General features: G+C 46.1%; 2 protein-coding genes across 4 annotated transcripts; one reads left to right on the top strand and one right to left on the bottom strand.

Moving 5' to 3' along the window:
• Positions 1–10,691: 10,691 nt before the first annotated feature.
• Positions 10,692–55,339, bottom strand: LOC146856170 (uncharacterized). Of its 3 annotated transcripts, none has more exons than XM_085654224.1 (3): positions 54,781–55,339; positions 22,849–22,958; positions 10,692–15,873 (listed from the first exon to the last, which is right to left on the bottom strand). In XM_085654224.1, the coding sequence occupies exon 3, from the start codon at positions 15,731–15,733 to the stop codon at positions 14,693–14,695; it is 1,041 nt and encodes a 346-aa protein (XP_085510350.1). In that variant the 5' UTR covers positions 15,734–15,873; positions 22,849–22,958; positions 54,781–55,339; the 3' UTR covers positions 10,692–14,692. The 3 variants fall into 3 exon arrangements, with proteins under 3 accessions (XP_085510350.1, XP_085510349.1, XP_085510351.1); XM_085654223.1 differs by having other exon boundaries at positions 10,692–15,870; XM_085654225.1 differs by having other exon boundaries at positions 10,692–15,870; positions 22,849–22,947.
• A 12,445-nt stretch (positions 55,340–67,784) lies between these two features.
• LOC146856169 (uncharacterized) lies at positions 67,785–125,997 on the top strand. The gene is made up of 8 exons (XM_085654217.1): positions 67,785–67,941; positions 84,951–85,071; positions 95,883–95,999; positions 103,400–103,513; positions 103,821–103,934; positions 113,310–113,957; positions 120,370–120,444; positions 120,681–125,997. Exons 1-8 carry the CDS (start codon positions 67,918–67,920, stop codon positions 121,001–121,003), a joined length of 1,536 nt encoding a protein of 511 aa, XP_085510343.1. The 5' UTR covers positions 67,785–67,917; the 3' UTR covers positions 121,004–125,997.
• The last annotated feature ends 6,277 nt before the right edge of the window (positions 125,998–132,274 follow it).

Here is a 132,274-nt window from a genome sequence, read left to right as displayed (position 1 = left end):
CTTGGTGGCTGTATATATATTTTTCTTGGCTCCTTTGCCCCGGCATTGCTCCCTACTGACGCCCCTCTCTACTTGTGTGGACTGAGAATTTTACTTCCCTCTGGGGACTGTGACTGAATATTATCAATATTCACCTTGAGGATGACAGAATGTGAATTCTACCAAGAGGAGGTAGCTGCGTGTGAGGACCAGGGTGATGGTGATTATTATTTTGACGAGTCAATGGAGGACATTATTGATAAAAAGCTAGATGCAAAACTTGATAAGGCGCTCTCCTCCGCCTTGCTTCCTATAGCACAGAAGTTAGAACTTCTTGTTCCCTCAGGACCTTCCTCTGTCCCAGCGCCACTTCCCAACCCAGAACCCCCTGGTCTCCCCTGGCCACATGTGCACACGTATTCGAAGCTCTACAAGTCTAAGGAGCAGGCCCAAGAGGGCGCCCCGGCCCTCCCCTTCTTCTCCTATCCATATTCCTGATACCACTACAGACGCAGACACAGACTCCTCTCATGAATCTAGACCTCGCAAATGCGCTAAAATGCGCAAACACGCATCTTCCCCTGTGCAACCCTCTCCCTTTAGGTTTGACCCCTCGGACATTGTCCAACCACGTTCAGCTGATTGTTTCCCTCCTCCTGCAGTGGCAGACTACATGCAAGCAAACTTACGTAAGTGTTTTGATAAGGACGTGAGGGCTCGCTTGAAATCTGAATGCGCCTGTCCAGATTTGGCTCATAAGGTGGCGCTTACTCCAGACATAGACTCTTCTATGACTACTTTCTTTAAGAAGTACAAAAAGGATCCTAAAAAAGGGATCGACCGCGACCTTTGGGCGTGCCAGGACAAGGTGCTAGACCTTTCAGGTCCTCTGGCCAAGATTCTTGAGTTAGCCCTCCAGGCACAGGAGATGGGTGCAGCTATCCACCCCGAAGTCCTGGCTGGATGGGCGCAAATGGCGCTCTGTATGCTGGGTAACGCTAACTGCGCCTTGGCTTCCGAACGGCGCAAGTCTGTCCTGCTGAATATTGACCCTCTGTTGGGGGAGTTGGCCTCGTCCAAACCGGGCCCGCTAGCGGAAGGGCAACTTTTTGGCGAGAAGTTTGTGAAGGACATTGCCAAATTCGTGAGCACCTTTGCCTCTCTGGATAAGTCACAATCCTCACTGAAGAGAGTGTTTCAACAGGTCTCTGGTTGGGCCGGGCGTGGCAGAGGACGCTCGACCGGCCGCTACACCAATCCCAGTCCTTAGAGAGGTTTCGCACCCAGACGCAGGGGTTACACCCAAGAGCCAGAATAGGCCGGCTTCTATCCTTCCAGGTCTCGAGGCTACAGGGGCCGTTTCAACAGAGGTGTCAACCGAGGCTACAAAATGTTTGACTCCCAGTCTTCTGGTAAGTCCTGTGTGTCCGATGATTCCCCTGGGGTGCAGGTTGTTACATTTTGTTGTCAATTGGACACAACTCACCACAGATGTGTGGATCCTTCAGACTGTGCAGGGCTATCAGATAGAACTTCTAGATTCTCCGGGTCAGGAGGCCCCTCCCCGGCCTCTCCTTTTTTCCCTTCAAGAACAGATTTTTATAGACTCAGAACTGCAAGAGCTTTTGGCCAAGCAGGCTATTGCCGTAGGATCCTTCATTCCTGGAGGATTTTGCAGCAACGTCTTCCTGGTACAAATGAAAGGAGGAGGTCAGAGATTAGTCTTAAATCTCAGAGAGTTCAATCCCTTTGTAGTCTACAGGCATTTCAAAATGGAGGGCATCCATCTTCTGAGAGACCTCCTGCTGGAGAAGGACTGGATGGTCAGGTTAGACCTGAAGGATGCCAACCTCACGGTTCCAATTTTTCCTTCTCACCAAAAATTCCTTCAATTCCAGTGGAAAGGACAATGGTACCGTTACCGCACACTTCCCTTTGGCCTGTCGTCAGCCCCGTGGGTTTTCACCAAGCTCTTGAAACCAGTGGTTTCCCGCCTTCGGGAAATGGGAGTGCGCATGATTGTCTACCTCGACGACATGCTGCTTCTGGCTCAGGATCGGAACCTCCTCCTCACTCATTTGGAGTGGACGATGTCCCTTTTACAGGATCTGGGCTTTGTCATAAACATCAAAAAGTCAATGATAATTCCGAGCCAACAGATAGAATTCCTGGATTTCCAGATAGATTCTGTATCAGCGCAGCTTCTGCTCCCGTTGACCAAGATCAGGTCTATCAGAAGGGAAATCAAAGCCACTCTGTCCAAACAAATGATTTCACTGAGGGTTCTGGCGAGAATAGTGGGCCTTCGAGCTTCCTCCATTCAGGCCATCTTGTCCCCGGTCCTTTGCACTATCGGGCCCTTCAACGCCTCAAGATTTATTACATTCGGAAGCGGTTTCATTACCTCCATCTCATTCCTTTGTCTCCAGACGCTCGAGAAGAGCTTCTTTGGTGGCTGGAACACATGAAGGCCTGGAATGGAAAAGCAATTTTTGGCGCTTCCCCAGACGTCAAAGTTGAGTCCGACGCCAGCCGATGGGGCTGGGGCGCTCGATGTGGGACGTTGGTCTGCAGACGAGATAAAGTTGCACATCAACTGCCTCGAGCTAATAGCAGGCTCATTTGCGATACGGTCCATATCTCCTCTGAAGAGCAATTGTTGCATCCTCGTCAGGATGGACAATATTTCTGCGGTGAGATATATCAATCGCCTAGGGGGAACAAAGTCGCGTATGTTGGTCAACATTGTGAAGGAATTCTGGCACTTTTGCCTAGATCACAAGATCACCGTCATAGCGGAGTACTTACCGGGCAAGCTCAACCAGGTGGCGGATTGGAACTCCAGGTTCCTCAGGGACTACAGCGACTAGAGACTTCTCCCCACGCTGTTTGCAGGGATCATGGGTATGCGAGGCCCCTGCAGGATAGATCTCTTTGCCTCTCGCCTCAATGCTCAGCTTCCGTTGTTCTTCAGCTGGAGGCCGGACCCGATGGCGATGGGAACGGACGAGTTCCTTCACCAGTGGAGCCCACAGAGGAATTATGCGTTTCCTACTTTTGCCTTGATCCAGAGAGTGGCGGCCTTTGTCCGGCGTCAGAAGGCATCAATAGTGTTGGTGACACTGTTATGGAAGACTCAGTCGTGGTTTCCCACACTATTGGAGTTGTCAGTGGATCTTCCATTCCAGCTTCCGATATTCCCGACGCTTCTCTAGGACCCAGTGGGAAACTGCCACCCACTGGTCCTGCAGAAGCAACTATATCTCATGGTGTGGACGCTCTCAGGAGAAATGAGAGCATTGAAGGCCTTTCACAGGCAGCTGCCGGATTTATACAACAAGCTTGGGCTCCGTCCACCCGAAACGATATTCAGCTTCCTGGAAGCGATGGGTGGGTTGGTGCCTTCAATGGCAGGTGGATCCCGTGGGATCGTATGTAACAGAGATTTTGAACTTTCTTTCTGAATGTGCGGAATCGGGCCTTGTCTACAGGTCGGTTAATAACTTCAGGTCCGCAACCTTGGCAGACCATGATCATATTGATGGTAAACCAGTGGGGATGCATCCCCTGGTATGCAAGTTACTTAAGGGTGTCAGGGTGGCTAACCCCCCTCGTCCCAGATATTCCACCTTATGGGATGTTTCTAATGTTCTCTCATTACTTGAGTCTTGGCCAGATAATACAGACCTTTCCTTAAAACAGCTATCAACCAAGCTCTCCATGTTGCTATGTTTAATCTCCTGTCGCAGAGTATCTGATGTACGAGCGTTGGATCTTGCAGGCAGAATGTTTTCTCCACAGGGTGTATCTTTTATCATCGCAAGACGGACAAAAACAATGTCACGTTCGGTAGAATATCCTGCTTTCCCTCATAATAATAAATTATGTGTTTTGCAATGTTTGAAGTGTTATGAGGAACGCACTCTTGCACATAGGTCTGATCCGTTAGGTCAGTTACTATTAGCAATTCAAAAGCCTTTCAGACTGGTTTCAGCTGCCACCTTGGCTAGGTGGGTTAGATGGGTGATGTCAGAAGCTGGCATTGATATCTCAATATATGGTGCTCATTCAGCTAGAGGAGCTATGGCCTCTAAGGCTTACATGTTGGGATCTCGTTTAGAGGATATCCTGAAAGCAGCTGACTGGTCTACTGATTCTATGTTTAAGGTGTTTTATTACAAGCCTATTTCTCATGTTTCTTCTGTTGTTATTGATGAGCTTTGAACCAGCATAATCAGAAGCCTCCGGTCCTCACATAGAATACATTTTTTTCCAGCTATCGCAACAAGAAGTTTAGATTCTATTAAGGACACGGAGGCGAGGATTATCCCACCCGTTGGGACAGTTTATATTAACTGTTAAGTTGTATGATTGTTATATTCATAACAGTATTAAATGCCCACCCTAAGAGAATCAAGTTTGTGGGTTCCCTATTTTCTCAACCTTGTTTCTATTTTCAGAAAACGACTCTAACAAGAACTAAAGTGATGTTGCGGCTGGAATTGGATCGCCTCCTTGTGAGAAGATGTTGATCACAGGATTTGTGGAATATATATTCTCCGTTGAGAATTCAAAGAAACTGTTTATCTCTCCGTTGAGTGTTGAGACTGTATTTTTTGTTCGAACTTATGGACTGGTTTTTTCGCAAAGAAAGAGGATACCAACCTGGTGTCTCTTTATTTTGTATACTTTGACATGTTGCCATTGGCTGTTATGAGGAGGCGTGGTTCAAAGCCTCATGGGATATGTTTTTTAGTTGTGTTGATTACTTTTAATTGGCTGCTGTGAGTTCAGTAAAGAAATTGAGACAGCATAATCCTCGCCTCCGTGTCCTTAATAGATTCTAAAATTCTTGTCGCGATAGCTGGAAAATTTTGTATTGGAGAGGGTGTATCTCCCGATTCCAGCGATAATTGCAGAGGATTATGAGCGGAGAGAGACCTAGCCAGATACTCAATCCAAAGTACTATTCCCTGAAGGTGTGCAGTGGAGAAAGTCTAGCCATAGCTTGACATCCGGTCCAACAGCCTTTCTGAATATTTACAGGTCGATGCTCCAAGCAGCAGGGGTGTGACCTGTCCATGTTTATAATCATAACACAGTTGAAATCTCCTACTATAAGCAGTTTGTATTGTATCTTGGCCAATATTGCGGTAAGGTGGTCAACAAATATTGCCTGACCCATAATATGCTGGTATATCCCAAGCAAAAGGGCCACCTTCCCATCCAATTTCCTTCCCACCATACTTGTTTCTCTCCTCCGGATCAACTATTCTGTGCCTTAGCTGTGAAAAGCATTCTAGGAAGCAGGGGCGTAACACCGGCCCCCGTGGTGCAGGGGCCCCCCTCAGCAGAGCACTCTGTCCAGAGAACTCCTGATTAAGCCCGGAGGGGGCCCCTGCACGTACCTTGCAGGGAGGCCCCCTCAAGTTTCGTTACGCCAGTGCTAGGATGCACCCACAGTAGGACACCTCTAGCTTATGCAAAAAGATGAGCCAACACTGTTGCCCTTTTATTCTGGGTCAGCCTGTCACCCTTCAGCTCAGTGAGGTGTGTCTTCTTCAGGACAATAACATACACACCACTCCTTCGCAATCAAGAATCTATGGACTTGTTCTCTTTTTTGGCATTCGTAAAACTTCTAACATTCCAAGTGCCTACCCGTGTTTCCTCATTGCAAATCTTGATATAAGCTGAATAACATAGGTGTTGTTCCCTACGTGTAAGGCCCAGTGCCCCTAATACATACTCTCGCGACATGGGGGTAACTGCAGCAATGATTGTGTATTATACACCGATCTTTGTGTGCCCATTCCAGCTAAACTATCAGTAATTTTCCTAACTCTTAACTCCCCCTTTTGGGCTGGGTCATAAACTACACTCTGCCCAAACAACATTGAACCATTAAACAAACGTAGGGGGTAGCACAAGAATGTCCAACTTGCTACTAGAGAGCTCAATCAGACCAGATATCGTAGATGGCTTAATCACTGTCATCCCCGCTTATCTCCCCTGAATCAATTGCAGCATCTGCTGTAGTCGAAGGAAGAGTTACCGCTGTCACTAGGGCGAGCTGTCTGGCCTCTTGAACCAGCTGCGCAGTTGGAACCAACTTACTTGTCCTCTCTTTCCGCTCTTTTCATCTTTCAGGTTTTTCCAATTTAGTTGGAGGCCCGTCTTGATTTGTGAAACTGTTTCCTTCAGCCCAGTACAAGGCTCCGGCAGGGTCTGAGAAAAGGACTTCTGGCCACTATTCATTTTGAGTCTAGTAGGGAAGAGCAATGCATATTTCAGTCCCCTCTCCTGCAATTTCTTCTTCACTCCAATGTAAGAGGCTCTTTGTCTCAGGATTGGTAAAGTGTAGTGGGAAAAAGATGACCTTTTGGTCATTGTAGAAAAGTAGGATCTGCTTCTGTGATTACCCCCACTTTTTGCCTGGTGCTAAGCTCTATTTTACTAGTTTGATTGGGATCCTGCTAATCAGGACCCAGTCTATCTGGTTTCTCCTTAAAATGTTGTGTTCAGTACTTAGGTGCATCCCAGTTTGGATACTGGGGTACCCGTATAAGTCCCTAGTATAGGTACCCCAGAGGTCTCCCATGGGCTGAAGCATGTATTATGCCACCCATGAGACCATTCAAAATGGAACTAAAGGCCTGCCATTGCAGCCTGTGTAAGCTGGTGTTAGCACCACTTACTAAAGATATAGGTTTCTTAAATCTAGGGTCACTGCACTTAAAACCAATAAGTCACCCCTATAGCAGGCCTTTGCCATCCTGAAGGCAGGGTGCTGGGTTCTAAGTGAGAGAGTGCCCCTGCATGAGCAGGACACCCCTGCAGCCTACAGAGTCCACTATCCCGGGTTGTCAGTGAAGCAGCCATATACTATATAGAGGGGCAACGCATTATTACGCGATGACCATCTCGAAACTGGCTACAACTAATCCTATCATGTTTGGTATCAAACATGTTGGAATCATACCTCCCATACTGTAAACAGAGTGGGAGGTATGATTCCAAGCACTATAAGATCCCTCTGTTAGGCTCTCAGTGTTCCCGGTACCAGCCTTCTTGACCCAGACAGCACAAAATGGTTGCTGCCGACCACAGACACGATTCAGCCCTCCTGCTCCGGAGTCAAGCTCGAGCAGGGGAAGGCAGAACAATAGGCATCCTGTCGCAGGGAGGTGTGACCACCTACCAGACAGGATTTAGTGCATTGGGATGGTATGGGTGCGCTTGCCAGCGCCACTCAGTCTGCATGAGGGGTACATTTGGTGTCCCTGTGCATAGTTCAGTTCAAACCAGTCTTGGGAGCCGTTGGAACCCGCTCAAAACTGGAAATAGGACATGGGATTAACCTCCCCCTGTCAGACCCTCCCCTGAATCTTCTCAACCCTTTCCCTAGGGTACTTAAAGGCTTACCTGGGTATAGATCCCTAGATTTGTCATGGGATAAGATTCAGATCAGACACCACTACTCTCCTACCATGTGGGCACTCTGGACTTCGTTTGGGCTGGATTTCATCTCCCTTCCAGTCTGATGCATCGTCTGTGCCTCTGCATCAAACAGTAACCCTCCAAGGCCTGTGAAGCATAAAAGACACTTGAAGAAATCTCCCTTGGAGTGAAGGAGTCAATCCCCTGTATTCGCAGGCACTGCAACTAAGTTGACCAGTCTGTTGATCCTGAGCACCTCCGGACTCCAAAGGCTCTGCAAAACAGGTGGTGGTTTTCTCAGCTCCCGAGGCCTGCCCTAACCTCTTACCAAATTTGAGGCCAGTATCCCTCATAGAGGTTGCAATAACCAAACTCCTGTGCACTACGTCAACTTACAGTTGCAAAGGCTTGTTGACTTCTTTCCAAGAATATTTTCAGGCTCAAAATATCCCCAACCTCGAGCACCCCCGGTGACCAGATTCTTCAGCCACACCACATCGTGTGCATTCTGGCCTGCATATTTTGGTGAGCTCTGCTTGAGGTCCTATCGCGACTCCAGTGCCTCCAGCCTGTGGGTCTACTTGAGGGTCACCGTTGTTTCTTTTGGCCTCCGCTGATTGCTCAGGGCCTGCCCTGACTCCCCTGCTTTTGGTGAGTTCCCTGGACTTAGCTGGTCCCGACGCTGCTCCTTCTTAGATTCCTGCATTGGTTGCATTTGCCAAGGCTTGTTGGTGCTCCCGCCAGACACTGATCCCTCAGCCTTTGCCATCCTTCATGGGACAGCTCGTGCATGGCTCCTGGTCCTCCTCAGCATCACCTGGTCCTCATAGCTGCAGAGTCACGGTCATTGTCATCCATCCTGCAACACCCGACATCAGAGGGCATTCGTCTTCCAAGACTCCTGTTCACTCCTGAGAGACATAGACTCTGTCCCCTCTGCTTGCAGGTACCTCTCATCGGTACCTCTCATCTAGAATCCACCTTTTGATTCCACTGGAAACTTCCTCCTTCTGCAACAGCGACAATTTCCTTAAGTCCTCCGTTGGGTTCAATGGCAGTTTCCAACATCATTTCACACGTATGCACCCGGCTTCCATGGTGTAGGGAACGTGGGTACTAGGGTATCCACGGGTGGGGTGGCTCTCCAACCTTCTGCCTTCCACTGGGTTTTTTCAGGGTCCACTTGGAAGGGTCTTTAATCTTTAAAAATCCAACCGCAACTTACACGTAGAGTTGTACGGAGCATGCAGTTGTGTTCCCACACTGCACACGCTCTCCATGGGGTCCCTATCTGCTCACCTTGGGTGGTTCCTTGGGGTCCCAGCACTTCTATGTCCTCTCGACCTTGTCTTGACCCGAGTCATGATTCTTATACCACTTTCTTAGTATATCGTTTCGTTCCCCCCTAGGGCCACTGTGTATTTCATGCTATTTACTGTGTTTCTTTGCTAAAGTATTATGTGCATCGTGCATATCTCCGGGTAGGAGATATTTCTGTGTGTTAGAGGGTATTATATAGTAAATACATATTTTTATAAATACTTTGTGTGGTTCTTTTTCACTTAATCTATACTATAAGATTGCATTCTGGTAAAACAAGCTGCTTTACAGTCCTTCTGGACGAAGCCTGAAGGCTGCTGTCCACAGCTACCACTTAGAGAGCATTCTAAGGGTGTCTAAGAGCTCTTAAATGACCATAAGGGTTGCCTGGACTGGTGCAAGGTACCCACTTACACTAGAGGACATCATATACCAGGCCAGCTTCTCACAGTCATCCACTGCAAAGTGGTCCGCTTTTTTCTCCAACTGCAGGATGTCACAGATCTTGTAAATGTAGTTGCTTCGCTACAAAGAACCTCAGGGCTATCCAGTGGGTCTATGACATGTGCAGACTCTGTGTGCACTCTCCAGAGAAGAAAAGGAACTCTGTGGTGCCACATCTTTGAACACCCATTCTTTAAGAAGCATCTGTTCTCCCTGTGGTATCTGCTTCTTTATGCTTTCCAAGTGCCTTGGATGGGAGTGCATTAATCCCAGGGTAACCTGGTTATAAGGTGTGGGCCTTTCCTTGACATGACACTGTCCAGGTTTCACTTATGCACCCACCAAGCATAGGCATGCTTCTCTGGCAGTTCTTGCCGCTCTCCTCAGTTGCACTGATGAGGTCCTCGACCCACCCACCCTTCTTGAGCTATATTCCAACCTCCGAGTGCTTGGGCATTTTTTATGCCTTGGCGATAAATAGATAGCTGCTGTTTGTAACACTCCTTATCCTCAGGCAGATTAAACTTGTGCAGAGCTCTCTTGAGCTTTTCGCAATGTTGCTGCATTCATTTAAGTTCCTCATTGAACCAAGGAGCTGATGGCCGTTGCTGACCACCCAAACCTGATCTAATGGGTGCCGCCTGGTCAACCATATTACCTAACCAGATAATAAATACCAGTGCATCCGTGTTGATATTACCAGAGAGCAATGGAGCAGTGTTATTAAGGATAGTGATGGTTTTCTCATTGTTAACCTTGGTCCAGTTACGATTAGGAAGGGCAGTGTTAGGCCTGCTGTATATCGGACCATGCTCCAGTGACCAGCAGTAATACACTGTAGAATGATCCGACCAGGTGTTGATCAGAACCTTGATACAGGCATTGGAAAAGATTGGATCAGCAGGTGACCCGCAGAGAGGGTAGGTTTTTTCATGAATGGAGTTATTGGCCTGATGGTGATCCCCTAAGTCCTCTACAAGTCCATGAAGCAGTGTCACCAATTGATTAGGGCAATTTGGGCTTTTAGAACAGTGGTGAGGCATAGCCTGTCCTAAGAGAACATCAACAATTTGTGATAGGATAAAAGTGTTACTCTGCAAAAAAAGGAGGAGCATTTTGAGTCAGAATAAAGTTTGACCTGTAGAGAGGGATTAACAAATGGCAGCATTTGACAAAGCTTGAGCTGACTTTGACGGTAGCATTAGGATCCCAAATCACTGTAGACCACTGGTTCTTAACCTTTTGACTTGTGTGGACCTGCACTTCATCATTACTGGAAACCGAGGATCCCCACTGAATTATTATTGAAATCCAGGGATCACTTCACTGAGTCATTATTGGAATCTGGGGATCTCCCACAGAGCCATTATTGGAATCCTGGGGTCCCTCGTCTAAGCAATTTCAATGATTTGAACTGCAAAACAATATGCAAAGAAACACAGAAAAAAGCATTTATCAAAAACGCACAAATGATGACATATATTAATTAATGCACAGACAAATATATAAAAGAATGAAAAATTTAAATTTATTGGGAAGGTTGGAGTTTATCTTAATTCAGCAGAGGCCACACACCGTCTATACTATACTCTGTTTGATGCACTTGCACTGGTCACATGGACCAATCTGAGGATACCAACTTCATTTTTAGCCTCCAATTTAAAAAACATTTACAGAATATTTCAAACTTTTCAATTTTCCATTATGATACTTCATTTACAACTAATTAATCTGTTAATATTACTTAATTTTCTGAGCAGCTGCGGACACCCAGGGGTCCCCAGACCACAGGTTAAGAATCACTGCTGCAGACCCTCAGACAAATTTGTAATGCACAGCTAGTGCCGAGGCCCAAATCTTCCAAGGACCGAGCGATATACATGTCCTAGAAGCATAGGCAGACCAATGCTGGTGAGTGGGCTTTGGTATAATTGCATAAAGGCATTGACATGCACGACTAATGACGTGCAATCGACAACTATTTCAAAGAATTACTAATTAACTACTTGCATTTGGAAATGGAGGTTGATGTTGGAGGTCAAATGCTGACAGCAGATCTATTAGTTGCAAGAGGATATATTCTGGACTAGGGTGGCTGGCCATCTCAAATTTATTTTTCTAGCGACTATAATGTTTTAGTCTCTAGAGATGGGGTCTTGGATATAGGTTTCCAGTCTCCTTTTCTTTGGGATGACTCAGTTAGCTAAAAGTGCAGTAGAAATCAGGAGGGAAACATTTTCAACCACAGGTTTATTAAGGGCTCAGCATTTACTTCGAACAGCCAGAGAATTGTTAAGAAACATATATTTGCAGTTACTAAAGCCCCTGTACCTAGTAATAGTAAAGGAAAACACACATACAAAAAGCGAAGAGTTAAACGTGTGCTAAGAATCAATACACTGTAACTAGGCTTGCAAAAAAAAGTAATCATTGCTGCAACGTAACAAGACATTTCCAGAATACTTTGTTTTTAAAATGGTAACGTGCAACAAAATGTGTGTTCCTTTCCACTTTTGTGAAGGATAATTCAAAACAGATTTATTTTTCTCTGCAGCATAGCATGATAGAATCCAAAAAGAAAGGTAAATGCTGTTGAAGGTACTGAAACCTCTCTGAAGGGCAACATCCTTTATAGCACCCCCGAACTTGATATATCAGATTATTCAATCTAAACTCTTTTATTTTTTCAGATCAATAAAACTAATATGCTTTTTATACACAGCTTAAAATGATTAAAAGTACATAATCACAAAATCAATGCTTTGGGTTACTTGGTTATTACTGTTAGTTTGTGCATCAATCAACTACTTGTACATACCGTTAAATTAAGTCATAACATTTTATTTGCGTTAGCTGAATAGTATTTATTCAAGTATTCTTTTTTTAATTCAATGCTTTGCTGGGGCACTTTTTCTTTTTAGGAATGCCTGCTTCTTGTGAACATAGATCAAACAGATCAGAGAAAGGTCTGTCAACCCCCCAGGGATCCAGGATTTGGCGGCGTTCACGCAGCGGTCAGAAGCAGAAAAATGCTGGCAGTGCCACATCGGCACCGCCAAGCATATTCTGAGTAGCCTCACCACCACCTTTTCATGGCAGTGAGCCCACCATGAAAAGGGTGTTGGTGAGGCAACAGGGGGCACATGTAGTGCCCCCTGCATCTGCACCTCCATTTCCTGCATGGTGTGGCATGAATGCCACACCGTGCAGGAAGGCGCCGTTGGCGCTCTGACAGAGCCGGTCTGCATGTTAGGCTCTTCTATGAGCCTAACAGACCGCCCCTGTCAGACCACCGCGCGGCCACCCACCTGACCAGAACTGAAATCATAATCTGGCATGGGGCCACACCACAGGTTTGGCAGTCCTACAGCTGATGAAATGTTGCACCGTCTGCGGTAGGACTGCCAAACTCGTAATCGGCCCATAAACCTTCACCTATTAAGGTTCACTGTAGATAATACTTTCCATATGGTATGTGGCCTAATTAACTTGTATTCTTATAAGAGATGCGTGACTCACATCCAGCACTTGAACCTGCACATTTTCACGAAGCCTGCAGCAGAGCACACCATTGTGTGGGTGGCTTCCTAATATTTATGTGGAATGTTTTGCGACCGCAATTGCGGTCACAAAACATTCATCCATACCAATGCGATTCGGTATTAGGAAGGGACGTCCTGAACACGCCCCTTCCTAATACCGAATCGCAAACCCCTTTTGCGATTCGGTAAGAGGTTACCAAATCGCAAATTTGGGTTTGCTGCATCTGAAAAGCAATTTTTGCGTTCGCAAACGGGCCCTTTTGCAAACTCAAAAATGGTTGATACATCTGCCCCAATAAGCCAATTTTCCAATTAAACTTACATTCATTTCTACCCGAAAGACATATTTTTGTCTAACAGGTTTCAATTGAGATTTCATTTATCTGGGTACACAACTCTTAAGAGGACACCTATCTTTGAAATCCCATTTGTCTCCGATTGCAGTACGGCTTTTTGTAGTCAGCACTAATCAGCTCTCTACTAGGTGCATCCTGGATCATGGAATTCACCACCATTAAAGCTTAGGCGAGCCAGGCAAATTCAGTAGTTAAATGTAAGCCCAATGGGGACAACCCTGCTTTAAGCTTATGTCAGTACTCATTTCATAGTATTTACTTTACCCCTTAGTGACACTCATGTTGGTGTATTTGCTTAACACCTTGAAAGTAACATGGAGATCTGATTTCATTTTCAGTTGGTCTGGCTTAGACTGTGAATTACTTTGATCCACACATTCAAATGCTACTCTGCATGGGATATAGGTTGAACATTTAACATTTGGTCTAGTTGCTGTCAGAAATGATTTCTCAATTTCTTCATTACATATTTTACCTTTTACCAGAAGCTTAATGACCTAATAAATCGTCAAAGAAAATAACTGTGTCCACTCATCACCAGCAAAAGAATGCCATTAGATGAAAGATTATTTAACGGATAACCTAGACAAGTATAAGTCACTTTCCTTTTCTAAACCATTTTGGTCAATTAATCTCCTTGGTAGGCAACTTCAGCATCCATTTACACTTTTTGGGGTGTTGTTTTGGGATTTTGCAGTGATCTAGCATAGCCGCCTGTCATTTATCTATTATTCTTACCTCCATATTCGCTGAGCACTGTCTGGAGCCAGATCATGTGGGTCCCGGCAATGTCCAGCGACTGCTGTCTTAGTATTCATTTCACAATGATATGTTTATCTCTACATATGCCAGTCACATTTTGATGAAATATAAAATGTGCTTTCTCTTTCAAACAGGTGTAGCTTTCAATTATTTGTCAAGAAAGTTTGTTTAAATTCCAGAAAGTGTTGTCCTTCAAGTTCCTTAGTTAGTTGCAGGTGTGGTCTCATTTACTTGAGAGCTTGGTCTTTATACAGCAGTAAATACTCTTTTGTGTGATTTGCTTCTTTTAAGAGAAATATTGTCACGTGTTTATGGGTAAATGATTGGCAACAGTATCACCTGTAACTTTGAAAATGTATCTTTTGCTTTTTACTCCTGAAAAAGCATCTTTGAAATGTTGTTGACAGTGTGTGGGCTGTGTTCATTTTGTGCATACTTTCTTTTCTTTTATAGCCCCTGGAAGGGAATCTTTTAATTAATGGAAAATGATACTCTTTTATATAGAGTTCATACCACTTCTACCATTCCCAAGCATTGTAAATAGCTGTTACTATTATCCAATTCACTGGTACTCAATTTAATGACCTCCAAAGAATGGGAGGATAAGTGTGCCTTGCCTGGATTTTAACTTGTGGATACCACCTCCATCCAACTGTACCCGTTAATTTAACTCTTCTTTGAACTCTGATTTACTGTTGCTCAAATACCACCACCAGATTCTGCTTGTCTGACCTGTCTGGTTGCTGTCATCTTCCTTCCACTGCAGAACCACTGTACTTTCAGCAATCTGAGTATTCGCAACACTTTAACGTTTACATTTTTGTTTCATGTTGTTGCTTGTGCTGCAATTTACACTTTGTTGTATTCTTCATGGTGTAATATGAAATATTCATTGGGGACAGATACTTCTAACAACCTAGCTACAACTGTGTGTCTCTTCCCCGGTCTCTCCCCTGAGTGCATTCTCTGTTGCATAATATGATGTGTGTTTTCAGCAAAGATCTTTTCACATTCAGTACATTTACACAAGTGTTCCCCTTTATATGTTCTGTGAAATCGAATATGATCATTGAGTTCTCTCAAGTTTTTTTTACATTCATTGCATTGATTCTGTCTTTCTGAATTCAGTGATGCCTTGTGTTCATGAAAACCACTTAGGATGCTGTACTCTTCCTTGTGTATAGTAGACTGAGACTCTTCCTCTTTTGAATAGTGCACTTTCTGATGACTAATAAGTTGTGTCTCCAGAACAAAAGAAATTCCACATTTAGGACAAAGAAAAGTGCTCTCTCCTGAATGTATTTTTTGGTGTTTTTTAAGATGTCCCTTCTGAATGAAGCTTTTGTGGCATTCAATACATTGATATGGTCTCTCCCCAGAGTGAGTTCTCAAGTGTACAACAAGACCACCCCTTGTAGTGAAGCCTTTCTCGCACTTAGTGCACTGAAATGGCCTCTCACCTGAATGCCTTCTTAAGTGGATAATGAGACTTTTCTTCTCATTGAAGCCTTTCTCGCATTCAGTGCACTCAAAAGGTCTTTCACCTGAATGTGTTCTCAGGTGAATGACAAGATTTTTCTTTCTACTGAAACATTTATTGCACTCGGTACACTGATGTTGGTGCACACATGAATGTATTTGGAGGTGCCTCATGAAGTACCCTTTGACAGAGAACTGTTTCTTGCACGTAGGACATGTATAGTCTGACCTCTTTTGAAGTGTGTTCTGTTTATATTTAACAAGCTTTACATTCTGTTCGGAATCTGCATTGTTGCTGTATGACATCTTTGCTATTCCTTGATGTAAGCTGGAAAGCACCAGTTTTCTAAATCCTTTCTTAAATCGAGTACTCTTCTGTCCACCAGTGTCTCGTTTACATTTTGAACGCATCTTCTTTGTGGAATTTGTTCCCCTTTCAGGGTTCTGCAGAGTGTTCACTTTTCTTTTTCTTGTTTAAGCTTTGAACAATTGTCTTTTCTCAGCAAATTCTTCAAAACACCCTTCTCTATTGCTCACTGCTCCATTTTCTGCTGGTTCAAAACAAGAGTTATATCATTAACGTGTAACACATACAACACCTCATTGAAGACAGTGTAATTGCAGTAGACATACAGATTAGAGCCAACAGATAGAGTCCTGTAAAGTATACTGATGGCATAACCATTTTGCCTGAATACCTACTGTTGCTAGTACAAGGAAATGGATATATTGTGAGAGTGCTCTCCAGATACGGGTCACAAAGTTGCATCTTTAATCTGGAGAAAAGTTTAAAACGTTTTGCTTTGGTTGGAAGACCTGATCCTCATATTTACATTGTGGGAGTTGGGGAGATAGAGGACAAGATGCTGCCAATTTCTCTTTATCTCTCTCCACTTTTCTCTTCCCCCGCCCCTTCTCTTTCCCTCACTCCTTCTCCCTGTATGCTTTGAAATAAATACTGATGCCTGATCAGGCTTCTTTGACCATTGGTATTAAAGGTGTGTTTTTCACTTTATTGGTCAGTAAGTGGCTTGTGCATTTATAAAACATTGCCTAAATAAGTGTATTATTAGCTCTTTTGCATACTTCTGTATTTGTAAATGAATGTGATGTAGAAAGAAAATGAGCAATACACAGCCCTAACATTGAGACAACAATGTTGCCCTTCCACAAAGCCAGTCTCTTAGTAAAGCCTCTACTTGCTCGACCAGAGCCAAATGGCAGTCCTCATCCTCCTGGACCTCTCAGCCGCCTTCAACACCTCCGTGATCTCAACTGGCTCCAAGTCGAAAGAAAATTAACCTTCAGACTCCTCACTCACACATACAAGGCCTTCACGACACCGGACCAACATACCTGAACAACCGCCTCTCCTTCCACGCACCCAAAAGACACCTCCAATCAGCTGACCTCTCTCTGGCCACCGTTCCGCGCATCTACAAGACCAGAACGGGAGGAAAGTCCTTCTCCTACCTCGCAGCCAAGGCCTGGAATGACCTCCCCTATCCACCTCCTGCAAGCTCCCACACTGCTCCAGTTGAGAAACGACCTCAAGACCTGGCACTTCGGATGACCCTAGCACTCAACAGAGCCGCCCCTCCTCCCCCCAGTACCTTGAGACCCTTGTGGGCGAGTAGTTGCACTTTACCAGCCCCTGATTGACTGATTGATTGCTGGCCAGTGCATTCACAAAGTCAAGCATCTGCATCATTAGTTTAGTGTAAAGTGCATGCAACATTAGAAATTAGCCTCTGCTCATATTAGCAGGTTTATAATATGGGTCAATGTCTCATTTATGGCCCTCTGAGATGACTCGTGCTTCTGAATTGAGGAGCCATCTATCTTCATTGGGTCACACACAAGCACTAAGTAGCAGATACTGTGATGATCTACTCAGTCAGTGATCACTGAAAATGTTTATGTCAATTATCTCATGGTAAGTATAAGGGTTTTGATAACTATTCCTGAGGATATGCAGTTTTCAGACACCATCTATGAGCACTCCTTCGATTTGTATCTGAAATAAGAGGCTTTATAGATAGCTTAGCACAGACTGCTAGCCAGTAATATGAGAGGACTTTACAAGTCTGTCAAATCTATGTGTGGGGATATGCTGATAGTCACGCTCAACCTCTGTGCTTAATACACCACAACTTTGTTACAATCCAGTGGTTTTAGTCTTCTTCAAAACAATCGACTATGCTGAAGGCAACAGTAAGCGAGAGACACAAAGCCAGATCCCAAAAAAAGAGACCATATAACCTGTGACCTCTAGTCGCTGAATTGGTAAAATGTATGAGGCTAGGATCCATCTCAAAATTGCATGTATGACCCATACAGTTCTGCACCACAGTACCCCCTTTTACCTGGCCCAGACACTGACCCTATAGGGCGGAAACAGAGCTTCCACAAGCACAAGCTTCCTACTACTTAAGCCACAAAAATGTAACAAAAAATAAAATCTTGTCCCTAAAATCTGGAACTCCCTCCCTCCAGAGGTCAGTTGCAACCCATCCACATCCATCTTAAGGAAAGAAGTAAAAAATCTATTATCTCACAAATTTCTCTCACATGGAGGACATACCTCCCTCTCCTCATGAGTGACTCTTTCCTGCTTGTTTGTCATTGCTTCTTGCCATGCCTTTGCCCATACCCCCGCGATACACATTTTTCCTGTATTTTCAAGCCATCTACACACCCTTATAACACCTATCGGTCTTTGCTCATGCCGGTACTTACGATTGTCTATAGGCTCCTATATCTTCTCACCATTTTGTCTGCAAAACTTATAGTACCCTTCTGTATACTGCCTACCGTTTTGAATCATACCTTCCTTTTGGTATGCTTGTAAAGCGCTCTGTCACCCGAAAGGGTCTTGTTTGCGCTATATAAAACTAAATAAATAAAGCTATTGTGCAATTTTTCAGCTTGCCAGTACACATAGCTAGGGCAACTAGAAAAATGCAACTATGCAGCAGAGGCGGTTACATGCAAGTGTGAATTAGCTGCACACACCACATAATCCACGACCTGGAGCTTAAGTGGCATATCTTAACCATAAAATGTTTTAGCTCATGAATCCTGCTCGACCGAGGCAGGCTTGCATCACTCCCAAGTCAGTAATCTGAGTACCAGTAAAAAAGTATAGTAATAGCAGGTGTTACGTACATTACTTTTATTATGATCATTGTTGGACTTGGCCCTTTTGGCAACTTCACCCCTGAACTTTTTGCCTTGAGCTCTGACATGGTGGTAGTGATTTTAGGTCTCTGGGCACTTTAGCACTGTGGCCCAGTGTAAAATGCTTGCGCTCTCGGAGTGCGTGTGGTGAGATTGGCCTGCCCTCCCATAAGAATGCATGGGGATATGTGTGTCCATGGTAATTCCTGATATGAGAGGAGTGCAGGGGCGAGTTTAGTATGTGTGAACTCGTGAGAATAAATACTGCGCAATGGTGTGCGCAGATTTATGGTGACTGGTGGAGAAATGCCACTTTTAGAAGTTTGCATTTCTGTGTACTGTATGTCTGCCTGCCTGATGTGAATTGCATGTCTGGCTTGTGATTGACAGGTGCTGGATGATGTGGGTGGCTCCAGGAGCCAGGATAAGTCTGCCCAGTGGTGAATAGAGAGAGATCTGCATGCAGATGGGAGGGAGTAGTTGCACCTGGGACCTGAATAGGACTGTGCCTTCCCTCCACAATGCTGGTGCCCCCCCCCTGTGGTGCGTCTGATACCTGAGCCCCCACCTGACAAAGGAGAGAGGAGCTGAGGCAAAACAAAGTGCTCCAAAGTTCCCCTAAACCAGTTCTGACTGGTATCCCCAAGCCCTGTGCTGTGACACAATGGGATTTTGTAGTATAAATATAGGGGCTGTGACCCCATGAAGATGTTCAGTTCTTGTTTGCTTTTCCTGCCAGGGCGTGCTGCTGCTGGGGCCCAGGGGAGGGGGGGGGGGCTACCATGAGGGCTTGCCTCCCTGGGCCCTGCATTGCCCCTTTTCACTTGTTAGGACTTCTTGAAACCCGTTTGCCTTTTTCTTCCCAGCTTCCAGGACCCCGGACCTTTGCAGCATATTTTTCACCCTGTGAGCGTTTTTTTTTTTATCCTAAAGGGGAGCGCTGGGCTTTGATTCCCCAGGACAGAGGAGCGCAGGAGCTTTGCAGCGCTGGGCTGCACACCGCTGCTGAGAGGGAATCCCCCATTGTGCACCGCCGAGCGGGTGCCCACCCCGCTTGTACTTTTATTTTATTGACAGGAGCCCACCCCTCTTATTTCCTTATTTACGGGCGGGTGCCCACCCCCGCTTTCTTTATGAGCTTAGCGGGTGCCCACCCCGCTCATTTTCTGATTTCAACTGCGGGTGCCCACCCCGCATCTGTGCCAAAGAATGGATCACCGCTGCGGCCCGAGTAACCGCAAAAGCGAAGTCAGGCAACAATGTGCCTGCCGGCGGGCGGGACTTCTGGTTTTGCGGAGGAAGTCCAGCGCACGCCCCTGCAGTCTGAGGAGACGTCTGGAGCCCCATAGGCTCCATGCTGAAGTCCCGGTTCCAGGAGAGGGACCGGGTGAAGAGCGGAGTGCCGGCCCTGGGGCCCGCGATGAGGCCCAGAGGAGGTCGGCGCCGGGAGAGAAGAAGAGCCGGAGAGCGGGTAAGTGACCGCTCTTCGTGTAGACGCCTCAGTGTGAGTAGTCTGAGCAGCCCCATCTGGCAGCGGGCCGCTCCAACGCTTGTGGGTCCTAGTTTGTTTTAGGAGCCAGTGCGCTCCAACGAGGGCCCAATAGTTTAGGGGCCCCTGAGGGCCACAGTGGTTGGGGGCATTATCTATTTACAGAGCCCCGTGTGGCTCCAACGTTTTGTATAATTATTTTCAGAGCCCCGTGTGGCGCCAACGGTTGGCCTATTTGTTTTCAGATCCCCGTGTGGCTCCAACGAAGGGGGCACATTTGTTTTAAGGGCCATTGAGAGCCCATGCTGCATTTTAATATTTCCAGCTGCCCAGCAAGTAGTGGGCAGCTGCACCGTATAGATTATTCTTTATTTGGGGACATACCTTTTGAGTGAGGAGTGAGATGCACTCCTTTGCCCCTGACATCCACAGCTGCGCACCACTTAGTGCCAGCTGCAACGTTTAGGCCTGCGCAGATTGCGCACCCTTGACTTTTGCTGCTTTGGCAGCACGCCCTGACTCTTGGGACATAGGGCATTTGAGCCCCTTTTTAGGTCTCGCTGAGCCAAAGGCTCAAAGAGACATTTTGTATGTGGGAATTTCAAAGTGCTGCTGGCTGGCCTAATGCTTGCGTTCACGCGATCGTGCACGCGCGCAGCCGCCCGCCAGCAGCACTTTGAAAACTCGTGCGTCATCGCGATCACTTTCGCTTTCAGAGCGATCACGATGACGCACGCGCACACACAACTCCTGCTTCTCTCCCTCCCCCACCACATATTGCGTCTCCAGATGCTCGTTTGTATTTGGCTTTCACTTTCGTACTCGTGCTTTTTCGAGCAGTGGCGCACGCAGGGTCCATCAGTTCAATCCCCCCACCCTTCCAAGTTCTGAACTCCTACCAGATCATTCTCTAAAAGCGCATTGAAGCCACCACATGACAGTGTAAGCACTCGGCAAAATTAATTCAATTGTGCCGAGATGAGGTTGCGCCTCACCTACTCTCGCCGGGAGCGTATTTTTTCCATATTCAGACACATGAGGCTGTTCTGCGGACGTGACGTGCATGTATGTGTGTCTGGTCTCAGCATAGCGCTACTTCAGCCCAAAGGCTGCAGGGCGCTGAAAAGAGTGATCGAGTGGTCGGCCTGATACATCGTCGTGACGCACTGTTCTTTAAAGCTGTGCGGCTACAGCTCTAGTGTAAATTGCCGGGGGCAGGGGCAGGCCTGATAGATGCGGGGATGTCGTTACAGGTCCCAGGTGAGCACATCTTGTGAGCAGCAACAGCTTTCAGCTTCATTTCGATGCGTTCCACACATTTATGGCAACACATGAGTTATGGCTCTCGAGACCGCGCAAGGCAGAGGTCAGCCTGCAATGTAGATGATGGATGCTCGAACACAGCATCTACTTTTGATTATCTGGGAGTGAGATTAACAGCTGATACCAACCGTGCAAGGCACAGCCTCTGCAAACCCCATCCAAACACAGCACTTCCGGCTCTTCAACAGACGATGCATAGGCTGCCTTTTAAAACCGCGAGCCCATTTCAAGGCAAACCACGAGCAAGGGCAATATCCACACTACTGGACCCATCAGCATTGCAAGATCGGAATCTGGTTTTCATCGGGGAGACTACCAGTTGAAAGCAGATGGACTTTCCAGGTTAAATATAGGCTACAATTAGAAATTAGACATGCGTTGCAGCATTTTTTATATTATTTCTTTTTTAATACAGTTGTTCAATTATACATAATATCATCCTAGTTATATTTAAAGTAACAAAATTTCTTATAACACTTAAATAACTTTTTAAATGTACTGTACAGCAGACGCACTACGCTACACGTAGCTTAAACACACTGGCAAAGGCAATAGCTCTCGCTAAACACTTATAAGGTCCCAAAGGCGAGACCTATTGGCTATGCCAATGCTTGTTGAGATGGCCAGTTGGCCAGGGGGACTGTTAGGTAGTAGGGCGCCAGGCCCTAATGTGATTTATGCCTCTGTTATGGTCTTTCTTAGGGGACTATGTGCTAAATGTGATTTATGGGGTGCTAGGAAATGTGATTCATGTAGTATGGTTTATGCACCCTGTTTTATACCTCTAAATATGGTTCTTGTGATTATGAGGTTGGTTCGCATATTATGGTTTATGCTAGTGAGATTATGTTTCACTGTGTGATTTATGCCCCTAATGTGAGTTATGCTTAGGAGGTTATTGTCTAATGCATTTAGACTGATGAGAGAATTGCATAAATGTGTTTATACTGGTGAGGTTGGCGCAGAATGCCATTTGCGCCTGATGTGATACTGTGCATAATGTAGTTTATGTTACAGGCTGATGCTAAGTACAGTGATTACCACTGGTTACTTGTTGTGTTCTATGTTTATGATAAGTTCTATATCTACTAAGTTCACTTTGTGATGGTTCTGACAGTGGTCCAGTTGGCCCTGTCAGGTGTAAATAATTCCTTGTAAATATAATCTAGTGCCAGGTGGTACCATGTATAATATGTGTTTACTACTCTAATGTGTTATGATAATACAAAGGCTATTTTTATATATAACCTTGTGTGGAGTTCCTTTTGTGATGTGTCTGGGATGTTGTTGCTGTGTCTGTGCGCAAATGCTTTACACATGGCTTCCGGGATAAGCCTGACTGCTCTTGCCAAGCAACCAAGGGGGTGACCAGGGGTTATCTTTGGCGTGTAACTCCCTTGCCCTGACTAGAGAGGAGGTCTCTGCCTGGCTTTGGCACAAACCTTAGCCAACCAGAGACAGCCAATTGCATGCAAATTTTAAATGCAGGTCACCAGCAGTAATGCTGTGAAACACAGATCACCTTCTCACTCACCAGATGTATCAATGGTGCACCGCTTTGTCCGTTATCCATATTGTTCTTACAGGAGCCCAAATGCAATCAAGAATATTAGCTTGATGACAGGGTAGTGACCTAAAGAGAGACTGAGAGATTCAAAGGTAAGTTGTAAGCATGACTTCTGACTGAGATAAATACATGAATCTTTCCAGAATGCTTCAACAATGTATAACAATGAAGGATTCTCCAATGCATCATATCATAAAAGGAAGCTCTAATTCTTCAATTGCCTCATCAAATAACAGTGTATGTTCACTGTGCATAACTGTACAGTTGTATGCTTGTAAGGCATCATTTTAGGTGGTAGACACCACTGAATGTACATGATGTGAGATTTTCAGAGCACCTATGCAGTGAAGCATCTTTCAGACATCATTACCATTTTATCGGAGTACTGGTGCTGTGTCACTAGAGCACTGGTAGCCGTTCACTTGCTCGAGCTAGCTATAGGGTTCACGATCTCACGCTCTCAGCAATGAAACAGTCAATTAACCAGCAGAAGACAAACATAGGGGGTCATTACGATGGAGGGCAGACTGCCACTGACAGGGTGTCAGTGGCGGTTCCCCTGACATCCTGGGCATCGGTCTGACCGCCAGATTACAATACCGGCAGTCGGAGGTAGGACCGCCGCCTCTGACAGGATTCAAGATCCCATCAGGGCAGCGGTTGGACCCCTAACCCTACAATGGAGGCTGTAGGGATTAGGATATCCCTTTCCAACTGCATTTTAAGGCTGTTCAGTGGCCCTGCGGGCATATGCAGTGTCCCCCCCCCACACATCCACGCACCGTGTGCCAGGCACCAAATCTGCCTTTTTCTACTGCAGCTTGTACTGCAGCCCTTTTCAAGGGTCGCGGTAGAAAAAGGCAATTTATGACCGCCTGCATGGCGGTTTTCTCCTAATAGAGCAGGTGGGACCGCCAAATCATTTTTGGACGGTCACCTGCCTGATACGATGACCGTCCGCGGTCCAACCGACTGCCATTGTAATGAGAGCTGTAGTACTGTAAATACACCCCAAAAACAAAGTTGTGCTGTTTCAAAGGGTAGGATCTGTTCTGCTGTTGTCTATTCAAAATGTGGGTTAAGTCCGGTGCTAGGCCAGCCTCGCCAATGGGTCAGTGAAAGGGTGGGTGCCAGTGAGGAGAAAACAGAGAAAAATAAAGCTGAAAAAATGCTCAGCATGTGCTTGTTCTTCAAGGGAAAGAGACTTGGCTAATAAAAATTGACTGCAGATGTAAAATAGTCACCGATGCTTTCCAAGGAAGGTGGAAGGTGTCTAACTGATTGCCCACAATCATATAATGTAATAAATTATACGTAATGTAAGCAGCACACTCAAGGAGAATGCAAGTTTGAACACATTTACTTAAACAAGCAGACATAATATGATCTCCTAAAATATGCTCTGCAGATGTGAAGAAATCAGCAAGGTAATAAAAATAAGTTAATACAAACTCTTACATGTCACCCACAAAAACCACTCCAGCGAAAGTGGTCAGCTCAACGCTTGGGTGCATGCTCGTAATGAATGTCCATGAGATGTGAAAAACACAGCCTTGAAAATCCATACTTCGGGCATTTACTCCTTCGAGAGTCTGCCAAACCCTGGCTGTACCAACCATTGTGAAGCAGACTTTCTCTTTGCTTGGCGAATGCCTGAGTGGTTGGGGCTGTCCACTACCTAGACTGCATACAGTATACCTCATTTCCCATTTCTCTAGCCTGGTCTAAATGAGGGCTTCATAAGACATAAAATACAAGTAGCTGCCTTCACAAAATTCCAATGCACTATCTCAGCCTTGTACTGCCTTCTCAACTTGAAGTGTCTTCTTAATACTAATGAATTGGGTCCTAAACTTGCAATTCGTCGAGATAATTTTTGGAAACTAACTAACCTATACTGCTTCTAATTGTTATTCTTACACAGAAGGACATATCTAATTAGCCAGCATAAAATGAAGAGACTAAAATACTCATGCAGGCTAATCCAAGGTGCCACTGACAATATCTCAGGCACTATCGGAAGGTTTCCGAGCAAAATAAGTCTATGACTGAAGAAGGGTGATCCAAAGCATCTTAAAGTGTGTATAGAATACAGTATGTTCACCATGAATGGCGCAGGTGACTTATACACCAAGCTAAAAGAAGTAACTTATAATAAAAAAGTACTAAAGTCACAATAGTTTCCAGACTAACCTAAAGCTAGCCTAGCCAACATAACCATTGTCCAATAAATCTTAAAACGACTTTTTGTCACAAATACTTGAAACAGAATCAGCTGTACAAAGTCAAGGCCCTCGACAGATGTCATCCTAAATCGCTATATATTACTCCCATTTCTGTATCCTCATCTGCTACTTTTTAAAAGCATTTTGGTACAAGAAGCAGAAGGAAGTAAAGTGTCTTGGAAATTAATTATATAAAATAACTAATATGCTTTGTTAAAAGCCTCTACTACAGTTGGGGGTACATCTTCCCCATAATGTAAGAACAACATCTGGATGCTGGTTCTTCTTTAAAGTTCCAGATCTGGCTAAGTTCCTACCTTGAATTGCTCTCAGGGATGTACAAAGAGAGTTGACTGCATCTGAATCCTTCGTTTATGTGACCTCTGGTAAAAACATTTTAGATTATTGTGACGAAAAGGAGGGTTTGGCTGTGGCTTGTCCAACAAGGAGCCAGACTTGCCTGAAATGCCCTCACCCAAGACTCTGGTTCAGCAAAGTTCAGGGTTTTCTACTGCTCCTATCACTCAGGTTTAGGGTGGCCCTATTGCCCACATTAGTGAGGTACAGCAACTTGGACCTTCCACCTGGCTTCCTGTCCAACCTGTTGGCAATTCTTTGAGGCACTGCATTTGTGGCACCGCATAAGCCTTCCTGCAATATGCTGAAATTTGAAATCACCTACCCAACCATTGGTAAGAAATTTTGCATGACCTCTGACACTGGCCATTCTAGGATAATTTTCCTGTCTCGCTTGAGGAGGCACTGTCGAAAAGGCATGTTCCAGACCTGCAAATATTGCAACATCAACTTTAAGTTAATCCTTTGCTAGAATCCTAGATCTGGAGAAGGCAGTAGCATCAAAAGGTTTTTACCTTCATGTTTCCCCCTGAGGGTTTGGGTAGAATGGGCCTTGTATCTTCTTGGAAGCCCAGGGAAAGAGCACCAGCGTGTACTTACTGGGCTGAAAATAGCATACAGACAGTCTGAAGTGATATACAAAAAACAAGTTATCATTATTATGCTATGAAAAGACAGCCCTTCTTCCCCCTTGTGCTGTCTCTTCGAGACATGCTGTATTCAGGTATGGATTTTAAGCTCCGCCCATTTTCCACACATCTTTTCGATTGGCTCCTATTACTGTCATTTGTAAATGGGGCTTAATGTTTGATTTGTGACAGGCCTAGTAGTCCTTCCTTAGTACCTCCCTCTCTTCTGTTGTTACCTCCCATGAGGACAGCCCTCTTACGTGTGGAGGGAGGCAACTTCCGGTCGATTGAAGGTTGGCGGTCTAGTCTGCCAATCTCCTCCATAAAAACGGATGCAGAACGGAGTGCACAGCGGACGCGCATGAGTTGGTAGCTTCAATCGGCGATATCTGCTGCTAGATGCCTCTAGTTTCTGTTTTCATTGTTTGAATGTTTGATAACACAATTCTTTGCACTGAACGCTTAGATTTTAAATCGCGCCTCGGATTTTAAATTACTTATAACATTTGTGCTTAAAACAGTTGAGAGGGTACAGTTGACCTTGTAAATACCTTATTTTACTTCTGTGGCCATTGCATTGCATTGGGTTGCTCTCCCTGGTCCACTGCGGGTCTCTGTCCCGTTTGTGTGGAGGGAGGCAACTTCCGGTCGATTGAAGGTTGGCGGTCTAGTACGCCAATCTCCTCCATAAAAACAGTTGCAGAACGGAACGGACGCGCGCAGCGGGCGCGCCAGTTGCGTGCCGAAATGCGCCCGTCCGCGCATGACCGTCGCCAGGACCCCTGCTCCGTTTAATTCAGAAGAAGGTACTGTGAGACGGATATATTCAAGTAAAGAGCTATTGCACCTCAGGGAAAACTCTCAGTGTTGGTGCCACTCTCACCTAGCGACGAGGGGGAGGCACCTCGATTGTATGGAAGGCCCTTTCTCATGTATACACTGCAGGTATAAGAGTATAGGACCCGATCAAGAGACATATAATCTAGTTAACCCAACATTGATGGATCGATCCGGGAAAAATATAAGTAACCTCTCTGCAGAGAAAACTATTAAACAGAACCGAGGGCCACAACCTGTGGGTTTCACGCAGAGCTGGAAGGGTTTCCTCAGCAACATCAGATCGCTTCCCAAACATGCAATTGAAATATGGGATTTTCTTAACTCAGAGAAACCAGATCTAGGCTTCCTAATGGAGACCTGGCTAAAACCGAACTTCACCCCGGCCATTACTATAGCAATTCCGGAGGGTTACAGGATTCAGAGATTAGATAGGCAGACAAAAGCGGGCGGTGGGATAGCTATACTCCATAATGATAAGGTGAAGGTCATTGTATTGGAGCAACGCAGTAACGAGAAAATTGAAATTCTGATGTTTCGAATGGACCTTCTTCCACAGTATAGTTGGAAAGGCGCATTCGTTTATTGACCCCCAGGTCCTATTGCCGAATTCTCACTCCAGTTAATGGAACTGATTCGACCCCATGTGATCTCCTCTAATTTTATGATGATGGGAGATTTTAACGTACACATCGAGCGCCTAGACTATGCGGAGCCGGCGTCTTTCTTCGCTGACTTAGCTACACTGGACCTAATCAAAACTAATGACGGTCCAACCCATATAGCGGGACATACTTTAGATATCATTTTTTCTAACTCACCCAACCTCTTCTGTAAAGCCCCTCGACCACTTAATTGGTGGGTTCACTCTCTTATTGAATTTCATATACAGGGTCCCAGAGGACAGGAGTCACATACTCCAGACCATCCATTTCTTCATAGGCAATGGCACTAAGTCACCCCGGATTACTTCTTAGCGGCTTTCTCCTCTCCATGGGATGGGATACCATACCCAGAAATGTGGGGGAAGGTGTAGCTTATTTCAATGAAGCGGCTAAGCCCGCCATTGACTAGATCGCCCCATTGAGAACTCGAGTGAGTAAATCCAGGCGAGCACAGACTGCCTGGTTGACTCCCGAGCTCCATGATGGAAAAAGGCATTGTAAAAACTTGGAGAGGCGATGGCGACGGACTCATCTCACCAATGACAAAGAGAAATATAGGACAGTCCTCTCCCAGTATCACAAAAACATTAAGCTGGCCCGGAAATCCTATATTACTCAACAGCCAAGTCAGGCTGAGAATACGCCTAAAGTACTATTTCAGATTCTGAAAACTTCTACAAACCCTAAAGCCTCTGATCTTGAAGAAGCCTCATCCCAATTTCTCTGTGATAAAATAGCTGACTATTTTGTACAGAAAATAGACACCATCTATAATAAGATCACTTCTGCTGGCAGTTCAAAGCTTGTCGCCACTACCATAGAACCACCACTTTGTTCGAAGGTAAATCCTTTGGTGAGTTTCCCCTCTCTAACTTTGGAAGAGGTAGAAACCTTAATGTGCAATGTGAAATCGGGTTCGCTACTTGATATTATACCTGACAGAATTTCCTCTTCTCTGGTCAAATAGCTTTCAGCCTCAATCTGCTCTCTACTTAACCTATCACTGAAGGAAGACAACTGCCTCTGGCATGGAAGGCGGCACAGATAATTCCGATTCGGAAAAACACCAAAGCCTCCATGGAAGACCTCTCCAATTTACGCCCAATCTCTCTCTTACCATGCATGAGCAAACTGCTGGAAAAACACATTAACAACCATTTGTCAGACCATATCGAATCAGCAGGCTACCTTGACCCTTCACAATCATACTTTTAACCGAAAAATAGCACCGAAACAGCCTTGGTGGCTGTCACAGATAACATCAGGTTAACACTTGACAGTGGCCAATCCACTCTCCTGGTGCTATTAGACCTTTCCGCCACATTCAATACGGTCGACCATCAGATCTTGCTCAGGAGATTAGAGGAATCTGGTATTGGTGGCGTGTCACTGCAATGGATGACAAGCTTCCTTACAAATCGCTCTCAGACCATGAACCTAGGGCCGTTCCGTTCTAAGCCCAAAGAACTGACCAAGGGGGTGTCCCAGGGGTCTTGTTTAAGCCCCACCTTATTCAACATCTATATCGCCCCCTTGGCCACACTTCTAAGGAACTATGGGTTCATCCCGATATCATATACAGATGACACCCAACTTACTTTCTCCTTTAAGAAACCTCTCCATACGGCTCAAGCCACCTTCTCCTCCGGCATGCTGGCAATCTCTCAATGGATGCGTAACAACTTTTTACAACTAAACACCGGAAAGACTGAAATCATGCAGTTCAGAGAGTCTCCACTGTTGTGGACCCCAGAATGGTGGCCAAGAGAGCTGGGGACTGTTCCAGTACCAAAGACATTGGTAAAAAACTAAGGGGTTCGTATCGAACAGACCCTAACTATGAAGGAACATGTGACCCACACGGCTAGATCTTGCTTTCACGTGTTGAGCTTGTTAAGGAGAGTCTTTCCTTTCCTTCCTGATTCTACAAGGAAGTCTCTTATTCAGGCCCTTGTGTTGAGCAGGTTGGATTATTGCAACGCTTTGCTGATTGCAGCCAATGAGTCTTCCCTGGATCGCCTACAGGTAGTACAGAATACTGCGGCCCGCTTAACACTGAATGCCCCTTATCAAACTGCCTCACTTCCCCTTCTCCAAAAGCTCCACTGGCTGCCTGTACGCAAACAAATTCAATTTAAAGTTTGCTGTATTACTCACAAAGCAGTGTGGGGCAAAGGACCTATCTACCTGGTAGAGAAACTTAACCGTTACATTCCTCAGTGAGATCTCCGCTCTGGTTCAAAATCTCTCCTTAAAATACCGAAGATTAAGAAGTTAAGGACAGTGGGAAAAGCATTTTCATATCTGGCACCTCTTTATTGGAATCAACTCCCCATTGCATTGAGACAGTGCCCTGACCATCTGCAGTTTAGGAAAGTGCAAAAAAATGTTCTGTTCTAGCTTTTGCTCCTATGTGTCAGCATTCTCACTATCGGTCCGCAAGCGCTGAGATACCCCTACGGGGATGATTCAAGCGCTATATAAATTCAAATTCATATGTGTGTCCTTACTCTCTAAGTAACATTAACAAATTGTGACCACTATTTAGTTAATTAATGTCTTGCTGAAGCAGGCACGACATGCTGCTCGGGTTTTGAAAACCGCCCTGGTTTGTAGTTGCTGCACAAGGCACAACGTGTTATCCCCTTCTGCAATCTGTGACGCTGCACAGGAGGTAATTTGTTTAAAGTATGCTTCACTGTTAAATTTACAAAGTTATGCTTTTGATAAACCATTCATTTTATTAGAACGCGCGGCACGCCGAGCTTCAGATTCACACATTTAAAGCTAAAGAGTGGAGTGCAGTGATAGCTTCAAAAGTAAATAAATAGAAAAAAAAGGCGTAAGGCCGCTGCATTTGTTTTCAATGTATTTTATAGCAATCGCGGCACGCCATGCAAGTTAAAGCAAGGTGTGCTGCGATTGCTACAAAAGTATATAAATAAAAAAAAAAAACAGACGGCCGCCACATTTCTTTTCTATTTATTTACTTTTGTTACAATCGTGCACGCCATGTTTTAGCTTTAAACATCTTAAGCTAAAGCGCAGCTTCAAAAGTAAATAAATAGAGAAAATAAATATACAGTGATCCTTAAGAGTCGGTTCATAGCGACAGCCATGCCTAGAAGTGGCTTCCCATTCCCTCTCCTCGGCCCACACGGCTCACACTGCGGGGCTATTTCCTCCTTGCAAGTAGCTGCAGTGTTCTATGCCAGAAGCCTCTGGGAGATGTTCTCTGTACCAGAAAAGAGAGGCGAATAAACTGAAATATTACACATTTTTATCTTTTTAAACGCACAGAGTGCTGCTTGTAAACGCGGGGCAGGCGTGGCTTTATTTCCAGAGCTGCCATCGGCTCAACATCTTGTGAATCTGGGAATATCACATACCTAAACAAGCATTTGCAATGCAATAGGTCTCGCATTATGCGGTGGCCACCCCCATTTTTTCCATTTATTTTCTTTTGTAGCAATTGCGGCATGCCGCACTTTTGCTTTAAACATTTGAAGTTAAAGCGCGATGTGCTGCGATTGCTACAAAAGTAAATGAATTAAAAAAATGTGGTGGCCGAGCGCTTTTTTTCAATTTAATTACTTTTGTTACAATAGTGGCACACCACGCTTTAGTTTTACATAAAATAAAATTAAAACCCAAGCATGGAAACAATACACACTCTGTTTAAACCATGGGCTAAACATGCTGTATACCAAAACACGCCGCAATAATAATATGCTGGGAGCGTACGTGAAAACAACACAACTAAAACCGAAAATATGAACTTTTAAAACATGGTGTGTATTGTTTTCATGGATGTATTTTCATTTACGGAATGCACTTTCTGAAGGGTCGTTTTCATTGAACGTCGCATAGTTTCATGTTGCCTACGTATTATTTAGAAAAACTGTCACATTATGTTGATTTGATTAGGAGGGTGGTTACTGCTGGTTCCGATTCGTTCTTTTTTATTTTTAGTTACCCCTGACGAAGGGCAATTTGTCCACAATGCATTGGGACGATTTTATTCACTTTGAGTCATAAGGAACAGGGACACCTAGTAACAGCCTATAGTACTGCACCCTTTCCTTGCTTCGTGCGTTTGCTTTTCTTACTTATGCTACTGGGATATTTTTAGAGAAAAAAAATAAAATAGATTAGTATTTGCAACGCCAATAGCTCCAAATTTCACTAATGCGAGACCTATTGCATTACAAATGCTTGTTTAACATTGGATCCTGCTCTTTAACAGACATTGCACACTCCAATATCTATTCAGACACTTTGCTGTATGTTTTTTTTTTTTAAATCACAGAACATCTTTTTAGGTCTCACTTGCACACTGCTTTTGCTGTCTATTTTCGAAGACCAATTATCTACACTGCAATACAAAGTGGAATCGTGTCAACCCCTTGCTCATAACTGAGAGGCTATCTTGTCTATTTCAGTTCAGTGCACTTGAACTGATGATCTTCCTACCTTTTCTCGTTTTTGACCCATACCAGGAGCATAGCTTCTTTACCAAGGTTACAACTGGATGCAGACGTGCCAACCGTTAAAAAAATGCCACTGTGAGGGTGAGTTGCCATGCAGGAGCCAGCCCTACTGAAAGGCTGAGGTCAGTCACTGCCTAAGAAGCTTCATAAAGGTAGAGCAAGGGAGAGGGGGTTGGGTTTGTGCGGGCACTGTCTTAGCACCTACATACTTCCCTAAAATACAAACAAAAGATTCTGAAGCAGCCTTGCATATCGAAGGGACATGGGTTGCACCATTAGAAGCCATAAAGGATCGTGTCTCTGCAGCACCTTCACAAACGAGCTGGGACCTTGCACTCTGTGGATGGGTTTCCAGCTCAGCTTGTATTCACTGTATGATATCAGCTCTTCGTTTGTGTGAAGAGATCAGATACTGTGTGACAAGCAATGTGTGAGTTGGCAAATCTGTGAATGATGTACATCCTCCCAGTCTGAAATAAGAGGAACTATTTTTGTATTTGTTTTATTACTTCATGGGAGGGCGTGACTTTCCTCACTTCCTTCCTATCCCCTCTCTTCCTCAAAATTACAACACCCCTCCCCCAAGCACTTCTTCTAGGAGGGCTCAGCAGCTCCTAGCTTCCCCTCTCATCCAATGCTCTCCCAGACACTGCACACTAATAGTCAGCCGGCTCGTCTGCCTTTTTGCGCTGCATCCCCAAACATATTTTATTTCATCATTTACTTTTCCAAAATTATGTCTGCCATCTTGGAATGGTTAAATAAAAAAATAGTATAGTACATTTTCAACAAGGCCAAGGTGCAAATGCATAGTCACGCACGGTGGATATCTTGGAAAACTGTTTGCAATACTTTCAACAACAAAAAATCCAATATGGCGCCTGAGTGTGCTCATGCATGGCAGCAATCTTGGAATTTTTTTATTAAGTGTAGTGAAAATCATTTCAAGCTGGCCATCAGCTCTTATCATGGAATGGTATTTTATACTTTGGAAAGAAAAATTCAAGAAATTGACCCACACATGTGGAATGGTTTTGGCTATAAACTATTCCAAAGCAAGCAAGCATTGGCAAAGCAAATAGCTCTGTGCTCGCATTCGAAAGACAAAACCTATTGGCTTTGCCAATGCTCATTTCCACTTCTATGTTTGATTTTTTTTTAATCCATGTTGTAATTTTTACATAAATGTCTTTTAGATTTAAAGCTTTTTATTCCTCATACAAAAATGGGAACTCTAGCAGTACCTAAATATTGCCTCTCCCAAGCATCAACTGTTGGTATCCCAGCGAGCTTACAGATCACAGGAAAAATGCTTATTTTATAATCTGTTCACTAGGTTCAACATGTCAGTTGTAAAACATCAGAGCTGCTCCTGAAAGGGTACAAATGAGGGGGCAGGAAAGAAAAGACAACAGAAGAACAGTAAACAATCAACACAACAGAAGATCCAGACTTCTCTTCATTTCACCTCACCACACACCTCAAAAGGACCCTATAAACCCGATCACAGATCCCACATCAGCCTCAATCCCGATGGCAACCCTCATGAATCATGTAACCTAGACTCCACATAGTTGGTTTTAGACAGCATCCAAATTCAAAGCGCTCCAAAAAGTCCTTTAGCGGAGCCCACCTGTGTGAACATGTATCTCCACCCACCACGCTCTAACCACAGTCGAACTGGGAAGATTACTGAGGCTAGGAGCCCACATGTCTCCATTCTCTCCTTGACTTCCATCAGAGCTTTTGCTTGTGCCAATGTCCTAGCAATCAGATCAGGGTAGAAAAAGAGCTAATTTCTGCTTGCCACTACCACCATTCTCTGTATCGCAGCTTGCAGAATTTAACCCCGCCCCTCCTCAGGTCATCCCATATCTTTATTTTCACGTTCATTTTTATCATAGCCTCTGTGGCAAACTGTCAATTGTCAAAGTCAAAAAACGTTATTCTTCGATTTATTAAAATGATTACAAATTCTCATAATGTATGATCTCCTATGATATTATTAAAATGGTGACTAAAACATTGTACATAATTTACCCTTTCTTTAGTATTAATGGGCTTTATAGTAACATATGGACTAAATCAAAAATATAAATAAATATTAATCAAATAATCCTACATCTATAAACAATTAGCCCATTAAAACCAGCTTGGCAACAATGTTGTTAGGCACATGAATTTTGCAAATCGAGAATTTAGCTGACTATTTTCACTATTCAGGCACTGAATTAATGCTTGTCGACATTTAGACCTTTAAAGCTAAAAAGCATGGCCGTAGCAATGATTCCCGAGCATATAATAGGTTCGGACAGGTACAGAGAATGCGCAATATGGATTAGTTTTGGTGCCAACAAAGTCTACAGGTCTTATTCGGCCACGTCTGTTCCCATTTTGGTGTTAAATCTTTAATCTGGAAAGCACCCATTCTATAATTTAAAAATTTCAGCTTGAGATGTTTATAAATGCAAACTACCAAATATCCCTGTTGCATATCCCGACTAGAAGTATTTATCCCCATCAACGTATGGTTTATTTTTGTTGCAAATTCTGCTTTATTCTGTATATAGGAGATAAATGTAACTGCCTTATTCGCTACTTGCTTGAACTCGGATGGAGTTGCTGCGGAAGTCCATAATTTTTGTCTTTCAAAGGCTTTACTCAAATGGTTATGCTAATGTTATTTGATTTAGCTCTGGTAATTGCTTGCCAGACTACAATACCTAATGAATCCTTTGGGACGCCCTTCAGTTTCCTACTGAGTTTAAGAAACACACATAGATTTGTTATGAATCATGAATTGCGTTGCATAATTTGCAAATGTTTCCTTCCATTTTGGCAGTCAATAGTTCCAAATGCAGCTGGGGAATCCATTGTAAATTTTGACGTTGAGATTCTTTGGCAATGGAGCTGAAGCTTCTATATTGTTCCAGTCTTGCAAGGTTTTGTCACAAAATGGGACATTTGGGTGCCGAGTCCGATCCGGCAAAAATATTCCCCGTACGAATCGTATCTGGATTTTTTTCCGTACGAATCGTACAAGTCCCGTACAAACTGGCAAGTACGATTCGTACGTGAAAAAGACCATACGCATCGCATAGGGAAAATTCCCCGACACGTCCTCGGGTCGGGAAAAGTGTCCGACACGTCCCCGGACAGCTTTACGTACGAATCGGACAACTGAAGTCCGAGCGAGCAAGTACGATCCGTCTGTCCGAAAATACAACCGTATGGTAAAAACACCGTACGGAGTAACGGTACGAGTCGAACGTACGAGTCGTACCCCCACCCGTGTATGTACACCTGTGTATGTACGAGTCGAACGTACGAGTCGTACCCCCACCCGTGTATGTACACCTGTGTATGTACGAGTCGAACGTACGAGTCGTACCCCCACCCGTGTATGTACGGTGCGTACCCCCACCCGTGTATGTACGAGTCGAACGTACGAGTCGTACCCCCACCCGTGTATGTACGGTGCGTACCCCCACCCGTGTATGTACACCCGTGTATGTACGAGTTGAACGTACGAGTCGTACCCCCACCCGTGTATGTACACCTGTGTATGTACGAGTCGAACGTACGAGTCGTACCCCCACCCGTGTATGTACACCTGTGTATGTACGAGTCGAACGTACGAGTCGTACCCCCACCCGTGTATGTACGGTGCGTACCCCCAGCGCGTACATACACGGGTGGGGGTACGACTCGTACGTACGACTCGTACATACACAGGTGTACATACACGGGTGGGGGTACGACTCGTACGTTCGACTCGTACATACACGGGTGTACATACACGGGTGGGGGTACGCACCGTACATAGGGGGGGCTGTTTGGCGCATACCGGGCCCCCTTTTCCTCACGCTGCGCGGCATACTTAGCTTTTCCGGCACTTTTTGGGTGCCATAAAAATATTGCCTTCCGGAGTGCTGTCGGTACGAATCGTACTGAATGTCGCGTATGCACTGTCCCGGATCACGTTCGTATGTATTTTTCTGTCGGTCGGTGTTTTGTACGATTCGTACGGAAATAGTGTTTCCATACGAATCGTACTTGCATTGTTGTAATGTTTGTGAACCGGGTACGAGTCGGACGGAGAAAATGCTCCGTCCGACGGTTCGTACCCGGTTTCTCCAGGATCCGAATCGGCACCTTGGTCTGTAATAACACCTTGCCATTTAAGACGTTTCAAGTTGTAGGTTTAACATTGAGTTGCTACAATTGCTGCCCTTGGAAAACACTGTCTTTTTAAGCTCAAAAGCAATTATTTGGGGAAAGGGATCACTCTCCAATCTCAAAATAAAACTGATTAATGTTAAAAAATTACTTCAGACACGCAAATGTGGAATCTAAAACCGATTGAGTGAACCGTGAAACAAGAGTTGGTGCTGGTGGCTGGTCTTTACATAAACACCAATTCAGTGCCCTTAATCCAGCTGATGCAGGCACATAACTAATTGGTCTCCCTTTTGTTTCATTTCAGGGTTCCCTTTATTTGAATAGGAATTGTCCACAAATAAATATGTAGATCAGTGTAATTACTTCCCTCACTATCATTTAGCAACTTTAATGTTAAGAGCCACAGGACATTGAATGTGGGATGCTTCAAGAGCTTCTACAATTTGTTCAACGATGATTTTTTTTTCTCATTTCTGTGAGTATTAATATACACATTTAGCAATATAAGGAGCTGATTTCCTTCCCAATCATGTATCATTAGGGTCAGACTGATTTGCATATGGCCATGTCTGAACTGGGGTGGCAGAGTGGGCTAAAGAATGGTGATGGATTAAACCCAGATCTGTTGACTGGGGGTGAGTTCTTGCAATGTTCAACACTCCGTCCATCATTTCCTTTGGTTTTTTGCATTATGCGCATAAGTCATTGTTCTCATATTTCCAACTAGGATATTCTCAAATCCAAATTCCCTGCAACATTTACAGAGGGCACTCCCTTTGCACAACTTTTTTATATTGTTTCAAATGCTGTGATGGATATTCAATATATCCAAATAATTAAAAAGATGTATTGCACTATGTTTCTTGAAACACAAGGATGTCAAATGATTTGCAAAAGGTTACTTCCTCATCTTCCGCAATACGTGAGAGGCCCGCCAAGTTCCAAGAACACACGGTCAAGTTCATGATATTTTGAATATTATTTCAATTTTTCTTAATTTGTGTCACTACTGTGGGTATCCAGGACCAGTCATCTCTGTAAGATGTCTCACCTCTAAGTACATGGTTGCCCTCATCCTGCACCTAAGTAGATTTTCAACTTAGATTTTTTCAGCACATTATGATCCTCTGGCACCAAAGTACCTTTTAGAACCTTACTTGAATTATGGGAACTGATAAGTTGACCTTGTCAGTGTTTTGTTGTAGAGATGATCTTGTTTGAATTTTTGGGGGATTCATTAAAATTTTAGGATAGGAAGTTTTGGATTATCCATCTACTGCAATTCACCAACTTTAAAAACCTTTTTCAAATTGTATACCTCATCAGCAATTTCTACAGAGGATCACATAACTATGGTCCCTTCACTTTGATGTGGAAACACTTGGGGATGAAATGCTCTGATTTTAGATTTGACAGCTCCTTTATTGATCCAAGTAACTTCAAGATGTTACCCCTATTTATTTTATCAAATTTCCCTTTAGATTTGTATTCTGGAAGAAACAACAGTTCATTTATTACACTTTTGTTTTCATCCCTTGAGGGGGAAGATAATTCAAAGACCGTATCACGGTCATGCTGCTGAATTTGCACTTTGGCCATCGAGAATTAGCTTCTGCATTTAAGAAACTTACTTCATGAGGTATGTTAAATTTAGCAAACTTAACTGGAAGAGGAAGACTGGTGAGAGGCGGTCTCCTCTCCGAGGGAAGTAGCGGTCCAGGCCAGGTTGCATTTAGTGCAGCTAAAAATTCTACACAGAATTTATATCACTGGGCCGTGTTTAGAATGGATAGTGGAGAGTGCAGACATAGCTGTGGGGAGGTGGGTACATTTATCCACATTATATGGGAATGTGAGCACATACAAACATACTGGCGTGCCTTACACCACACTCTCCGTGAGGTACTCGCGGTTGATTTGCAGCCCGAGGCGGGAGCCAACGGACCTTACCTCCTATACCAAACAATGGGCAACCCTGACAGTGATGGTAGCTAAAAAGAACATAGCACAAAATTGGGGGGGCTCACCAACTGCCAACACTAGGAAAATGTAAGGAAGATTTGGACTGGTGCATGTTCCGTGAAAAATCAGTCTATGTGGCCAGAGGGTGTCCCAGGAAATGGGGCAGGGTATGGGGGCCCTGGAACACATACAGAGGGAATATCTGCACCCCACCAGCACCCCTGAATGAAGACGAGACTCTTGTAACCCCTTAATGGTCATGTATGGTTTGTTGTAATTTGATTCTCTGTAACCCAGGTCCGAAGATGTATTGACTCCTGCTCATGTGGCAAAGATGTGTGTAATGTCGATTCGGTTAATAATAAACAAATTTTAGCAAGCTTATTTTTCTGCATTCAAACAGGTACATAGTTGTAGTGGATTGTCATTTATTTCATTTGTATAATTTCCTATTTATTTATTTATTTATTTATTTATTTAATGGTTTTATAAAGCGCGTAGTAACTCAAAGAGCATCCCAGCGCTGACCTGTTTATCCAAGGGTTTCAGCCGTCTGATGAAATTATGTCTGCGGGAAAAGGAGGGTCTTTAGAGTTTTTCTGAACTGGAGGTAGTTCGGTTCTGTCCTGAGTCTTCGTGGTAGATGGTTCCAATGTTTGGCCGTGTGAACCGAGAAGCGACGGCCACCGGTCTTGGCTTTTCTGACTTTCCTTCAATCCTTCCTTGAATTAGCTGTAGTGAGGTATTATTAATCTGCAGTGCACCTGTTAGTTCAAAACGTCTTCTATCCTGTCTAATGTTCAATTTAATTTAATATTTTGAAGTGTTAATGCTTCCTTATTTGTTATGTCTGGAATATATGTCTGGAGGAATTTGATTTTAGGGTTCTACTTTTGTAGGAGTATGACCTTTTATTTTCGGCGAGGCTAAAACCTCTATTAATTCCTGTGCAGTTTGTTCCCGGATGCACTGTTGATTTTTTCCCCACATGTTTGAAATATAGCGAATAGATTATTTTTTTGTGGATTCTTGATTTGTTGTATGTTTCTTCTCCTTTTTGCTATGTGCCTTTTGCAGGCGCTCTCTTTTTGTTAATTCTTTAATGGGCGCAAGAGGGACCAGACACTGACTTCTCTAGAACTCTTCGTGATCCTGATCTAGAGGGTTTTCTGCTGGAATTTTTAAAAGCGGAGTTACTGAGAAGATTATCCTTTGGTGAATGTATCAACGCTGTATGAACAATTTGATGCAGTTGAGTTGTTGCACGAGAGTGAAGCTTGTTTCGAGAAATCGTCTGTGGGTTTGAGAGGCACACTGTTTAAAGATAGTCAACTCCTTTACCTCTCTGTGCTATGGATGGTGATGCCGAGGATTCAAGGGAGTGCCCTTCGCTCTCCGTTTGCTGAGCAGCTCGTTCCTGTCCCAGTACTCGCCTCCAGGGCTCCTCGTGGTTTTCTCCATTTTTACAACAGCTGTTTCAGTTTGGCTCATCTTTTCGCCATTACTTTGTGCAGAGCTGGAGTGGCCTGCAACAAAGTATGCCCCCTCCTTGTTCAGAACCTCTTCAATCAACATGCATCAGCAGTTGTGAGCCCTGCCCACGCACGTGAATGAAAAGCAGGGTGCCCTGCAAGGGCTCACCACAAAAGAAACAATCATGTTCAATCACCAATGGGCATTACTCACTTAGGATGGGTGTCGTAAAAATTTTAAAGAAGCATTTCTTTAACACACAGAAGTGTTTTACCTTAGTACATTGGATTAAATCACTCAATTGAAATGTACTATTAAGAGTGAGAGTTTATAAACATGAATCGAGAAACATTCCTGCCCCCGTCCTCATGGTAATGGTATTAGTTATATAAAAGCAGGCAGGGACACTGGAATTATGTGGCCATCAAAAACAAGTCAGGTGGCAGCGTTTACTAATTTATGCAGAAATAAAAAGCAAATTCTGTGGCAATGCAACAATATTTTGTGATAGTATCCCCTCATTATTTTGTCATTTTTTACATGTTTTTACTATCTGAGCAAAGGTTTCATCCCATTGGTACCAGTCTGACTTCCAAATACAACAATAAGCAAAAAAACAATAAACAGTCAATCTCTGCGAAGGGCTTTCCACTGTGCAGCAATACCCATTGCTGCTGTTTGAGTAACGTTTGACCTAGAACAATATTTATTTTATTCAAAGCTGAAGATTATGCAGAAGATGGGTTAGGTGGCAAATGCAACAAATCCATAATTATGGGTAAAATGCAGCATCGGTAAAACTGAATAATTCCATTGGCCCCGACTAAGAGGCGTGTCAGTGTTCATGGGTATCCAATATATGGGCTAGATTCTTAGTCAATATGGAGCAAAATTATAGCCTATTACATCAAACACAAGAGGTGTCGGTACAGTGTACACCCTGAATGCAGGTATTTGAAAGTGCTCCGATGTATGATAATGAGTCAAATATATACTATAGAATTGCCTAGAACCGCACAATTTAATCAAGCAGGAAAGCCGGTATTGATACCAGAGTTTCCAGTTTTGCACTGTGCAGTCAGCCACTACATCGGTATCTCTTTAGGACATTAAAGCTTTAGGTTTTGTCTTTAATTCTTGGAGGATGGGACTAAAGTCTGGGTGATATGTAGGGTCCACATTGTATTTTTGTTAGTTTTACATAGCACAAATCTTGCCATGGATATAAGAGTGCTTCACAACAGAAACAGACTAGTTTCGTTGTTTTTCCAGCACAGAGATTTGCCTGGATTCACCGGGTGCTGATCCGAGGCCAGGGTTCAAGTCTGATTCCCCATGGTGCATGGTGGGCAGCTGTAACCACCAGAGGCGTAGCTAGAGCTTGTGGCGCCCGGGGCTATCCTTCAGATTGCCGCCCCCTGGGGCGTGAGGGGGAAAAAGGACGGCGAGCACCTGAAAGAGGTCCGAGAGACACGTAGTATCGCCGCTAATAGTTACCTCGATCATGCAAGTTACATGCACATACATGACACGGCCCAGGGCTAGACAGCCCCCGTCCCCATAACAGTGCCGCCTAGGGCAGACCGCCCCCACCTTGCTACGCCGCTGAAGGAAAAGCAGAAGGAAACCCAAAACTTACATCAGTTCTACCTACCCTGTTTGTGACATCTCACTCATAACATCACAGCTTGTGCAGGACCCTTGTCCCCTGTCCCCTATCTACCCAGTCCATGACCTCAGCAATGTCTGCAGACAGGTCCACCACACTGGGTTTGGCCATGATTCCCCTGGCAGCACCTTCAGGATACTACAGGGGAGTCCAATGCACCTGATCACTAGACTAACTTGAGTTCTCCAGTTGGGGCAGTACCAGCCCTGCAGTGGAAGCCTTCTCACTCCACCCAAGCCCCCCATGAGAGCTCAGTAGAAGCCATCCCACGTGCCCCTCCCAGGAGAGAGTAGTGCAGAGAGCAGTGGAGCCATCCACTGCCCCAGCCGCAGAAGAACTACATACCCTGACCCCCCCCCCCCATTCCAGGAGAGAGCAGTACCCCCCCATCCAAGAAGAGAGCAGTGTAATCATTCTACTCCTCCCTCCCGCCAAACAGAGAGCATTCAACACCAACTCAGTGTCGCCTATGGTCACTACAGTATAGTAGTGTGAGTTTTTAAAGACTGTCAGTGCTCCGAAAGCATTTCAATAAGCTGGAGTGTCAGGCCATAGAATGCAGTAGAATGTGAAAAATGCAGTTTTTACCTACCCAGGCCAGAAGGGGGATCTGACCCGGGGCCCATCGTAGAGACAGCCTTGACTCTGCACCTGTCACTAGAGACAGCCCCATGCCCGCAAACAATATGTAAAAATCTATAGAAATATTTTCATGTTTTTGTGGGGGGGAAAGGGTATACTAGGAGGGGACAACCCACAGAATCTGCAGAAGGAACCGTGGCAATGTATACTAATAACAGTTTAGTTTCCCAATGTAATATTAAAATGAATTGCACCCAAGGTGCCTCGTTTCAATATTCCTGAAAGTTTAGAAAGCAAAGTAATTGAATGCGAGTCCTGATATCACGGTATGTGCCTGTCCTCACAAACATCTCTCGGTAGCACGTGAGTAATGCCAAGGTCTCTGCACCTTCATTTCGCCCGCGCTCTTTTTGTGTATGTTACTAAGAACACACAGGTGTTGCTTGCCACATTCACTCTTCAGCTGTAAATGTCCACTTCAGCACAGACTTACTTTGCTGAGCTGACGCTGTAATAAAAAACAAGCACTGGCAAAGCCAAAAGGTCTTGCTTATGAGAGCTATTGCTTTGGCAATGCTGTGTAGCCATGCTGTACAGCAGTGCAGATACTTTGCAGTGTGGCTAAAACTAATTTTAAATGGCACTAATACACAGCCAGGGCTAATTCACTTTTACCCGATACTGCCCCTTAAACTATCCCAACCATCAAATATCCCAATCTTCCCTCACACTGTCCCCTTCTACCTTCAATCTAGCACTTCTATGCTCAAATGATCCCTCCCCTTTCAACCTAACCTCCTTCACACAAACTGCACCAAAACAACCTCTCCAACACCAAAACTACCCCATCTTCTCGCTACCCCATACTTTTAGACTACCCCTCCACTCAAACTACTTCCTATTGTCAAAGAACTCTGCCTAAAGTCAGAGTATCTCCACTTACTACCTTCTAGAACAAAGTCACCCCTTCAAACAAACTAACCCTACCTTCATGCGAACTCCACCTTCAAATAACCCCTCCAATGCTGAAACTATCTCCAGTTGTAAACTATTCCCTTCCAACTTCCTCCCCAGCACCGAAGCTACCCTATATTTTGTCACATCCCTCCTGACCTCTAAATACTTCCAACTTTCAAACTGTCCCCACCTCCTACCTACTATTCCTATACTCAGTCTCCCAGTATCAACTTACCCTACGCACTCGGCATGACCCATTTTACCTGAGCAAATTTTCGATGTCACAATGTCAGCCTCAATACACCATGCCCCTTCCCTTTCACTATACCAAGGATTTCTAGAACTGGTCTCATTTACTGATATTGAAATTCATCCTCTCTCATCTTACATTTTATTATTCCATAAATTATAATATATATGTAACAACATAATGTGGAGTAATCTAATTCTAGTCACGTAGCACAAAACCGCTTAGAATTCTTGCAAAGTGGGTGTATTGGGGGTAGGAACCACACCAACAGGCCTAGAACTCCAAGCAAAGCCATGTCAACTAAACTAAAGCCATACAAACTAGCGTAGCCCAGTACAAACAACAGACAATGGGAAATTCCAAAACATTTCAAAGCATATTAGGTGTGATATTTGCTAAAATTACACACAGTGCCCAATTTACCCTTAGGAGGCTGTCTGCATGAAAAAATTGCATTCGAGGGTTTACTCAAAACACAAAACTCATACAAAGTATTGTTTCTCTGTCTTTGCATAAATGAAAAATCATATTTATTGTCACAAATAACAGAGTTATTTGCATGTGTGTGGTTAATGCCATCATTGTGGCAAAATGCGCAGTAAATACAATGCAATGCTAATGTTGGTTGTGCAAGGGAGACTATTGCACATAGTTGCATAGTGTGAATCTTGGTAAATCTGCTCACAAGTGTACTGAATTAAGAACGTGCTAGATCAGTAAATGCATACAAACAGAATTACCTCTTCAACACCCAAACTACTCCATACTCCTACTACCTCTGCCTTATATTAACCCATTCTATATTTAAACTATCCAACCTTTAAATTACTCCTTCTACCCTCACATTATATCACCAAAACTCACACACTACACTCCGGTTTTAAAAACTGCCTCTTCAGACCCACTCTGCTCTCCTACCTTTAAAGTACACTTTATAATCTCAAACAACATTTTACCTGTAAAATGCCATTCCCACCTTCAAAACACTGCTCCTTCTCAAACTACTGAGCCTCCTGCTCTACTAACGCATCTCATTCTTCTACGGATGATGAAAATGCCACAATATTTGAATGTTATGCAAAGTAAAAATATGGAAACTGCCCTGTGCAACACGCAACAGAAAATACACAAAGAGCTTTAAAAGTCTACAGAATTTCTGCAAGGTCATCGATTTTATACGCTTTGCTCCTTGTGGCCAGCAGGCACTGGAAGAACAGAAGCTCGAGGAAAGGGGAGGTGAGTGAGGAGAGGGGTGTCACTGAACCCCTGGCTAACATGAAGTATCTGTGTCATGCAAAGCACACACATAGGGTAGGGCATCCACTGTACAGAGCAGGTTTTTTTCCCGTTACAATTTGTTACACCACAACGCAAACAGAAAGGGTTAATGAATTACTGAAACCCCTTCTCACCACCCCGCCTGCGGCACAGTAGGACACTTCAAGGAAACGGGTCCTATCCGGGGGTGTCCGGCACCATAGCTGATTCACCCACTGTCATCGGGGAGTGGTGGTAGGGGTGCAGGAATCCATCCCAACCCCTGCACGCCCTCTACCTGGCTGCACCGGAAGTAGTGGGCTGCTCAGACGTCACGAGGTGCACACGCTGGAGCTTGTTCCACCGCGCGACCAAATAGCCCAATCTGGCAACGTTGTGCGTGCGCTGCAGGCAGCAATGTTTGCTTTTTGCAAGCAGGTCACGTGAGCAGCGCTTGCACTTCAAACGGCGGCCGCGCGGCACTGGCCCGTTGCGGCGGCCTTTATAATTTATTTGGGTACACTGACAGTAGTGTCAGTGAGTGTCCCCTAATAAATTATAAAGGCCGCCGCAACGGGCCAGTGCTGCGCGGCCGCCGCTCTCAAAATAGTGCCGCCTGGGGAGGACCGCACCCCCCTAGCTACGCCAATGGTAACCACTAGGACAGAACGCCTCCTGTGAAAGCTCTGCTCATTTTGGGCTTGATGCTCCAGGAGGACCTTGAGCTGACCAGAGAGCAGAGAAGGAAAAGGGAAGAGTTGGGGTCAAGAAGGCAGAGCCAGCAAAAAAAGTTGAGGCAACAGAAGTTGAGAGGCTGGGTCAGAAGATGAGAGGACAGCAGTTGAGCATTGAGGGGAAAGATGAAGACACCTCACCATGGGACTCCAGCTGGTGGCCGGCCGAACTGACTCATACCAAGAACTCACGCCAGGAACCTCGGAATAACCATCAACAGAAAACTGGACATGACTGCTCTAGAAAAACTGTCACTCATGCCCTAGTCACCAAGAAGTTGGTCAATGGGAACACTCCCTATGGACGGATCACCAAGCAACTCACTAGAAGACTACAAACCACCCAGAACTCAGCAGCCAGACTCATCATCAACCTCCCACACAGAACCCACATCACACAACACCACAGGAACCTCCACTGGCTCCCGATACACAAATGCGCTCAATTCAAACTCCTCACACCCACACATTCATGGCACTACACAACTGAGTCCCCACCAACCTGAACAGTTGCATCTCTTTTAAACAACCACCCAGATGCACGACACCTACTTGCACACATCCCACGCATACACAGGAAAAAGATCAGGAGGACAGGCGTTCCCTTACATCGCTCCTAAAGCGTGGAAAGGCCTCTCACTCCACATCAGATCCTCCTCCTCTCTTCTTGTATTCTACTAGAAGCTGAAGATCTGGCTTTTCAATTAACCAACTTTACATTGGAAGGGCTAGGCACACACACCAGCCTAGTGACAGGACACTCTTGCAGGTGATAGTGTGCTTTACAAATACACGCGACATAACAACATGGATGTGGGAGTGGCAGAATCAGAAAGAGAAGGTAAGATGCTTGGGGAGAGATGAGAAGTGAAGAGATAATGCAGTGGTGAAGTGGATATAACAAGGGGCTGAACCAGCAAGCGTAGGTAATAGGTTGGGCAAGAGATGACGTAAAATGTAGAGTATGGAAGGAGGAGGTTGATGTACTTGGGCAGAATCAGCAAAAAACATAAGAGGCTGGAGAGGCGGTAAAAACGTAGTTGAACCAGTGTGTGCTGCTATGTCCTCTGAGCCTTCTGCTGAAGTTTGCAATTGTCTATTTCTTTATTTTCCATGTACAAAATGTTTTTTAAAAAGTCTTGGTTTTGAGATGCATGAGTCATTCTTCGCAAAGTGCTATTATCCTGAACCATCCTCAATGTGTCTGCTGTGTACTCAGTTACTCCACTTGACCTTTCTGTTAAATCTCACTCCCACTGGAACCATTTCTTGCACATATCCTGACCGGATGTTTAGAGATCAAAGTTCCTGCCCTGGACTGCCTTGCAGTATCTTGCTTGCCTCGTCATAAGTTCCTAACAATGTAAAAACAAAAAACTGTGGTTGTTTCTCTGCTCAAAAAAACCTTCAGAAGGCACAAAACCTCTGCACATCTTCTGACATCTCTTTTCAACTTTTTCCTCAAATGTCCCAAATTTTCTGTAAATGGAAGAATGTAGAAATGTATTGTGAGATCTTTTATTTGGATCAGAGCAACAGGTGATTAATTGGCAGCAACTGTGGAGGATAATGTTGTTTATGACTACTCTTTCAGAGCTGATTGTTATATTTGATTTGGATAAGAGTTATTCCTTTTAGAAACTTGTCTCTCCAAAGGCGGTAATAACAAGCAGTCAAAGCTTACTCCAGGAGGTGATAAGGGTACTGGAATTATATCATATTAATCATACCCAATTTGAACCTTATCCAACCAGCATAGCTTGTAAAGGGGACTGATTTGGAGCATATGTATGGAATGAAACACCAAAAAATGTGCTCTGTTACTAATAGTCCCGCAATACCCAACAGAGAGATCTCTGTGTGTGCAAAGTGTCCTGCAAAGTGATAGTGGACAGTAGTCCACCCTACAAGACTGAAGTGCTGCGAGGCCCACAGAAAGGGGTAGATTCAGGTAGGAAAGGTGGAGAATCCCCAGTTAACTGATGGGTCTATGGCCAGGCCACTTGGTGATGAATTTCTTTCTTAATGTGGGTAAACTGGGCTCCTTGCTAGAGAAGACTTGGCTACTGGTGCACAACTGAAAAGGCTGCTTCAGCCTTATGGTCGGTGTGTAAATGTACAGTCACTCTAACTGTGCTTGCAAAGCCAAGCCAGCCGTCTCATTGTCATGTGCAGAATGACAATGGGTCAACCCGGGCAAGCAAAGTATGATGTGCGCCTCCTCCTACAATAAGTTATTCCTAAACCTCAGGTAGTCATAGCGAAGCTTAGGGAAATGGCTGCTTTTTAGGAGCAGTTAGAATTGACCTCCAGTGGGAGGCGAGGGGAGGAAGGGGGAGTGTACAGGAGATGTGACCTGCGGGGGAAGAGGGCAGGTGAAAAGCGAGTTGGCATTCCATTAAGTACATCAATGCCCATGGAGTGATCTGCCAAACACTGAGATGGCCAGTAGGTCCAAGGAGGCCGATCTTGCATTGGAGGTTGGAAGACCAAAAGTGTTTGGTTAGATACCTGGTTAGGGACTGGAGCGACTTGTGGATGATGTAAATGGGCTTGCATTCAATTATCTCTTTGAATAAGATCCAAAACAATTTCCTGACGACATGCACAATTTAGTTATTACTTCTTAAGCTAAATATGAGTTGAGCTGCATGATTCTGGTTCCTCTGGAATTTGACAAGTGTCGTCTCAGATATTAGGGACATGTGACTTAAAAATGTTTAAGCTGTAAGTCTCTGGTATTACTTTACCGTTTTTATTTTTTGCAAGTCAAGCAACACCTTCCCCAACGTACCTGTTCCACGTTGCTACATTTCATTTCCATATAGCTGTAAACTGTAAAGAGTGTACTATGGTATGCCCTTTTTGTTTTGTGGCTTCAATGTATCTCTTTAGTGACTGCCTCCCAGTGTAGCTTTAGCAGTATTTTTCTCCCTGGCCACAAACTGTTTTCCCTTTTACCCATCTTTTCTGTATAGTTTTAAGTTGGTTCAACTCTTTGCATCCCTTAAAATGGAGTTTGAGAGTTAATTGCTGGGTTTATGCGACCAGTGTGTAGGTGTGGTCTGGCTTATGTTGCTTCTGCGTGCCACTATATTAGCCACTTCACCTGTGTATGACATTGCTGCACCTCTTGCAGGTCACTCAGTCGATCTAGCCTTTATCTGTTCGTGTTGACCCCCTATGCCTGCTGAAAAACAAGTGCCTTATCTTGAACTTTACTAATATAAAGGGAGGGCTGAGAAAGTCACTTGAAGTTCCACTTTATAGCTCTGGGACAATATGACTTGATAATTACCTCCTCGTCCCTCTCTCTTATCTCCATTACATAATGAGGCCCCTGTGCCTTGTAGGCACACTCCCTACTAATATAAAAAGACCCCGCTCCCTCCATAACTCCTGTTCTTTTCTGTCTGTAGACACTGAAGGGTGGGGCGGAGCTCTTGCTCCTGCGAGGTTTTTGCTTTAGTGGGTTGATGTTTGATCTTGCTGGCTTATCTTGTTTTGCAGCATTTCAACATGTCCAGGAGTTCATAATTTATGGTTTTCTGCTCTGCTGCATTCCTTCCTCTGGGGAGGATGTTCTAGTGGCTAAGGTGGCAGGAGCAGCACGGCATCCTTGCAGACCAGAGGACTCGGAATAGAGCTTTTATCATGGCATTCGGAGGATGCCTCTGGGGGAAGTCTGCACAAGTCGGAGCAGTGCTCTGCTTGAGGTGTGGGTGTGGTGTGCCTGGGGTGACTTGAGGAAGTTGGTCCTGGTAAGAATCTGGCAATTGTTCATGAGTTGAGTTTTCTGGGAGGATGTCTGCACACTGTGCAGCTGAGTTTTCCTTTTCTATGGAGAAGATTCCCCTAACCGGAGGTCTGCTGTACCCTCCTCCGGTCCGGGTGTGCGCAGCCTGTTGGCCATGGACTGGGTTCTCCCAGACAGAGGTCTGCTTTGCTTTCCTCTGCCTGGGGTGGGACTGGCAGTGTTGCCAGGGTGGCCTGTTTATCGGCCTGCTACTCTTGGAAGCTCTCCAGCTGAATAGTGGCACCTCTCTGTTCCTGCTTGCGGTGCAGCAGGATTAGTTGGTGATATTTCAGCCTGCTGGGTGCCTGGGGGGGAACGCGATGGTGGGATACTATTGTAAAGAAGTGAATCGACACCAGTATAACTCCTTCAGTCCTTTTTTTACACCACAACAACTTCCAGTCGGCTGAGTGGCACACGGTGACACTTGGAATTCTTCAGGTGACATCATTAGGGGAAGGAAGCAACCACAGGGTAAGGGAGGGGGATAGGGGGAAAACAGGATGAGGAAACCACTTAAGATACAACAGATACCTTGGGAGCCCTGGCTTCGTGGGTCTCCTTGGCCTGCGGAACTCCTTGAGCTTGTTGGGCGCTTCAGAGCGGAGCTCTGACTGTCGCTCTGCCAGGCGGGTGCAGAGGCAGCATGGTGCTGCATGCTTTTGGCCTTTCCATTCTGGATGCTTATGGGAGTACTGTGCCTCTCGGTGAATGCGGTGCGTGACAGCCTGTTGGGATGCGGTGCTCCTTACTACTGGCACAACAGTCACTATATAAACTGTATAGCTGTGCTGTACGTTTCTGATTGGTTGTTCCTGGCATGTGGCTTGTCCATTTTCTCATTGGCTGTTGTTTTCCCTCTTAGTTTTCGGTGTGGTTTTCATTAACCTATTCTGTACTGAGCCAGTATTTAATGGCTGACAGTAGAGTGGGTTTCTGATTGGGGGCAGTGTTCGCCCCTCAGAAGGTCTCTGGTGCCTTTGTCCGGCCGGGGGTGTGTTCCTAGTTTGCCATGCCACTGGCTGTTCTCCATTCTACTGCAGAGGGGTTTCTCTCTCTGCGTGGTGTCTACTTTGTTCTTGGATGTTCTGTCTGCTGGACTCCTGGTTCAGGGTTTCTCAGCAGGGTTGGTTGCTTGAAGCTATGTGAGGGTGGAGTTGCTCTGGTCTAGTGGTTTAGGTCTTAGCCTCTTGCTCTGACGGTTATGGGTTGGACATCTGTTCTAACATACCCCTAAGACAATGCTCTGATTACCTCAAATTCAGAAAGATTCTGAAAACTACCCTCTTCCTGGAATAACTCTTTACCACTTATCTTTCACAGCTCCGCAAGAGCCGAGAGACCCCCCTGGGGGTGATTCATGCGCTATATAAACTATGTAACATAACATAACATCTGGTGTTTCAATAGTGGTGTGTGCTCAGTTACAGGGATAGGACATGCTTTTTCCACTGTTCTGATCGCCTGGCCAGTGGTTTGCTGTGCCTTTCTTTTGCAGGGAGTATGTTTCAGTTACCATGGCTCCCTACTGTTCCCTGAAGCTATGGCTCAGGGTCATGGTCTTAGGGCTCTGGTGTTGGGGTCTCCACTGTTACAGGGGTTCGTTCCTGTCTGTCCCCTCATGGGACGTGTGGGGGCTCCTGTTCTCTCTTAGTCCAGTGATGTGGCCTGTTGGTCTGGATTGCCGACTTAGGGGGAAGGAAGTTCGAGTCCCAGCGTCTGCATCTGGTGTTTCTGGGCAAATCATTATTTTCCTTTACTTCTGGACCATAGGTCTGACTTCATGTTGCTAGAATGGTCTGGTGCTCATGGTCAGCACTCCAGTGATCAGTCCTATACAGGCATGGCGGTTGAGGTCTTTGCCTCTCAAGGTGGAGATGCATGTTCATGCCTTGCTCTCTGCAGCCCTATGCCTGGTGCGTTACTCAGAGCTTCGTAGGGTGTTTCAGTTTGAGTCCAGGCTTAGTTTGATGCTGTGGTCGCTAGTGCCTTGTCCTTCATGTCTACGCTTTACGGACTTCGATCCGGTTGGTGGTTGATCCGGATTCTGCATCGTTAGCTGTGTCCAGTGGGCAGTTCTTTCCAGGATTGTTCTAGCGGGCCTGGTTCCTCATGTTGGCGTCATTCTGGGCTTGGTGCCACCTCTACTGGAGGGGGCTGCTGCGGTCCCCTTTCCGCACTTTGCTAGGCCTGCGGGCTGGTTTTGCAATTACACCCAGTGTTTCGGGTAGTGATCGTTGAGTCCTGGGTATGGCCTAAACGTTGCCTGCTAACCCATTTTCTTCATCAGTCCTATACGTGGGTCAGGGGTGATGCGTGGCTGCCCCGTTCCATCGCTATTCATTCTGTCTTGGCCCCTCTTTTTGACAGGTCCTCTTTATGCTGGGTGGCTGGTTGTCCTTTGTTCACGAGGTGGTTGGGGGCCTGTAGACATCTTTCACAGCCTCTGGTTGGTGCTCGGGCGGCATTATGTGGGGCAGTGCCGGCTCTATCCTTGATGCTTGTTTTTTGGCGGCTCAGGCAGAAGTCTTGCCAGGGGGTCGAGGGTGTTGGATGTCCTGGTCCCGGTGGGGCTACTGGCTAATTTCCTGGCTGATATGTCAGCAGCTATACTTTACCAGTATCTGTTCTTTGTGGCTGGATGATTCCTCTGGTGGCAGACTTGGAAGGTGCTCTTTCAGGATGGGAAAGTCTTGTGGTCCTACGAGTCCTCTTCCAGCACACTTTCTATGCCTTAGAATCGCCTGAATTCTGGGGGGGACCTGGGTTTCCCTCATGAATGCTTCTGTTCCTGCGCTTTCCATGTGTTGCGGTTTTTGGCCCAGGTTGGGTTGGCTACGAGATGTCACCGCCTGGGCTGGGCACTCGGGTTGGCACTCCTATTGATGTCTTGTAGCTATGAGTCCTGTGGTTGGCTAGTTGTTGGTTCCTGCTACAGTATCTGTCTGAGGTTTCGGCCTGTGTTGGTTCTGTCGCTCCTCTACGACTTGCAGGTGTCCATTCCATTCTAGAGGCTGTCCTTGCGACTGTTCATTCCCTGGTGGTCTACTGGGTTCTCCTGGCTGCACCGGGCTGTTGTTTGGGGTGGCTTTCTGTGCAGAGTCTCCTCCTCTGTGCTGGCGTCCGGAAGGTTTTTGCCATGCCTTCTTATGCTTAGCATTGGGGGTTGTTTTAGGCTTGGGGTGATTGGCCGCATGTGGTTCCGTGTTCGGGTTCTCTGACCTGGGTTCTGATGTACCTCCAGTATGGACTTTTAAGGCTTTCTGGTCCCTTTGTGGGGGGTCTGATGGTCGGTCTGGGTCTGGTCTCCTGGATCTTTGAGGTGTTGTCCACTCTACATCCTTTCCATCAGGTGGTGTGTCCCTCGTGGGATTTGCAGCTGGTTTTGCAGGCTCTCCAGTGTCCCCCAGGTTGCCCTCTCATCTGTGGGGTTGCTCCTTCTGTCTTTGCTGGTGTTTTTTCCTGATGGTGGTAACGCCTACTCACCAGCTGGGGGTGCTTGACTAGTTGTCTTGTCTATCTCCTTTCTTTTGTGTGTTTGGAGTCTGGTGTTTGGATCCGCAATTCTGTCCGCTGTGTTGGTACTGGGCTATCTTTACTTTTTGTTTGATCTTAATGTGCATTTTTGTTTGAGTTTTTCGCAGCAGAAAAATGTACAGTTATCCCGGTCTTTTTGGCTTTGTATGTCTCATTATGTAATGGAGTAAGCGAGAGGGACAAGGAGGTAATGCTTCTATTACTTACCTGTAATTGCATTACTCTGTGTCCTACTCTCGCTTATCTCTATCACGGCCCTCCCTCCCGGTTGTCAGGGCAACTGTGTCTACGGTGGCTTCAAACGTGTAGGACTTGTGGAGGGGGCTGGCCCTTTCATATTGGAAGGGTGTGTGTCTACGAGGCGCAGGGGCCTCATTATGTAATGGAGCTAAACGAGAGCAGGATACGGAGTAATGCCATTACCGGTATGTAATAGAAGCATCATGCTCTAATCTTTAAACAATTAGTGAACACTTTTTATCATATCAGTTTTGGAGAGACCTAGGCATAGCTTTTCAGACAGTTTGATTAATTTAATGAATTTCCACATAATAGAGCTTCAATATATATTGTTATTTTATTAGGATTATTTATATTTTTTTGCCATTTTAGTGGTATCTGCACTAGGGGTCTGATTCACAATGGTAAACTTACACTTTGTCTGCTATTCACAAAGGGATTTACAAATAGTATCTTTACAAGTGTTGAGTCTCCACACATGAAAAGGCCTATCTTTTTTAATGGCAGACTCCTCACTCCTAAAGATACTACTTCTAAATCCCTTTGTGAAAAGCAAACTATCGCAAACTAACACAAAAATATTAGTTTACCTTTGAGAAACAGACCCTCTGTAAGTAGTTTCTTCCACAGCTGCTTCAAAAATGCCAGAAAATGTTTGTTCAATTGATGTCCCTCCTGTAATGTCATTTACCCATGAGGCATAGGGTCAAGCCTGATTTGCATATGGCTGGGTCTGAACTGGGGTGGCAAAGAGAGCTAAAGAACAATGATGGATTCAACCCAGATCTGTGACTGGGGGTAAGTGTCTCAAAAGTTTCAGTGCTCCGTCCATCATCTCCTTGTGTTTGCTTTGATAGCCCTAAGTTGGCAGGGTGTACCCAGACGTGGGTCCCTTGCTCACTATGCCACTGGATTCAAGCTAGCCTGGTTGATAAAGGGTTGTTACCCCAAAACCGGTCCAATGATGCTTATTTCTGGTCCAGTAAAGACCTGTCTTGGCAGTTTGGGCTGGACTGTTCCCATGAGGCCCAGAGTCAAGACTGATTTGCACATGGCTGGGTCTGAACGGGGTGGCAAAGTGAGCTAAAGAACGATGATGGATTCAACCCTGATCTTTGACTAGGAGTGAGTGGCTGAAAAGTTTTAGCGCTCTGTCCATCATCTCATTGTGTTATCTGTTTCTCATTTCAAGTGATGTCACGTGTTCAAGGGGCCTTGCATGTTCCTGATCTGGCCGGGGCCCGCAAACACTAGAACCGGCCCTGAAGTGACCTGCCTATTTTCTGTGGGTAAACGGTGGAAGCTTGCAAGTTACTTTAAAATGCTGAATGTTATATATGATATGTTTAAAATATCTAAATATTATTTCATTAAGTACCTGTTGGACCACATCAGCAATGCTTTTAATCTAGCTCCTGTGAAGTAGGTGGTTACTGGACAAGATCCAGGGTGTGTACTTTCGTTTAACATTGGCATATATGCAAATGCTCCCACTTGAGGCAGGGAACTCGAAGTTTTGTGAGACAGAAAATGCTCTGTTTTTGCACCCTCGAACTTAGAACATCCTAAGCTTTCATAAAACTAAATAAGAATACAAAATTCGCTAGTTTTTTTTTTTTTTACCAATCTGCCTTTTTAATTGCTGCCAATTGTTGCCATGCAGGCACTGGTGCCCCAGTGCCTGAGATGAACTTTAATTCCAATTCAACAACCTATTTATTTCCTTTGCACACTTCGCTCTACAAGGTTAGTGATAGCAAGCAGTCAAGGCTAACTAACTCCATGAGATGGTAGAGGGACTGCAACTTAAATACAGTGTGACAGGTAATCGCGAATAATAAACTCAATTTCCCTTTAACCCTATAATTTCAGATAGATAAAGGGCCTGATTTAAAAATGGAAGTTGTGCAATCAAACACCAATAATGCGCTCAGCCCCTTATAATCGCCCTCCTCTCACACACTCCCCCTAAATCAATGTTCTTTGATAGCTTACCAAAGTGTCTCGTATAGTGACAAATCGAAAGCTGACCAGCTTAGGTCCCGTCGATCGCTTACCTTAGACTGATCTTTTCACTCTCCCTTCAGGGCTCCAGCCTCCTTTCCTCCGGAGAACTGCAGGCGCTAAAGGAGTGTCATTGGCGTACACACGGCCCAGGGCTGTGACTCGGACCTGCTGCGTCTCCGCAAGAAGGGGACGGACGGTAGGAAGGGAAAGCAAGTAAGCGGAGAACGGAAGGAAGGTGCGAGAAGAGGTAATTCTCGAGAACGTCTGCTCTACAGATGCCGTTTCGGAACGGTTGGAGCACCCGGGCTAGAAATTAAAATGCGCCATTAAAGGGAATCGGTCTGGCAAAAAAGAAACCAAAAAAATAGGGCGGATTGTTTCTCTGTCGCGGACCCTGCTTGTTTAATCGAATAAAGTATTTGTCCCTTTCCGAGGCTGACAGGAGGAGCAGTAGCGCGACCAATGACGGAGTTATTACCCAGGCCTCCTCCCACGGGCCAGTGACTGTGGAAAGTCAAGAGAACAGGGTATTTTCCCCCATTGCGTAGTGTCCCTTCTAGTATATAATGCAAGTGCTACCTCAGGAAAGGAGGTCCGCGCCAGTGGTTATTCCCCCTTACCGCCCCTTATGTGTACGCCACTGCGCAGACTCGAATACGGATTGGCGGGGGCGTGTTATTCCCCAGTCCTTTAAGCTTCCACGGCAGTGCACGGGGAAGCTGCGCGCCTTTGTTTAGTTATTCCCTATCCTCACACTTCTATTTTTCATTTAGACCCAGGAGGTCCCAAGCCAAAACTTGTTATTCCTCATTCTGATTTATCTCCGCCCGTGAACGGCGGATGTGAACTGTTAATAGCCCTTCACGGCTCTTCTGTTTTGGGATGCTTTTTAATTAATCCAATTTCTCTATTTTGCAAAGAGCAGTTGGTTGAGCGCTCACTATTCGGACGGTCATTATTTTGACTCATGATTCGCACAGACACATTGTTGTCCTCTAGTTAGTTCTAAACACAAATAATCAAAGTGCTTGACTTAAAGCACCCTATATTTGATAAACACAATATGGAGTTGATTGCTGATCCATTTCTACACAAGTTCCCTTATACACTGGTTCCATTCAACACAAGTCTCTTTAGGGAAATACATAGCTGTCAATGTTTCAAATTCTTATGTGTGACATTTTCATAATTTCACTGCAATTATGAGTGACATTCCCAACGGGCCAGGTACATTGGTGAAAGTCTGAGAGTGTGCAAAGCATGCACTCCTCTATTAATACGCATGTCTGGATATGCACGAGCACATCGACTTCGACAGCCTCCCACAAGTTAACTCCTGCGGCAGGACGTGATGTCCGGTCCCCGCTGCGCCTCATAATAGCATTAAATACATTGTAGCATTAAGCAGCAAAGCGAGCAGCACACAAAGCCTGTGGGAGCAGCGCACGCTTGGCACGCGCTGCCACGCCACAGTTTTACTTAGGTAGTGTGGAATGGGGGCTGGCCTAGGGCACTAAAGGCGCTGGGAACATAAGGGACACAGTAGTCAGGGTTGCTAGTGTGGGCCAAAGACCACGAGCGGTCTTGCGCCCGTTTATTTATACCTTCGGGCGTGCCCGCCCTCCGGGTGCGTGGATGCGTGTGTTGCGTAGCGGAACGGGCCGGATGGCTCCGTTACCACATCCCTCCAATCTTTCAGATATAGAGATCACTCGCTACGGAACAGTTCGGCTCTCTTGCGCACACCACGCAAAGTCCCTCAGTCTCTGATTAGGGGCCGGATTCGGCCGGAGGCCATACTGCTGGCTCCGGGGGACGTCTCCTCGTCCGGTCCCGCAGGTCCCTCTTCCATTGGGTACCCCCGCACCTTCGGAGGACCCGTTCTCCCGTTCTTCCACGCCGGACGGTGGGGGCGCGCTCCGCTGTGGGCTCGCTTGCCCTCCGGATGAGCTACCCCCTTCTCCGGCATCCAGTTCCTCCTCCTGCGGGTCAGTCTCTCGTGGGGCCGTGGTGACTTGCTTGAACCAGGATGTGTTTCGGGTCACTACTCGTGTTCCTCTCTGGACCGACACCATGGTGCCCTGCACCTTGACTACCTCCCACACTTCCGGTTCAAACGGGGTGCGATACTTCCAGTTTGGATAACGGTCCTTCATGATGACCTTGTCCCCCACCCGGAGACTCCTCGCCTGGGCCCTCCGAGCCCGACTGGCGTTCTCATTGGAGGTCCGCCTCCTGTCCTGAGCCGCACCTTGGTCCAGCGGCCGAGGCTGCCATGCCTGACTCGCCGGGATGTTGTCTCTGGGGGCCTTCCTGAATAGGAGGTGCGCAGGCGCGCACCGAGTGGTACAGTGAGGTGTCCGGCGGTACGCACTGAGGAACTGTGATAGGCATTGATCCGCATCTTCCCCTTGGTCCACTCCTATCTTCAGCGCCCGGTTCATCGTGCGCATGAACCGTTCTACCTCTCCGTTGGCCTGGGGCCATTGCGGGGTGATCTTCCGGTGCCGGACTCCTCGGGCTGCAAGGTATTCTTGGAACTCTCTGCCCTGAAAAGGCGGCCCATTGTCCGACCGGACTTCCTCGGGCAGGCCCATCATGGCGAATATGCGGTCCAGCGCCACTCTCACCTGGCTGAACGCTGTGGAGGACACCACCTCCACCACCGGGAATTTGGAGTGCGAGTCCATTACCACCAAGGTGTGTCGCCCATCTGGGAAAGATCCGAAGTCCACACACAGCTTGGACCAGGGTTCTAGACACGGGCCTTCCGTGATCACCGGATGTGGTGCCGGCTCGCCCCCCGTGATGTTACACGAGTGACAGTTGCGGACGACTTCCTCTACCATGGCATCCATCCGAGGAAACCACACTTTGCTCCGTAGCCTGGCCTTGGTCTTGGAGACGCCTTGATGCCCTTGGTGAGCCAAGCGAACCACCTCTCCTTGGAGACTCCTCGGAATGACGAGCGAGGCCCCTCTCATGACCACTCCCTGTGGCCCCTCGCTGAGCTCACTCTGCGCCTTCCACACCTGTTGCCGAAAAACTCTCTCGTCTTCAGTGAGGGCTTGCACCCCGTCCAGGAAGTTCCGCCAATTACGGTTCACCAGCGTTTGCTTCACCTTGATGAGGCATTCGTCCAACTCCGTGGCTTTGCCAATGTCCTCCAGCGTGAGTGCCACTGGGCACGCCGCTTGTGACACCATCTGGACGAACTCCTCCGTGCAGCTCACATCCGACGGATCTGGACCCGATTGGGCTGGGCTCGGGTGTCTTGACAGAAAGTCAGCAGGGTTATTGGCCCCGGGTCGGAAGACTACCTCGAACCGGTAGGCTTGCAGCTGGACTGCCCATCTCTCGATCCGTGGTGGGCCCAGTCGTGCGGTGCCAGCGAAGAGCGGGACAAGGGGCTTGTGGTCGGTGACCACCCGGAAGTCGTGACCATACAGGTAGAGGTGAAAATGCTGGCAGGCCCACTTGATGGCCAGCGCCTCTCGCTCGATTTGCGCATACCGCATTTCGGTGACCGTCAGGGCCCTGCTGGCATATGCGGCGGGGACCCACTCCCGCGCTTCCGTCTCCTGCATCAGGACTGCACCCAGCCCGACGGGGCTCGCATCCACTACCTCCTCTGTTTGCCTATGTGGTCTGAAATACGACATGACCTTGTCGTCGATGAGCGCGTCCTTGACCGCCTGGAATGCTAGATCTTCCTTCGCTGCCCAGGTCCAGGGCTGGCCGCTCTTCGTGAGGAGTCGGAGTGGCTCCGACAAGGACGCGAGATTAGGGATAAACCGTCCGCAGTAGGTTGCCATCCCTAGAAAACTCCTGACCTCTGTGGCAGATGTGGGCCTCGGGGCTGCTCGGATCGCTTCCGCCTTCTTCGGATCGACTCTCAACCCTTCCCTGGAGAAGACGTAGCCAAAGAACTCGACCGACTCCTGGTAGAAGGAGCACTTGGCCTCGTGCAGGGTCAGGCCACTGTCCGCCAGCCGCTGCAGTGTGTCTCGAAGATGCCGGTGATGCTCTTCCAAGGTCTTCGAGAATACCAGTATATCGTCGCTCAAGTTGATGACTCCCTGGAGTCCAGAGAGAGTTTCCCGTATGGCATTCTGGAACACCTCCGCAGCTGACGAGATCCCGAAACTCAGCCGCTTGTACCTCCGTAGGCCAACGTGGGTGGAGAAAGTGGTGATGTTGCGGCTGTCCGGGTGGAGCTCTAGCTGATGGTATCCTGCGTTGAGATCCAGTTTTGTGAACCACTGGGCGCCGTTGAGGTCGGCCACAATATCGTCCATGGTGGGTGTGAGGTGTCTTTCGCGCTTCACTGCCTTGTTCGGGAGGCGCATGTCGACGCACAAGCGGATGGCGCCTGGCTGCTTGGGTTTGGGCGCCACGACGAGGGGGGACACCCACGGGGTGGAGCCCGACACCTTTTCGATCACCCCCAGGTCCTCCAACTTCTTCAACTCCTCCTCCACTCGTGGTCTCAGGAGGAATGGTATCCTCCGATGCCGGAGCGCCATGGGCCGGACCGTGGGGTCCACGGGCAGTTTGAACTGTTTCCCGCGCAGGCATCCAAGACCTCGGAACAGCATGGGGAAGTCCTTCAACATCTCCCTGGCGTGCAGGTCGTGCACCTGGTTCGCGAAGAACACCAGCGCCAGATCTTCGGTGGTGTGACAGCTCAGCAGGGTGCCCCGCTTTCCTTCCGCCACGTGGAACGTCGTGGCCAGTTTCCTGCCGTCACTAACGACTTCAACTTCGATCACCCCTCGCAGGGACAGTGGCTTGTCGCTGTCATATGTGAAGATTTGGGCCTTGGAGGGTCGCAGGGGTGGTCGTGGCGACAGTCTCTCGTACTGGCAGCTATCCATTACGTTCACTGACGCCCCAGTGTCGATGAGAGCGCTCACTGGAGACCCGGCCACCGTGATGTCACACATGGGCGGCGGCCTGCGCCTCGTACCTTCTCTGCCAACAAACGAGACGAAGAACACTTCGTCATCCTCCGCCTCGCCCTCGAACTCCAGCTTGGTGTTGTCTCCTTGGGCGGTGGATTCCTCCAACGTCAGTTGGCGCACACTCGCCGCTGCACCTCGCGTGCCCCCAGCACTGCTTCGCCCTCTTCGGCCTCTACAGACCTTCGCGAAATGGTTCACCCGTCCACACTTCAGACACGTCTGTCCTCTCGCAATGCACCTTCCGCCTGGTGGGTGGTCTAGGCCGCAGTTACCGCAGGCGTCCCTCTGGGGAGCCCTCGTGGCTCCGCGCTGCGGGGTCGGTTGCCTCTGCAGTACATCCACTCTCTCCTCCTTGACTGCAGGTGCTTTCGGAGCCGCAGCCGGCCGGTTGAGGGCTGCTTCCATCGCGTCCGCGCGTGCATTGGATAGCTCGTGGGACCGGCCCAGAACCAAGATCTCGTCAAGGGAGATGCCCGGCTGCCGTAGGATGAGGCGCCGCAGTGGGACCGACCGGCAACCCTGGATGAGCTGCGCCCGAATCTCTGCTCTCTGGTCCGGTAGCGTGCACGATAGCGAGAGTTTGCGAAGGCGGGCATAGAAGACATCGATTGTTTCCGTTTCTTCCTGTCGCGCCTGGTGGAGCTTGAACCACTCGAAGTCGGGGTTAGTCTGGGGGTCAAAGTGACGATTTAGGGCCCTTATAGCACCCGCATAGTCGTTGGCGTTCCCTCTGTCCGGTAGGGTCTCGAAGAGGTCGTACAGCTCCTCGCCACTGTAGCACACGAGGAGAGATCTCTTAACTGTTTCATCCGTTTCTCGCACCCCAACAAAGTAGTGCTCCAACCGTCCGATCCATGAGCGCCATCGCACTGCCGCCGTAGAGGGGTCCAAAAGCTCGCTAAACGGAGGTAGCGGGGCTACTGCGCCATGTCCAGGTGCGGCGGGCGCTGGCTGCGCGGCCCGCTGCGGTGGCGGTTGCTGGGTGCCTCCTCCACTGGTGCCGGGGGTGGTCATGCCTGCTGCACCTCTCCGTCAAACACACTCCTCTCTGGCCGTGGCTGCAGGTCCGCTCTCCGGGCGAGACCACTGTCTCTTTCCTCCCCCGTCTAGGATGAATGTAGCTGCCTGGCTGGCGCTGCGCGCAGGCGAGACCACTGGCTGCTCCCTTCAATACAGCCTGTTCCAGTGGGCTGAGCTTCCCAGGCAGGCACTGCTGAGGATGCCCCTGCAGCTCCCTTCCCTCGCGTACCTTTCTCTGGGGCAGGTGGGGGCCTTGCACAGCAGACGACCAAAGGGCACTCCCCACCCCAGCCAGACACAGCACGGGCTCGCGAGGGTCGATTTCCCCCTCCGGGGCGAGCTTACCGGCAGTGGGCGGGCAGATGATCCTCCCCCAGGGCTCCAGAGCGTCGCTAGCGGCCCTGCCTGTCAGCGCGAGGGCGCGCATGTCGAAACGCGGACTGTCCCCCCTCCGCGGACTGCCAGGAATCGCCGACAGCGGGATCGCCGCACAGCAGGTACTCGGGAGGGGCGATGCGCGGGTGGGCTCCGCTCTCGTCGCCAATGTGGAATGGGGGCAGGCCTAGGGCACTAAAGGCGCTGGGAACATAAGGGACACAGTAGTCAGGGTTGCTAGTGTGGGCCAAAGACCACGAGCGGTCTTGCGCCCGTTTATTTATACCTTCGGGCGTGCCCGCCCTCCGGGTGCGTGGATGCGTGTGTTGCGTAGCGGAACGGGCCGGATGGCTCCGTTACCACAGGTAGCTCTATAAACGGCTTATCTTGACAGCTGAGGCACTATGCATATTGCGTGACAATGCATTTCAGTGCGGTGATGTGGAGCACCACACTGAAATGCGTTAGTCTAACGCCTACTGCGTGGTACTTGACAGGACTGGAAATATTCTAATATGCTGCCTCTTCAGCCAGGGGCGTAGCTTGGTCAGTAAGATGTAGGAATGGGGGCTTCCGATTTTCTGACAATCAGACTGGCATATAAGGTTTCAATACATTGTAGGACAGACAGGGCGCATGAGAGAAGCCTAAGGGGCACTGGAGAGGAATGAGGATTGGTAGGAGTACTAAGAGAAAACACAATGTTTTCTCAAATAACCAATATTTGGAGGACTGGCAAAACAAAGAGGGAGAGAATGTGTGTGCATTTTTGTCTTTCTGTATGTAAACATACCTTGTGAAATCCGACTAACATCTCACAATACCTGACTGAAAGCATCTGTACCCAACTATTTATCTGAAAATACATTTATTATGGGGTGTTACACCCCAAACAACCCCGCTGGAGCTACGCCTATGTCCTCAGCACATTAATTGCTGGGTCAGCACACATGTCCTCATTACGAGTGACCTTGGAAATGGACTGGGGTGTCCCCATTCTGTGGAGTTGCTTATTGGGTGTGTTGGAAACGCATTCCGCGCTTGTAACTGCCATGATCTTAGATTGCTTATGTGTGACATTACCATGGCTTAAGTGTGCTTATGTGTGACTTTCCATCCCTTATGTCTGACACTGTGAGATAAACTTAATTATCATCAAAATTAAACAGACAAATCCATGCATTAATATGTATATCATAAAATACCCCATTTTGCGCAACATGAAGCACTAGAAGTATGTGCCACCTACTTTTTGCTCAAATCCACTTACTTGAGCTGAGCCCGTGCTGCTCACTGGCATTAGACTGTCAATGAATTTCAAGTTACCTGTGTCTGCAGGGAGCAGGAATGACCCATCATCTCACACTGTCCTGAGGTTTAACCATGACAACTGTCTAACTTTTCCTGACCCTTTATCTTCTGGCTGGGGAAATGCTGGAATGATTAACAGATTGTGTTAGTGTGATTAATGATTTGTGTTAGTGTGACTTGTGATGCGCATAATGCCAACATTTTAGAATAGATCTGCGGACCCCCCTGCCCGTCAGCGCCTTGGGACCCTCACTGGTGAGTGGCGCGCTTACAATACCCTGATTGATTGAGAACAGGAAAGTTGGAGATTTTGGAGAAAAAAATAAGGGAATTAATTTTTCTCATTGATTTGTATTGAAGTAGAGGCAATTTCAGGCTTGAGATAGCTAAAATAAAGCAATTTTTGGCTTAAAAATCGGATGTCTCATGCTTGAATCAGGTCTATTGGCATGTATGGATGTGTGGCACTTGGCAGGGCTGTGCGCTGGATATCTACACGTTTTCCACTGTCTCCGAATATGCGATGACCAGATCCTCTAACTCCAGACCCAATAATTATGAGTTCTGGGCAAAGAGATAGAGTGCCTGTACTCGCTAGCAGGGACTGCAGACTGCTGCTTTGCCCGGCCCAACTCTGCTCACACTCTGAAGCATTGAATTAGGGGTCAGACAATTGTCCTTGAAACTAAACCAGTTCTGCTCTCCTGTTGCTCCCACACATTGAAGCAGGTAGTAAATGTGTGCGGATTTGGACCTATTATTGCCCTAGAGAAGGGAAATAAACTTGCAGATCTGGACCCGGTATTCTCAGATCTGCATGTCATTCCCATTCCAGTGGAAACAAATCATAACCCACAAATATAGGTGAAGGGATACCAGCCTGAATCAGAGATTCTATGTCAGGACTGGAAGCAAGGATTGTGCATCATCTTTCTTCACCTTATTTACTCAGCAGCAGTTCCCAAGTTCACTTCTTTAATAAATTATTAATTACATCATACATACCAACAAACCCGACTCAGGTGGGTGACTCCTGATTTGTAAAGCCAAAAGTTACTTTAATTTAGCTTTCTCCGGCCTGAAATTGTCCCCACTTCAACACAAGTCAATGGGGAAAATAAACTCCCCCCAATTATTTTTTGAAAATCTTACTTCTTCTGCTCTCTAAATGTTCACATGTGTGTTAGATATCCCAAGAATAGGAAAAAAATAACAAAAATGGAGCCCACCAGTCATCAAAGTCCATTGTGCATAACCACCCGTGCAGTCTCCTCCGCCTTCTTCTCCCAAATTTAAGTGGTCTAATTTCTTTCTTATGTATTGAATTTCTATTGATTTGACTATTTTTTCCTATGTTTTGGATCTGTTAGCTATTGATTTGGCTATTCAATAAATTATGTCTTATTGGTTGCTTGTTTATTGTGGTAAAGCGCTCCTCGGGTAATTAACAGACTTCTGTCCCTCTTGGCAAGCTTCCCGGGTGGTGGTAACATGCAGTAGGCACCCAGTCATTGGGAAGCTTAAGCGGGAGGTACTCAAAGCTCGAGGGCCCCAGTTAATGCATAGCTTGGTAGATACTGCATGGGCCCTATGCGAGCCTGGTGCTCTAAGTCAGTGTTTATACTAACTGCAAGAATTTTAGTACAGTGAAATAAAAATCAGCTGCCTTCCCCAAAAATAATTTTCATCTTCATTACATTGCATGTGTGGTCAGAGCATGGTCGCTTGTAACCAATACTTTAAAGGCACTCAAGAGAATGGAACTTATCCCTACAGAGTGATATGTGGTAGATGAGACCATTCATGAGGCAAAATCAATTTAGCTAATTTGAAAAGGTCTAAGGTGAAAGTGAGTTGCCTAATGTGTCAAACTCTAACTCTGAATGTTATGGGTTCAAGTTCCGGTACCTCCAATAAAAAGTATGGTCAACTGTTAAGAATGTACTACACTCAAGGGTAACTGTACCTAAAGGAGATTCCGGCCAATTGGGCTACAGATAGGGGGAGCGAAAAAAAGGGGGGGGGGGGGAAGGGTGCATAGAAATTTAGTTTGTCTCAGGATGGAAGTGTAGGTTAGGTGAATTTCCTTATTTGGAAAAGTTTCCCTCACACACCTTTGAAGGTGTCATACCTCGGTAGTGCCCAAAAAAGGCTTTTTATTCCTGGGGCCACTGGAATAAAAGCCTTTTTGGGTATTACTGAGGTATTTTTAACTCACTATTTTACTGGCTCCACTACAGCGTTTTTTACAAAAAGATCTTCACTAAAGAGCCCTCTTGCGGGGCCCGTGGGGGCTTGCAGCGCCGACCCCACGTGGAGCAAAAACGCCCAATAATGAAGCATTACACCTTCAAAGGTGTGTGAGGGCAACCAAATAAGAAAATTCCCCTAAACTACACTTCCACCTTGAAATAAACAAAATTCTATCCCCTCATCTCCCCCACCTCTTTTTTTTGCTTCCCCGATCTTCACCCTATCCGCAGACCCATTGGGCCGGAATCTCCTTTAGGAACAGTTACCCTCGAGTGTAGTACATATGTGTTCTAAGGAGCACGTTAAAAATCTCAAGACTCAATGAAATAGGGGAAAGGTAAATTTAAACAAGGGAGACTCAGAGATGCTTCGATGAGCAGCTAATGCTGTTAGCAGCCTGTTTTCCATGATTCCTAAAAAGGGAAGAATAATTCAGTACTAAGTGACCCTTGTACCACAGAGATCCAAGGATACCTCTAATCTAGCAAAGCTCCCCAAAAATGTGAAGCGGGGCACTTGGAGGCAGTTGACAATCTTTGAGCGCCCCTACAAAGTGCACACATACTCAAATGTATACTCTCTCCTCAGAGTGCAAACGACACCAGAGATGACAACTACATTGTCCCAGATTCTATCCCCAGGGAGGGGACCTTCATGGGGGAGGGGAATATTGGGATTCCTGTGATGAAGAGCCTGGGTACGCTACACCCCAGCACCCAACACCTCCTCCGTAAGGAGGGGCTGACAGCAGACTTCAGATCAGATTTGCCATCCCAAATCCTAGGAGGTTACCCTCATCCAGAGTTCGGCACAAGATGTCCAACTTCTGGCAAAGTCATAAAAGCCTCTAGAAGGCGATTGATCATTCCTTGGAAAGTTTACCATGAAACCTTTGGAAGTGTTGGGCCCGCTATCAAACCCGCAACATGGTGATGGAGGCTACAGCCCCAGATTCGGCTGTGTGACCTGTCCTAGCTTTAGATTGGACCTAAAGACCAATTTGCCCCAGAGGTTATAGTTCTTCAATTAGACCCTTGCAAAGTACTACCACATTTCAGACAGGCATGTGCGGTCACTGTGTTTAATCATCAATATCTGCGCAAAATTTCCAAACAGAAAATCACACCTTTAAATCTAAAGACTAGCACATGTAAAATGCATGCATGTATGTCTTTATTGAACTTCACATACTAACACTAATAGAATATCAATCATTGAATATCTAAACATAATGCACTGACCTTTGATGTTAAACGGAAATAAAAGGATGTAACCCTACAGTCTCTGAATTGCACAATGTTCAACCTGGAATCCTGGGCTCAAATCCCAACTTCCCCAATTGGCTAATTACGGTTTTCAGCAAAATTATATCACAGATGCAAAGGAACAGCGTGACCAACCAAAACGCGAGAGGCTGGTGTTCATGTAAGTTGCATTTTTGTGCTTTGTTTAGCTCAAAATACGCCCTCACATCAAAAATTGACGCAAGAATGACTTTCATGCTAAAATATAGCACTAAATGGAGGATTTATATTTTGCGTAATTATATGATTTTCGCACACACAATGTAATAACAATATCGGCTATATAATTAAAGAACATGACAACAGGGTTGGCCCACATTTGCATATTGCCTTTCCACAAAGCACTGCTTCAGCGAAATTTTATAAAAAGGGAGGGCTGAGGAGGGGTTAAAAAAATGCACGGATTAGTTTATACTGGTGAAACACACCTAAAACAAGTGAGGCCACTTCTGCTCAGGCCCCCTGCCCCTGCTCAATATGCATACATGAATGGGCCGGCCCTGCGAGAGAAAGGGACCTCTGACCTTGATAAAAGGACACCCATCTACCTCCAGAAAGGCCACTCAGGCACCTACTGGCGTCATTCGAAAAGCACAGACACTGCCCACATCAGCCCCCAGGCTGTTTAAATAAGCGGCCCACAGCTGGAATTCGGATACCGGCCCCTCGGGCATTGCCCGAATGCCAGCGTTTCCAAACCGACACTGCATGACAAACTGGCATTTTGGGTAACTCATGGCAACGTCGTCAGGACACGGGGAAATCATGTTTAAAAAAAATTACCTTCAATAAATGGAATATTCTGTGATATCGTACATAATTCATTGAGACGCTGAAAAATGTAAAACAAGCATTGGCATAGCCAATAGGTCTCGCCTTTAGGACCTTATAAGTGTTTAGCCATGCAACAGTTGCATAGCTAAATACTTATAAGGTCCCAAAAGCGAGACCTATTGGCTATGCCAAGCGGCCTTGCGGCCGCGAAGGTGATCGCGATCAAACATCAAAGCGGCCGTGCGGCCGTGAAAGTGAAAGTAATCGCGGTAAAACGGCGCGCGCGCCCGCGCACATGCACTGTAGCTCTAGGCTGGCTGGTAGCACTTTTTGGAGCCCTCTCAATAAGTCTCGCCAGAGCAGCACATGCGCGGGGTCAGGCGAGACCTAAAAAATAATCATTTTCATGCGCTGGTCTGGCGAGACTTATTGAGAGGGCTCCAAAAAGTGCTACCAGGCCAGCCTAGAGCTACAGTGCATGTGCGCGGACGCGCGCGCCGCGCTTTACTGCGATTACTTTCACTTTCGCGGCCGCAGGGCCGCTTTGATGTTTGATCGTGATCGTGATCACTTTTACCAATAGGTCTCGCTTTTGGGACCTTATAAGTATTTAGTTATGCAACTGTTGCATGGCTAAACACTCCAAAGGCGAGACCTATTGGCTATGCCAATGCTTGTTAACTTTATCACGTGTTTTCATGCCATTTGTTATGTGAGTTGCCTGTTTTGATAGTCTCGTCGACTTGTGCACTCGTGCTCTCTTAGAGCCAAGGCTCTCCCGGAGGCTGTCCGTATCCCCCTCCCAGAAGTGCAGTGTCTCCTATATACACGCATATACTTAGATGCACAAACACATACATGTATACAGATACACACGCACATGTGCGTGCACACCTCTCAGTCACTCCTCGCCCTTTCTTCCTGTGAAGATAAGAGAGATGACGGAGCACAGACAGAAGAAACAGCGAACGTTGCTCCTGGCCTCTCACGAGCATCTTTTCCCCGCCTTCTCGAGTCTGTGCAAGGGAGCAGTGTCTCAAGCTCCGCGCTCCTGCAGTGAGTGACATGTGGAGCTAAGAGGGAGGAAAGTGCTTGCTTGCCTGGCTCTCAATAACTGCACCTCCCTGCACGCCGGTGATGCTGTAGTTTAAAACTGCGCCCCGCCTCTGAAGCCGTCTCCTTGGACATGTCTCGTCAACAGCCCGAGGAGGTGAGCATGGCAGGAAATGTGCACGGAGAGAAAAACGTAAAATTAGCGTAAGGGACATTCCTGCTGGTTGTTGTACCCTGTGACAACAACTAAGATTTATCCAAGCCACTAAGGCCTTTATGGGACAGTCTCCCCTCATAAATTGTATGTGTCAGTGAGGCAGGCCCTCAGCTCACCAAATTAAAGGCTTTCACAGACTCGCACACATCATTGGACCATACGGAGCATGCCTCGGGTCGGACGGCGCAACTTCCGCGCAAGTATACCACTAAGGTAGTAAAGGCCGTTTTAATGAGACAGGTGTGCACCACAGCCAAAAAGACTCCTGCTCAATGTCTTACAGCGTATCAGAAACCTCACTACACGCCGAACGAACCCACAGCTCTTAAAATCCACCCCTTCCATTAAAGCAAACAATTCAGCATCCTATTTCCCTCAGCTTCCCAAACTGAAGGTGACCAGTGATGGGTATAAGAGGTGGAAAAAGCTTTCACCCTCTTTACCTTTCCTTATAATACCATACGTTTCACCCTAAAATCTAACTCACCCAGGCCCTTCTTGGACTGTTTTTTGGGAAGCACACAATTCCGAATATCCCAGAAGGTCACATCCCCCGGACCCATATTGCGCGAATATATGCCAGGGCACACCGTAGTTCACGGGGGGGGGGGGGGATTTATTACATTTCTGACACGAACAAAGATGTAGGCCAACACTAACCAGACATAGGCCGCTACTGCACTAGTGCTTCCTGTGACTGGAACAAAGATGTGTCTAGACATATGAAGAGCAGAGAACCTATAGGGAGGAGATTCCCTATAATCTGAACAAACTCCTACCCACAGAAGCATACGCCACTGTGGGGTAGATACCATCTGACCAAAGCAAAGAGGTACCCCGAACCTAACACAGCATACGTCACTATGGGACAGAGGCTGTCTATTACCAGAACAATACTAGCTTCAGACCCAGGCATGGCATCGGTTCTGTGGGATAGGTGTTGATGATGATAGGAACAATGATTTTGGGAGGCGCTATCACATGACTCAATGGTGTAGGCGCTGTCTGACCTGAATAATGGGTTACCAAGACTCGCGCTCCCTGGAGGTCCCAGCGGAATAGGAGCCATCTCTGACTTGAATAGATAACTTGCCCCCAGCTGGACAAGTACTCCCTGACCCAAACATACATTTATCAAGTTGCAAGCGAAAGCCCAATGGAATGGGAGACCTGCAACTCAAACAAGGTATTTGTCTTGCAGTGGTTTCCAAATATGCCAGCGTTCTGTTTTTTGTGCCTTCCTCAAATTCTCCCCTGCATACTTGTTTCACATTTTCCTAGTGAAGTACACTTTGTGATTTTTTTTTTTAAACATGTTTTTATTGCAGCATTATAAACAAAACATCCATTAGGGCAACCGGTACCCGCTTATATTCTCAAATCACACCCATCGTTATAGCAATGCACACAGCCATTCAGCCCACATCCCGGGGGCCGGGCGGCGTGTTAAGACAGTGATTCATATTATTATGACGATCTCCTCATAGCGAAGCCCGGTCCATGTCCTATTATAGTCTCTGCATTTATTCCCATCAGAATCTCTTCCCAAAACCAAATACCGCCAGCCAGAAGCAACCCCTCGAAGTGGTTGACACTAGTATTGTCCGTGTCCACAGCCTCCGTCCCCATCGGCACCCACCCCTGTTAGCAGTGCCTAAGGCCTATCACTCAACACCTTCTAGGTGCCCAAGGAGAGCTGCCCATGCGCCCCGTTCCCCGGCGGTCAGCAATCAGGGATCCTTCCTGCCGGCACTCGTCTTAACACTACAACAATACCCCAGTAACTCCCCCCCTCCCACCCCACCCCCCAGCTGCTGCTGATGTGGGCCCTACCAGTGGTCCCTAACACTAAGGCGTGCCAGTCATCGGGGGTGGCATGTAGTCTCCCCAGCCTCAAGGAACCCCGCTCTCTGAGCGTTCGTGCTCCGTACGCTCCAGCCGGTGGTCTTCCAGAGCTTGGACTATCATCTCCCAGGCCCTTACCCACTCCAGCCCCTTCTCGTTATCCGCCTTGGTGGCCTGCCGCCTTCTAAGCACACTCTCGCATCTAGACCATTTCAGCAGCTCAGATATCCATCTCCCGACTGATGGGCCCTCCCGGGATTTCCAGTGCCATGTAATTTCTCTCTGGGCCAACATGAGACCTAAGTCAATGAATTTGCTCGTCACCTTCGTCTTTGCCGTGTGAGGGAACCAAAGCAGTAGACATGCCGCCATGTCAAACTCAACCTCCCGGTCAGTTACTGCATTCAAAAGCTCTCCCACCTCAGCCCAGTATGTCCCAAGCTTCGGGCACCCCCACAGTAGGTGGTCCAGCTCGGCCCCCAGCGATAAGCATCTCGGGCAAGCCGCATCCTGCACCTTAAAGTATCGTCTAATCTTTCCCGGGGTCAAATATGCCCTATGGAGGACGAAGAAATGCACCTGCTGAAAACGAGCATTCCCACTACCCTTCCAAGTCCTCCGCATGATGTGGCTCCAGACCGTGTCCGGAATGGGTTTGCCTATGCTTTCCTCCCACCGCTCCTTCAATGCCGTGAGCGGCTCCAGCCCCTCCTGCAACAGTCTAGAGTGGAGGCAGGTCACCGCCTTAATCGTTCCCGCCGCCATCACCACGTACTGGCATGTCAGGGTTGCGGTAGGTTCCACCAACCCTTCCCTCCAATGTTTTTGTATCGCCGCACTCACCGCCGCATGCAGGAGGTAACTCCCATCCGGGAGGCCAAACTGCCCCTGCAAAACCTCGAAGGGGGCCAGCGCCCCGTCGACGTAGAGGTCCCCCACCATCTGCAGCCCCAGCTCTTTCCACTCCGCCAACGGGGACCAGTCGCCTCCATGCGGCAACGCCGTCAGCATCCCCAAAGGGATCTCCGGTGCATAAGGTCGCGCCGCTTTCACTCTCTTCATGCTCCTTTGCCAGCATAACCGAAGAGTTCTCTCCTCAATGGATAAGCCTCTCAGGTCTAGTTTCTGTTGCATGACTATGTAAGAGAGAATGTGCCTCTGGATGCCGGTCCCCCGTTCCTGTTCCGGGCCTCTAAACACTTTAGCAACGTTCTGTGTCAGCACTTGTAGCTGTGCCGCCAGGTAGTATAATTCAAAATCAGGGACCGCCATTCCTCCTTCGATTTTAGGCCGCATCAGAGTAGTCAAGGCCACCCTCCGCCGTCCGGTCCCCCACAGGAAGCCAATAACCTGCGTCTTCAGTTCTTTGAAAGTCCGCTGTGGGATCCAGACTGGCAGGGTGCGGAAGTAATAGAGCAGCCGGGGTAGAGCCACCATCTTTAACAGCGCAACCCGGCCCAGCACCGAGAGCGGGAGGGAGGCCAAGAAGGTCATGCACCCCTTCAGGGCCCTTATACAACGCCCTATATTACCTTCCAACAGGTTCACGATGTCGTGGTATATTCGGACCCCCAGATAGGTGAAGCACGTAGCCTCCCAGACCACATCCACAGTGGGAGGGGAATATGGCACATCCGCCCGCAGCGGGAAAATACAAGTTTTGGTCCAATTGACCTTGAGGCCCGAGAGCCTGCCAAAGCTTGACAGCATCCCCATAGCCCCTTCCAGAGCGTCGCCGGTGTCCTCCAGGTACAGCAGCAGGTCATCAGCGTACAGCGAGATATGATGCGTCTCCTCCCCACAACTAACCCCGCCGTACACCGCCCCTGTCCGCGCTTGTGCCGCAAGAGGTTCCATCGCCAAGGCGAACAACAGGGGAGACAGCGAGCAACCTTGTCTCGTCCCCCTGCGCACCGGATAATCTGAGGATATGACCGCTCCCAGCCGTACCCTGGCCGTAGCAGAGGAGTAGAGGACCCTCGTCCAACGTCCAAATCCCTCCCCCAGGCCGAACTTCTCGAGCACCTCATCGAGGTACCCCCATTCGAGGCTGACGAAAGCCTTCTCGATATCCACGGAGAGCACTGCTGGTTTCTGATCAGGGTCCCAAACACTGTCTATGATACGGACCAGGCGGCGAATATTTATGGCCGTGCTCCTGGTGGGGATAAAACCGGCTTGGTCCTCATGAACCAGCTTGGTCATATGTGGCAGTAATCTAGTGGCTAGTATGCGACTCAGTATTTTATAATCGACCGTCAGCATAGACAAAGGTCTATGCGACGTCACATCGGAGGCGTCCCTGCCGGGCTTCAGCAGCGGCACCACCAATGCCTCCCTCATCGATTGGGGAAGACGCCCCAGCGTCATGGCTTCAGCGTAGACCAGCAAGAGCCTGGGTGCCAAGACATCCACAAACTGCGCATAGAATTCGATCGGCAGGCCATCCACCCCTGGCGTTTTGTTTCTGGCCATCTGCTTGATGGCCACCGGGATCTCCAGTAGCGTGATGGGCCCGCCCAGTTCCGTCGCAGTTTCGACATCCACCCTCGGGAGATAAATAGTCGCCAGATAGTCAGCTATTGTGGAGACCTCCACCCCCAGTTGGCTCTCATAGAGGGCCGTGTAGTACGACCTGAAGAGCGTCAGTACTGCCTTTTGCGAGTAGACCACCTCCCCTGTCTCCGTCCGAATACTCATGACCGGGCAACCTCGGGGTTCTGGGTTAGCTAGTCTAGCCAATAGCGTTCCTACCTTGTCCCTTTCCGCATGCACTCTGATGACATACAACTTGTAATCAAAACACCGCAGCCACTCTGTTTCAGTCGCAACCAGCTCCTTCGCCTCAAGCAGCCTGTCCTGTAAGTCTGGTCGCTCGGGCCTACGCTTTTCTAGATCCCGCAACACACCCTCCGCCTTCCCCAGATCAGCCAGGACTGTGGACCGTACATACGCAAATTTGCCCATACAAATGCCTCTGGTCACCACCTTCATTGCATCCCATTCTATCGACCTCGTGGCAGTTGAGCCCTCATTCTCCCGAAAGTAGTGCTCGATGCCCTTTAGGACCGCATCACTAAACACCAGGTCTTCCAATGCAGCAGGTCGCAGCCGCCATGTTGGAACTGCTGACCTCGGCCGCTGCCACTGCACCGTCAACAGCAACGGGTTATGGTCCGAGATAGTTCTAGTGAGATACTCCGTGTGGGCCATCACGGGAGCCAGGGAACCGCTGCACAGAATGGAGTCTATCCTAACATGCAGCGCGTGCAACGCGGAGAAAAAGGAGTAGTCCCGAACTCCCGGATGTTGCTCCCTCCACACATCTATCAGGCCCCACCTCTCCTGCCAGTCCGCCCTGTGCGCCGCTAACCGGCGCACCGGGGAGTCGGCCAATGGCGGATGCGACCTATCCAGTGCCACATCAGTGATCGAGTTGAAGTCCCCTCCTATCAATATAGGGCCCGCTAGGAAGTGCGCCAGTGAGCCCGTCAGGCTAGCAAAAAAGCGGGCCTGGTCCGTATTGGGAGCATATATACTGCATAAGACTACGTCCTGACCATAGAGCCTCCCCTCCACCGCCACAAATCTACCCTCCGGGTCCACCAACTGATTCGTGGCCTGGAACGGGACCCCCGCTCTCACCCACACCAACACTCCCCTGGCAAACGCTGAGTACGTAGTGCCAAACACCTGGCCACGCCATCTCCTCTGCAGCGCAGTGTATTCCTGCTTAGTTAAGTGAGTTTCTTGCAGGAGTGCAATTTGTATGCCGCGCCTCACCAGATGGGCGTGTACCTTATATCGTCTAGACATAGTGCGGAGTCCACGGACATTCCACGTGAGGCATTTCAAATTAGGTAACGTCCCCATTGCAGCCAGTACCCCACCAGTGCACCAGTGTCCCAGGCCCACCCACAGCAGCGCAGCAGAACCCCCTAACCAAAACACCCCCACAAACTCCCCCCCTCCCACTCCCCAGAACAGGACCCAATAATGCAATATCAGCCCCCATCCAAACCTGCAACCCTCCAAACATTCCCTACTCTGTGGTCGTCGCCACAGAAAGCCTTAAGGGCAAGGCGAGGGTGATTCAGAGCCGACCCAGGGCAAACCAAGCCCCCGCCCGAGCCCACAATCCCCTGTGTGTCTCAGCACAATACCTGCGAGTCCGCTGAGCACCAGGACCCCCAGCTAGACCAGGAGTCGTGAATATGGCCTCGCTCCCAGTGTCACTCGTTAAATAGGCCATCAGCCGTCTGTGGGGTGACCGCCGGCCTCCCGGAACTGTCAGCCTCCGAGACCTCTCCGCCGGACTGTCCGGCCTCCTCACCAGAGTCCGAGCCCACCGATATCCTCTCCTGTTGTGAGCCCGTGATGATCGCCGTTGCAGCCAGCGCTCCGCGTCTGTCGTCCGCCATCTGTTCGTCCCGCTCTGCTCTCTGGAGTTTATTGCGTTTGCGGATGCGTTGGGATTTCCGCACCTGGACCGGCTTCTGTCGCTCCCTCTCACCCCCCCCCCCCCGGGCCGTTCCAGCGCGATACGACTCCAGCCACGACCATACCTCATCAGGGGCCTGAAAGAAGTGAGTCGTTCCGCCCAAGATCACTCGTAGCTTCGCCGGAAACAGCAAGGAATATTGTAAGCCCTCTCTCCTCAGTTCTTTTTTCACAGCCTAAAAAGAAGCCCTGTTCTTCTGGACCTCCTGCGAGTAGTCGGGGAACACCGTGACTGAGCTATTTGCCACCTGAAAGGGGCCCTCCGAGCGCGCCCTCTGTATCAATAGATCTCTGTCCCTGTAATGCAATAGTCTGACCACCATTGGTCTGGGAGGGTGGCCCTGCGCGGGCGGTCAGGCCAGGACCCTATGCGCTCGCTCCAGGGAAAAGAAGGGGGAGAGACCCTCCGGGGCCACAGTCGTTTTAAACCAGTTCTCCATATAGGCCACAGCGTCATCCCCTTCAACTTTTTCCGGCAGGCCCACTACCCTCACGTTGTTCCTCCTATTGCGACCTTCGGCGTCCTCCGCCCGTTTCTCCAGCGTCGCTAGGCAGCCAAGGATATCAGCGAGTTTGCGTTCCGCGGTCACCGCTGCCGGTTTGAGCTCCTGGAGCAGTAACGCATTGTCCTTCACTCTGTTCGATAGTTTGGCATGATCTGCACTCAAGAGGCCCAGTCCAGTGGCAACCTGCGCTATGTCCTGATGCAAGGCCTCCTTGGTCGCGGTGATCGCCTCCAGGATCCCATCCAGCCGTTTATTCAGGCGACGTTCCTGCGCCGAGCCCTCCGAGTCATCGTGGGCCCCGCCAGCCGCGGCCGACCTCGCCGCCTGGCCGTGCCCGGGAGTTAAATGCAGTGCAATGCCCTTAGAGGCCATCCCGCCCCGTGCTAACTCCAGTTCAGGGCACCTCTGGAGGACAAGCCGGTTCCAATGTCCATCCACTTCGGGAGAGAGGATCCAGAGCCCGTTTCCCGCTCACTGAGGTCGGTGTCCTCCTCGGGGGCCGGCCGCCACCCCCCAGAGCTCGGCGGCTTGGCAGTCCGTATACTCTCTTCTCGTGGCGAGCAGGCTGTCCCCCAGCCAATGCCACCCGTTTCAGGCGCCGGTAGCCCCTTGCCTCCGTCTGCGTGCCCACGAACGCCGCCCAGGCCAAGGGCCTCTCGCCACACCGCGCAGCGTCAGCAGCAGTCCGGGCTCACCTCATCCTTGAGCCAACGCCGAGGAAGACCCAGCTCGACTCACCCAGCGGGGCCAGCCGTGCACCCCGGGGGGCGCTACTCCACAGCAGTCCGGCACGCCTGACCCCAGCGCTCCTCAATCCGAGTACTTCTGGCCCTCCAGGTAGCCACCAATGACCGCCCACGACCACTGGGTGCGCCTCACCCGGCCCCGCCGCCAGCTCTCATATCGCGTCTGGGCCTTCGCAGCCCAGCAGCCACTCCGGTCAGCCACGACCCTACGCAGGCAGCCGCGCCTCAGCGGGGTCGGCGGTGGGGGCAGCGAATCAGCCCCGAAGCTGGGCGCGGGATCCGCCACTCTCCTCACCCGCGCCGTCTCCGCTGCGCACCTCCGTGTGCGGCGCCCCGGCCTGACGCCGCCCGTGTCCTGGCAGCCGCCGGCGCTCCGTGTCTCAATCCAGGAGCCGGACCCACCTCTCGAGGCCGCTGCGTTCAGCAATGGGGGAGGGGCGGCACAATCCCCCGCCGCTGCCGCGGCGGAAAGCCTCTCTCACCAACGCCGGGTCCCTGGGATCGCGGACGGTGGGGGACCGGCTCCACCCAGTCCCGCAGAAAGAGAGCCTCCCCTTCAGTCGCGAGCCTCCGTCCGGCACTCGTTAGGCTCGGTCGCTCGGGACCGCCGCTATCTTGCCCTCAGATCACCGCACGGCCCTGCTCCGCGATCAGGCTCCAGCACCTCGCCTGGGCTCCTGCTGTCCCGTTTTCGCCGTCCGCTTCAGTCCCGGTGCTCCGCGCATCCGGCTCGCGCCGCCAGCGGCGCTTTTCGGCAGGTAGACTGGATAATTATCGGGGATCTGGCACGGAGCTGCAGGCTCACACCGCCATCCCGATCGGCGTCCAAACCACGCCCCCCGTGAAGTACACTTTGTGATGTTAGTGTTTCATTGCCCGCAGAATGACTCCTTGCTTTGCAATATCACCACCAAATACCCTATTTTCATGAGTGACGGAACTTAGGACGTTGACGCAACTTATGAATACGATAATTATGGGCTTATCATAGCCCTCAACACAGCTACGTCCATACCTCAGTGTTGCAATTTAACTTCAGCATTTTTTGACGTACTCCGAGCTAGAATTTTTGTGGATCTTATTACTTACCTTTGAGAAATCATCCAAACAAATTGATTTCCGTCCTCAGGGCTCTGAGGCATGTCTGAATATTTTGGTGCTAGATGCAATTGGAGCGCATTTACTCCTTGAGAATTTTGAGCCTTGAAAAAGTCTTCAAACGACAAAACACGTGTCAGCTGTTTCAACTTTGGATTCCAAATATTTTGAATGTTTAGACAATAAAAGCCTTTGGAACTACAGACCTACACATATTTGGACTTTGATTTGAGTACTACCAAGTTTCTGTTTTCTGAAGACAAAGTTTTGGGCTTGTCGGATTGACAGACCAAGATACTTTAATCGTGTGGTGCTCTGGAAATCTATTACTCACAAAACCTTGCAGACCTGTTTCTTTCCTGACAAAGTCATGGGATTCCTAAATGCAGGAGGAGCTTCAGAACGAACACCCCTCTGTCCATTGCCGGGTCTGCCTGGGAGTGGTGCTCAAGGGCCGAAGGACAGGTACCCGCTAGTCTTACACATGAAGTCATATTGCTAACTTATTCTTGGGCATGTGAATGTCCTATACTAAAGACATATTTTTAGAATAGCTTACCAATGCAGTGGCATAGCATGGGTTGCCAGTGCCCGGGGCAAGGCAAGTATCGTTCCACTTTGCTTAAAAATGTGCACCCCTAAGAATGCCTCCAATAATTCTGTGCTTGGGGCAACCGCCCCGGTGGCCACGCCCACACTACTCCACTAAACTCATGCGTCTTTATGCACATTGCACACAGGATGTATTCCTCTGTAGTTCAACTGTTGAATTATTTAAGGACACATGCTTGTCTTGAATATTTTTCAAGGGCAACCTCTTATCAGTTGACAAGGACCACTCCTCTCTGAGAAATACCCCAATTAAGCACACAGTTCACTATGGTTCTCTGAAGCCCTAAATGGCTGGGCATCGTGTTATGCAAAACTTTTAATTCCAATGAAATGCAATTATAATCCTTTTACTATATATAGAGATGCAATTACCCATACTGATAAAATGGAACACAGTGTCTGTACAGGGCAACTAGTTTATCTACTGAGCGGACAGAAGGTTGCCTGTGTAATCATCAGGGTGCAAGTAAGCCAGCAGCAACACCCACTAGAGTTTTCCCAAAGGCATTATTTGAATCTCCACATAATCTATTTATAAACCCCTTTCCACACCTTTGTTTGAGGCTATACATCTTGTGTAGCACACACTATCAGTGAGATGTGAGCTTTCAGTCAGTCTCTGACGATCATAAAAAGTAATAGAGGGCATTAATTTTTAGGCTGGATAGGGGGCGTGGCCAGGAGCCGATGTGAGTCAATGCGTACTGTGGAGCTCCGACCGCCGTATCCCTGTACACAAACATCCTAAGCCCCGGGCACAGATATTTGCTCAAATCTGTGAACCGGAGAGTTCCTGGAGCACGAAGAACGGAGAGGCGGACTCTTGCTGCCCTGGAAAAGTGATTTAAATGGAATTTTGCTGCTGTGCGGTAGAGGCGTGGTGAAGGCAAGATGGCGTCCGTGGAGCAGCACGGCAGACAAAGCCGCAGCAGGACACTGCAAGTTAACAGAGACTTGGTCCCGGGGAGTGCCTGGGACACCTGCGGAGTCCGGATTGGCCCTGATGCGAGAGGGCCCCGGGGTCGACCCTCTAGCCGGGACCAAGGCCACAGCTGAGTGCCGAAAGACGACCGGAGACCGGCTCAAAAGAGATCGGCGGAGCGAGCGCGCCCCTGAACCGGAGAAGAGAGAGCAGTCTGATCTTATCAGCGGGAGACGATTCCCCAACACAATTATCGAGGCACAGGAGCAGTCGGCCCAAGACCTGGATATGGTCGATGAGCTAGGGGTACACTCAGCGACTCTGCGACATGGAGACCAGCCAACACAATGGAGTGTGCCGGTTGCTGTCCCGGCTCTGATCTTAGAGTGCTGTTCGCGGAGTGGGGAGGTTGCCGAGGCCTACCCAGGAAAATAATAGCTGCTCCGCGGGTGCAGCTGCTGACGACTGGTGAGTCATTCATAACCCAGGGCGGCAGCGGTGAACAGGTCCCCGGAGACATGGTAATGGCGTACACCCTGTCAAAGGAAGAGAAGAGGGCATAATTATTGCTGCATTGGTACAGAGCCCTGGGGTTGGTGACTGGGTGGAACCCCCAGGACCAGTGCACAACAAGCGGGAACTGCACAGAAATAGCAATAAGTACTGAATATATAACAGATCGCGTCCCACAAGCTACAAGGGGGTGGACGCGATGAAATAAACCCTCTGAACAGTCGTAGGGGACGCGCTGGTGCTGACTGACCTCAGGTTGAGGTCACTGTACTATAGTGAGCAGCGATACCCCACACAGTTATTGCTGCAGGCAAAACACGAAAAGCGCACGAAGCACTGCGGGACTGCTTCCTGTTCGAGGAGAGTTACCTGGTCCCGGGAAAGCGAGACATCGGGCAAGAAGATGGGTAAAGTCCAGAGAAAAAAGGGATATACTGGCCTCACCACGGGGGGCACTGGAAACCAGACAGATGAGGACGAAGAATTAATGGAGGCAGGAAAAGACTCAGCTCTCCTGAAACCTACGTTGGATGATATTATGCAGGCTATCACAGCCTCCAGAGACGTGCTGGAGGGGAAAATCGATGCAATAGACACAGACCTAATCCTGTTAAAAGACGACCATCAAAAACTTAAAGAGAGGGTCGTAGCCACGAGAAGGTGTTAGACGACCTCCCAGGCGCAGTAACCACGCTACAGAAATCACGGAGTTGAAGGTTAAGGTCAAGATACTGGAAGTGCGGGCTGAAGATAGTGAGGGGAGGTCCCGCAGAAATAATATACGAGTAATTGGAGTACCAGAGAGGGCGGAGGGAGTTAATATGGTGAGCTTTCTGGAGGACTGGCTGCGCTCCGAAGTAGCCACAGAAGGATTGTCACCCTTCTATGCACTGGAAAGAGCACATAGGGTTCCGGCTAGATCGCCCAGACCTGGAGCACCTCTCCGTCCGATAGTGGCGTGCCTCTTGCACTTTAAAGACAAATACCATATCCTACAACAAGCCCGCCAAAAACAAGGACTCCAGATTGATAATAGTGAAGTAATTATTTTTCCGGACTTTGCTAGAGAATTACAACGTAACAGAGCATAGTTTTTGCCCGTTATAAAGAAGCATCGGCAAATGCAACTTCCATATGCAATGCTATTCCCAGCAAGGCTGCGATTGGCCGATCCAGTGGGGGCATGATTTTTTGCCACACCACAAGAGGCCTGGGAGTGGTTGGACACAAAACGATCCCGTGAACATCGCAACTCCTCACCGGACTTATCCCAACAGAGCACCAGCAACAACAAAACTGTCCCCAGTGCCCCATCCCCCAGGGAACTTAGTTTGGAACAACGTAAAGTACTACAGTCCATATAGTCAAAATGTACCCAACCCCACGTCGAGTAAAAGTGTAGTGGACATGGAAAGATTGGAGGGTTCGTTGGTCCTCAGTGAAAACGATAACTCAGAGACGGAACTACCGGTAATCACGCCCCAGACGGCAGATGACATTGTCTGAAGAGTGCACCTTGGAAAATGCACCAGAAGATCGACATAACACACTGCGGCCTTGATTTGGAACAGTAAAGTCTGGGGACTGCTGAAAGCACCATAGTAATGATTGTCCTTAGGAGATTGATCCGGGGCTGTTTATCTAACTCAGGCATTGGGGGTGCGCCTTGGTAGGGCTCCAGGTCCTGAAGAGTACGCTACATACCCCGCAACCACTAGAAGACTCTGAGAGTTCAGATTAAGTTTGGATGTGAACTAGTTCTAAGGTACCTGTCCTGGGGAGGGGGAGTTGGGGGATTAGTTTGGTTAAAGGGTTTTTATTTGGGGACAGGCGTGCCACGATGGTGGAATTTAAAGGGAGTGAGGCCCAATCAATGCAATGGCTCCCCCCTGGATTTAAAATGTATGTCTTGGAATGTACGGGGGATGCATTCAATGCTGCAGCACCATAATATTCATGCGGGTCTGGTCCGGAGGGGGTTTCAAATCGGGCTGCTCCAAGAGACCCACATAATGGCGAAGGAAGGGGCTGCGCTACAGCGTCGATGGAGAGGTCAAGTGTTTTACGCCAATTATTCAGCCTTCACTAGAGGGGTACTGATCTGGGTGAGGGCAGGTGTGCCCTTTCAGTGTACGAACCAGATTGTAGATTCGGAAGGGAGGTTTGTTGTAGTAACTGGGCGGTTAGATGGCAGGGACATAGTTCTGGGGAGCCTATACGGTCCTAATACTGAACAGCCTGCATTTTGTCGCAGCTTTCTGGGAAGTTGGCTTCAGTACTAACGGGGTCAGTGATATTCAGAGGCGATTTTAATTGTATAACAAATATAGGTCTAGATCGCTCACAGTCTCCACTTCCTGATGCACCTATACATAAAATAGCGGAAGGGAGGCGGCACTGGCAACAGAGATGGGGTTTAGTGAATTCATGGAGAGTCCAACTCCCAGGGGATAGAGATTAATTCCTTTTTCTCCGCGCACATGACTTGCACGTCCGTCTGGATGCTATACTGTGCTCCCCTGATGTACACAAGGGGGTGCAAACCAGTGAATATCTCACTAGAACGATCTCGGACCATAATCCAGTTCTGCTAGGGATGTTGTGGTGTCGATCGAGGCCCAAAATACCCACTTGGCACTTGCGACCTGATGCACTAGACAATCAGGTTTTCCACAAGGCAGTGGGCATTGCTATCGACCAATACTTCCAGGATAATGTTAACACAGCAACAAATTCACTAGAAGAATGGGATGTATTTAAAGTGGTTATTTGGGGGTGTTGTATTTCAGAGATGGTGGGAGTGCACAAGGTGATCTTGCAGGACATACAAGGGGCAGACCAGCGCCTGCGTGAGTTAGAACGGGCGAGACCCGAGAGAGCAGACAAACGGGAAATTGTTGGAAGCCAGAGAGGCAGTGGCGATACAGGTCGAACGCCTCTGATGTTTTGACTACAAAAATATATAACTCGAGCCCACTCTGAGAGAGACAAATCTGGAGCCCTGCTGGCTTGGCTGGCTAATCCGGCCAGAAGAGGGACGGTGATTCTGGAGCTCAGAGGGCATGATGAAGAGGTTTGCTATGACCAGCAAGGTATCAATAATTTGTTTTTTGATTATTACATAGACCTGTACAAGAGCACATTAGACCCAGAAGGAGGAGCTCTAGATACGTTTATAAGAGATGCGGTACTGCCAGCTTTGAGTGAGGAGATAGCAGACATCCTGGGCCGAGATGTAGCAATAGGCGAGGTGAGAGAGGCTATCAAAAGTATGGCCAGAAACAAACGACCGGGAATGGATAGGTTACCGGCAGAAGTTTATCTAACATACATTGAACTATTATCTCCCAGGCTAGTGAAGCTATATAATGAAGTGAAACAAGTGGGGCACCTGCCTGAGCTGGCACGGGCAGGCAGTTATCATCCCACTGCTTAAACCAGGGAAATCAAACTGGGACAAGACGGCTTACCGGCCACTTTCCGTGCTTAACCTGAGCCGTATTCTAGCCACCCGCCTCCTTCCTTAGATGACAACGCTAATACATAAACACAAAGCGGGGTTTATCCCCACCAGAAACATGGCTCAAAATGTCTGGCGGCTCCTGCGGGCTCTGGAGACGGATTCCTACCAGAAAGAAGAAGCAACTATTTTTGCAGTGGACATTGAAAAAGCATTTGATAGTCTTATTTGTTCCATGTGATGTGGAAATTTGGGTTAGGGGAGGATTTTGTGAGATGGACAGTTCTTCTATATAAAGATTCCACTGCCAGAGTCAAAACGGGAGGGCTAATATCTGATGGTGTAAAGTCGGACGAGGGACGAGACAGGGGTGCCCGCTTTCCCCCCTCTTGTTTGCTTTGGCCAGGGAGCCACTTGCAGCTCGAGCCAGAACGGGTCAACACTATCAGGGCCGCAAGGTCATTACATTGCATTTTATGCCAATGACTTATTGATGTTTCTGGCAAACTCGAGGGACACGCTTTGTGGAGCTAAGGGTTTGCTGCAGGACCTCGGAAGGTCGGCGGGGCTCAAGGTAAATTGGGCAAAGTCTTGCCTCTTCCCTACGAAGGTGAATAGAGTAGGCCCACAAGAGACCGAAGGAGTGAGATGGGAGTACCGGTGCTTCACATACCTAGATACGCAAATTTACCACACTCAGCAAGACCTATTAAAGGGTAACATAGGGTGAGCTATAAGGGGAGCTAGAAGTAACTTCGACTTCTGGGGGACTCTCCCACTGTCGGTGGCTGGCCGAGTAGCCCTTCTTAAAATGGTTACACTCCAGAGGTTTTTATATTATTTTGGGACATTGCCAATCTGGATACCAGCGAAATTCTTTACCCAGCTTAGAACAATGATCTCTGGTTTTCTGTGGGGTACTGACTGACGGAGAGTAGCTCTCGGAGTCCTTATGAGGCCCAGATCGGAAGGAAGGCTGGCTGTGCCCGATTGTGAGGCCTATTACCTGGTGGCTCAGTTACAATGGCTCACGAGGTGGGTGGCGGGCCGGCTTAGGGGGACAGAAGAGCTCGGAGATGATTCCCTGACCCTGACACTGCTATCCCAAATTGTACTGAGGCTCCCCATACGAGCTCGTACTACCCCTTTGGAGCTAAGAACAGCACGTCAGTGCTGGAATAGGAGCCTGAGAAGAGCACAGATTAAACCCCCCTACACCCCTGAAATCCCATTACTTATCTGTGAGGCCTTACCTCATGGAGGAAACTGGCGAGGGCTGGCTTGGAGAGAGCTAGGGTTAACCTCCATAGGTGATTTGCATGAGGCAGGCACCATGATCCCATTCATTGATCTTCAGGAGAGACACAACTTGCCAGGCGGAGAGTTCTTATTGTACTCCGCACTCACTGCAGCCATACGAAAACACTGGGGGGAGGACTTACTGAGCCACAGACTTCAATGGGATGCCAATATGTGGTGACAGCAGCGGGCACCTTTAAAGCGGTCATGTGCCTGTATAGGTGCATGACACAGGAAACACTAGTACCACAACTGCGTTACGGCAAAAATGGGAGGCGGACCTAGAAGAGGATATTCCAGAAAAGGCTTGGAGAGAACTAGTGGAAAGGGCATGGAAGAGCAGCAGGAATGCTAGATTCCAACTAGTACACTACAATGTCTTACATAGAGCATATCTCTCCCTGGCTAAGATTGACAAGTATTTTGGGATCAAAATAGCAGCCTGCCCGCGCTGTAATAGAGAGGGAGTCGTTTTTTGCCATATGTTCTGGGAATGCCCGCAGCTGGGAGATTTTTGGGAAGAGGTAACAGCACTAATGGCCAGCATAACTGATAGAGACGTAGAGGCATCTCTGGGAGTCTGTCTCTTTCATTGGTTCCCCCACACAGCCAAGAACAAAGTAATAAGCACATTTTTAGATTTGGGTTTCCTATTAGCTAAAAGAGACATCACTGTGCATTGGAAAGCAAAAAGAGGCCAGAGTGTAACCAGATGAAAGAAGGAATTTGTTAAATGGGCAGAATGTGAGGGGACAATCAGAATGCAAATAGCGAAAAGAACGAGGAGTGAGAGGGCATTGGAGCTAGCGAGGGCGTGGGAGGCGCTTGTCGTACTGCTGCGGAGACCTGATGACATGAGGGATGCTGATCAAATAGAGCAGGCCCCTGAAGAAGTAGATTAGACTATACACTCTAGAGAAAGATACAGAGCTGTGCATTCAGACTAGTGCAGTAACGCACATTCTCATCTACTGTGGAGCTGAGATCGGAGCGCTGGTTTCCAGACTTATGGAAAGCAGGGGGCGCAACCCGGATACAGCAGGATAGCAATCTAAATGCAAATGGCACGCCTGGAGGGAGGGCAGGGAGGGGTGCAGTTGGGGGAGGGTAGCATAGTTCACTGCTTCCAGGAATTAACTATAGTGAATTACATGAATCCAGAATTGTATTGCATTGTTAATTGCATGAAATGGAGGGTAGGGTGGTATCCATTGTTAAGTCATTTCTCCTGAATGCAACATGTAAAGGAAATTATTGATTGAAACCCCTGACCAATTGGTATTGTATCGAACTGATTATAAATGGAAACTCATGTAAATCTCAATAACGTCTGTTAAAAAAAATAATAATCAGAGGCTGGATGGGATATAGATGACATATTTCTATTTTTTCAGTTTTACCAAAATTAGTTTTTTGATAACTGGTGTAATATTTTCTGTTTGACACAGGTTGTCTTCTGCGATCCTTCTCCCTATTTCTCTGCGGAGGAGTGGAAACTTTTACATGAATGGCAGAAGGAGCTTTACATGAATGTGATGAAAGAAATTCACCAGGCTTTGCTCTCACTGGGTAAAGATGCACTGTCTTTTCACCTTATGTTTTGCGATCTAGAAGATGTCCTCTATTTGGTTTATCTTACAGAAATGTAATATCACAGTAGGCTTATTTTAATACATATAAACTCTTAAAGTGATTGTGAATCAGGACACCCACCAAATGGGTCAGCAGCCATCTTTAATATAAAAAGAAGGTGCAGAACACAAAGGATTGCATCTTCCTCTGCTCATAACAGTGGAAGAGATTAGACGGTATTGAACTGCACAGAAGGCAAGATGGAGAAAGAACAGTAGAGGCTGTGTGTTAGTGGCACAAGGGACCACATATGCAGCTTACACAAAAATATTCATGAAAGTCATATTGTTTTTGATTAATGAACTACTCAGGAGTAAATGGATTAAGGAATTTCCACCTCCTCCGATGATTTGTGAATTTAGTAGAAATTCCTCTTTAGGAGGATTCTTCACCAGTGGAGAATCTGTGAATAGAATTACACCAGCCATACAATACCTATAAGGATAATTTTGGCTGCAGAGTCTCCAGCAGCAGAGAATCCTCCAGAGGGGTACATCCCACTTCCTCCACAAATCTCCATATTTACTTTCATCGTTAAAAGTCAGGCTTTAAACCATAGGTTGAGGCAAAGGCGAGGCAAACTACAGTTTCAATATACTGAGCCAAAGACTTGGGATGGTTTCTTGAAGCACTGAAATGTATTAGAGGAGAAATCTACCTCTGAAATGGATAGTTAAAGGTTGCATCATGCTGCCATGTCCTTTCTGCTCTTGATTAATTGAGGTGTGGTCTGTCCCCAGGTGTCCACTGTGTGTTGTCAAACAAAATCACTGCCCAGTATATCTGACCTAGGCGATCAAAGCAAGAACATGGCCTTGGTTAAAAGTCTATTTTAAAGGAATTTGCTCAAGAGTTTCTAAATGAAGATGCCGGCAATCTGTAAGCATAAAAGAGATGTGACTGCTCAAATAGTGAATCCCATACATTGATGAGGAATATTTTAACTCCAAATTGGATCATGGAAATTTACTTATGAGAAGTCTTCCCCAGCAGCTGCCCATTATATTCTGAATATCAAGAAAACAGTGTCTATCAGGAGGAATTAGGATGTTGCATAGGTTGCTAGCTAAGAAATAAATCTTGTTCAAAATCCTCTGCCTAATCTGCAACTGCAATAATAGTTAGGCTGTAGCACATGTTAAAATGCAATCCACTTATACTTCTGAGATCAACCAATCTTGAAATCCTAGCTATCCAAGGGGTTGTATGATGTAATCACTACCTGCTAAAGCACGAATTCCTAAACCACACATGATAAACCACAAATATGTCTCAACAATGAAGTTTTAAAGAATGACTTATTTAACAAGGCATTGTATTTCATTAACATTATAAATGAATGATCAACAACAAATCCAATTCCGCCTGCCTAAACCACGAAATTACGCACATTGGCACATATTGACACAAAAAATAAATGGCTCAAGTTTCAGTTGCTCGACCACATATATAAAATTTGTACAAGGCATTTTTGTTTTTTTTAAACTACAAATCCCAGCTAGCAATGGATAAAAATGGGACTGGATTAGCTTCAGTGCATTTCTAAAAGGCAGCGAGAAAGATGATGGATTCATAATGGGCATCAATTGCAATTTCTACCTATGGAGAACAACATTCATTCAGCGTCCATTTTTGGGGCTTAACATAGCCGTTTTGAATTGTACAAGCCTCTCCTGAGAGCATAAAATACTTTAATAATTGAGAGAGTAAACACCTGAAAACAATGTTTCAGTGAACAACCCCCTCCAAACCCCTTCTACGCTTTGAAAAAAGTGTAGAGGAAAAGGGAAGGCTAAGCCTGGGCCTTCCTTTGAGGGCCACCTCTGACACATCTGAACTCATGACTGTTTAAGACCTTACTGCGTTACAGAAGTGAGGAACGGCAGCAGGGAGACAATTCACTTCGGGCCAAGCTGTGATTTCACAGGAGCAAGCCTCTGCCCAACGATAGCGTGTTAAATTCATAAGTAATGCTAGGGTATAAAAACATTTAACATAAGGTAAATATAACAATAATAAAATAAAAAATAATGTAAGACTACTTACTGGGTTATATAATAACATTTAAAATAAGGTAAATATAACAACAATAAACTAAAAAAAACAATTTAAGACTACTGACCTAAGATTCGTGGTTCAAGCATGTCGTTGTTCAGACTTCATAGTTGTAACTAAAGTCGTGGTTCATTCAGTGTGTGGTTCAGTCCAGATCGTTGTTCAGACTTCGTAGTTGAGGTCGTTCGTTGTTCAAGATTCGTGGTAGAGGTCGTTTCCCAACCAAGGACTTGCCTTCCCTGGAAAGGGAACTTGTGATTTGCTCTGATATGCCCAAACGATGTATTTTAATTTTCTTTGTTACCCCTTCAGAGGTGATGGCAACTTTTTTTCAAGTGTTTTATCCCAGCATACAACTTCAAACTAGATGTTCATGCACTTGCCCTTTGAAAGCTAGACTATGGTAACTCCATTCTAGTAGTCATACCCAAACCTGACCTAACACCCATCAAAAAAGGTTTGCACTCTTATGCTTGATTAATTACTAGATCTAGAAAATTTGACCACATCTCTCCCATTCTTCAAACTTGGTTTGGATCACCTAAATAGAAACCGTGGATCAGTGGCAGACAAGATAACTTGAGAGGTACAGACACTCTACTTCTGGAAAGCCAGACCAAAACAAAGGGTTAATTCGTGTTCCCAGAATTTGGAACTCACTTCCTCCAAGCAGAGTGACCTCCTGCTTTAAAACATTAAAAAAAGTACTGAAAAATCTTACTTTTCAGTGCCAATTTCAAGTATAATTACATGAATGGAACTTCTCATGACTTCTTTTCTTATCTTCGGATGGTGCCAAACACCCATTCCCCTATTGAACCTTTTTTAGTGTAAATCCTAAAATCAGAAGATTAAAATGCTGTATCTGTAAATTTATAGCCACAGACTTTCACCACCCGAAGACTACAATGTACATATTGCTAACTGCTTTCCTCTTTTTTTTTACCACTGCCAATTTACTTCCCTTAACCTCTTATTATCCTATTACCTTTATTATTCTTTGTCTTTTGTTCGAAACTATACCCATGTAAAGAGCTCTGACACCCTTGGGTCTTGTTCATGTTAAATAAAAACATAAACAAACTGTAAGGAGAATATACTTGAAGCCTCAGTGACGTGCAAAACAAAAGGTGAGTGAAAATATGTCCCACTGAAGTACTGGAAGCCGTAGCTCCAAAATTGGAGCTGCGGTGTCCCTGCTGTGTATTAATGAGCATTAACGGGCCTAGCGTGGTGCTGCGCCGTGCCCGACTAGACATAAGCGTCGTGGAGTGTAACCGCGAAGCTGAAACAAAGGGCAGCAGTGCAACACCGCAACACACCGGAGAAGAAGAAGGCGCCGCGGGAGGGGGGGTGGGGGGGGGGGGCATCGCAGGTTGCACCGTGGCCTGCGATGATGAAGCGGCCAGCACCACAAGCTGAGCCATGGCCCGCGGCGCAACACAACCACTGAAGTTAAAGTTAAATCTAAATAACAAATACTTTTACGATTAAATTACTACTATAAATAGTACACTAGAACATTAATTAATTTGCAGCAAAAACACCAAGACTTGAAGAATGCGGCACTCTGCCAGATTCTACACACAAAAACAGAAGAATCCAACTACAAAAAAGAAAGCCAACTCTAAAATGCTAGTAGAATACCTACATTAATTATAAATAAAAAAGGCAACCTCAAAATTTCAAACTCTGCCAGCCATCGTAATGAGGGCCTATGTTTCGGACATATAGGGGCCGATTATGATGATGGTGGGACTGCCACCGACAGCCCATCAGTGGCTGTCCCACCGCCATCGGGACATGTTATCCACTCGCCATATTACCATGGCGGGCGGATAGTTGGCAGTCAGAAAGACCAACCACCACCCATCTGAGGGGCTACTTGCGCCCGCCGGTGCATCAGAGGGGAATCATATCCCTACCATGGTGGCGGTGGAGAAGTGTGGCTCACTGGTTAGAGTAGGCAGACCTGGAAGCAGAGGTCAGCCCGGGACCAGGGTTCAATTCCCGGCTCTGCTGGGTCTTGAGTCCATAAATTATCCATGGACTCGATAATTCTCGCTCCAGTGCATACTCAATTCATGGGTTCACACTCTGCGACTCTGGGCAATAGCTTGCTTAATCTCCACAATGGCCCCTCGCGGCGGGATGCCTGGCTTTCACCTTGTGGATGCCCTGCTGGGTTATCTCACAGGGGAATACCAGGACGGGTTCCCTAAGCAAGCGCTTAGAGACCGGTTGGTGATTTGCGCTATATAAATATCTGTACATTTACATTTACAGGCACTGCCGTAGGGATGAAGATGTCCCTTTCCGCCTACCTTTTCATGGCGGGTAACCCGTCATGAAAAGGCAGGAAGAAATGTACTTTGGGGGCCCGTAGCGGGCCCCTCTTTCCTCTTGGCCCTTAGCTGTGGGTTTTAGGGGGGGCACCTATGGTACCCCCTACATATCCCTGCACCACGTGGCAGGCACCGCATGGTGCCTGCCACGTAGAGCAGGGATATGTCAGGTGTCCCTTTTTTGAATTGTGGCGTGTTTTGCAGCCAGTAGCAACCGTCTCAATGTAGAACATAGGCATTGCAGCCGCCGTGGTGGCGGTCACATCGTAATGCCTCAGTCGGGACCGCAGATAGCCTGTCGGGCAGTCCCGTTTCCGATAGAGTGGTGGGCAGGGGAAAGTCCGCCCGCCATTCTAATCAGCCCAATAATTCTAATTCATCTTCTTTTTCAAACAGGAAAAAATCAAGCACTGGTCCCATAACTTGCAATAATAAACAAAGACTTCAACAAACTTTTCTTCAGAATAAAGCAACATCAAATCTGTAAGTGGAAAATGTAAATAAATGTAATGTAGGTTTAAATTTTAGTGATAATTAAAAATGCATTTACTACAAACATTTAAGTAATATATATAACATTTGCACCGATAATGTTGGAAAGAGCCACTTACATCACATCTCAAGCAGAAAAAACAATTATTTTCTCACATGGGATATACTTAGATTCAAGAGAGCAAACGTACAGAAAATAAACAGTGGAAATGCAGAAAGTATTCAAATCCATGGTATGGGAGGGCCATTACTAGAAATAATGTAGTGCCTAACATTAGAGAACATAATCATGCACCAAATGTAACAGAAATGGAAGTTAGAAATGTTTTACAAGATCTTGCGAAAGCAAGCACTAGTTCCCCAGAACCTACAGGAACTATTTAAAAAAAAAAAAATCATACCTGTAGTTCCTGTCTATCTATACAACAGGGCCACTTCGGGTACCCCAAACTTAAAGACTGATAGTATGAACTGGAAAATCTACAACTGCAACCCCTGCTGTTCCTAAAAAAAATCCAAGACATAAATTTCCTTACTAACTTAACTATAGCGCACACTGTGGAACCCTTCCTTACGCATGATAGCATTAACAATAACAGAAGGATGATCATTTATGAAACAGAATACACCTTGCTAAGATTGACACAAACTAGGATGTGGAGGCTCAAATCATGCCCTCCACATTCACACAAATTTACACCATACACAATGATTACCACACAGTAACATCATTTTATTGTACGCACTTCTGCCTAATAAAGTGATACAAACTATGAACTACTAACACAAATAAAATCCATACTTAACAGTTACACTCCCCCTAAAAATTTGCATTGACTTTGAAAAAACAGTGATTAGTTCCATGTTAAAAACATAGCCCCAAACAGCTGAACAGGGCTGTTGCTATCACTTCAAACACAGTATTTGGAGACACCACCAAAAATATATGCGTAGAGTGTGTAACAAATGCCAAATACATAAATAAAATAAAAATAAAATAATTGCCCTTTCATAGGTCTCAGTTACAGAAATATCAAATCACTACAGCCTCCTCATAGAATCTCCCTACTACCAAACACACAAACACAAACTTACTCCCCTAATGGACTATTTTAAAGATACTTGAGTTGGCAGACTGCACCATTCTGGTCACAGACACAAAACCAAGTATCAAATATCATAGTGGAAGATATATGACATCACCATTACTCAAGGAGCCAAAACAAACAATAAAGTGAAAGAGTCGCGCAATGCCTTCCAGAGCTTCCTAGGCTGAATCCATCCTACCCTCTATCAGTATTCCTAAAAATATTTTAAAAAGAACAAAGCTACCAGCAACTCAGAATAGAACAATCTATTACCCAACTAAAACCTAAAGTATCCAAATAAACCAAAGAAATGTGTCAAATAATACAGTGCAGAGTACAAATATTTACTAATAATCAAGACCTACGGTGCTTAGAATACATAGGAAGAACATAACTCTAAAAACAAATCCAAATATTCCAACTAAACCTAAAATAAAACTATAGCTAACAAAAATGTATCATACTAATTTATTTATAAATATTTTTTCAATATTTTATTTAGTCAAAAATACATATTTTAATAAAACAGAATAGTTATACTGAAAAGTAGAAATAAAATAAATATTACTAAATACATTGATATTTATGAAATGGAAAACATAAAACCTCCTAAAAATGTAACACATGTGACCAAATAGAAATACATAAATACAATACAAAGCACTTTAAAAACCATTGCAAACACAGAAACGACCACAATATTAAATAAAAACTTACAGTTGTGTCACTGATGTCCATGATCCGGAATGAATAAGATAAGAAATACACCCACTAATTATACATTCATTAACTAATTTTTTTTTATATAAAACATTATCACTATACACAAGCGAAATTACAACACACTAATTTTAAAATTATTTTTCATATTCTTCTAAATATTGCAATAACCATAAAATTAGGAACATAGGACACAATAATGAATGAGCAAAAACTGTTTTAAATGAAAAATATTTAGTTAAAAAAACTTTTTTAAAAATGTATACATTTAAATTTAAAACTAATTATATGAGAATTATTTAAAAAAATTGTTTTAAAATGAAATATTATTCAAAAAGATCTATATTTTTCTCTAATAAATTTAACAATCCCCTCTTCTTCCCTATAAACCCTACATCCCACCACTAAAATAAAATAAAAAAATATCCCTAATGCAGTATCATAATACATGAGAAAATTAAAATTAATATAAATACATATATTTATTAAAAACAAATAATGACACATAAAATTCAAATTCAATAGAAAATTTGTAAACATAAAAAAATCAAGAATAGTGCCCACCCGATTCCCCTATAAATCCAACGACTCATGCCTAAAATAGTTAAACATTTTTCTAAAAAGTGTTATACACAACTATATTATATACAACAACATTTTTTACAATTATATTAATAACAACATTAAAAATGATATTCTTACCGACTATATTTTGGTTGTCACAATATAAAGGTAACAATATTCTTGTAAGTATTACCGGCAAGTGCAGCCCCTTCCATTCCCCTTCCATTCCTAGAACAGCAGCACACAATGGAGTTTGTGACTCTTTTCCCATGGTAGCATTCTTGTGTTATAGTGTCTAAGTGGCCCTATGTAAGTATGGTCACATACATTACCTCATGTTGATATTTGTGGTCTTTCTGGTTCTTGGCATTTGTGCAGCAATATGTGTAGGCTCACATGTATGAAACAATTGGCGTAGCAACCCCTGTAATTAAAATAAATCCCACAATTCGTGATCACAAAATGGTGTTTGACCATGAAGTAAACCTGGAGGTGGGTGAGCAACTGAAAGTTATGCCAGCCTCAAACCTGAAACCTGGCTCTGGCTCTGCTCGAGGTCCTGTTGGAACCTCCATCACATAACAAGCCGAGCTTTCATGTGGGTTTTGCCTGCCACACTCCACACTCCACCTACCCAGCTTGTGGTGTTACCACCAGATCTGCCCACTTTGGAACCAGGGAACCAGGTTCCAGTGTCGACGTCAGCTCAGGATCCTTTGATTCTGGGCAAATTTCCTAATCTCTCTGTGTCAATAAAAATGAATGTGTACTCGTAAAACGAACTGGTGCTCATTCAAAGCGATCCAATACCGTCGGGTCAAGTTCCTGCAGTAAAAAAAACAGCAGAAAAAGGCACAAAGAGGTAAAAGAAAGCGTAAGCATATAAAAAGGAAAGGCAGAAAGATACACCCATGTAGTGGCTGATTTGTACAATGTAAAACCAGGATACTTGGTGGCTTCTCTGCTAGAATGGTGCGATCTGCGGCAAGTATTTTATTTCACCAAAACTCCTTTTTCTTCATCATCGCGTCTGAAAGCACTTTCAAATATGTGAATTCAGAATACCAGTTGTACTAAAACCTATTGTGTTTGGTTTAATGTTGCCCTGTAGTAATCTGGTCCACATACAGGGTTTATATGACAACATGCCTCTTAGTTCACTAATGGTTGTGTTAAAAAACTATCCCTTTCTAAAAGTACTTCTCTGTCCGGTGCTGTAATGCCACATTTTAATGTCAAAGATTCCACATGTTAAAGAAATGCACTTTTTTAATTTTAAAAAGACTTTATTATAGTTTACGTGATGTTTGTTGTATGATTTACATAGAAACATTTTCAGTGCTCAGCTCATGCACGGGCTCTACGAGCCAAACCCGACCCTGGGCTTGGCTCTGGCTCGGCTCTCCCAGTTAATCTGTTGGTTCACCCACCTTTAAGTAAACCCATTTTGCAACTCATTTTGAAACACTAAGTTGGCGTGGGAGGTGGGGAATGAGTGGCCCCCTCCTAAATTTGATTCACAATGTATAAAAGGTCGGTGTTTGCAGTTGTGGCTGTAGGTCATTGAAAATTTAAACACACCTAAAGGCGGTGGAAGCTGATTTCCAAAGGGGTCCTGTGCCTGCTCTCCCTCTGTCTTCCAAACTTAAAACATTTTTTTAAACATCACCTGTCCTTTAAAGAAGTTGAGCTGGTTTAAAATGATTGTTTCCCATTCGAAAATTCAAATACAGGGTTGGTGATCTGTTGTCCCCTGCAAGCAACCATCCCTGTGTTTGTAACCAATTGAAGGGTTTCGTATGTGCCTAAATTTGAATAGAGATGTTGTTCTACAACCCCTTTTGCTATGCAACCTATGGGTATATCGGTTGCATTGCAAAGTTCCAGATAGATCATGAGAAGTTGGTGCTCACTTTGTACTCACTACTGACAACTTGCAGGGCACGAGTCAAGGGTACACGGGGGTAGACAGCTTCTACCCACTATTTTCACAGAGTGGACGCCATCTCCCCAGAATTTGGTCCCACAGAAATATGCTGAACCTGTCCCAGAGTAATTTTCCAACCCCGGGACACCTTCAGCAGCGCCTCAACGTTGTCTGCTTTCATTCCGGGCAGCCACGTGCAGGCAGCAAGGGGACTTATCAGGTTCCAGCTAGGTCCATAACAAAGGCCGAAGTTAAGGGGCCATCAGGCCTCCTTTGTTTGGAGTATCCTGGCTGAGAGCTATCTTGAGCCTCACTCATAAATGTAAACACAATGGAGTGGATGCAAAGGCACACCGCTTGTTATTACTTCATAAAGAACTTAAGAAAGTCATTCTTTTGTCTTTATTCAGTCCCTGTATATAGGAGATATGCATTTACTATAAGCAGATCAAATGTACTAGTTTGTCACAGTATTTATACAAATAACAATTTAAATACCACTATTGTGTTGTATTTATTTCATAGTAGCTACTCATCCGGATGCAGGGTGTCAGAGCACTTCACATCACACGTACACATTATACATTGAAAATGAACCATTCAAGTGTGTAAATCATGTACAGGATGTGTTACACAAAATGGTGAGGGTTACAAGGTATAGTAGTCACAAGTCCTTAAGCTCATGCTGCTGTATTAGAAGGATTACTATTAATGAGCTGCAAGTAACAAAAGGATCTCAATGTTAAAAGCAGTACCCCACTTATTTAGCTACTTAAAATAAAAATCTGGCATCTGCATGTTACATGTTGTGCTTTGCAGGCGACATATTAACCCTCTATGCTACTTTGATTCAAAACTGGAATTAGATAAATTAGAGATCACTGCAGCAAATGCATTAAACTCAGGAGTTATCTTTCCATTATTATTCCCTTAGATTATCTGAGCACACAGATCTCTACAGCAGGTGCTCACCCCATAAGTTATTTTAAAAAGCAGGCTTTGCAAACAATTGAGCAGAAAAACTTTAATACCACATTTCTTCTTGTTGCCAATTTCATTGTTGCAGAGTTTAAAAAAAAAAAATGTGTAAGTTAAGGTCCAGATTTTGCGTCGGGGTTGCATTACTTTTTTGACACAACCCAGACACAAAATTTAATTTGTTAAATCTCATACTGTGCTTAAATGTATTTATGGTAGACCTGCTAAACATATGTGTGCGGTCTTAAGATCTGATGTCACTTGTTGTGAAGTCACTTCTATTGAGGTTATGAGTTATGATGCCACTTACGGTGATGTAACATCCTGTGAAGCCACTTGCGATGTCACACGCCGTGATGTCATGTGACATGGTGTCACTTGCATACTGCCGAACTGGGTTAGTTCCCCTGCTTCATTTCTTTTAGGACTTGTGCCCTGGTGACATGCCTGTTTGTATATCTGGCCCATAATTAATCTACTACACATCATGCCTCCTGTTCTGTTAAATCTCACAATAATACATGTTGATATACATACCTTGCATATGCATTGAACATTTTTGTTTACTTTTCGCAACAGGGCCTCTAATTGTGACCACTGTCACTTCAATGAGAGCCAAGGAAAAGAGGGAGATGTTTCAGACGGAAAACCAGGCCTCGGCGAGAAGCAACAGTAGCAGAAGTGATCTTTCATTAAGTGAGTGAACATTGCGTTAACTCTGACCATGAGCCTACGTGCATGTCACTTACTGCCCGGCATGGGCACACTGGCACATACGTGCTTGTAAATTGACCATAATATATCAGTGAGCACAAACACGGAGGTGTACACAGAGTGACAGAGGCTCATCAGTGAATGGTGGGACAGAGTTGCACACACAATGACTGTTAGAAATGGGGGTCTCTAGTTGGCAATGGTTTGCACCTTCTCCAAGTAGGGACCCTTCCTCCTAGTCAGGAGTTGCACTCCTAAAATAACTCCTGCTCACCCCCTTGGTAGCTTGGCACGAGCAGTCAGGCTTATCTTAGAGGTAGTGTGTAAAGCATTTGCACATAACCAACAGTAATACAGTGTAAGCACTACAAAAGGACACCACACCAGTTTAGAAAAATATCCAATATTTTTATATACTTAAGACAAGACTAAAAACGATAACATCCACAATACAGTATTTAGAAATCTTCAGTTATCAAAATAACCTTGAAATAAAGTTCCTTGAAGTCGATAGCTCCGTCCGGGGCTATCACAGCGTCGTGAACAAACAAATTCAAACAGTTCTGGCTGACCGTCGCGGGCCAGCTACAGTGTCAGAAAGACCCGCAAAACAGTACCTTTAGAAATGCAGGGAGTCAACGACCTCTCGTTGAGCTTCCAAAAGCATGGCGTCCGCAGGCATCGGGTCCAGGGGTTGGGGCAGGAGTCGTCGGGCCCTCGAAGTCACACGCGTTGTAGATCGAACTCGCGTTTGAAGTCAGGAGCGCTGGTGTCAACGGGTGTCGGGTGCTGCGGTGCAAAGTGCACCTGTGTGGTGTGCGATGCCCTCAGGTCACGGTGCGAGCAGCGGTTCGATGATGGCACCAGGTGGTGTCGTTGGTAAGACCCGGGTCAAGGTGCGAAGTGATGCAGTTCTCGTTGCGGTGCTGGCAGGTCACGGTGCAAGCAGCAGTGTCGTCCTTACTGAAGCGCTGTCGTTGGCTGACACACTGGAGTCGATGGCGCCAGCATCGGTAGACCAAGGCTGCAGTGCAGGATGAGGGCGGTGCGTCGTGTAGCTTTACGAGCAGTGCCCTTGAACCACTATGTGGGCAGCGGCGTCGATGTCGTCGAGAAGTGTCGTCGTCGGGGATACCAAGGCAGCATCATGAAGCGAGGCGGTGCCCACAGGTTTGCAGTGTGAGCAGCGGCTCGGTGGCAGCGTTAGATGGCGGCGTCGGTGTGACCAGGGTCGCAGTGCGGCATTGCGGCGGTGCCCTCTGTGGTGCCTTCATGACACGGAGTCGGCAACAGCATTGTAGATGGCGTCGGGTTGCTTTTTCTTCTGTTGCAGCACAAAACACATTGTCTCCAGTGCTGAGGACAGAAGAACTTGAGGTCTTTGCTGTTAATGAGACTTCTTGAACAGGGGGCAAGGTCTACCTCAAGCGCTTGGAGATATTCAAAGAAAGTAGTTCTAGAAAGTTCAGTCCAGTCCTTTCACTGCCCAAGACAGAAGCAGCCACTGCAGGCCATCACAGCAAAGCACTCAGCAAAGTGGTAGTTCCTCCTCACAGCTTCTCCAGCTCTTCTTCTTGGCAGACTTCTTGGTCCAAAAGAGTTCTAAAGTTCAGGGGTCTGGGCCCCACTATTTATAGCCCCAAATCCTTTGTCCTCTCAGGCAGAGAGTGTCTGTGCCCAGCCAGAACCAGTTCTGCCCTCTCTGGTGTGGCTTCCTGGCAGGAGGTAGAGACGGCATTATCAGAGGTGGACCAGGCCCATTCAGGTAAAAGGAAATCTCATCCCCCTACTGTAAATGCAGCCCAGGTCTATTCAGCCCTTTCCTGACCCACCTAGACTATCTGGAGCCACGGCACCTCCCCAGCCCCTGTCATCCAAAACCCAGATAGTCAATCCACAACCCCAGCAGAGGCCTACTGGATGGCTGAGCAAGAAAATACCTACTTTCTAAATGTGGTATTTTCAAACACAGAATGTAAAAATCACCTTCACTAAAAGATGCATCTTTAGATTCTGAGTTCAGGCATACTAAGCTTTTTTTCTACTTAGTTCCTATGGCCAGTTATGTTTATAAGATGTTATAAACAAACTCCCCATTCTGTCCTATGGGAACAGGTAGCCTTGCAATAGTGAAACACGAAATTGCCAGTAATTCACTATCAGGACATGCCACACACACCAGGGCATGCCCTACCTTTTACATCCACGGCACCCTACCCACAGGGGTACCTTGGGCCTACCTTAGGGGGTAACTGACATGTAAGAAAAGTGAAGGTTAGGGCCGGTCAAGTGAGTACACTTGCCAAGTCGACATGGCAGTCCCAGACTGCACACAGGCTCTGCAATGGCAGGCAAGGGTTACATTTTCAGGCTGTTTGGGTGGCACAATCCAGTGCTGCAGCCCACTAACAGCATTTGATTTACAGGCCCTGGCACACTTAGTGCACTTTACTAGGGACTGAGAGTAAATCAAATATGCCAATCATGGAAGCACCAATCCATAACACAGTTTACAACAGGAGCACTTGCACTTTAACCCTGATCAGCAGTGAGAAAGTCTGCAGAGGCACTAAACCAGCAAAAACACAGTCAAACAATCATTTACAATGCAATGGTCTCGGCAATATTATAGGTAGAGCTATTGGTATTGCTCATTATTTTTTTATTTTTTTTGTATCCCTAAATAAATGGCATTGTCATTTCTATTGGCATTAGCTTTTTTTTGCATATGTGATACCTATTGCATTAGCAGAGAGAGAGTGAGGTAGTGAGATAGAGAGAGAGAGTGAGGTATTTAAATAGAGAGTGAGGTAGTGAGAGAGAGTGAGGTAGATAGAGAGTGAGGTAGTGAGATAGAGAGTGAGGTAGATAGAGAGTGAGGTAGTGAGGTAGTGAGAGAGAGGTAGTGAGAGTGAGGTAGTGAGGGAGAGGGATGTTGTGAGGTAGTGATATATAAGCATAGAGTGATGTTGTGATGTAGTGAGCTAGAGAGAGGTAGTGAAAGAGAGAGTGAAAGTGAGTTAGTGAGATAGAAAGAGTGAGGTAGTGAGATAGAGAGTGATTGAGGTAGTGAGTGAGAGAGAGTGAAGTTGTGAGGTTGTGAGCTAGAGTGAGGTAGTGATGTTTTGAGAGAGAGAAGTTGTGAGGTAGTGAGATAGAGTGGAGTAGTGAGGTAGAGAGAGTTATGTAGTGAGAAAGAGTGAGGTAGTGAAACAGTGATGTAGTGAGGGAGAGGGATGTTGTGAGGTAGTGAGATGTAAGCAGAGTGGTGTTGTGATGTAGTGAGATAGAGAGAGGTAGTGAAAGAGACAGTGAAAGTGAGTTAGTGAGATGTTGCAGAGTTCTGATCCCGTGATGAGGAGCACACACGCTGCTGAACTTGGCTCCGGTGGGAGTATAACTTTTGCTTGTTTTCGTGTGCAGTGTTTGTGCAAGGTAAGTTTGCACATTCACGCTGGAGCAGTTTAAGGCAGCAGGCATGAACCTTGGATACTTTATGTTTCTGACACTTTAAGCTTCACATTTCGAGCCAGGTGGAGAGGATTGTTCAAATTTAGAAGGACACCTAAAAATTCTAAAATGTACAGACCTGCAAGAGAGGAGAAAAGTCGAGCAATGGCCTACGATTGGATTTTCGCTAAAAACTGAAGTATCATAAACGAAAATAATAAAAAGTAAAAGTAAAAGAAATGTGGTCAGCAGAGAGGAGCTGGAATGGCATACGTCAGTATGATAGCTGAGCTCTTGAATACCATTGATTTAGGTTTTAGAGCAATATGAATCGAAAATACAAGCCTGATAAATGACACAACGATTCTGAAAGTTTAAATGTCCGCACTCCAATTAAACTGAAGGGCAATCTTGAAAAAGAAGATATCGGTGTAAGTTATTTTAAAAACTACATTGATTTACTCGCTCGAAACTGACACGCTGCCAACATAACGTGGATGGCACACTGGGTTAAGTTCGCTGCTAAAACACGAGTTTCTTTGGGTCACAAGTTCCAGCCACATCAAGGACCACCCATCCGTCTTAGTTTGGTAAATGGGAGAACAAATGCATTGGGTAATAGCACTCCATTATTTACAGCGCTCAAACGGTAATAAAGTAGTATGGAGCGCTATATGAAAAACAAGTTAACATTAGATATAGCTTAAGATAGGTTGCCATAAAAAAGGGAGTACCTTGTTTATATAAATAATGTTTTTTTTGTTTGGTTTGTTTATCAGACACTGCGTGTGGACTAAGGGGACGCAGTTACGTAGATATTTTATAATGCACACTAATAAGCGGTTTTATCTTGTATGTGTCATGTTTGGCATTAAATTAATGTAAATTATTTCAGAGCATTTCGCGTGAGTTTACAAAATAATCACAGTACAACGTAAATAATCACTGCAGTGGGAGTTTTAAGGCATATACCACATACAAGCAATAACAGAAACTTTAAAATACTCCTCCCTGGCACCGCTGTCTGTACTTGAATAATACTTAAAAACATATTGGTGTAACCCGCAGGGGGGTTTAATTGCAGGCGAGTGTTTAACCCTTAAACTACAGCTCTAACAAATGCCGAAAATGTACGAAAATCAGAAAGGAAGCTTACAAAAAACTAGGAAAATAATGTATTTAAATGTTGTTTAAGAGATGTTGCGCCTTGGAGTGCATGTGCGCTATCGAACAATCCCGGAGTATGTGAAACAAATGTACACGGTACCGAGGAAACGTTTAGCTTCTGATTTTGGTTTTGAAGCACCCAAGTTTCTGGGTGTCTAATTACCAACCCCAGCTCCCCACTTTCTGACTCTGGGCAACACACAGGTCTGCGCACGTGCTCTGTTCTGGACTTCGAACCTCTGGGACTTACAGGTTAGACACTCCCCCCCCCCCCCCCCCACGTTCTCTTCACAGCTCGACGGGTTAATGTACCAACCTCGTGGGCGCCCTCGCCGAGGGTGTGGGCTTTAACCTGTATGTGACACACAGCTCCGACAGCAGATGTATTGTCACACTGAGCTATGTTAATGTGATTGGCCCAATACAGATGCATAGTATACTCACATTGCGACCGCGGGTTGTGCATTATCCAGTTAATCTATTTCACCAAAAATACAACCTTTAACCTGTAGGTCTCACAAAGATCCCGATAGACATATCAACGCACCAGAGTGATCCCTGGAGATATATCAAGCCTAAGTTATCCAAATCGGATCTGACCCTGCGAGCTCCCGTTAGACCGAGAGCCCTGCAGGCTGTGCATTAACCCGCCCACACTTCTAAATTGCCGAGAAGGGGGTCGTTTACCGTGGAGGTTACACTGGCAGTAGCCGGTGCATTAACCCACCGAGTATCAACCAAGAGCTGTTGTGCCTGGCAAGGAGTGAAGGCGTTAATGGATTTCCTGGCAGGGCACCGGTGAAACCGAGAGTGGCCGAGACCGGGTCTGTCAGGAGACAGCGCCGCTCCGAGACAGCTTCCCGCTCAGATGGCCGTGAATGTTTAATGCCCGGCCGTGGAGGGGGCAGGTTTACTGCAAGTTCACCTTTTAACCCTGTGGATTCCTATCCCGGTGCCGCCGGGGTCAGGTCTGCCGAACAGGAGACTTCTGAGACTCTCCTGCCCTCACGGTCCCTGACGCCCGGCCCGCGTCACGAAGCCGCTCACTCTAGGCGCTGTCTACGAAGGTTCCGACTAGAAGCAGCACTTCGAACCGCGGTTGTATCCACCCGTGAGAACCGTGACACCTGTGCCGTCAGAGGCTTGTTCACATAAACGAAAAGACACTTTTTAATTCAGTAACGTGAAAGTAGAAAATGAAGTTACATTGCTTCACATTTACAGGTAGCCCGCAACCCCTCACATGCTAAATTTCAATTAAATACACAGGCAAATTAAGAGCAGGTCAGAGATGCGGGAGCGCGCATTCATCACAGTGTCTTGCAACGTTTGTCAACAAGGCAGAGCAAAAGGCAAGCACACCACCGCCTTTCTCCGAGGCAGAGCAGAAATGCCTCGGAGAAACGCAGCGTCCTTTTCGGATTCGGGGGCGTGTTTTGCTGTTATCTCCTCCAGCCATTGACTGGAGGAGATAATTAGACTTTCTGCAAAAAACACGCCCCCCGATCCGAAAAGGACGGGGCATGATCGGAGTGACGGGACCTCTTCTCCAATGGCTGGCCAGCATTGAAGAGGCCAGCCAATGCAGAACAGGGGAGAAGAGGGGCGGGTTCAAGCCCCTCTTCTCCAAGTCATTAAATCTCGGATCGAGACTGCGCAAGCGCAGCCTTCGAGCCGAGACCTTAAAACCGGGAGGTCAGAAATCAAAAACTCAGGCGAGACATGTCAAAAGATGGCAAGTCTAACAATGACATAAATAAGCACAGGACTGAGCCTGCATGCAAGTTATCAGTGCCAGAAATGCGCACATTCACACATAAAAAAGTGTCATAAATAAGCACAGATGAATTGGTGTACATACAGTCTCTGTCTCTGTCTCTCTCTCTCCCTTCACCTCCATGTCTTGATCTCGTTCTTTCCCTCAGTCTCCTTCTTGCTCAGTGACATAAATGAGCAGCAACCAAAAACTGCACACACAATGACCCAAACAAGCATAGACTGAACATGAATAAGCACAGACCCACAGGTGCACACAGAGTGACAGAGGAACATGAATAAAAGCTGCCTCTGAGGTCCACACAGTCCTACTGACGCACAGGTGAACACATGCTGACCTAGGAATATAAACAATCACAGACACATAGGCGCACACCTAAATCAGCACAGAAACACAGTGACTCTGGGATGTTGGGGAACACAAAGATTTATATCACTAATGCACATGCGTGAACAGGCAAGAACATACTCACTGACCTAGAGGCGTAAGGAAGCATTGACAAGTTTATGCACAGACACCCACCCACCCAATCGATTGCTGACCCACAGAAACACAGACGCATTTACACTGACCGAGAGACAGTCAGACTCAGACACTTAGCAGGAATGCACATATATGCCACCAGAATTATACTCTGGAACATGTGGTCCTCTTTATTTTCTTCTCAACCTCTTTCCAAAAACGCTTGTCTGCCGTTTGTACTAGCGCAGACCATGTCACAGAGCAATGTGGCTTTGATGGGGTGTTGGTGAATACATATTTAAAGCACTCCCCCGTGTATCTCATATAAAGTGCACATATTTACTTATAATTCGTTTTTTTTAAATTACAAAATATGTTTATGTCTTCTGATAGTATTTACCTTTCTACACTTAACTCCATCACACTTTTTCCAAATCCTCCTCCCCCACCAGTTCCACATGACAAGCAAAACTCCAAGTCGTCGAGGTGAATATTTATATTTGTTATTACTGTCTCTGTTTAACAGATGATACAATAACTGATTCCGATGCTTTGATTAGCATAAAAAGAGAAGAAATTCTAAACCTGAACAGTCCAGGGAGCGCAGAAGGGGAAGGAGCCAATTCTTGCCTTAGCACAGGTGAGGAAGGAGTTTTGGATTTTCAATGTGACACAGTAGGGTGACAAATGAAAGAACCATCTGTCACCATTAGTACTCCTGAGGGGAGTGAGCCACAGAATTCTACAGAAATGGAAACATGGTTCCAGTCAACAGATTCTGGAATGGTTGCTTTCTTTGTACCTTTATAAATAAGGGCCTGGAGTGTTTGAATATGTGCTGACTTTATATGGAAAAAATGTTTTCCCATCGGGTAAAGGCCACAGTTGTTTACAACTTGAACTATCACACTGGTTTTAAAATTCTATTGTAATCACTTGTTTTGCAGCACCTCCAAATCTCAATACCGAGGTTTGTTTGAAAAAAGAAGAGGAGCCAGTTTCAATATTCGTTGATCCTCTTGGTGAGGAAGTCGAACAAACTGGCAAAGGCCTGGGCATGGGTAAGGTACAGACGTTTCTGCCTTTTTGTGCTGCTGGCTGTGGACAATGGCTGATCCCTGTCAGAACCCATTCAGGGGCCCCGGGGCAAGCAGGGGTTAGTGGGACACAGCCCTGGGGGTTGGCCATGACCTACTTTGGCACCTCATACTGGGCACCAAATACACCCTTTCCACACTTCACTCTCAGGGTAGTGAGGGCGAGTAGTCACTAGCTTCTTCGGAATTGTGTAGGATTAGAGACTTAAAACCCAAACAGTCAAACAGACACAATAAGTAATGTCCAGCCCAGATTTTTTCTTCGTAAAAAGAGAAGTTAGTTTGTTAGTTTATTGTTTATTGTTATAAGTTACTAAAAACCATTACAATATTTTTACAATTACTACAGAAAAAAACGTTTTTTTTGCAGTAAAATACATCGCGTTTCTAATTGATCCCTGCACATTATTTTTCAATTAATACTGAATAATGGAACCTGTTTAAAATAAAATACTTTGCTTTTAAAATTAATCAGTTTCTAAAAATGTGCAAGTTGACATTACAGGAATACAAAATATTAAATTTTTTGCATTTCAACACATTGTTGTTGCATTTCCTTCAATTGTGACCAATCACATTCAGCTAAACTGTTGTAAGGTAAGTGCCATATGTATCAGTGTAAACATTAAATGCTTTCAACTATTTGTTTAGACAGAATTTCTCGCACTAGAGCTACACCCTTGGAATTCTGTTTGATTAAGTTATCTTGTGATTGTAAGAACTTCAAAAGTTTACAATTTTGCCCGGGGGACCGTAGATTCCAGGCTCCTCATGATTGCTGTTCTGCAGGTACGAATCCTCCTCTCATTAAATAAGCGTTTTAGGAATATGAGGCGTGCTTTAGTTAGTATGGGACATATGCAGACAAATGCAAAGAATCCTCTTTAGGGGCGCCACATAACCTACACGTTTTTGGGCCTTTGTATCTCCATGAGGGTTTGTCTGCTATGGATGGCAGTTCTCCTAAGCATATAGCCAATAACCTATTCTTGAGATGCGCCTGATAAGTTAAAAGAAGGTATGCTGCCGGTTTCAAAGTGACGTATGTTTGAATTGTCATCCAGGTGTGTGATAGCCGAAAAAATATGTTTTTATCCTCGACTAGCGAATGAATTTTTCCTGCTTTGTTGAGCGCATGACAGAAAATGGAATGCGTCAAATTTAGATCCCATAAGTCAACTGTATTAGTTATTTCTATTGAAGATAAGTATTTGTTGTAGCTCGAGTTTGGATCGTTAATCAGTGACTGCCATAAAACATTGACTAGAGGGCTAGACTGTTTGTTTCGTATTTTGTGCCAGGATTTGAATGAGTGGTATCTTCTTGCTGTGTTTTGCTGGATTCATCCAAATTCCAAGCAGATTTGAGCAGGTGAAGCATTAATAGACCAAAAACACGTTTAAACGTTTTGATTTGTAATCTATCCAGCACATTACCATGCATCACCATACTTGCGTAAGTTAACGCGGGAAGCAATTTTGCTTTAATAACAGTCAGCAATTGAAAAGAGTGTCCGTCCAGTTTTTTTACCAGTGCACAGAAGGCATGCATTAAGGTGGTATTTTCTCTAACCATATACTGCTGGTGTGTCTGAAAGTTAAAGTTCTTGTCAAAATAGAAGCTAGATATTTGTAAGTACTGACTTCTTCTATGGTTGGGTTACCCAGTTTGATTTTCAGCGGAGCATTGGGATTATTTCCTATTGACATGGTATTTGTCTTTGTGATATTAATTTCCAATTTATTGAGTTTTGTGAAAGCCGCAGTTTCCTTAATTAATCTTTGTAATCCCACCACTGTGTGACTCAGCAACACAATATCATCAGCGTATGACAGATAAGATATCGTTAGTGGACCTAGCCTCGGAGCATGTGAGTTTACTAGATTCAGATGGGTGGATAAATCGTCTGTAAAGAGATTAAACAGGCATGGTGCGAGCACACACCCTTGCTTAAGACCCTTTGCAGTTGCTATTTTTCTGGATATTCTTGTACCATCTGCCACCTTGATTTGAATCCATGTATCAGTATATAACATTTCGATCACTCTCAAGGTTTTTTTCTTGGATGCCCCATTGTCTTCATTTTGCCCCTAAGGGAGTCGGTCCACCCGATCAAAACTGCTTTAAGATCGATAAAGCAGAGTTGTAGATTTTTCTTTAGACGTTTGCATTTCTACGCAATTGTTGCAACTGTTAACATGTTAATTTTTTTTTTTTTTTTTGAGAACTTTTATTAACCATAGTTGCATCGATTGGCAATGTACAATTCTGCGACAGAGCACCAGGTCAGCAATGTTCGGGTACATACAGTCAAATGTTTAAACACAGCCGTTCAGCCGACAACCCGGAGGTCCGGCGGCGGAGCTCAGTTGTACCTAGATAGAGGTTTCAGGTGTGTACATTGCGTGTAAGCGAATCGGTGGTGTTTTTCTGATATGTGTCGCGTTGTTTCTCAGCTAAAGCGCATTGTCCGCGTGTGAGGGGGGCGCTTCGTATCCGCCCGCTGCGCATCATTGTCAGCTAGCTCCTGGGCTCGCAGAAGGATGTGTGCTGGGTGCTGGGTTGTCCGTCAAGCGCCCTGATGTGTGGACATCGGAATCCCGGTGGCCCGCGTGTAGCGTGGGGTGAAGCGCGTCAAGGAGGTTGCAGCGTAGTTCGCAAGGGTGCGCGTGGCGGTCGTTGCTATAATGGAACACATGTTTTGCTAGGGAGCGTAGTCAGTCGCCGAGTTGTGCCCCGGGTGTGCAACGTAAACTTTAGGGATCAAGGTCAGGGTCGAGAACTCGGGTAGTGGCCAGAAGTAGAAGGGTGAGGGGGGGGGGGGGAAAAAAGGAGATCCGCATGCAGCAATGTGTGAGGAGAGAGGGGCTGTCCAGCAGGGCGTAGCCGGTCGCCCGGGGAGCGCGTCGAGTGGCCGATCGTGAGGGAGGGGAGAGGGGGGGGGGGAGGAGAAGAGGGGGGGGGGGGGTCGTCATTGTGCGTGCCCTCCCAGGTAGCAGCGGCAGTAAGTCCCGCGCGTGCGCCAGAGCACAGCGCAAGAAGTATCTGTCAGTAGTAGCCTGTCGCGCGGTATGTGAGATGTGTCAGGGGAATATGCAGGTCGAGGGGGCCAGGAGCTAACCGCACCGGGGTCTCAGACATGTTGCCAGCGATCTAGTAGTGTATCAGTGTCCGCCTAGTGTTTAGGTTATCCCACGGGTTCGGCAGGCCGTCTGAAAGGTGGCGAGGAGGTCATCCCAAAGGTGAGCGATGGGGTACTGCCTGAGTCCCGCAGTTTCCTCACGGAGGAGCACTGCGCTTTCCGCCTGCGCCCAGTTGACGAAGGATGCCCTCCAGTGCCTGATGTGCGGAGGGGCCGTCGCCTTCCAGTGCTTGGTGAGCAAGCGTTTGGCTGTAACAAGTCCCATGTCCCAAAAGCGCGCCTGTACTCTGTTCGCTTTTGTGCGCTTGTACAGGCCCAAGAGACACGCTTCCCACGTGCGTGGCAGTCGTCCATCCGCGCCGCGCTCGATCAGTGACAGCACGTCGCTCCAATACGTCTGCACGTCAGCGCAGTGCCAGAGCATGTGCAAAAGGTCCGCTCCTGGTGACAAGCACCGCGGGCAGGCGGCATCCGTGACTGTTAACATGTTAATTGTGGTTCCGAACCGTTTTTGAAAACCTGTCTGTTATTCTGGAATCAGTTTCTTGGTTTATGACCATTCAATTAAATCTTACAGTATTATTGTAGGATAGCATTTAGCTTCTCAGTTGATAAGCGCTATCAATCTGTAATTTGCAGGCTTTGTTCTGTCAATCCCCTTAAAGATTGGGTTTATTATTGATCCCCTCCAACTGTCTGGGACCATGCCCGTATTTTCCACCTCTTTAAACAGAGCTGTTATTGGATTAGCCCAGTATTTTGGATCCCATTTGTATATTGCTTTCAGAATACCGTTTGGGTCTGGGGCACTGTCACTTCTGCCAGCTTTAATCACTTTTTCCACTCTTGATTGAGTACAAGCTGCATGGTCTGAGAAAGTTAAGTACTCAAGATGAGACAATGTTTCGATATTATGTGTTATATGTGTCTCGAATGATTTTGCTGGTTTTGTCGGTTTGTAGCTGCTCTTCATTAGAAAAGTACTTTAAGCACACACCAAAACATATTATTACACATAAGAAATGTTAATCCGTCCTAAGACGGATGCGCCCAGATTCTAAACACAACAAATTGTTCTTGCATACATCTAGGACAGGTGCAAGCTCACAATATTATGGTACAAGCAGCTTCCCTGACCCATATGCCAGTTCATATATGTCTCACTTCAAAGGTTCTTTAGGATGATTCAGTCAAATAACCCACTAGAGCTTTAGCAGAGGGAGACACAGTCAATGCAGTGTTCATGTTCATACCGCTCAAGTTACCTGGTGGATCAGTGTGGGTAGTGGGTGGTAACTGGAACACGGTGGAGAAACCCTACTCACAATGCTGCAGGCTAGGAGCACTGTATACCCCTGCTCTTATTGGCTCCAGACAAGAGCAGTTCAGGTTGGGTGGCATCTCCTCTCTGGTGTGGTCTTATTTCTTTGTTAGCTAGGCTCAATCTTGCAGCAAAGTTGTACCAGTTATAAAGCATCTGGCAAATGTCAAGCATGTTGTGGTTGCTGACGTGCTGGAGTCATAGAATGATTTCCTCACTTGGCTTGTTATGAAAGCTTGTAGGAGACTGGGAGACCCTATGCAGACTTGGGTCGGCACCCTTTATACTATACAGTTGAGTCTACTTGTTCTGGGCTGCCCAACACTCTGGGCACAGTGGCTGGGTTTCTCCTTCTTTGGTAGACTCTCCCTGCAAGGTTGGGCACTTATCCCCCTGTCTTAGCTTGTCATGGCAGACCCACAGCTCTCCAGCAATAGGCGCAGACTTCAGGTAATGTCCCTCCACCTCTGGGAGATACCAGACCTGGATCTCAGGAGTATTTCTAGTACTCTGTGGAGCACTCCCTCCTTTGATCAGTAAAGAACTAGGGACATTATCCATGTTGGATAGTTTGGGATAGTTTTTTTTACAGTTTCAAATAAGGGAATGTTGATTCCTCAGTCAATGTTCACGAACCAGTTTGTAGTGGTTTCTTTTCATTGTTCGTTTTAGGGCAACCCCAGTTATTTTCAAAGGTGATGGCTTTCCCAGCTGGTTGTGATAATGCTAGCTGCAACTGAAGCACCCAAAACATGAGCGCAGTGAAATATGAATATTCTGCACCTGGCTGTCATCAGCCTTCTGGAATAACTATCAGGAGAGAGAGAAAGGGGCAGGCAGGCCCTGCCTGAAATATTTCTTCTCCCTAGTCTTCTGACTCACCTCTCCTTCCCCACTATCAATTAAATGGCAGTGCTCAGGAAGACATCATTATCAGACTGTTGCTAACAGGTCACAATTGAATAACTAAGACAGCATTTTCTCTATCCACCCACACTTCATTGTGTGAGGCTACATCCTCTATTTCAGAAATGTAAGCAATATACTTAACAGTCTGGGGAGGCTGCACCTCAACCTCCATCTTATGCATTGTTTTACCAAGGGTAACCAATATGGATCATACTGATCTCTGCCTGATCTCTGCAGCCTCATGCTGCCAAACAATACAGAGTCCTGCTGCCAGTCACCAATCATACAGTGAACATGGGGATGTCATTGTAGGGTCATGGCATCACATTCAAGAGTAACTTTATATGCGTGGGGCATTTAGGCACCACACGTATCCCTAAACAGAAAAAGATTGATCAGTCCTGCCAATCATAAACAAGAGTACACTCCCACCCCCACTTAATGTATTTCACCCGTGACATGGACAGTAGTCCCATGTGGACTATAACAAATGGTTGCTGAACCCATCCAGACCACAGAGCTAAGCTCTGGTCTCAGAACCATAATGAAAAGTCTATCCCTCATAGCGCACTCATGATTGTTGTATGTGCTGAATCACTCCTGGCAGAAGTGAAAGACTCCAATACCTTTGAGGGGACATTGCTGTCCCAGCAATCCTATCGCTCACTATAGCATCTATGGGATACAGTTGATCCAGGGTTAATAAAGTGCCAGAGCCTGGAAGTGTGTGAACTCATCTCTAAGAAATAATCATATTTGATTTTTATGTCTTGACTACACAGCGCATGCACTGTGCTGCGAGTCACATTGCTTACAATTCAATGGGCATACAATCCGCCTACAGGATACCATTAGTTTTTATCACTCTCATTTGCAATCTTTCCATTGCCTAGCTCGAATAAGCTTCCCTTCCTTTTTCATGTTAGCTGTTTCCTGGAGCATGGGCCAAGTACATGTGTTCTTCCTTGTCTTTGTTCTTCGCAGTCTTTTTGCAACACACAATTGTGCTTATCTACTTTTAACACAGGCATATGGCTTTCTCCCTCACTGCCTTCTCTATTGATGCTTTATTTACTTACACCCATAAGTGTACTACTCTATGCCACGCCACTCTACTCTATGTCACTCCACCCTATGCCACTCAACCCTACGCTACTCCACCCTATGCCACTCTAATCTATGCCACCTCATTCTACTGTATGCCACTCCACTCTATTGTATGCCACTCAACTCTACTCTACGCCACTCCCCTCTATGTCAGAACATAACATAACATAACACGTGTATTTGTAAAGCGCACGTTCACCACTACGGGTATCTTGGCGCTGAATAACAGATGTTTATTGTTACCCAACTCAATGGTACTCATTTTATCGACCTCAGATGGATGAAGGGCTGAGTGGACCCGCCGGGATTTGAACCTGTGACCATGAGGTCGAACACAGGCCCCTGCAGCAGACGCATTAGTCCACTGAGCCACCAGACCCAGCATGCTACTCTATGCCACTCCACTCTAAACCATTCTCCTCTATGCCACACCACTCTATGCACTCTACTCCCTACAATGCCACAGTACTGTACGTCACTGTATTCCATGCCATTCCACACAATGCCACTTTACTCTATTCCACTCTACTTTATGCCACTCCACACAATGCCACTGTATTCCACTACACGTCACTCTTCTCCATTCCACTCACCCACACACTACTCCACGCCACTCTAACAAGCAAACAAACAAATCCTTAATTGTAAAGTGCGAACATATCACCCCTTAAGGTTTCAAGGCGCTGGGATCTTCGGGGAGATTAAGTGAGCTATTGCCCACAGTCACATTATGCTGAGCACAGCTGCTGCCGGCACCAGGGATCGAACCGTGATCCCTGTGCTCCGGAGGCAGCTGCTCTGGCTGCCGCGCCACTCGTCTACTCTACCCACTTCTCTCAGTTCCACTCTACGGCACTCCACTGTACGCCACTCAACTGTACACCACTCTACTCTACATCACTCCATTTATGCCACTCAACAGCTCTATGGCACTCAGCGCCACTCTACACCACTATACGCCACTTTACACCACTCTACTCTATGTCACCTCACTCTACAGCACTCAAGTTATGCCACTCCACTCCACTCTACGCTACTCCATTCTACGCCACTCTACTCCACGCCACTCTAGTCTATGCCACTTTACTGTACGCAACTGCACTCTACGCCACACCACTCAATGCCACTCTACCCTACTCAACTTCACATCACTCTACTCCATGCTCCTCCATTCTATGCCACTGCACTCCATGCCACTCCACTCTACACCACTTTTCTCTGCGCCACTCTCCGCTATGCCAGGCTACTCTGCTCCACACCACTAACTTTTAGCCAGGCTGAACAGCAGCCACTCTGCTGTACAACACAGTTAAAAGACATTGGCAAAGCAAATAGCTCTCACATCGGCGAAACCTTTTGGCTTTGCCAGTTATTGTTATTAAAGTGCTGGACCTGGTCAGGGAGTGACCCTTTAATGGCAAGTTACAGTTACTCTAGCAATAATGTTATTACTCAGATTCAGAAAGGTTGTGTTTACTTTGCAGGTCTGATCATTAGAATTCTACTGCCAAATGTTCTTGTTATCAATAAGGAATTAGATTGTTTCGTGAAGCAGTTCCACTCACTGACTTTTTGTCCTGTTTTCAGTATTTTCTGCATAAAGAAATTACAGGTCTGCTAGTGCTTGATAAAGTCTTCTGAGATGTGCGTTAGACATACCTCTGATATTTATTTAGTGCTTTATTGTCAACTTCAATCCATCTGTGTTGTATGAGGAGGTCAATCAGAGGACTCTGCTGTCTAGCAGAACTTGCTGTGCTGGTCCCCTATAAAAAAGCAAACTTGATGCTTCAGTTGACATCTAAACGTGTTCAGACCACGCAGTGCTTGCAAGTTCCTAACAATATTCTTTTCAGACTGGCCCGATCATGCCTCAGTCTTTGCTAACTCCTTGTTTCCTTTTTAGGTCTCACCTAAGATATCGCCTGTGCTGTCTGTTGGGAGACATATTGTTAGCTTACAGTAGGCTTTAAATCTGTCCTTTGCCTGCCATTGGTTGGCTCTATTGTCACTCTCATATGCTTGCTTTTTATTTGTCAGCTTTCATGGGCTTTCCTTACTCTTCTAGTGTTTGTTCCTTCCTTGTAGTATGGACCCATTACTTGTGTGTCCTTCCTTTGCTCCTTTTTCAGGCGCTACTTTTTTCTTTTTTGTTAAGCGCTTCATGAGAGTTCATGTGTTTTCGAGCTGTCTCCTTTGTGTCCTTTGTGTTCCTCTATCTTTAGGATATGGTTCTCCCTTCGCCCTCCCTCCCTTAGTTGCCGTGCTTGCTTCCTTCCCAACTGTCCACATTCCGTTACCATTCTTGCGACCCCATCGCCGATCACCCACCTTCAGTTGTCTGTTTGTTTCCATGTCCCCACCTGCCTACCCTCCGTTGTCTGAGTACATCTCTATCTTCGCCAGCCCCACCAGCTTCCGTTGCCCGTGTGCTTCCCAATCCCCACCTGTGCTCTCTCCATTGTTCATGTGCTTTTTTAAAGTACGGTATTCCATTGCATTCTTGGTTCCCCAACATGGCTAAAAATCATTGCCAAAGATAATAGGTCTCATAGGTGCGACCTATTAGCTTTGCCAATGCTTGCTTTGATCCATTTATAATCTTAAAACATATATAAGTAATGAGAGGGGCTGCAAATGGTTAGAATTCACATATAATAATAATAATAATAATAATAATAATAATAATAAAAATACTCATAATAGTAACGCAGATGTTTTAGAATTCATTAATATTCCTTAAGAGAGAGAACAAAAAATAAAAAATGATCCATGAACCTTCAGCAGACTAACATTTATTTAATTTGACAGTTGTAATATTATGGAGGGTAACTAATTAGCGTGCCTCTTTTCTCCACAGAGACTTTCACGACCTCGGAAATCAACAGCCAGTTGAATACCGAGGTTAAAGCGCCTGCAGGGAGGACGTGCTCCAGGTCACCCTCCCTTCTGAGCAGCCAGCTTCTAGCTTCAACGCAGTCCCTGTGTGTCGAGCACCCAGCATTCTGTCACCTTAACACAACCGAGACCTTTATGCCTCCCTATAAAGATGCGGTGGGCACGCGCACTGAGCTCCGTACATTCTCTACTGCGATGGCCCCCAGATTGGGGATGGGCAACCAGTATCGGCCAGGCCGTGGCAGAGGAAGGAAGGCACCCCCCTTCACGGCGGGGGAGATGCGAGCCTTAGTGCTGGGCATTGCCCCGCACTATAGGCAGCTCTACCACACTGGGGCTGCTTCAAACTCAGTCAAACGTGAACTCTGGCAAGAGATCCGACAGCGGGTGGCATCGGAGGGCATTGTAATGCGAACCGTAGGGCAGCTAAAGGTCAAATACCGACAGATGAGGAGGCCTGTCATGCAGAAGCTGTCACAGTACTGGAATACTGTGCCCACTCCCGCAGCTGGTTCGCCCGACTCACTGGGACTCTCAGACATGGAAAACCTCATCGCTTGTAGTGTTGTCCCAGAAACAATCGATGGGGCATCAGACAGTGGTGATCGTGGTAAGTGACAGGACAAGCTAAATATATGTCACTGTTTGTTCAGTATTTACACATAATGCTGTGGGTAAGAAGCAGATGCTTGTCTGTGAAGGAGTGAGTGCAAATAGACAGACATCTAGGGTGTGTGTGGGGCAACTGCCTCAATATCTTTGGATGGATTTGCATGACTTACGAGTCAGCGGAGAGACGGATCCACCACCTAATGCAAATAGATATGGAAAACCAGCACTCATAGTGTTTGCTTTGCCTCAGATCACCCAGGAACAAATATTCCAGTCCTGGGCTTTCATTTAACAGCAGCTTTCTAACTAAAGCTACATCAGCACCTGGTCAACTTGCCCTTTAATGGCGAACATCTGTTCGGCCCGCAAGTTGACCAGCTGCTAAAAAAAAACCAAGCATTGGCATAGCCAATAGGTCTCGCTTTTGGGACCTTATAAGTGTTTAGTCATGCAATAGTTGCATAACTAAATACTTATAAGGTCCCAAAAGCGAGACCCATTGGCTATGCCAAGCGGCCGTGCGGCCGCAAAAGTGATTGACATCAAAGCGAAAGTGAAAGTAATCGTGGTAAAGAGTGGCGCGCGCCCGCGCACATGCACTGTAGCTCTAGGCTGGCCTGGTAGCACTTTTTGGAGCCCTCTCAAAAAGTCTCGCCAGACCAGCGCATGCGCCGGGTCAGGCGAGACCTAATAATGAAGGATACTGAAACGGCTAAAGTCATGGGTGCCTTACAGACCCCATCTGTCTGTAGCTTCTTCTGCCACACACAATATTATAGTGGGGGTAAAACCACCACTCCAAGGCATCCACTTCCTTCCCCAAGCAAGAGCAGCAGCAAGCACCCTCTCGGAAATACTACAGGGGAGGATATGCAAAAAACAACGTAAGAGGCAGGGGAAAATGACCACACCCCAGAGGGGCTGCACCTGCAAAGCAGTGGTTCCCTTACCCTCCCCCTGACAATTTAACTCCTGTTGGGGGAAGTCTACAAAGGTTTCTGTCCTGCTGGACAGAGATCACCTCAGACCAGTGAGTCCTTGGCATCACAGCAGTGGGGTACAGTCTAGTACTCATTTAAACACTACCAAACATCCCCCTACTCAGACACAATCCCTCCACGGAACATCAGTGTCTGATTCAAGAGGAGATGCATGCACTACTCAGCAAAGGGGCCATGGAGCCAATGTTGCCACAACACCGCGGCAAGGAGGTATACTCTCTATATTTCCTCATTCCCAAAAAGGAAGGGTCACTAAGGCCCATTCTCTACCTCAGGCGCCTCATCAGGTACATCCTGTCAGAACACTTTCACATGGTAACATTCCAAGGTGTCATCCCTCAACTACTGCAAAAAATCTTCATGACTGCCCTTGACCTGAAGGATGCCTGCGTCCACATCATCATTCACCCAGCACATCGCCGGTTCCTCTACTTTGTGATAAGTTGTTTGTTAAAACCCTCACCTTACTATCCTCTGTCTCACCCTCCACCTTGCCTTCTGAAGAAAGGTGTAATACTGAAGCCTCTTACTTTGCTGAAAAAGTTAAGATAATCTATGCTTTCTTTCCAGTAGAAGCTTGAAGTCAATTGCAGCTGGAGATGTGGTTTGATGCCACAGCTGATAATATTAAGCTTTGACAATTCCACCCAATTTATCTTAGGGAATTGACTTCCCTCTGTTTTACCGTCAAATCTGGTTCACCAGCAGATATAATTTCTTTCTCCTTCCTGGAACAGGGCTGCGAGATTATTCATTCGGCATATTATTTAATCTCTCCCTGTCTTCTGGTTGTGTTCCCCAGCAGTGGAAACACGCTATGGTAGCCCCCCCTTTAAAAAAAAACCTTTGTTGGACCCCTCTAAACTGGAAAATTATTAGCCTATATCACTGTTGCCTTTTTTATCTAAGCTAGCAGAAAAACACATGAACAGACAACACTCCAGCTTTCTGGAAGACAATGAGCTCCTGCGTAGGATGCAATCTGGGTTTTGCCCAGATTGCATCACGGAGTCAGCTCTGCTGCTTGCCTCCAAATCCGTTAGGCGGATTATGGAGGAGGGCGGCATTGCAGCCATTCTGGTGCTTGACCTCAGTGCAGAGGCGGCTCCTCCATTAGTGCGGATGAGCGTCTCCCCACTGCTTTCTCGCAGTGCGAGAAGCGGAAACATAAAATGGTATTTCAAATACCATTTTATGTTTCTGCTTCTCGCGCTGCGAGAAAGCAGGGTATGCCTGGTTATGGGCAGGTGGGTGGAAGGGTACACCTGGTTGGGGGCGGGTGGGTGGGCAGGTTGTGGAGGAGTGGCTTGCCTACTGTTGTGGGCCCTGACTGTTTAGTCAGCCCTCTGGGGCCGACCAAACCAGTCATGCGCACTCCACATTTTCTCTATGTAGGCTGCTTGCAGCCTACATAGAGAAAATGGTCTCCCTACAGGCGCCCGGCTAGGCGCCGTCGGCACCAATCACAACACTGCCATTGCAGCGTTGTGATTGGCTTATGAGAAGGGAGGGAGGATGCATGCTTTCTTCCTGCCTATTCCAGCAGCAGGACGCTGCCAGGAGTGGAGGCGGCACGGGATCCGGTAAGGTAAGTTTTTTTAACCCCCTTTGCGAACCCCCTGAACGAACCCACCGCGCGATCCCCCTATCCCCAAGTCATGCGTGCCGCGACTGTCTCTGTGCCTCATTTGACACTGTATCCCATATTATCCTGGTCAAGTGGCTCTGGAACAGTGGCATCGGGGGTAAAGCAACACGAATGCCATGTTTTACTTATGGAAATAGGGAGGCACACATTGTCTGCAGTTGTCCGTACTAGCCCGGGACATTTGGCATGGGTAACACATCACAGAGTCCATCTTCTGATATAGTACATACCTGGGTTGGACAGCGATTTTGCAGATCTGCTCAGCAGGATGCAGCAATAAGCCCTTGAGAGAGAACTCCAGCCTGAAGTCGTACTCGCATACTTCCAAATTGGGGGATTTCCCCAAATAGAACTGTTTGCCACCGCACAAAGCTCAAAATTCCCAAGCTTCGCTTCTAGGTTCACACACCCACAGTCCATGGCCAATGCACAGTGGTTGAACTGGTCAAGGATATTTGTCTATGCTTTTCTGCCTCTCCCACTATTTCTTTTTGTGGTTCGCAGGCTTCAGCAAACATCCCTCTCTCTCATCGTAGTAGCCTCAACCTGGGCCACGTAGCCATGGTTCACCACTCTCCTCGACCTGTCTCTAGTGCCTCACAAGAAGCTGCCCAACTGTCCGGAACTTCTCTCATAAAATCAGGGCATGCTTAGACATCCGAACCCCAAACAGCTGAATCTTGCAACTTGGCTCCTGAAGTATTAGAGTTTGGGTACCTCAATATGCCTTCAGAATGTATGGTCATCCTTAAAAGAGGCATGCAGGCCCACAATCAAAGCCTGTTATGCCGCTAAATGGAAACGGTTTGTACACTATTGTCTTGCTAAACATATTGACCCTTTCCAAGCAGGAGTCCAGGACATTGTCTGTTATCAGCTCCACTTGCAAAAAGTCAGGCAATGCATACATTTCCATCAGACTTCATCTGGCAGCTGTTGCAGCTTATCTTCTGAACAGGGATAATACTTCCTTTTTTGGGTTCCCATTATCACAGCTTTTATAGACGTACTCAAAATGATTATCCCACCAAGAGTCCCACCTGCCCCGGTGTGGACCTTCATATCATCCTAACATGGCTTATGGGCCCACCTTTTGAGCCACTCTATTTGTGCACCTTACAGTTCCTTTCCTAGAAGGTAGCTTTCTTGGCAGCTATCACTTTCCACAGGTGTGGCAGTGAGCATCAGGCTCTTATCCTAGAGGAACCTTTTTTCCACGTTCACCACAATAGGTTAGTCCTTAGGGCCAGACCCAAGTTCCTTCCTACTGTGGTCTCTAGTTTCCACATTAACCAAACTATAGAGTTGCCTGTCTTCTTCTCACATCCAGTGTCTGTAGCAGAACGATCTCTTCACACCTTGGATGTCAAAAGAGCACTTATGTATTACATTGACAGGACTAAGCTCTTCCAAAAGACACAACAGCTCTTTATTTCTTTTTTCCAAACCACATAAAGAGCGTGCTCTGACGAAAGCAGGAATAGCACGCTGCTTGGTCAAATGTTTACAAACCTGTTATGCCATTTAAAAAAGACCTTTGCCTATCCATTCCAGACCCCACTCAAGCTGTAAAAAAGAGCTACTATGGCTGTCTTGATAATATTCCTATAGCTGACATCTGTAAAGCAGCTGCTTGTGGTCTAATACCCACACTTTTACTAAATATTACTGTGTGGATGTTTTAGCCCGCTAACAAGCTAGAGTTTGCCAGGCAGTCTATTAGTCTTCTGCAACCTCCTTGGGCTAGGAACTGCATAAGAGAGGACTGATTTACAGTTTGTGCACTGTATGTATATCTACAGCTACACATGCCGTGAATGGAAAATATTACTTACCCTGTAAGCATCTATTTGTGTTATGTAGTGCTGTAGATTCGCATGTGCTCGCCCTCCTCCCCAGAAGCCCTTAGATGTTACAGACACTTTTTATCTTCTTACATTTACTTTTCTTAGGTATAGTCATCTTTTCTGTATTTCTACACTTCATCTACATCATTACTCTTTGGCCATAAAAAACTGTTGACAATGGAGCTGATGCCCATGTGCATTTCCAGAAATGGGTGGAGTCACTATATCTGGTGACTCGAAAGACTTAATCAAAGAACAACTTGCATACGCCCAACCCCAGCACTAGATGGCAGGAGTATGCACAGCATCTGAATCTAAAGCACTACATGCCACAAACAGATGCTTATAGGGTAACATTTTCCTTTTGACTGGTAATTTAAAAACTAAATTTGCGCAACACCTCACATTTATAACACAAACCAATATTTAGACTTCCATTACATTGACAAGCCCTTCCTCCAGACTCAGTGTAATATTGACCATTCTGGGGGCCCACCTAGTTCAGATTTAGAATAAAAGGAGTAAGGGCTGAGTTTGGTAATGTAGTAATAACCAGGTTCTCAAATCAGAGTAAAGATAAAAAGAGGGGAGTAAAGTTTATGAAAGGGGAATAGGAAGAATAGCGAGAGAAAGCTAACAGTCTAAAAAGCAGATCATGCATTTCCAGTCACTTTCTAAAGCTTTAAAAAGAGTTCCAAAATGCAATGGAGTGTGAAAGAAGGCTCGAAAAAACGGATTTCCCTCGCTGCACTAACAATGAGTAAAGAATAATAAACAAGAGAGCCCTGTATCTTATGGAGAAAAAGGGAAATATAAACCTGATTCTCTCTTTTCGAGCCACAAGCCCATGCTATCTATCCCTTATGCAACCAACTATTCCACAGTCACAATTAGCCACATGGGTTACGGTCCCCAGCACCCCGCTATATACAGCGATGCTTCCAGTACTGCATGGGCTATGTTCTTTAGAACTCATGTAAGTTGACTCTCCACTACAGCCTTCAATTTCTAGTAAGAATTTTGGGCAAAGCTGTTGTGCCCAGAACAGTCTTGAATCTCATAAATCTGCCATCACTGCAGATATAACTTCCTGGGGCAGAGATAAAAGCCAGGTATGGTGGCTCAGTGGACTGTTGCATCCACTACAGGGAGCTGTGTTCGACCTCCTGGTCACAGGGTCAAATCCCAGCAGGTCCACTCATCCTTTCTGAGGTCGATAAAATGAGTACCGTTGAGTTGAGTAACACTAAACACCTGTTATTCAGCTCCAAGATGCCCCGTCGGGGGTGAACGTGCACTTTACAAAGGACGAGTGTTATGTTTATGTTATATTACTGTTCCATTTACTGCACCTGAGGGTGTGAGCATCAAAATCCCAGTGTCAAATTGTCTTCTGGAGAGTCACTTTCTTGTGAGAATGAAAGTAGGATTTTATTGGTCTGATGCCTTGTCAATATTTGTGCGGTATGTGCGGTATACTAGCATTGATGTCTTGAAATATCACACAGGATAGCAGTTTTATTTATTATAGGCCATGAAAAAGGGCTCAACAGTGCTAAGGGAAGCAAGAGTAAGGTGGGAGACGATTAAACCTGTCTTATCTGCTGGGGAGTGGGCTGTCAGAATGACCTTGGTGTCTCTTGAATGTCATTGATGCTTATATTTGCATGCTAAAAATGATATTTTTCATAGTTTGCAACAAGATGAAGGCGTCACAATACGCAAAATTTGTATTGCAAAGTACTGTACGATGCTCGTCATATGCTTCGCACTGAATAAAATATTCTAAATTATTTGGACATGGACCAGCATGCAGATTACTGTATCCAGTAACTGGGCAATGTGTAATCTGCAGGGATGTCTGGGTGTTCCATGTAACCTACAATGGTTCATTCTATGCTTCATCTTTTTCAGTGTTGCGGCTCGAGGACACCCAGGACCAGGAGATCCTGACTGACACTGAGGACAGTGATGCTGTGGAAGGAGATGGTGAGTGGCATAAATGCCCAGTAATATCAAGGGCAGTCATGGACAACTTAGAGGCATAATTGCAAATGTACATGGTACTGTTATCAAACCTAGTCAGACAGGCATGCATGTAGTTTGACAATATACCAACAGCACAACATTCACAGAAAAGAGTTGCACCCCCCATATGTACAGCGGTGAGATAATGCAGTCATAATTTCACACAGGTTCCTCCCTGTTGTTCTGGTCTTCCACAGGATCTGACTTTGAGGAAGGAACAGAAGAGGACACACAGTCACATGGGACGGGAGATATAACTCGACTTATACCATCAGTTACAAGCTCTGCTCAAGGCAGGCTCCTGACATCAACTGGTAAAGAAGGATCTGTGAGTGGCCCTGATTGCCCAAGCTCTGCCAATACCCAGGGATCAACAAATGCTGGCCGAAGTTGTACCTTATGGCCTGGAAGTCAAATAAGTCCTCAGACTGTGCATCGCTCTTCTGCGCTGGTCCACTTCAGGGTGATGGAAGGTCAAGAAGATGGAGATGCCACTGACAGAGTAGAGGGCATCTCTTGACTTGCTGGCCATGAGCAATCCGGAATGTTCTTCAGACAGCTCAGCTGGGTATGGAATGCATCTCGAGCCGCCAGTTGCCCTTTACAGACAAAGTCACATTGCTGCACACCTTGTAGAGTTACAAAGCGAGTGAAGATGTGTTGAGTTTTGTTTTTTCTAATCATTTGAATCTTGGGAATTTTCTAATGTTGATTGGGGTGAATTGAAGTGAAAGACACCCTCGTTTCAAAGTCCACCAGTTACCGAAAAGACAAACAGAAACCTTTCGATCTTTAATTAACCTGAATAGAAAAATGCTGCTACTAGCACTCACTTTATGTCAAGCAGATCTATAACAACCACCTCCCTCAATGCTAGGCTTCGCTATGATCTCAGTGAAAGAACACTGTTTGTGACTATAGGGCCCATGTTAATACAGAGCCTAGCTTATAATGTCACTTTTGAAATTATTTTCCTACTAAAGTGATTAACCACATGTCCTACCAACCTTCTAACCCTCCTGGCTGTCTCTCTGCTGTTATTTTACTGTACAAGTCCACACCTACGGTACAAAAGGGGGTGGCGATGGATGGAGCATCAGAACCAATCAAACACTCACACCCAGTCAACAGATCTGGGTTTGATCAAGTCCACACCTACATCTTAAAAGACCATTTCTATATGTTTAAAAAATAATGCAAACCCCGCTCTTAGCCTTTTCTCTACTTTGGTTGGTTGAATCCTTATTTAATTTCTTTTAGTATGCGCCTGCAGAACACAAGATTACATGCATGACAGTGCACCAGACATTTATATAAACAGAGATAGACAGTATCATCAAACAACAATTTTGTTCAACTGTCTAACCCTCACCACCCAACCCCACCCCGAAGTTTCCATGAACGTATTGGGTCCATCCCACAAGTGGTCTTCTCTCAGTCTCAGAGATGATACCAATGAACACATGCTTGTCCGATTCTTTGCCAAAGGGCCATGGCACCCATCATACCCAACCCAGTTCTGCATTAAGGCACCACACTGCATATTTAGTCTGGCACATCCTGGGTCCGACCAGAGGGCTCCAACATTGCCTGGGTTATGGCTGGTTGAATCCATGTAACTTAACTCTTCAACAATGTGAGTATGTCAGTGGCCTCTATTTGGACTTTTCTTCAGTTCACTATTTTCCTTTTTTGTTCAGCTTTCTGTATTCAATTTAATAGGAAAGTTTTCACAAATTAAAAGTATGCAAGGAACACAACATTTGTGATCATCAGAATGCAAGCTTAGATATGTTTCAACAGCCAATGCCTGAAAAAAATACAAGGAAAGAGATGATGCATATTTCAACTATAGCCAGTGTTGCAAGGAGCTGAAGAAGAGTCCCTGGGGACTTGTGCCTTCTACAGAGTATTTCTCATACGCTGGTGGAATCACGCACAGTGCCCAAGTCATCTGCCTGTGAGTATTACACAATTGGTTCGCATTTTGTGCATCTTACATAAGCCCCCGGTGATGATCTATTGCCAGGATGTTGTGGCATCTCAAAGCATGAGAGAAGTAAGGCCTCACTTTTCTGAGTTAATGTATTTAATTCTTCTAGATTCTTGTTCCAACCTCAAATGCTGCTCATTCATGAAATTTAGTGAGTTAGCCAATTTGACCCTCCTTTGTGTTTGAGCCATAGCCAAGGACTAAGACTAAATGTGTGTTCTCTATAAACTCAACATTTCCTGAATACAGGCCCAAACATTCCTCCAGTATTGTTTCAGATGTTGCTCTTTTGTAGTCTGTTGTGCCCTAAATGAAACACAGTGTTCCAAATTTGGTCTGACTGGGACCTTGTACAGCAGAAATGTGACCGCTTTCAATTCTTTGCAGTAGCAGTAAGCTTAAAAGAAACCTGGGAAGATACATCACCAAGATTGGAAACATAGAACGTTTTAGCAGCAACTGATAGATATCCAAAAGGCTCAAACATATGATCAGACTGATTTCCCAGATCATGAATCCTGATGGTCATTATCCTGTCTCCTCAACTTCCAAAAGCTGTAAAACAGCATCTCATTTGATAACTCTAAACTGCATTCATTCACCGACAAATAAAACTCACCGTTACAGACATTGGCAACTTCCATCTTACCATCTATTCGGTTCACCCATTACCTTCCTCAAACACAACAACAAAATAGATTTTTTCAATATCTTTTATTGACATGTTTCAACCATCAAACATATCTTTGATTACATATGTGGTATGCCCAATAAGAATGTCATTCATTCATAAACAACAAAGAACCTTAATTTCCTAAGTAATCATTTGCATTTGGTCACATGTTACAAAATGCTTAGCTTCCATGTTACTGATACCATACTCTGGCCGTCTCCACTGGGGAGCAGTCATTTTGAACATTGATCGCACTTACTGTAAACCAGTTGTTTTGTGGCCAACTCTAAACATACTGTTTACTCTCCTTGTTTTTGCTTTCTTTGTTGGCCAGTCCCCAAACATTTCCAGCAGTGTCAGTCGATATAGTCATTGTTCTTTATTACAAGGTTTAAGTTGCATATTCCCCATTTCTATCACGTGCATATAAAGGGAGATGATCCACTCTCTGGAACTTTAGTCATACTTCTTTCAATGGCTGTGATGGGTTAGTGGTGCCCCGCCTCTTGCTCAGTTTTCTGATTTTATTGATATCCACCTCTATGTAACTCAGTGTCGCCTCTGTGTGTCCCACACACTGTCTTCTTACTGATCTACGACATCAAGAATGCACTATCAAATGTTCAGGACAATTCTCTAGTGGAAACAAATGAAAGTGACCCTTTCTCATTGTTGCAATTAACCTCAGTGTCTCATTAAATGCTGTCTTGTGGGTCATGCTTTTTATTTACAGACTTTCCAAAGTGTTTGAAATCTCAGTGTCAGCCCTCCCGTAGTTCTCATCCTTCCTTGAAAATTGCTCCCAAAAACTAAAACTGCACAGATTCCTCTCTAGCTTAATCAATACCACTTGATAAATCCCCTTATTATAGTCTGCACTTACCTCTCCACGTTAAAGTGCGAATACAGCCCATAATGCAGGTCATCAGGCCCCACAAAAGTGGAATCTTTTCCTTTGCTGATGATAAACATCAGAAGCTACAGATTTGTAGCAAACCAGATTAATATCTAACTACAAGCTAATGCCTATCCAATATTAAAACTGTTAATGAAGGAGCTTTCTGAAGCTCAAGCGTCCAAGACAGTGATACTGTGCTTCATTCATAAATATCATAACAACTCCATAGAACCTGTGGAAATCCTCTAATTTGCAAGCAATCATTCTCTAAAAGACGACTGCTTCATAATCCTAGCCGTACATACAAGAACCATGGTGTCCTCGTTCCACATTAACCTATGTCTATGCTTATTAATAATGATTTTACAAAAAGATGTAGACATCAATGTGCAGGATGATTAATGCCTACAATATGCTTTTTACATCTCTCGCATAGTTCACCTACAGGCACTCCAAAAATAGACCTCCATATTGACTCTAGGCCTTATACCAAGGGCCAAACCCAGTTTAAGAATGTACCTTTGCTTTTGGGTCAACAACAAGTTACCTTCAGAATGCCACATCTCTTTAATAGGTCTATGCAGTGCACAAGCCAAAGATACTTAATGGCTAGGGTCAATTCTTACCCCTAAGCAAAATTCCCCTCTTTGCAATCCAAATCCTGTTGCATTTCTACCATACAACTCATCTAAAAAATGCAGCCACTTTTCTGATCACTATCCAAGGCTGTAATACATTGTACCTCTTCTTGCTGCAAGCAATCTAGTTTCAGAGCATCTTGAAAAATCTATGATACATCTGTCTTAGTCCTTCTATCACACTACTATAGCACAGCAGCTATTGGTCTTTCGTTTCACAATGCGAGCTATATAAAGAAGAAGATGTGATGATGAACAAACTATAGTATTGCAATGCTGTCTTACTGGACATCTTGACTATTAATAACCCTAGACAATATCTTTGGCTAGCAATATCAACTATTAACCACGTCTTTTATATTTACTGTGTGTCATTGCCACCTAAATGCATCACTGCCTGTTTAGATTCCTCAAACTCGGTTTGATGGTCTGGTGAGGGTGAATTCACAGGCTGTTACTAAAAACTACTTTGTTCTATAGTTTATACTGAAATGAGACTCTTGGAAGAGTATGTACAAATAATTTACGGTATCTTTTAATGATGGATATTGAAATTAGCGAATTTTCATACTTCATTCGTTTTACTTTAGATAACTTAATACATTAATTGACTAAGGCAGTAATACCCATTGTAGACGTTTCGTATGATTTGATGGCCATTAAATTGTCAACAAAGGCTTGGGCATGAGATCAATTCACTAAATTCAACTAACAAGGGATACACACTCTGGACATTGACTAATCTATACAAAGGTTGCCTAATGTATCAACTTTCTTTCTCTATTAACAAGGATTAATGTGAACCTCCCCTTTATCTCCCCCTTGGACATCTTGAACAATTTCCCCCTGAAAAAGTATTGAACAGCTAGCATTACATCTGCTACCTAATAAATAAAAGTGGTGGACCTTAGTGTTTCATTATTTGTTTTAGTCCTTAGATTGATACTACACGTTTTCCCAATCATGTAAGAGATTAATTACCATTCCCTATAATAATCATAACTCTACCTCTAGTACACTTCATAAACAGATGACTGATAGGTGATGTTACCCAACTAAGTTTGTACTTATTTGATCAATCTCAGAAGCAAGAAAACTTGGGTTAATGCTGCCTGGAATAAAGACTGTGCATGCCTGCATTTGGGTGACATTGCCTAGTGAGCTATACTACTAGTATGAGTATGTGTATGAGGTACCATCTCTGAACTGGCATCCTTAACACCATTATCTTTCACACGTACATTTGAAAATGTTTTTATATGTTTATATGGAACATGACCAGAGACAATCTTAAAGCAGTTTGTGTTTGGAAGCTGTTGGTTCTGAAATTCCTCATTTAAGCATTGCTCAGTGTCTATGCCATCTGGTCCATCCAGAGGTTTGTTTGCTAACAGTCACATGAAGGGGTGTTTAAACAGCCCAGCCCTCCAGAACTTGACAGATAGCGATACCAGCAACTTTATAAGTTTTGCAATGCTGTTAATCTATGCCAGGATTTTACACATGAGTTACAACAATTGCACCTCAAGAATGTGGTGCTTAAATGCTTTGGTCATATGGTATACAGACACCCTGGTAGTCCCTGCAAGTGCCATGTTTTTCTAGGGATCGTAAAAAGCTTACGATTGTTTTTAATTTTCATATGGTGCATTTTGCTTTTTGCCCAGCACAGTTTATTCAAGATCATGTAAAAGTGGGAAATCAGACTGGAAATTTTACTGGATCTGCTTTGGCAAATCCTCTGCTAACAAATGCTGACACTTGTTTACTGTCTTATGGCACTTTTATGTTGGCTGTTAAAAAAATGTGTTAGCTTGCTGAGTTGTAATATTCTACTGAAGAAGCATTGTGTGATATTTAACAAATGGAAGTCTTGATTTCGGCAGTGGACAGCTGAAACTATCTGGTGAAAAGAACTCACGTGACTCTTTTTCAGCATGATTTAGAAGAAATTGAGGATTAACTTGTGTATTCCCAGTGCCCTGCCATTTTTGCTGACATTTTTGATTTGGTGCTATTATTTGAACATAAATTGCAGGAGATGTAATAAGGTTAGAAAGTTCAAAGGGAATTATTCTAATTTTCTTGGTGTTTTGTTGTCAGGCCACATAAAGGTATTGGGGCTTCTACAACGCTATTTTTATCAGTGTTTTGGTACAAATCACTGATACCTAAATTACCAAGATTCTGGCATGCATAGGGGTAAGTCATAGAGGAGAAAAAGTTTCTCATTGCTTGGAAGTGCACCTGAGACTTGCTTGTCCTAATCATAAAAATGGCCACTAGATGCCCAAATGATTCAATTTAAGACAAACAAAAACAATCTAAAGACAGGTCTCCCCACAGTGAAAACCAAAAACTACAGCAGAGTTTAGGGATTTCCTTACACAGTCCAAGATTTCAAAGTTCCAAAAGGACCTGAAGAAATTCTCCCATGAGGCGGTTTATCCGTACTTAACGGAGGGTTACATGGCAAAACCTGCTACAACTTCAGACTCTTCCTCTGGAAGCAGTTTCTCCTTGGACTCGGAAAAGGAGTTCCAAATAGGGGCACAACAAAGAAGAGGGAGGATATGGTAGTGATGAGGTTTCTTCCTGCTTCAAGCACCATTTGGTAATCCCCCACATGGTGACAACATGTGGGGCTCGCCCCCTAACTTCGGTCCAACTTTGGTCCACTGTCATTTATGCATCCACAGAACATGTTATGTTATGTTAAATATATTTCTAAAGCACGCGTACACCCAGAGGTTTCATGGCGCTGTTGCAATGTCGTACTGGATCAGGAGGATTACTGGTAGGCTTGAGTGAATAAGAGGGTTTTGAGGAGGGATCTGAAGTGAGGCAAAGATTTTCCGAGTCTGAGTTCTGGAGGAAGGGCATTCCAAGTTTGAGGTGCTAGGAAGGAGAAACTAAGCCCACCGTGTCTTTTCCGGTTGAAGCGAAAAGGGGTGAGGAAATTGGCATGCGACGAGCGGAGAGGACGCGTGGGGGAGTAACGGGTGATTAGGGAGGAAATAAAGGCGGGCCCGCTACCCGTTAGGGCTTTGAATGTAATACAGCCCAATTTAAACAAGCAGCGTTTGGCAACAGGGAGCCAATGAAGAAGTTTCAGCGAGGGGCGGATATGTTGGGTACGAGATTGGTGGGTGATAAGGCGGGCGGCCTGATTCTGGACCAACTGAAGGCGATGGAGTTGATAGATAGGAATGCCAACATAGAGGGAGTTGGCATAGTCAATCCGGGAAATGACTAGAGCCATGAGAATCACAGTGAGGGCCTCGGTGGTAAAGAATCTTGCAATCTTCCGGATTCTGCGTAGGTGGAAAAAGCATGTGGAAGTAACTGCACCGATCTGGGGCTTCATGGACAGGTCACTGCTAATTATTACTCCAAGGCTTTTTACTGATTTGGAGGGTGTAGGGGGAATTCCTAACGAGGGGGGCCAAAAATTGTCATTCCAGGGGTTTGAAGGGCCAGTCAGCACCAGCTCGGTCTTATCAGGGTTGAGTTTTAGTTGGCTGGTATTCATCCAGTCCCTGATAAAGCATAGAGTAGCCTGAAAGCTGGATACAGACGCAGTAGTGGAATTAATGTTAAACACTAGTTGAAGATCGTCCTCGTAATTAAAGCAGACTACTTCAAAGTTGCGGAGTGAGTAAATTAAGGGAGCCATATATAAATTAAATAGTAAAGGGGATAGAGAAGAGCCCTGTGGTACACCGCAGGTGAGAGTGGTTTTTTTGGCTGAAAAGTTTGCAAGGCGAACGGCCTGCAAGCGGTCCCCCAGAAATGAGGAGATCCATTTTAGGGCCGTGCCCTGGATGCCAGCATCTCCGACACGGTCGATCAAAAGCTTGTGATCGACCGTGTCAAAGGCGGCCGAGAGGTCTAGGAGAACGAGGGCCTGAGAAAGGTTATTATCTGCTCCCCTGCGGAGTTCATTCATCACGGCGAGAATGACCAGCTCAGTAGAGTGCGCTGGCCTAAAACCGGCCTGGCGGGGGTCAAGAAAAGACGAACGTTCGATGAAAGAACTGAGGCATTGTGTAACATGGGCTTCCAAGATTTTGCTCAAGTAGGGAAGGAGGGAGATGGGACGGTAATTGGTGAGATTGGTGGGATCGGCATGGGGCTTCTTCAGGATGGGAATCACCTCAGCAATTTTAAAAGAAGTGGGCACGACTCCAGTTTGTAGTGAGTTATTGAGAAACGCAAGCGGGGGATCGCAGCAAGAGAGAAAGGCTTCTCGGAGGAATAGGGGGGGGGCAGGGATCTGAGGGAGAGCCCGAGCTGACCTTTTTTAGGAGTATAAAAAATTCTTCTTTGGAGATCAGGGGGATTTGATCGAGGAGCTGAGTGTTTTTGGTTCTATCCCAATCAGTCTTTTTTTAGGGAGAGGACGAGGGAGAGGCAGAGGCGAAAGAAATGAAGTCTCGTGGCAAGGTGGGGAATCACAACAGGGAACCTCACCCGGGAAGGAACAAACTCCGAGCACGAGCAGGTCCTAACCAAGCATGAGGACTCACTATCAATTATAGTGAATGTATGCTCTCAGACACAGAAAAGAAAGTTCTCAACAAAGGGTTAGGATTCATATCCACCTTTAGTCAATATCTCCAAACTGAAGTTGGAACTCGCTGAATTCCTTTGGAAAGTGTTACTTAAAGTGTTCTTTAAAGAACATCCCTGTGAAGAATATACTGAGACCAATACTAGACTGTGCCCAAAATCTACCTTCACCCGCCTACATTTGACATGTTACCAGAAGTGTTGGCATTCAAAAAGACTGTGAACAGGGGCATTGATTCACTAATCAATGACCATCATGAGATTTTTTGTAGCACCTCAAAGAAGGAAATGACAGCCTTAAAAAACCGGGCCTGTGAGGAGTGAATAGGGATAAAACCAGTTGATAAAGTCAAGGTGATTGTGACCCTCCCAAAGACCATATACAAGGTAGAATGCCTTAGACTCCTCAATGACACTCGCAACTACAAGCTGCTCTCAAGGGACCCAACTTCTGAAGTACAAGAGATAGCTTTCCTGTTATGCAAGGGCAAGGGAACTGACAATGGATGGATAACTAAGCACGAGTATGATTTCCTGACTCAAAAAGAAATGAAAGTACCTTACTTTAACGTACTTCCAAAGGTACACAAAAACAAATACTCTCCGTCCCCAGAGACCCATCATATCGGGGATAGGGTGTCTATACTCGAACCTCTTTCAAAATGTTGTGATGTGTTTTTGAGACCCTTTGTAAGAGAGATGCCCACCTTCCCCAAAGACACCAAGGACGTTCTTAACCTAATTTAGAACATACTCTCTGATCAGGAAAGAGAGTTCCTCTTCAGCCTAGACCCTGAGTCACTGTATACTAATACATGTATGGGGAGGCGGCCCTTGAATTTCTAGACAAAATTGTAAGCGAGGCAGCAAGGGAGTCTATGACAGCACGGAAATTCATACTTGATCTGATACACCTAGCTTTGACTCGTAACTACTTCTTGTACGAAGGACAACTTTTCTTGCAAGTACATGGGACATCAATGGGTAGCATCTTTACGCCAGCCTGGTATGTGTGTATGTAAACTCCCTCCAACACATTTAGGAAAAACATCAATTTGTGGAAGCTATATAAGATGATGTGCTCATAATCTGGAAAGAAAGTATGGAAGATGCCTTGTCTTTCTAACAATGGCTGAATACACTAAACCCTTTCCTTCGATTTACGATCACCATTGGTGGACCAAGGCTGGCCTTTCTAGACCTACTAATATCTATCAACAAGGGTTCCCTGCAGACAGGTGTCTATTACAAGGAGACAGATAGGAACAACCTGCTCCGCTTCAAGAGCTATCTTCCTCGATTTTTACGAGAGAACCTTTTGGTGGCTCAGTTTATACATCCGAGATGCAACTGTTCCAACACAAAGGACAACAAGGCCTGTGCGGAAAGATTTGCTAAAATATGACCATACAGGAAATATCCCGGCAACCTCATCAAAAGAGCTAATAAGAGGGCGCTAAACAATAACAGGGACCAATTGTTATCCACTTTTGAAAGACCCACCCACGATAGACTGATCTGTGTGTCAACCTTCAATCCTCTGTCAAATAGATTGCAGAAAATCATCAATAAGAATTGGGGGATTTTGGTGTCAGGGGGGTGGGACATTGGTCTCAACAATCCAATTTACGCCTTCAAAGGAGCCAACAGCCTAAAAGACATATTGGCACACACTTGCCCAAGGAAACCCTTTATGGATGATAGACAACCAACACTGTGTGGCATACCACCATCATGTGGGCCTTCTCCTTGCAGCATTTGCAGTGTATGCCCTTTCACAAAAAGGATGAAAAGGGTAGATCTGGGGCTCAGAATCCCATTGAGGTTGAAAGGTCTATCGAACTGAAATTCCAAAAATGTAGTTTACATCATAAAGTGCCCTTGTAATCTCCTGTATGTAGGGATGACGTCAAGAAGCATAAAAACAAGAATAACAGAACACTGCAGCATCATACACTGTAAACAATAGCTTTGTGTCTTCTCAGCTAATTGTGTAAGATAACTTGGCTCACTGAAGTCTGCACAGAGCCAAATTATTCAAACCGTGACACTGATCCCTATTTCGAGCCTCTATCAGACATACATGAGACTGCATTCAGATAGGGAAAGACATGCAGTAGCACTTCGAAGGATGGTTCTAAGCCAAAGGCTAAAACCTCAAGTCCAAAAACTCCTCCATACCATGACGTAATTAAAAAGTCTGCTTGAGTTATAGGCCAAAGATGGTGCCTATAACCACGTTTTGTTTCAAGCAAAGTGCTCTCTGACAAAGATGGTGAGTGAGTCTACCCATCTACACAACCTCGGAAAGCCCTAAAGTATGGCCTCCACATTTCTGGTCCTGACTAAAGCCATAGACATGCAAGGGCTGTTCCATGGCTGAAACATGTCGACCCGACCAGTGACTCATCCACTTTGCACCAACTTTGTTTTTAGTCTTATCCCTAGCCTATTCTTTTCCCTTAATAAAGATTCACCTACAGGATAGGAGGTAAAATGTAATCCACTTATCACGGTCACCATCCTGGTGGAGGTTATGATGTCACTTGGAGAACGGCACACCCAAGTGACAGACCCTATGATGACACTATCCACCAATCCACACCAAGCAGAGATTATATACACTGCAGACTGTGAATGTGTGGTTGAGGGTCTCTGAGACAATATTCCTGAGACTCTGGAATTGAGACCTTTGTGGTTCACTCTCCTCCTCTTTTTGATTGATGATCTGCATGGGACTATCCTTCCCATGGCCCGCACTGGCCCCAAAACCACGGCCGCACTTGCGTGGTTACGACGCTCTGCACAGCCACAGCGGGAATGGTTCTGGAAGGGTTACTGGTCCAGTTTCCAAGTTTTACATGGCCATAACAGTGCCTTTTGGCTTACAACTATAATAATAATAATAATAATAATAATCCATATTTGTAAAGCTTGAACATATCATCCCTTCAGGTTTTACGACGCTGGGGGCCGTCTGCGAGATTAAGTGAGCTATTGCCCAGAGTCACATGATG

This window comes from Triturus cristatus, chromosome 4_1 (genome assembly GCF_964204655.1).
Source record: "Triturus cristatus chromosome 4_1, aTriCri1.1, whole genome shotgun sequence".
NCBI classification, from domain to species: domain Eukaryota; kingdom Metazoa; phylum Chordata; class Amphibia; order Caudata; family Salamandridae; genus Triturus; species Triturus cristatus.
The sequence above is the reverse complement of the archived record's forward strand: the minus strand, read 5'-3'. Positions and strand labels throughout refer to the sequence as shown.

What these genes read in the sequence shown, in the direction of transcription:
- LOC146856170 (XM_085654224.1), bottom strand. Translation starts at nt 15,733, where the DNA reads ATGCGTTCAAAATGTAAACGAGACACTGGTGGACAGAAGAGTACTCGA.
- LOC146856169 (XM_085654217.1), top strand. Translation starts at nt 67,918, where the DNA reads ATGTCTCGTCAACAGCCCGAGGAG. An exon ending in ATCAGACAGTGGTGATCGTG is followed by an intron (nt 113,958 to 120,369) that starts GTAAGTGACAGG and finishes CATCTTTTTCAG; the next exon opens with TGTTGCGGCTCGAGGACACC. An exon ending in TGATGCTGTGGAAGGAGATG is followed by an intron (nt 120,445 to 120,680) that starts GTGAGTGGCATA and finishes GGTCTTCCACAG; the next exon opens with GATCTGACTTTGAGGAAGGA.